The sequence below is a fragment of the Gopherus flavomarginatus genome, chromosome 25, assembly GCF_025201925.1.
Source record: "Gopherus flavomarginatus isolate rGopFla2 chromosome 25, rGopFla2.mat.asm, whole genome shotgun sequence".
NCBI classification, from domain to species: domain Eukaryota; kingdom Metazoa; phylum Chordata; order Testudines; family Testudinidae; genus Gopherus; species Gopherus flavomarginatus.
Genome location: NC_066641.1, coordinates 10,525,566 through 10,664,129, shown reverse-complemented (window position 1 = coordinate 10,664,129; position 138,564 = coordinate 10,525,566). Strand labels below are relative to the sequence as shown.

General features: G+C 54.7%; 5 protein-coding genes across 16 annotated transcripts; 2 read left to right on the top strand and 3 right to left on the bottom strand.

Annotated features, from left to right (window-relative positions):
• The first annotated feature begins 53,096 nt into the window (after nt 1-53,096).
• On the top strand, nt 53,097-87,224 carry TBX21 (T-box transcription factor 21). The gene is made up of 6 exons (XM_050934824.1): nt 53,097-54,112; nt 82,242-82,396; nt 84,148-84,269; nt 84,942-85,100; nt 85,507-85,568; nt 86,478-87,224. Exons 1-6 carry the CDS (start codon nt 53,544-53,546, stop codon nt 87,115-87,117), a joined length of 1,707 nt encoding a protein of 568 aa, XP_050790781.1. The 5' UTR covers nt 53,097-53,543; the 3' UTR covers nt 87,118-87,224.
• A 2,934-nt stretch (nt 87,225-90,158) lies between these two features.
• On the bottom strand, nt 90,159-112,057 carry OSBPL7 (oxysterol binding protein like 7). Of its 9 annotated transcripts, none has more exons than XM_050934807.1 (24): nt 112,008-112,057; nt 110,205-110,301; nt 103,349-103,522; nt 102,670-102,792; nt 101,877-101,930; nt 101,467-101,580; nt 101,091-101,213; nt 100,793-100,919; nt 100,501-100,604; nt 99,909-100,001; nt 99,378-99,507; nt 99,052-99,176; nt 98,305-98,412; nt 97,775-97,906; nt 95,657-95,738; nt 94,964-95,292; nt 94,372-94,509; nt 93,924-93,987; nt 93,599-93,677; nt 93,351-93,495; nt 92,824-92,971; nt 92,105-92,231; nt 91,830-91,942; nt 90,159-91,413 (listed from the first exon to the last, which is right to left on the bottom strand). In XM_050934807.1, exons 3-24 carry the CDS (start codon nt 103,445-103,447, stop codon nt 90,878-90,880), a joined length of 3,093 nt encoding a protein of 1,030 aa, XP_050790764.1. In that variant the 5' UTR covers nt 103,448-103,522; nt 110,205-110,301; nt 112,008-112,057; the 3' UTR covers nt 90,159-90,877. The 9 variants fall into 9 exon arrangements, with proteins under 9 accessions (XP_050790764.1, XP_050790762.1, XP_050790763.1 ...); XM_050934805.1 differs by having other exon boundaries at nt 110,205-110,662; nt 112,008-112,050; XM_050934806.1 differs by lacking the exon at nt 110,205-110,301.
• Nucleotides 112,058-116,508: 4,451 nt separating this feature from the next.
• On the bottom strand, nt 116,509-122,994 carry MRPL10 (mitochondrial ribosomal protein L10). Its single transcript, XM_050934848.1, has 5 exons — nt 122,918-122,994; nt 122,300-122,466; nt 121,064-121,228; nt 119,876-120,020; nt 116,509-118,713 (listed from the first exon to the last, which is right to left on the bottom strand). Exons 1-5 carry the CDS (start codon nt 122,958-122,960, stop codon nt 118,442-118,444), a joined length of 792 nt encoding a protein of 263 aa, XP_050790805.1. The 5' UTR covers nt 122,961-122,994; the 3' UTR covers nt 116,509-118,441.
• A 1,264-nt stretch (nt 122,995-124,258) lies between these two features.
• LRRC46 (leucine rich repeat containing 46) lies at nt 124,259-131,751 on the top strand. Its single transcript, XM_050934843.1, has 8 exons — nt 124,259-124,588; nt 124,860-124,962; nt 125,447-125,555; nt 127,204-127,250; nt 127,792-127,901; nt 129,475-129,544; nt 130,706-130,875; nt 131,253-131,751. The coding sequence occupies exons 1-8, from the start codon at nt 124,579-124,581 to the stop codon at nt 131,636-131,638; spliced, it is 1,005 nt and encodes a 334-aa protein (XP_050790800.1). The 5' UTR covers nt 124,259-124,578; the 3' UTR covers nt 131,639-131,751.
• On the bottom strand, nt 131,721-138,324 carry SCRN2 (secernin 2). 4 transcript variants are annotated; one of them, XM_050934835.1, is made up of 8 exons: nt 138,123-138,324; nt 136,581-136,759; nt 136,252-136,433; nt 135,788-135,987; nt 134,970-135,185; nt 134,499-134,664; nt 133,620-133,800; nt 131,721-133,280 (listed from the first exon to the last, which is right to left on the bottom strand). In XM_050934835.1, exons 2-8 carry the CDS (start codon nt 136,752-136,754, stop codon nt 133,122-133,124), a joined length of 1,278 nt encoding a protein of 425 aa, XP_050790792.1. In that variant the 5' UTR covers nt 136,755-136,759; nt 138,123-138,324; the 3' UTR covers nt 131,721-133,121. The 4 variants fall into 4 exon arrangements, with proteins under 4 accessions (XP_050790792.1, XP_050790793.1, XP_050790794.1 ...); XM_050934836.1 differs by having other exon boundaries at nt 136,581-136,755; XM_050934837.1 differs by lacking the exon at nt 138,123-138,324 and adding an exon at nt 137,213-137,749.
• Nucleotides 138,325-138,564: the final 240 nt, after the last annotated feature.

Below are 138,564 nucleotides of genomic sequence, written 5' to 3'. Positions count from 1 at the left end.
TATGGGGAGGGGGGCAATATTTAATCCAGATGTGAATTTCACAGTTGATCCAAATCCAAACACTTTTCTGGGAGGTCTAGATATCTTGATCAGAGTCTTGGGGAACCAGCTCTCCGAAAGGAGGCGTATGTATCTGCCCCTTATTATCAGAATCGCTGAAGCACATACGGCTGACTTAGCTAAGGCGCTGTAACCAAATGGTGATTGCATGACTGTTTGCTTGCTGAATTCTTCAACGGCTTGATGTCTCTGCTGTAGCATTCCAGGCAGGGTGTGGCCCCTGGTAAACAAGCATGATAAAGCAGGAACTCAAGCTGTGTGGAAGTTTGCACATTTGGCTACAGTTGTAGCTGTTTATTAAACGCCTCCAGTTCAAGAGGGACCGGGATTCTGTACAGTGTGACAATAACACCACTGACACACAAGACTGTCTCAGTTGTGATTCTCTTAGCAAAAACGATTGGGAGGAGGGCAGTCAGGGGCGGCCTTTGCAGACTGGTCAAGTAGCAAACATCCTCCGTCAATCTATCTCTAGCTTGAATGTGGTCATCGCTGATGGCTAAGTGCCGTCTCTTGTTGAGCATGGGCTTTTCTCCATGTCCCACTTCCCCCTTGTCTATGCCATGAACAAAGCCAAGACCTTCCTAATGCCATCCTCTTCCAGTGCACCTTCCTGAGCATCACTTGCAGTTCTTCTCCACCAGGCGTTGTGGACTGGTACTGTAACAAGCTCCAGCATGGCCGAATGCTTTCTTTAGGGGATGTCCTTGGGAGCGTCTTCCAAAAGTTGCCAGAGCATTGCTCTTTCTTGGAAGAGTAACGGTCCATGCATGTCTTGCCCCAGGTGGCTGTCACTCTGACATCCTAGTTGAACCCCCAGCTGGTGATCAAAACGTCCATGCTAGCTGGTGAGGTTGCTCTTCTTCTAATTGGATCCTTTCATGATCCTGCTCTGATATGTCAAAGGGACCTTTCCAAGATGCTGCTAGCCACAGATTTGCATCTCAGCACTGTGTGATAGCATTGGAGACTTGGCTTTTCCGTTCCACACCAAACCGTTCTCGGTTGAGCAGCTGCATCGCAATCTGCTGGCAGTTCTTAATCACTACAGTCAGCCAGAGTCCTCGTGACCAACGCAACAGGCAGCAAGGCCTGCTTCAGCTGGGATGTCACTCTGGACTCAATGTGCCAAAGTTAGAAAGCACGCTGCTTGTTGTGTGTGGAGAGACACATACAGTGCTGGGCAGCGGACTCAGCTTGAGGTTCTATTCCTGGGTCTGCCACTGACTTGCTGGATGACTTGGGCCAGTCAGTTCCTTGCCTCAGTTTTCCCACCTGTAAAAGGGGGATAATGACACCCCCTTGTAAAGTGCTTTATCGGTGGGTGCAAAGCACTAGGTGTGTTGGTCCTTTTTTATAACCTTATTGAAAGGGGGCTGAGGGAGGGGAGAGGAGCGATTTGCACTAATCACTCGAATTCCAGCTAAACCTTGAGCTTCAACAGAGTGAAACTTCAAACCTCCAACAAACTAAAGTTTTCCCCAAATCTATCATAGGTGTTTTTTTTGTTTAACCTCCAAAAAACCTTCTACTCGAGTGGGAGAAATCATGAGATCTCACAGGGGTTTTCAGTTTTTGCATAATCAGAACTACTTTTGTGGATCCCAAACCAAATGCAAACCTCTCTGATCTCACGCTTCCCAACCCTGCCTTACCCCTCCCAACCCGGTTTGACTTTCTTGTGAGGGCCTGTCCCGCCTACCCCAATGCGGGATGGAGGGAGGAGGCATCGGCAGCGCTGTGGCCTGCTTCCTCTGACCCCGCTGCAACTCCTTCTCCTCGGCAGCTCGCACAAAAGCAGGGAAACCGCACTGCTGGCTTGTGGTTTGGTCTCGTTCTCTCTCGTACTGTAGCAGCGCGGCTTCCACTCTGAGTCACTGGAGATGGGGCCGAGTGGGTTCAGGGATGGGGTGAACCTGGCGCTCTCCACAGCTTGCTTTCATTTTGCGCAGTGGGGGTGGCATAGGGAAAGGGGGTGGTTTCTGCTCTTCGTGGAGGATCAGAGCCGAAAGGGCCAGCGTTCCGCTGGGCTATCTACAGCATGACTTAGCAGACGCGGCTATAGCATCACTGAGCACTTGGCTAGGGCACCGATGTGCATCGGGGCTGGAGATCAGTGGGATGAAGCCAGAGGCTGTAGCAGCAGAGGAACGTGGACATTAGCCTTATGGCAGTGGGGGCACCCGCTGTTTATTCCTGTAGCTGGGGGTCTTCTCACTGCGTGACCTTACCAAGTCCTTTCACCCCTGGTTCGCGAGCTGCACAATCGGGAAATTTGCTTACCCAGCGGTGCAGTTGTGAGGCCTGATTAACTCCTTGAGGTCCCAGCCATTATGCTGGACAAATGGGTAGCACAGTCCCTGCCCTGATGCCTGTAAAGCGCTGAGATGCTGCAAGAAAAGGAGCCCTTTAAATGGCCACGCGTTGTGTGAGGTTCCTTGGCTGAGCTGTTCAAAGCAGCCTGGGGGATTTAGACACCTTTATTCCAGGAAATCTATTGGCACTTGATCTCCTTCTAGACAGCTTTGAAATCTCACCTCCCATTTGGCACCCTTTTGAATTTTAACGCACATCCTTTAGGGCACTTGCTTTCTTCTAAATAAAGCCGAGTTACTGGTATTTGCCAGGTGCTATATGAAGACTGTAGAGCAGTCCCTGTCCTGAAGAGCTGGGGTGGGGAGGGGAAACTAAGGCACAGACTTATCCAAGGTCATGCCATAGGTCCCAGAAAGAACCCAGATCTGGACTCTTAGTTCAGGGTAGTGTAACGCCGACAGACCCTGGTTGTGGGCAGGCAGGATTGAACCAGGGACCTCTGGAGCTTAGTGCCTCAGCTAAAAGCCAGCTAGCTGTTAGCGAAGGCTGTGGAGCAGAATCATTTAACTCTCTCTCAAAGTGGTCTCGGTGCCACTAGCTGGGACACACCGCATCCAGGAGGTGCGTGGGTTACCCTAGACGATGCTGCTACCCAGTAAGTAGCAGCACAAACACAGACCAAGAGAAGTGTGAATGAAGGCTTGGAGCCCGCAGAACTGGCTGGGAAAAGTCCAGGGAAGCGTTGTTTTCTGGAATTTGTTGGTTTGGGAGGTCTGGCGAAATTGGAGGCTTTCCACCAAAGTGCCATTGGAGCTTGAGCGGGAAACCACTGGAAACCTGGCTTCCCACCAGCGTGCCCACCTGGCAAGCTTCTGGCAAGCCCAGGGCTACCAAGATCCACTGTCTCAGGGCACCTACTGGGGAGGAATTTGAAATTCTTGGATTTATTCCTAATCGGAACAAAGCCAAATCTTGAAATACCCAAGTCCTCCCAAATGGAATTGCCTGGCTCTGCTCGCTACTGAAATCAGATCAAAACCAATGCATTTTCGGTGGGAGAATCTCTGTACAGGTCCTGATTAAGTGGACAGTGGAGGGATCATTCGGTTCCATGTTCAGCTCGTGCTTTGAGCTTCCTGACCCCTTCCCCATCCGCTGTCGCCCCGTTTGCTGACTTATGCATTTATATTTTTTTAAGGCGTTTGCATCAAATATCCTGTGGACTGTTATCGCTGAGTCCCACAATGCCTTCCAGTGTTATCCGGGATTGATTACCCAGAATGCCTGGAGCCTAGAAGCAGCACTTAGCCCCCTGGGACAGCAACTGGTGTAAGCTGATGTAGCCCACTGAAGTCGAATGGCGATCCGCTGGCTCACACGAGATAGGGGGCTGGCTCATTGTGTGGTGTTTCCCATTGGTAGCCGCTAGAGGGCCAGGCTGCCAGGAACCTAGCCTGGGCTTGATTCATTCCCAGCCCAGCTGGCATTTTCAGGGGTGGCAAGTTAAGAGAGGCCAAGGCCTGTTGGCTCAGATCTGCTGCCTCATTCGATCTCTTGTTTGCTTCCCTTTTCTCCCGGCGATGTCTTCATCTTCTCTCTCCATCCTCTTCTGTTCCCCGTTTCTCCCCGGTGCGATCCTGCCGCCTTCCCTCTGCTTTGCTGGCAGCTGGCTGGTGCCAGGTTTCGGGGAGGCAGCTAGCGGATTCTGGGGGGAGGAGCCGGGGGGGTCTGCACAGCATGATACAAGTGAACCTCTGTGTTGTCCCCGCTATCGGGGGATGCCCATGCGCACTGCAGCCGGAGCTGCCTGACAAGAGGGGATTTAACCGCTGCAGGAGCACGGAGGGATCCCCTGGTTTAAATGAGATGCTTTGCTTGGCCTGGGTTTCCCTGCCAGAGCCAGCTTGGCAGCCCCTTGGCATCATATTTGGCCTCTGGCTATTGTCCAGCGTTGCCATTGGTAGCTGCTTGGCTCCAGTCTTCTAGCCCCTCCCCAGGCCCCATCTCTCATCCCTCATCCCCTGACTATGGTGTTCCTCTCCTTTGCTCCCTCTTTCCCCAGTTCTCTCCCTCTCCCAGGCAGTCTCCCTCTCCAACCATCCCGTCCTTCCCCTATTTCAATCCCAACATGCCCTCCCCTCCGAACCAATGAGCATCCCCTGAACTGAAACATAAATGGTGCTTGCTGGATGGTTCGGTGCTGTCCCTCTTGCCTGCTCTCTGTGACATCTTCAGGGCAGGGCCTGGCTAGGTGGCAAGTGGCCCTGCATACCAGGGTGTTGGCAGGCCAGGCTCAAGTGTTTAGAATGGGGCACTCGCAGCTGGGGGTGGATTTCCCAAAGAGCTCGGGTGCCTGGGCAAGTGGCTGAGTTCTGGGGCGTGCTCTGCACCTGAAGTGCCGATGTCTTCTGCAAAACCAGTCCCTGCGGCGGCCAGCGCGTGGCGGGCGCTGAGGCTATGGAAATCCCGTCCTTCTAAATGGCAATACCAGGGTGCAGCCGGCTGAGACTACGCTTCCCAGCATGCAGTGCTGCCTCTGGATTGAGCGGGCAGGCTGGGCGCTGGAGCTCTTGGGGGACTGCACTGTTAATTATTAGTAATATGGCAGTCCCTAGGCAGGGCTTCTCAAACTGGGGGTCGCGACCCTTGAGGGAGTCACAAGGTTATTATATGGGGGGTTGCGATCTGGCAGCCTCCACCCCAAACCCTGCTTTGCCTCCAGCATTCATAATGGTGTTAAATATATTAAAAAGTGTTTTTAATTTATTAGGGGGGTTGCACTCAGAGGCTTGCTGTGTGAAAGGGCTCACCAGTACGAAAGTTTGAGAACCACTGCCCTAGAGGCCCCAGCTGCCATTCGTGCCCCCTTGTGCCAGGCACTGTGCAGACCCATAAGGCGGTCTGTGCCCCACGGAGCTTACCATCTATGTAAGCGAGACAGATGGTTGGTTTTTTTTTAAATCACCTTCACCCTAAGAGTTGACCTTAATACCTGATCGGGATAAAGCTCTGAATGATCTCGCGATGCTAGCTGCTGGACCCGGTCTGATTTAGTTGGGGATTGGTCCTGCTGTGAGCAGAGGGTTGGACTAGATACCTCCTGAGGTCCCTTCCAACCCTGATCGTCTATGATTCTAGCTTTACAGTTTATTAAAGCGCAGACGCTATTTTGCCTGGTGGAAAGAGAGGCTGGCAAAGGAGGTTGCTCGGGAGCAGCAAACGGAATGCTCATTAAATGAAAAGCAAGGTGCTGGGCCAGGGTCGGAGAGACTGGAGAAAGAGTGTTTGTGTGTGTGTGTGTGTGTGTGTGCGTGTGTGTGGAGAAGGCACCCATGGGGGAGCGGCAATGGGGGGAATGTGGAGATGGCCCCCATGGGAGGAGGAAAGATCAGAAGAGGAAGGCAGCCAGCAAATGAACATGCAAAGCTGGAGCCGCAGCCAGGGGCCCATGGCAGATTCAAGAGCAGCGCTTGACCTAAGCCTGAACTCAGGCTGGGGTGAGCTCCCCCCTATCAGTGATGGCGGCGTGCGAAGCGCTTAGCGTCTCGTGGTGCGGCGCCGCTGGGGATGCCGAGCACGGGCACCAGGGTGGGGGGAAGGTTCACAGATCTGTCAATATCCGTTTAGCCGAGCCGGGCCTCTGCGGCAGGCCCCGTAATGCTGCTCGCCCTCTCCGGAGAGGGGAGCCGAGGGGAGGTTCTGCTGCTAAGCAGGTGCCAGGATTAGGTGTCTCGTGCCCACTCCCCATAGCTCTGGTGGGACGGGGAGAGCACGGGGCGTGGGCACTATAGAAATACGCGTTCCCGAAAATAGATCTCCGGGAAACGCCTAATGCTAGCGCTGGCTGCAGCAGCTGTGAAGGCAGGTGTAATATCTTCCACGCAGCCGTGGCGATGCAACTCGATCCCAACCTGCAGCCCCCTCTCTCCCCATCCCACCTCAGCTCAGATGGGCCTCGGTCCTGCCCCCCGTTATTTCAGCCCAGCCCTGCAATTCCAGTCCTGGGACCTGCTACCCATCGGCCCTGCTCCCCTGCTACTGCCGTCCCCAAACACAGCTCAGCTGCTCCCCTCTGGTCCTCGGTACCGTCATGTGGGTAAACACTGGAGGGTGAAGCGCCCGGAAAACGGGGCCAGATAGCAGACAGTGATGCCAGTCCTGCCTGTCCGACTAACCCCTTCAGTGCCCCTTCCACCCTGCCGTGGAGTCTGGAGGCCTGTTGCTGTGCTGGGAATAAGCCCTTGGGGTAACTGCTAGGCAGCACTGTCTCTCAGGAGATGGGTGGTTTAGCGAGGCACGAACAAGGCTGGCGTCAGGGACAGGCCTTCCAGCAGGGTGCTGGTGGCTGAGCGCCAGGTCTCTATTAACGAGACATGGGCATCCCCTTGCTAAAGTTCCCGTGAGGCTATTAAACCCAGAACCTTTCTCGCCCAGCAGCTGTGGGGAAAGCCTGCCTGGGCAGCAGATCGGCACTACCCTCACCACGCACCGTCCGTCCGCATGGAGCTTCTGGCCTTCCTCTTCCAGGAAGGAAGGCAGGACTGGTGCTAGGGGATGAAGGCTGAGACGTCGTAGAGACTGCTGCACAGGGCTCTTGTACCAGCCTGTAGTTGAGTGCCCTGCTGCTCTCTCCCCCAGAAGTGCAGCGCTGCCAGCAGGCTCATGGAGGGGGAGCTGCTTTGCTGAAATCCCAATGGTTTCTTGATGATGCCTCCTGAGCTCTGGTAGAGGATCAGGGCCCCATTGCTCTGGGTGTTGCACACAGACTTGTGACAAAGCCAGTCCCTGGCCAAGAACTGAGGCAGGCTGGGGGTGAGTGGCAGCGTGAAATCACAAGATGAGCAGAGCTTAGCAGGAAAACTGACCCCTCTCCCAAGTGTATGAGTGGATCCTAAGTCAAAGGGTTTAAGAAGAGACCTGACCTGGTGGGCGAATCATACCACTTCTGTGGGGCGCTGCCACCTTCCTCTCCAAAGCAGCTGGTGCCAAGCGCTGCCAGGGATGGGATACTGGGCTAGCTGGGCCCCAGGCTGGGAATTCCTAGGGCTTGGGGAGCTGGCTCTCCTCTGAGGCTTCACCAACAGCTCAAAGTGGGAGTGTGTGGGAACTGGAGTTTCCATCTTGTGGGAAATTCCCCAGCTTTGAAAATTTGCTTAGTTCCAAATGGGGATGAAAAAAAGACACTGGGGTTTGAAATGAGTCCAAAAAAAAATATCTGATTTGGGAAATTTCAAATTTTCATTGTCTTATTTTTTTTTAAAAATGAAAGATCCGGGTGGAAGCTCAACTGAAATGAGATGCTTTTCATAGATTCATAGACTCTAGGACTGGAAGGGACCTCGAGAGGTCATTGAGTCCAGTCCCCTGCCCTCATGGCAGGACCAAATACTGTCTAGACCATCCCTGATAGACATTTATCTAACCTACTCTTAAATATCTCCAGAGATGGAGATTCCACAACCTCCCTAGGCAATTTATTCCAGTGTTTAACCACCCTGACAGTTAGGAACTTTTTCCTAGTGTCCAACCTAAACTCTCCTTGCTGCAGTTTAAACCCATTGCTTCTTGCTCTATCCTTAGAGGCTAAGATGAACAAGTTTTCTCCCTCCTCCTTATGACACCCTTTTAGATACCTGAAAACTGCTATCATGTCCCCTCTCAGTCTTCTCTTTTCCAAACTAAACAAACCCAATTCTTTCAGCCTTCCTTCATAGGTCAGGTTCTCTAGACCTTTAATCATTCTTGTTCTTCTTCTCTGGACCCTCTCCAATTTCTCCACATCTTTCTTGAAATGTGGTGCCCAGAACTGGACACAATACTGCAGTTGAGACCTAAGCAGCGCAGAGCAGAGCGGAAGAATGACTTCTCGTGTCTTGCTCATAACACACCTGTTAATGCATCCCAGAATCACGTTTGCTTTTTTTTGCAACAGCATCACACTGTTGACTTATATTTAGCTTGTGGTCCACTATGACCCCTAGATCCATTTCTGCCATAGTCCTTCCTAGAGTGGCTTTGCGTTGGCCGAAACACTTTGACCCAAAACATTCTGGTTTTTTGGAAGTGCCACCAAACTGGAAGATCAATTCACCCAGCATGAACCATGAGGCTTTTCCTGAGCATCACCATCCAACTTCCCCAATACACTGTGTGTGTGTGGGGGGGTCTTTGGAGGTCTGTACCTGTGGCTCCCAGATCCACTAGAGCATGAGCTCCCTCCACCCCACTGTCGGCCTTGACCCTGCCCTGCAATCACTTTCTGCCCTGGCAATCTCGCTAGGAAAAGCCAGTTAGTACCTGTGCTGTGCACCCTGGGGGATGGCCCAAGCACCCCCCAAACGCAGTACACACTGGCCTCCCCCAGATGGTAATGTTCAGTCTCAAAGCTCAGGGCCACCGGTCCCATCTGTGTTTGTACTGCACCTTGCACAGTGGGAGGGTCACTAGTGCTATTGTAACCTCACCCCCTCACTGTGGCGCTCTGTCCCCTTCTAGTGGCGGCTGGACCGCGTAAGGCGGTTGAGCCTGCTACCGCCTTGTCTGACAGGTCTGGGTTGCTTCCCCCAGTCAGAGACTCATGCCCCTGGAACCGAACGGCCAGGGGTCAGTCTTGGCTGCTGGCGTCCCTCCCCCTGCACTGTCCCCCACAGAGGCACTGCGTTAATGCGGTGCCCTGGTCACCCTGTGTGGGTGAGAGTGATGCAACCGCAATACTAATAACTATGGCCCAGGACCTCAAAGCAAAAAGGGACTGTTAGCTCTGGCCCCCGCACTCCCTTTCCTGGGCTCTGTGGCTCACCTGCCTCCGCTCCAGAAGCTGCCACACACCTGTTAACCACATCTAGGGCTGGGGGAGGCCGGAGAGCGCTGCCTTTCCCCTCCCACCCATCGGAAAGCCTGGCTGGGCTCCTGCGCTGGGACTCCCTCCTCCTTCAGAGAAGCGGCTCCCTTTATAGGAAACGCCAATTCGACGTGCTGCGAGGAAATCGCCGGCTGCCCCTGCCTGAGTGAGCCCTTCTTTCCAGCCCAACAGGGGAAGGGCCCCGCCATGAAAGCGGCGTGACTCAAACCTGAAGCCCTGGTGCTTAACCACAGCCCCCGGCCTGCTGTGTCATACGGGATGCTTGAGAAGGAGCGTTTGTTTATAAGAAATAGATGGTGCTGCTGGGGCTGGACAAGCCCATAGAGAGGCAATGAGGGTGGTGGGTGGGTGTGTGTGTGTGGGGGGGAGATTCCGAGCTAGGACCGCCCTTGTCCACCCATCTCAATGCCTGCTGCTTCAGAGGGAAAAAAAACCTGCAAGAGGGCTAACAGGGGACCATCTCCCCCACAGGGAAAACTGCCTTCTAATCCCCGCTAGCGAAAGGCTGGCTTGTGAGGTGAAGCACAGGGGAGGCAGTGTGGTCTAGTGGAGAGAATGAGGAACTGGTGTATGGGAGACTTGGCTTCTAATTCTGAGCTTGGCCCCTGCCCTGCTGGTGGACTGCTCTGTACCTTGGTTTCTCCATCTGTGACATGAAGTGCTTTGATAGCCACTGATGGAAAGGGCTATGTAATAGGATAACCGAGCTCTGGCAGCAGGTTTAAAACAGACAAAAGGAAGTATTTTTTCACACAACGCGCAGTCAACCTGCGGAACTCCTTGCCAGAGGATGTTGTGAAGGCCAAGACTATAACAGTTCAAAAAAGAACTGGATAAGTTCATGGAGGTTAGGTCCCTCAATGGCTATTAGCCAGGAGGGGCAGGGATGATGTCCCTAGCCTTTGTTTGCCAGAAGCTGGGAATGGGCGACAGGCAGGGACAGCTCTAGACATTTTGCTGCCCCAAGCACAGCAGGCAGGCTGCCTTCGGCGGCTTGCCTGTGGGAGAGCCTTGGTCCCGTGAATTCGGCAGCAGCCTGCGGGAGGTCCGCCGAAGCCACAGGACCAGCAGACCCTCCTCAGGCATGCCGCCGAAGGCAGCCTGCCTGCCACCCTCATGGCAACCGGCAGAGCACCCCCCCTCCTCATGGCTTGCTGCCCCAAGCATGCGCTTGGCGTGCTGCTGCCTGGAGCCGCCCCTGGCGACGGGATGGATCACTTGATGATTCCCTGTTCTCTTCACTCCCTCTGCGGCACCTGGCATTGGCCACTGTCGGCAGACAGGACACTGGGCTAGACGGACCTTTGGTCTGACCCAGTCTGGCCGCTCTTATGGCTATTGTTCTCTATACCAATGTCTGAGCCTCTTAGTTTATTTTCGAGTCCGCTCTTGGGTGAAAATACCCAGTGGTATCTTGTAGCACTAGATTCCCATGTGTAAAAATATTGCCTCTTCAATGGGCTGCCTTTGCCTCTTTGCTGAACGATCCCCTTCTTCTTGCACCGCTGACTTATACGGGTGTAACGGAGAGGAGAATCCGGCCCGGCAGTGCTAGCTTTCAGAGGCCCTGCCCACCCCTCCTTCCACCAACCTTTTACTTCCCCTCTTCCTCCAGATCACATGCAGCTTCAGAAATCTCTCCCCCAACCCCCACACTCTCTACACTCTCGCCAGCTACTTGACCTTTTGCAGACGTTCTTCCCCAAGTGAATGTTAACGGAGGTTATTTTTTCTCGCTCCGTCAGTGCCAGCCGCCTGCCGTGCCCTATGGAGAGTTAGTCACAGCTCCACACATGCTCCGCTCGCCTCTCCTGACTGCTGTGTAGACCCGTCCTTAGCGTGCAATGCCCAGGTGCCAGCCTCGTGCCCGATGGGCTCAGGCCTGTGCTCTCTTTGTCCATCTTTTCACTTGAGCATCTTCTGCGGGGATGGTGTCAATAAGGGGGGCAGGAGAGCAGGATGGCGGCATTCAAACAACTCTCCGTTCAGTAGCAACCTGCAGGAGGTGTGAGTGCTGGGATCCTGCAAGGCACCCATGTAACGGGGTGGGGGGCTTTCCTCCCCCAGGATTGGGATGATGCAGCCGGGGGCGCGTCTCTCTGTCTGCGGCATCGCAGCTCTGCTCCGTCACCCTTCCGCTGACTAATGTGAGAAAGTGGAACGTGTTGCTTCTATTAGCACGTTCTCGGGGATGTTAGGTGCTGATGAGCCTCTGGGGACAGGGAGAGGAGGGGTTGAGAGAGGCGCAGCCTGCGATCTCGCCATGAGACCTCCATCCCTGTCAGGTCAGATCAGCGCTCCCCGTAGCAGTGCCCAGCGCTCCCCCCAGTGGTAACGGGCTGGGGGGCAGCCGAGGACTTGGCTGGTCTGCGGAGAGGAAGCATTGAGCGGGCTCCGTTGCCCGGATGGAAAAGTGGTGGGGGGAACGTGCTGGTGACTTTGAGTTCTGGCCTCCTCCAAGGAGCCTAGAATTGGTGTGGGGGGTGTCAGCTGGCAGAGCATTGGTCCTGGTGATGAGTACCCATAATCCTCTCCTTCCACAGCGCTCCTCTGTGTCGCCGCTCAGTCAGCAGCGTGATGGTCAATGCAGCGTGCAAGGCAGAGGCCCTGTTTTCAGCCATCTGCCTGAAATTCCTACACCCCCCTCGACCCCCCCAAAGCCACGTCTGGATCTGAATGTTCCACAAGGTCCCCCGTCCCTGCGAGACCATCCTGCCTTGCAGTGAGGGCGCTGGCCCGGGGATGGGGAGACCTGGCTCAAAGCCTGTCTTTTGTTTAGACTCTTCCAGGTCTCCCCAGTTGCCTGGTCTCCTGTCCCTGGTAGTTCTCCATCACTTTCCAGCTGCCTGACTGGGTCTCCCCACCCTCATTTCCTCTCCAGTTCTCCTTAGCTGGACCTTCTCCTTCCACGTGTGCATGAGCAGGTCAGCCCACCTCTTGCTTCAGCAAACCCCGTTTAGATCTTCACTCTTCTGGACTAGCTCTTCCCCTCATCCGCTCTGCCTAGCCAGAGGCAGCTCCCTTGCCTCTCCATCACACTCTCTGGAGAGGGGGCCCCACCCCATCTGGGGCAGGAGGAGGCCCAGTTGGTCCCATCGCTGGCACCAGGAAACACAGCTGTAGGAAAGGGAAAGCCCTGTCCTGAGATCTCATGCCCCCTTCCTGCATGGAAACCTTAATCCACGAAGAGAGGAAGTCCGATCTGGTGGTTCGGATACTTGCCTGGAACTTGAGCTGTGCATTCAAGTCCTCGACGCTCAGGCAGTGTTCCTCCACCTGGCCAGGTTGGCGACAGCTCATTAAAAGTCCAAAACGGTCCGTACCCTCCTCGCACTCCGATTACCGTTTTTAAACTCTCCTGTAGTAAATGTGTCATTGATAACGATGCTACGCCTGGATACCCGTGTCTGTCTGTTTGGAGAAGTCCCCCAAGGAACTGAACCTTGGTGGGTGAGGGACAGTGAAATCTTCTTTGCTTTAGCTTGGAATCAAGCCTCCTGCCTCGATTGCCTTTGACTCCCCTGCGGGTTGGGATGAACCCGCTTAGAAACCCTACACTAGGGGGATGGGGTCCCCAAGCCAAGGGGTAGGGAGAGAGAGAGAGAGAGAGAGAGAATACTTCCCTCCCCCTCTGGCTGAGTGTCTGAAATCTTTGCTAGAAAGACACTTGCGCTTCTCAGACTCTGGCTCGGTCACGATCGCTTCTTTAATCTCCGGTCCTAAATCTTGTCCCTAATTACCCGCCCCTCCCGCACTGCGAGCGGGCTGAATAAAGTCAAGGTCTCTTGTTGCAACTAATGACTGTGGGGTCTTGCCCCTCGCACACACCCCCCCACTGCCTCCGTACACAGTGGAGGAGAGCTCCATCCCAGGCTTCTCCTGGGGTGAGGGGCAGCTGCCGGGCAGGGGGTGCATGGCTGGTGGATCTGCAACTGTAAGACTCTCCTCCCCCTCAAAGCCCCACATGGGGGTGGGGAGGTGCCTTGGACAGGGGGGTCTGCTGCAGGTTGAAGTGGTGGGTGCAGAGGCATTTCACTGGTGGTTGTGGGGAGTGAGTGAAGAGGGGCAAAGGCGCCCTGCCCTGCCCTGACTCCGGGCTGAGCACAGTCTCGTCTTCTGTGGGCCGCCCAGCTCTTGCCCACGGTGCCAAACCGGCACGAGGCAGGACCTGCGTGAGACCTACCGAACTCGCTTCACTCATGCTCCGGGCTGGCATCCCTATGGACCAGCTTCAATCACACCAGGGACCCAGCCTTGCGTCTATCTCGTTATTGATTCCCCCCCCTCACCCCAAGGCAGCCACTCACCCTGCACCCAGCCATGCTTTTCGCTAGCTGGGCCATGTGCCTACTGCCAAGCTGTGACCGAGCGTGCAAGCTGGAGTCGGAGCTGCTGGGAATTCACGGCAACCGTCCTGCTAACTTCAGATGCCAGGAGGAAAAACGTGTGTGTGTGTATGGGGATGGGGTGAAGGGGCAGAGGAGCCTGCTCATCCCGGCTCTGTGCTGAGAATAACTTTCTAGCAGGAGTCTCTACAGGGGCCCATCTTTCCACTGAGTTCACCGGGCTTTGGATCCAGCTCTACGGAGCATCTTCAGCCCTGCCATGGGCAAAGTCCGCCTCTTGCGTCTCTGCGGGCAGCTCAGTGACTTTACGTCGCTATTCAAATCGCAGCCAAAAAGAAGCGAGTGAGAGATGAAAGTAGAGAGAACCATTAAGCCACGCTCCCTTGCAGTGCTCCAAAAGGAACCCGGGAGGCCCCGACTTCCAGCTCACTCGCACATGCTGCTGGTCATCGTTGGCTGCAGGCTGTGGAAGCCTGGGTCAGGGTTCACCCCACTGCAGCCTGGCGTGGCGCTAAGCGGGTGCTGGCTGAAGCAACCTCTCTCCAGCTGTTGGCATTTGAGTGGGAGTTGCCTGACTTTTGAGAGCCAAAAGGAAGGGATCACAGCAGATGTCCCCTCAAAAGTGGCAAGGCTGCCAAAGTCCAGGGGGTGTGGCCCTTCAAATTAACTGCAGAGCCAGACATGTGCCCAGCTCCATCAGCCGCTGTGGAGCAGGGAGGGATGACGCCTTGCACTTTTGGGGAATAGCGGATCCTACCAAAATCCCAAGCGCCAAGGGAGCCTGACGAGAAGCCTGCAGGGGCCGCAGGATCTCGCTGTCAGGGGGCGACAGGGCTGAACTCCTAGTGACACAAGCACACATGATTCTCTTCTCTCTCTCTCTCTCCTCCACCGCTGTGGTCAACGCCTGGCGCACAGCTCCAGCCGGGGGGATCGTTCTCGGCTGTCAGAGCCAATCTGTGTTGGGGGTAACGTTTTCCCGAGCAGTAAGTGGGGTTAAATTCGGGGTCACCCATCTCAAACATCAAAGGGTGTTTTCTCTCTCAGAAAGCAATTTCACTCCAGCCAGACACGCCCCCCCACACACACACACCTTCCTCGGCTCTGCCAGATCAGAGGTGCCGGCCCCGATGGACTCTGGCTGGGTTGGGCCATGCATCTCCTTCCGTGGCTGCAGCACCTCGGCGTTGGAAGAGGGGGAGTGTGTGCGAAAAATTGGGAATTAACTAAACCAAAAGGGGAGAAGGCAGCTATGCTCGGAGGCCTTTTTCTAGGCTGCCCGGCCCTGGCACCTTTTCTCACCTGAGATGCCAGCGGCCGGTTTTGTGTGGTGTTGCTTTTGCAGAGATTCCCAATTGGGAGGCACCTGGGGTGGAGGGAAGGAATTTGCTGTAGACAAGATTTCTGGTTTCTTTCCCCTCTTGGCTTGATGGCTTGTGATGCTGCTGGTGGCTGGACGCACAGGGCCCCCGTGGCTTGGTTTCGGGGGGGTCCCATGGCTGGGGCATTCCTCTCCTCCCCCTGCCCATGCATCCAGGAAAGAAATTGGGAAGCTCCTGGTTTTAGCTCAAGCTGGGAATCACACCCCTGGCTCCACGTGTCGATGTAACTTGGGGGTCTGGCTCCAATGTCTCTCTAAGGCAGTGGCATCTCTGCCTGCGCTGTTCTCTGAGCTGAAGGACTAGGGACTCGGACTTGTAAGGGGTGCCGCTTACAAAGCACCCGGTCACCGTTAAGTGCACAGTGCAGTGATTAGAGCACGAGACTGGGGAGTGGTGTGTTGAGGGGGGGAAGGAGAGGGTCACATCACTGCCCTGTGCCTCAGTTTCCCTACCTGTGGAATAGGGACAATAATCTTTGTGTGCGGGGAAGGATGGTCTTGCGGGTCAGGCTCCAGTCAGAGACGCTCAGTGTGACCTTGGCAAGACCCGTTAATTGGTCAGTAAATTCTTCCTTTATTTATGTGCATTAACATGGCACCTAGGAGCCTGCCAGGGACCAGGACCCCATGGCGCCGGTTGCTATCTAAATGCGGAACCAAAAGACAGTCCCTGAAGGGCTGAAGTGCTTGTATTGTGGTAGCAGCTCAAGATCAGGGGCCCATTGTGGTTGGTACCGGACGTCCACACAGTGTCAAATGTCGGCAAGGCAGAGATAGGGAGACTCCAGAATCAAACCCGGACTCCCCAGCTCCCAGTCCAGCGCTCTAACACCTCAGTGGTTCAGGAGCCAAACTAGCAATCAACATTCCCCAAAGGAGCCTCAGCAGCGGGAATTCATTGACTATAGTACTAGTCGTATTTAAAGAGTATGGGAGAGGAAATTCTCAGGTTGGTTTTTTTATATAAGACGCACACACACAGAGCAAATAAGTGCGAATTGATCACTTTATTGGTTAATAATGTGGTAGAAGCATTGTAATTGGTTAATAATTAAATCACACGGAGTTTTAATAAGCCGCAGGAGACACGTTAACGAGCCACTTGCGGCTCCTGAGTATCGCCGCTCTAGCCACTCGATAGCATTGCCTCTCTATTAAACAGGTGTAGTTCTACAATCCCCCCTCTTGGGGGCGTTGTGAGAGTCAATCCATCAGAGCACTTGGCAATGGGAAGCCAGAGAAGTAGGTAGGTAATGAATTCAAATTTCCTCCTGTGCTTTGAGAGCCAGGGAGGCGCTAGAGCAAAGTGGTGGTGTCTTGTGCCAGCCGGGTTGCCCATTGTAGGGGGAGACCTCTTTTCTGACTCCATCTGCATGTGCCAGACACTTGTGGGGGGCTCGTGATCTGTGGATGGAATCAGTTTTTCTCGCAGGTACCAAGAGCTGAGAATAACCCTCCAGTTAGAATTGAAGGAACAAAATAACACCTCAGACTAGGCCTTGAAATGTCCAATTGTGGCTTGTCATGCAGAACAAGGCAACTTTTATCCCACTCCCCATGGGAGGCCAGTCCTTTCGTTAGAAGCGTGGTTAATGGTGATGCTTTCCGTTCCATCCGATGCTCCCAAAGCCTTTTCCAAACGGCCGTGCGTTCAATCTTGCCAACGTACCTGTGACATAGGTAAAGGATATAGAGGACTCGCTTCCCTGACACTGAAATGGAGCCACCTCTGGAATAAAATGGGGCAGCTGTTTCTGCCCCCGAATTTGAAGTTTCGGACGAGATGTGAAGAATCTTGTATCCTGGTTTTAAGCCTCAAATGATTTAAAACGAGTCAGCTCTTTGAGGGTGAAGCATCCAATTCTGATAGTTCTGCAACATCGTTTCCATAGTATAAATAGGTTCATTCAGTGATTCTACGGCTGTGCAGAGAGGCTGTGATCTGGATTGAGATCTGTTATGTGAAGCAAAGAATGTTTTTTCTGACCAAGTCTCTGCGCAGCTCCTGGCACAACGGAGTCTGTGGTTTGGTTGTGAGTAGCTTTTGGTGCTATTCTAATACGGGCTTTTTGTTTTGTTTGGGTCTTTAATATAGTTTTTGGTGCCTTTTGCTTTGTATGTCCAAAATCCCAATTTAAAAATCCTTTTCTTTCGTGGAATTTGCATGAGGATTGTTCGTAGCTAGGATTAATTTATTGAATTGACCTGCTAGCTTTGTAAGCAACGAAGTGCCGTCGGCCTGGCTGCTTCTCCACTGGAGGCAGAACAATTGCTACATCTGTAATTACAGGCCTGTCGCATCTTACACTGGGTTACGTTCTGCAGTCGGCGCGTAAAGCGAAAATCGCCTATAGTCAAAATTACACTGAGTGTAATGGCGGGCGGATTCGCCCGCTCTACAGGTACAGTATTAAAATTGTTATTTTTCTTTTTTTTTTGTTTTTGCCGACCGCGTAAAGCTGAAATTGCGCGTGTTAAATGCGTGTAAGATGCGACAGACCTGTACTGCAAAGGACTAGAAACAGTTGTGATGGGGGAAGGCTAGCACAGGCCACTGCGTCCTTAGCTACGCTGCAATCAGACGTACCCACACGCTGGCTTTGGTCTAGCTCAGGGGTCAGCAACCTTTCAGAAGTGCTGTGCTGAGTCTTCATTTATTCACTCTGATTTAAGGGTTCGCGTGCCAGTGATACATTTTAATCCTTTGAGAAGGTCTCTCTCTATAAGTCTATAATCTATAACTAAACTATTGTTGTATGTAAGTAAATAAGGTTTTAAAAATGTTTAAGAAGCTTCATTTAAAATTAATTAAAATGCCGAGCCTCCTGGACCAGTGGCCAGGACCTGGGCAGTGTGAGTGCCACTGAAAATCAGCTTGCGTGCCACCTTAGGCACGTGTGCCATAGGTTGCCTACCCCTGGTCTAGCTAGTATGGCTAAGCCAGCAGTGAAGCTACGGCGTGCTGCCATCACGCCTCTGGCTGCAGTGTAGATGTACCCTGAGAGCCAGGGGGAGTGTCGAGTAGGAAGAATGGAGTTTACTCAAGGCAAAATCTAGCCAAGGCATGTGGCTCAATACTCTAAGGCCAGGTCTCCGCTACAGATGTCATTGGATGGCTTATTTCACTTGCGGGAGGAGCAGGGACTGGAATTAATAATATTGATGCAAAACACAATTTTGCTGGCCTAAGCTGTGTCCGCATTAGGGGCACTTTACCAGTATAGTGCACGTACACCATGTGCACCGAGCATACATCTGGCCTGACGCTTGGAGGTCGTGTGTGCTAAGGAATGGGGCCCAGGAGTGGGAACTAGACAACCTGGTTCTGGGATGTACATGTGGCCATGTTGCCTTTATCTCCCAGTTTCTGTCTGTAAAACAGGAACAATCTTGTCCTAGGTTTGTAGCTCACTCTGCGACCATCCCGTGCTCAAAGGATTCTTGTGAACAATTGCCCTTCGCTTGTGTCTCTCTGGCAGGTACTTGGCTGGATCTTCCTTTGCAGCTCCTCTATTCAGCTCTCTTTAACGTTGGGTCAGAACCAACCTCCCCCCACTCAGGTGCAATCATTCTTGAGCTTTTGGGAACTTCAGAGCCAGCTCCCAACTTGGCGCTTTGGGTCTGTTTCAAAATGTTCTATTCCGGACACCTTCACATCCCTCCACTAATCACCTTGCTCCTGGGTTTCTTTCTATTTCATCCTCCCAGCAACTCCACAGTCATTGCGGGGGTCCAGTCCCCTGCGCTGCTAACAGTTTCGAGATAGAGAGAGGCAGTCAGCCAACCACGTCTCTTGCGGGCCAAATGGGGTAGGGGGAGACAGAAAAGCTTGTGGAGGACAGAATTTCTAACCTCCAAAACAGCGTTGGGAGGTGGGTCTAGAAACTGCTGGCAGGATCCCAAGCACTGGCTGAAGCCCGGACTCAGCTCAATAATTATCTTCTTTCAGCCTCTAAAACTCCTGACCAGCTTTATTGAATAGGGGAATTGCTTCTCCTTCTGCTAACATGCAACCACTTCTAGGGTGGAGTGTGGCAGTGGTGTGGGGACAGGAAATCAAGAAGAATGAAGTGTTGGGTAGAAACTGCAGAGGGGATGTAGACGGGGGAGTGTGGGGGAATGTAGTTACCCAAAGCACAGTGCAGCCAGGACCCTATCCCCGGGATCAGTGTTTTATTCACCTCCCACTGGGATACTCGGGGTATTCTTTGATCAGTCTCCCACCCAAGCATTAACCTGGCCTGATGCTGCTTAGCTATATGAGATCTGATGATGTGACCCCCCAAAAAGAACAGGGCTGGACCGGCCCCATCACAGCAGCATCCAATCAACGTCATGGCAAAAGGGCCAATCCTCTACCAGCTCGGGAACCCGAGGAGATGAGCGAGAGACCATCCCGCAGCCCCAGCCATGCAGAATCTCCGTCCCCCCACCCTGCAATGGATACAAAGTCTGAGGCTAGTGGTGGAGAACTCAAGGGGCTGGGCAAAACTGCGTCTGGCATCCAACGCAAGGGTGTGAAACACATCAAGTGCTGGGCCATTTACTGTCTCTTCCACTTAGTCACTCGTGGCCGCTGCTCAGCCGAGCAGCCAAGACGACGTGTGATGTGCTGAGATGCTTGGGCGCTACCTCAAGGCAGCCGGTCAGAAGGCGGAGAGGAGTCGGATGCGGACCTCTGCACCAGACGCGCCCCTCTCCAACCAAAGCAGGATCTGACCCTGGCTAGTGAAGGTTCCTCTGTGGCCCCTGGTACCTTTGCATCGGAGTCTCTCACAAGCTCCCTGTGAAGCAGAGCAGCGCTTCTGTGCCCGCTGGGCAGGCAGGGAGCTGAGGCACGGAGGATAAGTGACATGCCCACGGTCACGCAGGAAGTCTGTGGCAGAGCCAGGGTCCACCACCAGGCCTCCCAAGTTACAGGCTTGTGCCTTAACCACAGGGCCATCCTTCCTCTCTGTTCAAGGCTGGCCCTAATGGGTCCCCTGACCATACAGCCAGCCTTCAGGGGTTGTGGAGCTACATCCTGCATCTACTCCCCCCACTTGGATGCAGGTTTCATCCCCCCTGCACCACTAAGCCAGGCACACCCCAGGCTCTGGCTTGCCACTGCCCTGCTCAGTGTGGTGCTATTCACACCACTGCCAAGCTGAGTTTGTCGGGGCAGGGGGTTGTTTGAAAGCTACCAAAACTGAATGAGTACAAGGCCCAGGGTGTGTTTGTGTGTGTGTAACTGTTGGTAGGTATGTGGCAAAAATAAGACCAGACCGTTGTCAATTTGCTTGTGGCCTGGCCCAAAGGCTTCTGTGGAACCGATTTGGCAAAATACTTGTTAGCTAGTGACGGGTTCCCAGAGAAGATAGCCTACTGTTGCTACCAGCTAATGGCTACTCCCTCCGCTCCCACTTTCGGCTCTCTGATTTTGGCTGTGACATTGTGTACATTACAATCAGGGCTAGAGGCTCCAGCCAGGCCCCACTGGGCTCGGTTCTGTATACAATCTCTGCCCTAACGACCTTACAGACCAAACTTCCTGTCTCCCGTGCTTAATTATTGTTCCTATTTTGTGGACGTGGACCAGAGAGATGAAGTAACTTACCCAAGGTTGTTGGATCACTTGATCTAACGGTCCCCTCTGGCTCAAACTCTCTGAAACCCATGGAGTCTGTGAGTCAGGGCTGCCCGAGGTGCAGGGGGCAATTTGCCCCAGGCCCCGGGTCCTGCAGGGGCCCCCACAAGAATATAGTATTCTATAGTATTGCAACTTTTTTTTATGGAAGGGGCCCCCGACATTGCTTTGCCCCAGGCCCCCTGAATCCTCTGGGCGGCCCTGCCATGAGTTGAACTCAACAATCCTGAGTTGCCAGCTAGTTCCTCTATATGCTAACAGCAGGGAGCTTGCACTGGGCTCCAGCCTGCCTTCTGTCATGGGCTGGCCAGCTGGACTTACTGGCAGCCGCGGGGAGCCTTGTCTCCCCCTCAGCCTTTCCTCGGAGAATTCATCAGCCTGGGACTGCTTCCGGTTCTCCATCTCGGGGTGCTGCAGCTGTGTCTCGCTATATGTAGCCCGTGGCAGCTATAGGAAGCTAGCGGTGTCTCTGTCAGGCTGAACTCCCTGTGACCCTTTCAGACAGGAGCGAGAGTGGCGGAGCCTGGCGAAATACCCCAAAGAGAGCTAGCAATGCAAGCGCTGGGGCGGTGCTGTCCCTGATGGAGAATCCGGGCTCAGCTTCCCGCAGCCTGGCTTTGGAAAGTCTCCCCGGCAAACCTTTCCTGGAGTCTCAGTGCTGGGAACTTCTCCTGTGGCAGGAGCTGCAAAGCGGCTTTTTTCCATGGGAGACCAAGTGCCCTGTTCTGTTCGCCCTCGCTCCAACTCCGCTTCCTGCTGCTCTTTACCGGGGGCTCCCCTTTTAGCTTTAAGGGCGCTGGTTCCAGTCAGACCAGTTTCGACCCAAAGTTGTAATCGCTGGGGGGACGTAGCCTAGCCCCGCCGGAGCAACGGGGGGTCTCCCGCCCCCATTGCAACAGTCGTGGGCACAAATTTAGGCAGGCTCAGCTGAGAAGGTTTAATGGGTCATGTGGGCTAAATGCTCTGTGTGACCTTGGTCAAGTCACTTAGCCTCTGTGTGTTTCAGTTCTCCTGCTGTCCGATGGGACCATAAGTGCTGTGTGGTCTCCCCTCGGGGCTCATGCCCCTGGCTGGCATCCCAAGTTAAAGCCCAGCCTGCGTGTCCTGCAACCTGCTTCACTTACCATGTTTTCACCCCTTGCCGGTTGTGCTGGCTTTGGGATCTGATGTCACCGCTCGGGCTTGCATTAAGCATTCTGTAGCCGGGGGCAGATTCTTTTAACTAGCTGCCGAAATTAAAACGGCTTTATCTCCTTCCCTCTGACCTATTTTTAACATTTGATTGGATTCTCTTCCCCGAACGCCAGCCCCTCCTGGGGTTGCAGTGTCAGCCCAGCGTCACATCAATTAATGCACGCGAGGCATCATTTGTCACTTTGGATTTCCAAAAGCGCGCTCTCTCTCTCTCTCTCTCTGAACCAGTGGATCTCTGGCTTGTAGGCTGAGGGTATTTATTTTTAATTTGGAGGATGGTGGTGGATTGATGAATTGTATTTATTTTTGGGTGTATATTTTTTTGGGGGGGAGAGGTTCTGTCCGCCCCCCCCCGCACAAGGAGTCACTGGAGAGGGGGGACAAATTAGGGCAACCCCTGAGAGCTGTGCCAGAGGCCAGGAAGTCCCTGAATGGGGAAGAGGTGAACTCCCTCTCTGCTATCCTGGTGCCACAGGCTTCAGTGTGCTCCCAACCCAGTTACAGCCCAGGCAGTGTCAGCTCCTGCTTCCCTGCATCAGTTCTAACGCTGGGCGAGCAATGCAAAATTTTCACTGCAGCATCACCAACTCTGGTGAGATTTGACATGTGTCTTCAAGCCCCAACTGCCGGAGTCCTGTGATTACATGTGAATCTCGCTTTTTTGTTGTTGTTGTTTTTAATGAAAACCAAGTTTCTAGCCTTTGTGGCTGCAGAAGGCAGCTTGAAAACATGATCAGAGGGCCTTTGGGAAAGGCTCAGACACCAGGGGCAAAGAAAATATGTTTTAGCTTAAATGTAATGAGTCTATTAAAAATCACCCTACTTGAAGGAAAAAGAGCAGGAGGACTTGTGGCACCTTAGAGACTAACAAATTTATTTGAGCAAAAAGCTTTTGGGGGCTACAGCCCACTTCATCGGATGCATGCAGTGGAAAATACAGTAGGAAGATATATATACACACCGAGAACATGAAACAATGGGTGTTACCATACACACTATAAGGAGAGTGATCAGTTAAATGTTTCATGTTCTCGGTGTGTATATATATCTTCCTACTGTATTTTCCACTGCATGCATCCGATGAAGTGGGCTGTAGCCCATGAATGCTTTTGCTCAAATAAATTTGTTAGTCTCTAAGGTGTCACACGTCCTCCTGTTCTTTTTGCGGATACAGACTAACACAGCTGCTACTCGGAAACCCACTTGATGAGGGTCGTCTGACTTAAGATTTTTGAATTCTTGGGGCTAGTAACATGGCGCTGCTAATATTGCATCCAAGCTCTGCGTGAATTTGTTCAGACTGTGTTCATCTAACATGCGTACAGTGTGTGCTGTGGCTAGTCTGCATGCAGGACAACGGTCTGCTACTGCTACTAGCTAAGGGGGCTGTTCTTTTAGCTCAAAAGGCCTATGCATTCTGTTGAGGGTCGAGGTTCAAACCCTACTGATGACCCATCTTTGGTGTAAAGGCCATGTGTGATCAATGCAGTTCTCCGGGCACCAGAGCACAGATTGAGCTAGTACCAAGCTGTGCTTCCCACCAGCCCCTCTCTGATGCTAGGTCCCCAGAATCTCAGCTTTATAAATAAAATATCCTTAAGCTGTCCTGGCTGCAAAGGACGCCTTCAAAAATGTGACCTGAATGAAACCACAGCCTGTGGATGCAGCAGGGAGCCTGGGCCAGTAGCTACAAAAGGGGATGAGAGTCCCATTCATCCCAAGGAGAGGTTAACTCTGCTGCCCTGTGATCATAATGTGACTGTCAAGTGGGATAACTATTTCATCCCCCATGTAGGAGAGGGAGGGGCCTGGATCGGCACAATGTGTTAGGAGGGACAGTAGAATGTGGGTGCCCCGTGTGGCTGGTGACCATGTCTGGGAGAACCCACTGCACAGTTTCTCTCCGCTCGAGGAGCGGCGTGCATGGTCGCATGCAATCCCTGAACTCTGCGAGCTGCGCGATCATCATCTCCAGGCTGTAATGTGAGCAGAGTTGCATTTCACTCCTGTGGGTAAGGCTTGTTTTGTGGGTGACTTGTAAGAATAGCAACGGATCCCTCCCTCCGCCCCCCAGCTGCCTGGCCCAAACATTCATGGGATGTCAACCAAATTACACCTACAAAGAAAAGAGACTAGATAAAAGCCCCCTCCCAAAAGCAGTGTGGTGTGCTGAAGAGACCAGAATCCCAATGCCACATGTGGCCATGGGACACGCAGACCTTTGCATCTGCTTTTGTTAGAGAGAGGCTCAAGAGTACTGGATTTTGCTTTAATCTAGGGGAAGAAGGAATTAAATGAGCCAGATTCTGCTCTCTGTTACACCGGTGGGAGCTTCGAGGTAGTCTAGTGGCCAGCTCCTAGGACTAGGGATTCCAGGGGTCTAGTCCCAGCTCTGTGGCTAACCTTGAGCAAGTCACTTTCCGGCTTTGTGCCTCAGTTTCCCCCATTTCTAAAAGAGAGTTAACGATCCTGGACAAAAGTGGGGAGGTGCTCTGAGATCTTTGGAGGAAAAGGTGTGATATCTGCTCTCAGTGGTCTTCTCCAAGGGCTGAGTGAGCTCCTGTGTGTAAGGGGAGCCAGGATACCATCTGGTAAATGGCAGAAAGGGTTGCCCAGCAGGGTGCTGGAATAACAGGAGAATTTAAAATGATGCATCTTTTAAAATGTCCTCTTGCTGAATCCCGCTGAAATTGTTTCTTATTACTCCCAGCTTCCAGGTGCTGTACATGCTCTGGGGACCGTCCCTGTCCCCCAACAATTTACACTCCAGTTAGCCCAGACAGCAGCGAATAGTTCAACCGGGCTCCCCCAGCAAAGCCGGGTCTCCTGACTCCCAGCCCGGTGCCCTATTCCCAGCCAGCTCTGCCTCCTGTGATGGAAAGCAGAATAGACTGTTTCCAGGGGGGAGCCAATAGGGAGCACCCCCAGAATACCGGACACACTGGTACTTCTGATAATGGGGTGACCCCACTCCCACTGGCATCCAAGCTCACGTTGCACGGAGAGCGCTAGTTTGACTAGCGGGCTGCCGTGCCCGCCACTCCCACCCACCCGGGTGCAGAGCAGCGCACGGTTTCCAGTCAGTAAATGCAAGGGAGAACGGCTCCCCGATCACCGGGCCATTCCTTAAGCAGATCTGAAATGCTGACAACCCCGCCCAGGTGAGGCCAAACACCTCTGTTCATTTTTAGTCATCCATCTCTTTGTTTGTAATGGGCAAGCGCTGGGCATTGTGAGGCCGGCGTCGCCGCTCGGCAAGGCCACGTGTGGCTTTCCCGCAGCTTTCATTGAGCAGTTTTGTCTCGGAGGCTTGATTCACCAACTTTCTCGCTGCTGCGGCCCTCTCCCCGTTCCCCTGTCGCTCGAGCGTTCCTTTCGGGATCGCAGTCTGTTGGTCAGCTGGAAACCCTTCTGCGAAGCACGATCCAAAGCATGTCTCAGCACGAGCGCCGGCTCTGATGAAGCCAGTTGTTGGGAAGAAAATCACGCAGCTCCTACTTTTGACGGCACTTCCTTGGGCTCCCGGACACGGGGCTGTGTCGTGCTGGGTATTCAATGCGGCAGGGAGCAGGGTGGATTTTCAAATCCTAGAGAAAAGGAGAAAGAGAAACCATGATTGCCTGTTTGTGCTTTCTCCCCTGCCACCCTCTTCGTGTGTGGAAGAACCATCCCCATATCCAGCGCTGCCCCCTTGAACTCCATCCTCTGCTGGGATCACTACAAACCACTTCACAGTGGTCAGGCAGCCGATGCGCTGGGACAGCTACTTTGCGTGTTGATCCCAATTGTCTCCTGAGTTTGTGGTACTGGAGTGCCTGGGTGGGGTACCAGCCCAGAACAAAAAGACAGCCCCGGCTATCATGTTATAGCCACTTGTTGGCTCTGGTTTCCCGTGTGGGTAATTTCAGGCTGTGATCGAGTTTGTGGGTAACACATGCACTGGCAAAGAACGGATCCAAGCTGCAAAGTGGCCTCGGCAAATGGGAGCAGGAGAGGCCTTCGGGCAGGGATGATGAATTTAAAGTCCTGCAGTCAGGAGGGACCCAGCAGAGTGGTTGCTGGATGGAAGCCATGGGGTCCTTATAGGAGATAAGGGAGGGGATCACATGAGGATCGGGGCCTTAGTGGCCACGGGATGAGATCCACCGCTCTGGCCCAGCTTTGCCACCTCCAGCTTGAAGAAACTGGGGGGCTCCCATATCACTTATCTGTTGCCTCGAGGAAGCCCGACTGCAGCAGCCACTGTTAACCTGCCTTGGGGGAGGCTGTAGAATCATTTGCAGCCTAGATGGGGTCTGAAACACCCCCCCTTTCTTATTATCAAGGGACCACCACGCAGAACCGTGGATGTGATCCCCTCCCCATGCCCAGCCCCGGATCTGCAAGGATGGGGATCAGATGGAACTGCACAAGCCCTGGCTTTGGGCTTTACAGCTGTGTGTCACCTGGGGGACCTGTTGGAGAGGGCCACGAGCCTTTCCCTACCCCACAGCATCCATCCCCGCCTCCCAGGGAGAGCTTGAATTCTCCTCCTGCACTCCCAGCTTGGGGAGCGTACTATCCATCTGTCCATCATAGGGGCCATCACCCTAGTATCTTTAATGCACAGCAATTCTCCTTACACTCTAGGGCTATAATCCCCAAGGGGTGGATGGGGAACTAAGGCACTGAGAGGTTAAGTGACTTACCCAAGGTCATAGCTAGAGTTTGTGGCAGGGAATTAAACCCAGCTCTTCCAAGTCCTAGATGTAGGGCCTTAACCACTGGGCCCACCGTCCTCTTGTTCTGTGCCCAGAGGCTGCTTTGATCTGGGCTGGTGTGGGCGCAGGTTGGCCTGATGGGGAAGGAGGAAATCAGGCCATCAGATTTGTCCCTTTCTGCCCTAGATACTCTGTGTGTGTGTGGGGTGGGGGGTCCCTTCCCCACTGGTCTTCCTGGCCAAGCGAGGTGGGAAGGTCTTGCGCTGCTGAGCTCTCTTGCACTCACTCCTCCTATGGCACTGCTCCCCCGTGGGTATGTGAGAGGGGAGAACTGGGCAGGCCCAGGAATGGAAGATTCACAGGCTGCGATTCCCTTCCCAGCGGAGAGGGGTGCTCGCTCTCACCCCTCTGATGCCTACAGGGTTAGCTGTCCCCAGCTGTCCGATCCCCTGGCTGGAGCATGTGCTGTGCCGGAGGAGGGCTCCATGGGCTGCTGTCACCTGGCCAGTCCATCAAGGGCAGTGGAAAGACCCAGTTTTGGTTTCCATTTGGCAGGGCCTTGGCCTGTCTCCTCCCCTCGGCATGGGGAGACAGTCCCCCCCCCCCCCCGGGTGGGCCAGGGCAGGACCGATCCCTGCAGTCTTTCCTCTGGGGCTTCATCAACAAGGTAGATCCAGTGGGGGTTCTGCCCTTCGCTGGGCGGGCCGATTCATCCGCCCACTTGGATCTCGCTTTTGGGAAGATTTCCCTAACTTTCAGCCTGTATTTTCCCTTGTCCGAGTTATAACCCTTCAGCGGTTTATCTAGGATGCCTCTTTCTCCTGCTTGCTGGGTCAGAGAGGTAGTGTGGGTCAGTGGATCAGGCATTGGCTGGCAGGCAGCTCAGGAGACCCACGTTCTAATCCCTGCTCTGCCTGAGTATGTCACTTTCTCCTTTTGTGTAGGTTCTGGGCTCTTGTTGCATGTCCATGTAGTATGGGGGGTCTCTGATCTGGCTTGAGTGCTTAGAGGAATGTAAATGATGTGCTCCTTAGCCAAAATGTGCATTTTTAGTTACTTTTTAACTTATAACTCACCCCCGCCACCCCTAACTTTTCCACCCCTTGCTCTTTTCTGAGCGCCTCCCAGTTTGTCAATATCTGGAAAGCCCAAACGAAGCACAGCTGCATTGGAAATCCTTTCCGAGCCATACAACAGGAGAGGGACAGTCGATGGTTGTGTGTTTGCATAGTCAGCACCTAGTGCCCTGGGGGGTCCTGACCTGGTTGTGGCCTTTAGGTGGTATCGCAATGTACATGTTAAGTAGCAAATGCTGCGCGGTTTCCTTGTCTGGGCAGTGATTTAGGGACAGTGGCTCTATAATGCAGGAGCGCTCGGTGGGAGCCGCGGGGTGGTGGTCATGTGCCCATTGTAGTTACGCTGCATGCAGGTGTACGTCTCTGTGCCCAGACTTAAGCATGTTCCTATTCTTGTGCCTTTCCCCGCCAGCAGCGTTGATTCGTCACTGGCTCCTAACGAGAGACAGGGCAAGCCGAGTGGGTCTAGCCACCGATGTGTAGGCCAGACAGTCCCACTGTGATCGACCCATCTGACCTCTTGTTCTGAAGGGAGGGACTGTCCAGAAATTGTAACCTGCTGAACCTCAGCTCGGGCCAGGTTTTCGAGAGTGATCAGCAGGCGAGCTGTGCTGAAAACCCAGCCAGCGCTGCTGCAGCTGCTGGGCACACGTGAAGCACTTCAGAAAAACTGGCCCATCCTTAGGTGCCTCCGGGGCAGCCAGGGTTTTCTGAAAGTCCGTCCTTTCCCGTTGACCGCTATGGAGACTTGAGCTTGGGCGAGTTGCGTGAAATCACCCAGCTGCCGGCCTAGTAAGAAATCCCCACAGGCTGTCAGCTGAGCCATTGGCCACTTGGTCACCAACGTGAAAATCCCAAAGTACTTTGGATCATGGCACATAAACTGGGAGGAGCAGCATTGTCCAGTGGGTAGATTCCTGCATAAGGGCTCAAGAGACCTGCATTCTAGTCCTAGCTGACTTTGGGCAAGTCAGCTCACCGCCATGTGTCTCAGTTTCCTATCCATTTAACAGTCTGCTCTATTTAAACTCTAAACTCTTGGCAGCAGGGACGGTCTCTCGCTTTGTGTCTGTGCAGCACCTGGCACAGTGGGGCCCTGATCTCGGGTGGAGCCTGTATGTGCTGCTATTATAATTATAGACTGGCGCACCAGACAGATCCAAATTGTTTAGTTGTAACAACAGTACCTGTCCTTTCCCACCCATGCATCTGAGTGCTTTTGCAAGCAAGACTGAAGCATCACAAGCCTCCTCTTTGAGGTAGGGAAGCAAAAAAGTTCCATGGGTAGATGGGGAAACTGAGGCAGAGAGCGGCGCTGGGAAGTGACGTGCCTGAGCGAGTCGGTGGCAGGGCTGGGAATAGAGTCCCAGGATTCCCAGGGCTTTCTCCAGCTGGGACTCAGCTCAATCCTGTGACTGTCCAGGGCAGGCGGGTGCTGTGTGGGGGGCCTTAGGCACCGATCCTTCCCGGGCGTCTGGGAGGGGAAACGCTGATCACCCCCAGCAGCGAATATCCAGCCTCAAATTGAGCCCCGTACGCACCTTTCCTCTCCCCTCTGCCTCCCTCCCGTCCATCCTCTTTCTCTTCCTCTACCACGCTCTCTCACTGGGCCTCTCCCTCCCCTCCGCTCCCCTTTTCCAATCCTTCCTTTCGACCTTCTCCCTTCCTCCACTTGTTCCTTCTCTCTGCACTTCCACACCCCGCCCTGTAGCTGGGCAGGCACACAGCCAGAGGGCTGATAGTGTGTGTGGGGGGTTACACCATAAAGGCTCTGGTGGTATGCAGTGGGGTTCAGGGCGGGCTATAGAAACCCTGGCAGAAATGGGGGGGGCACGTGCTCCCCCCATGCATCGCTTCTGCATCCCCCCCTCATTTTAGCATCCGTGCACCTAGGGTGACCAGACAACAAGTGTGAAAAATAGGCACGGGGTGGGGGTGGGGGTAATTGGCACCTATATAAGAAAAAGGCCCAAATGTTGGGACTGTCCCTATAAAATCGGGACATCTGATCACCGCACCTGCACCTCACTCTATCTCCACTGCCATGTTGTCTGGCTGTCCTTTCCCTCCCTGCCTTCCACCTTCTCGCTTCCCACCCCCCCCCCCCACTCTCTGTCACTCCATCTTTCTCTCCCCCCGCTGCCCCACTCTGGTCCCCAGGCCCTTGGCGGATCAGCAGATGACAGGAGCTCTGACCCTTGCTTTTTGTCAGAAGATGTAACACATGTTGTGTTTACCAGCTTGCCTTGGCGGTCAGCACCCATCACTTCCGCGCCTTTTAATCCTTCTGATGAAGGAGGAGACCTCCTGGCCATCCGCCCAGAGACTTGGCTTTCCAGAGTTACGCTAAGCCAGGCAGACAGGGACTGGAGACACCCCAGGAGCGCTGGGAAGGGGAAAGCTTGTTTTCAGAGAAAATCTGGTTCCCTCTGAAACAAATTGCGTCGTACAGGAATCAGACAGGAGGTCAGGGAGAGGCGGGTTGTGGGGGGTGAAACGGACTCGTCGCCTCTCTTCCCACCCCTCCACTGGCCGCCTGCTCCCTCTCCTGCATGGCTGCTTCTCGGGGGGTCTTAGCGCACGGATGTGCTGCGCCGAGTGCCCACGTGGTGTCAAAGAGGGCTGGCGCCGGTGCAGTGGGGCGACGCTCAGGGATTTTAGTGCAGCTGTATAACTGGGACAGGGCATAACCATCCCGACCCAACCCAGTCTAGCTAAGGCCCTAGGATCAGCCAGTCTGTGCATCAAGACAGGCGCTGTCTCGGCTCCTGAAGGCGGGCTCTGACGTAGTAGCCGCCCCGGCTAGCTGGCCCTGAAGGCAGCATGCATGGCAGGGCCGGACACAGGAATGAGGACTGGACAGGTTTTTCCCAGATGTGTAATAGCTTCTGGAAGCCCAGAATGAAATCTGACTAGCCAGGGAGTGTGGGATAAGGGAAGGAAAGACACTCCCCCGCCCCACCTCTTTCCAGGGAAGCTGGTTAACTCACCAGCCTGCCACCCACCTCTCCTGAATTGGAACTGAATGGTGGATTGGTCACACATGCTCTTCATACCATATCTCAGGGTTGGATCCCTTCCAAGCACATCACTCCCGCACTCCCTATGCTTAAGAGGTGGGGGGCACAGCTGGATCCTATCTAATTTCCATTCTCCCCCCGCACACACACACAAACATATGCCCACCGCATACTAACCCAGCCGTTGTCTCTGGCTCATGGAAACACAATGGCTGGGAAACCCTGCAGGATGGGAAGCATCTTCTGCTGCGGAGAATGCACCACCGTTCCCATTGGTTCTCTCTCGCACACGCTCCCTGGCCCAATTCCTTCCACGTGCTGCCACAGATGGACAAAACCGTTTTTTACACCGGTGCAGAAATTATGCTAGGGACTCGGTAGAGTGTTAACTGTCTCATCTGGATTAGCAGCTCGGTCACCTTCAGCAGCAGCCGAAGAGCCAGTTGCTGACACCCATTGTTGGAGTGCATCAATTTCTTAACGGACATGGGATCTAAGTCAGAGACCAACTTCTATTAGGCAGACCCGTTTTGATGATCCCACCTCTGGTTACTTAAGACAGGTTCCAATCGGTCTCCCTATCTATTTATCACAGTGTCCTCAGTGCTTTGCAGATATGGATTTATTGACTCCTGGTCCCCCGACCAACCTCTACAGCTCTCCCTGGTGGTTCGTCACAGCTCACTTTCTTGTGCACACCATTTTTCACATCTCCGCTTTTGAATTTCATGCCCCGCTTTCCCCTGGGTTAAGTTTTCGTGTGGCAAAAAGTGGGGTGTGAACACACGGCTCCCGTTCAGACCCGAAAAAACTCGAGGCTGGGCATTTCACCCTCGCCGGGCGTGAAATATTGTATGTACAGCCAAATAAAACACGTAGGCGTGAAAAACGATCAAACCCATTGGGGTGAAAAAGTGAGGGCCCGGCAGATCAGTGGGGAAGAGCTTTCTGATAGTAGACGGTTCTTTACCCTAGCAGCAAAAGGCTTAATGAGATCAAATGGTTGGAAACTGAAGCTGGACACATTTTGACTTGAAACAAGGAACAAGTGAGGGAAATTAGCCATTGGAACAACTTGCCTAAGGATGTGATGAATTCTTCATCGCTTGCGTCAAGTCTGGCTGTCTATCGTTCTAGAAGCTCTGCCTTAGCACAGGCAGAAGTTACGGGCTTGAGGCAGGAGCCTCTGGCCATATGATGCAGGACGTCAGAGGAGATGGTCAGAATGGGCCCTTCAGATCTATGGATCATGGCTGAACGGACACAGGAGAAACATCTGATGCTGAAGAACGAGAAGCAGAAATAGGGGGCAGGAGGGGTCCTGCTTTTTGGGGGTGGTCATGCCAAAAGCATCCCGAAACCCTGAAAGAGACCTGGGCTGGGGATGCAGCCAGCCTGGCTTCCCGAAACTCTGGAAGCTGCTCTGGGAGGCACCAGCAAGAAACTCATTCCTCTGAGGCTGATCCAAAAGCCCACCGAAATCAAGGGAAAGACTTTGGTTAACGTCACTGAGGGCCTGATTCTCCTCTCGCAGGTGCAAATCGGAAGTAAGCCCCTGGAGGCTGATGGAGTGATATCACTGTGAGTGACCCACAGGGGACCAACTGGCCCAGGCTTGAACATGTGGCTATGTGGGGCCAGGTTTAATGGCCACACAAATGACAGGTTAAGAACATTAAGAGCTGCCATGCTGGGTCAGACCAATGGTCCATCTAGCCCAGTATCCCGTCTTCTGACAGTGGCCAGAGCCAGAGCTCCAGGGTGAGCATATGGAACAGGGCATCTGGGTTCATCCGTGCTTGTCTTCCCCTCATAACTTCTGGCAGTCAGAGGCTTAGGATCGCCCTGAGCAGGAGGTTGTGTTCAAAGCATGAGGTCAGCTTAAAAATCCAGGAGATTTCAAAAATGGTGGTTATTTTTATTTGCCTTTTGGATTTTGAGCTTTTAGGCAGTCTCATTTCCAAGCTTTTCTCCCCAGCCATGAAGGCGAGGAACTTCTTTTATTTGAAGAAAAAAGGGGAGGAGGGTTCTCATACTCACATGGCTCCAGGAGCTAGCACTTTAAGAAAACTGCAAGTGATGCGAGAATCGTGATAACGATCACAAGAGTTGCTTTTCCCAGTGTCAGGTGGCACTGCCTTGCAGCCACCAAGGAGATAAGGCTCTTAGATTGATTTCCATGGAAGCTATGGCCCTAGATACCTTTGAAGATCTGGTCCTAAACGTCTTGTTTCCGCTTGTTAACAGCTCTGACTGCACTGCAAAGAAGCTGCAGGGAGTGGCACTGACTGTTCAGTGGAAAGCGCTGTTCCATCTGACCCGCATCTGAACCCAATGCCCCTGTCTGGTAACGGACCTTCTCCATTGTGCTTTTGCAAATGGTATTTTCCAGGTGAGATCTGGGGTCTGGCCATTTGGGGTCATTCGAGAAGCCCATGGTACATTTTGCAAAGATTTCTTCCGCTCAGCAGCCCTGTCTGCATTCCAAATGGGAGAGCTGCAAGCTGCCTCCCAAGAATCTTCCCCAGCCATTCCAAGGGGAGCTGGGATTCTTCTTCACTTCCTGTCCTAAACTGTTGTGGAATGTGGCTGGGCCCTGTCAAACAGCTGCAGCCCTCAGCACTTTGATGTTTAAAGTGCCTTAGGAATGCCTAAGCTAGAGGGAGAGCTAGAGCCAGCTGGCAAAGCTTTTAGAGATCCTCTGGTATGAAAGGCGGTATGTGATGACTAGATAATTTAACCTCCCCGTGGCCATCTAGGAACTCATCCTTGTCATTTTGCTGGCAGCTGTGGGCATAGAATCAGATTCTCCAGCTCCTAGAAGCCAAGATTGTGGCTGCTTCGACTAAAGGAGAATCTCCACTTGCCGCCGGCAGTAGAAGGTCCGATGCAGTGAGGTGGTTCTGGTTTCATCCAGTAGAGGATAGCAGTGATGCACAGCCCTTAGCCATCCAGACGGGGCACGCTGCAGAACCAGAGAATGGATCTCGACAAAGGCCAAAGGTGTTCATGCCGGAATCAAGTGGCAGCTTGTGCCCAGCCAAATGCCCGCTGTGAGGGGGAGTTGGTATAGTTCTGTGGAGGCGGGGGTGCAGATTGAGAAATCCAGGCCCAGAGGCATTTGCAGAGGGGAGGGAATGCATTGCAGAGGAATAGTAAGTGTCCCCATGCTGGAGTTGGTGGAGCCGAGCCAGGAAGGGGTTAACCCTCTGGAATGCTGCCCCTCCTCGCCCCCCAGGGCTGATCAGTGAGACTGTTTTTGGATGGCACCAGCTGAAATATGTTAATAGCTTTTCTTTCTGTTCCTCTCCGTTTACACTGCAAGCTGCTGCCCTGCTGGGTAACCAGAGCCCACTTCCTTTCCGAAGATTAAGGAACCCTCTCTGCTCATTCCCCCCTCTGACTGGGACACTGACCCTAGGGGTGGCCGGGTGAGAGCCAGGGAGTGAACATCTCAGGGCAGGACTTTCCAGGGCCTGTCCTGGCCCAGGGTCCCCTCCGCTGCTGCTGTGAGATGGGCCCAGGAAACCCCAGTCTCACCCGCTTGGATGAGAGGGCCGGGCCCCTGTGGAATGCACAGGGTTAATTGTAAGGGGTTTAGCCCGAGTCCCAGATAATCCAGTGATTGCAGGGAGCTGAAAGAGGGGGTGTGTGGTGGGGAGGAAATAGTGCATTGAATATTGGAGAAATGAGCTGGGTGAGGTAATATCTTTTATTGGCCAACTTCTGTTCGGATGAGAGCCAAGCATTCTCTTCTTCAGGGCTGGGAAAGATACCCTAAGGGTCGCAGCTGGGACCGACCCAGCTCCAGCTACACTGCCTCCAGCCACTGACTATCGGGGTCGCTTTGTTTCTCCGGATACAAGTATCCGCACACAAGGGTGCGCCTGGGCAAACCACGTGTGCAACTTAGTCGTCACGCAGAACAAATGACATGCTAGCCAGTGACAACTGAAGAGCAGATCAACCGTCCGCAAATCTCACTGATCATAAAATGAGCACGCAGACAGCTCAGCCGAGAGTCTCATAGAGAGAAGCAGGGGATGTTTGTTACAAATAACTGTGTGTTTAACCGTTCTTTCACCACCTCTCCACTTGCTATATGCTGTAGGCTGCTGTCAGCACGAAGGAAAGGCCGCGTGGGCAGCTGGTACAGGCGATACAGTATATTGCTTCGCAGTAGACACCGGTTTTCCCTTCTTGGTTTGTTTTTCTCCCCGAGATGAGCCGGAATCTAAACCCTCCATCTGAACTTTGGAGAAGTTGCAATTTGGAGCTGGGTCTGAATTTCTAGCCTAGCTTTAGAACGAGCTAAACGGACCCTGTCCATCCATTGATGTGAATGACCCCCCAAAATCTGGCGATCTCTCTAAGCCCTGGCTTGGGTTTTGATCCAGTCTAAGGTGAACTCGCCCTGCATTGGAGTTCCATAGCAGAAGTACAATGAAAGAGGGTCTTCTGATGCGCCTTCCAGTGCAGACGGAAGCCGGAGGCACTCGGGGATCACCCCACGAATTGTGGTCCTCGTGAGATGAGGACGACCAATCTCAATTCCAAACCAGCCTGGTCTAGTTTATTATATGCTCCCCTGGATGCTGTCATAGTTAGAGCAGCTCAGCAGGGGGCAGGGGGCAAAATGGCTTTTTTACGAAACAAGAAAATTTCCAGTGGAATTTTTGGCTTTGGTTGAATTTGTTCGGCGGGTGGCAGGGCGGAAGGGGAGTGGTTGTGGGAAAAAATAAACACATTTTCCCCCACCTTTTTTGTCCCCCTCCCCTGTCTGCATTTCTCCGTGTTGCCCATGGAAAGGGAAAGAGGAAAAAAGAGAAAATTGAACCTTTTTCATTACTTGCTTTTTCTGGTTTTTAAACAAATACAGTTTTTTGAAATGGAATGAAAACGTTTCACTTCTTTTCAGAGACAAGGTGGATGAGGTCAGATCTTGTTTTCGACCAACTTCTGTCGAGAGAGACACCAAGTTCAAACTTGCTTCCTTTGAAGTTTTTTATGGACGATGCTGATTTTTTTTTTTTAATTCACTTTAGTCAGGGTCCCTTGGGCTGTGAGCCTGTTTGATTTCCCAAGCTATCATGCCATTAGGTCTCCTAAGCTGTTATCCCATTAGATCTCCCGAAGTAGGAAGGATCAGACTTCGGAGTGGAGAACTCTAGGGAAAGCCCATAGGGAATCGGTCACTTGATAGGTGGCATTTTAACCATGGCACTGGAGGTGTCATCTTTTGGATGTGAATGTCCAAGATTCTTAGCCAAACACGCCAGTTAAAGAGCTCTTGGTGCTTGTTAATGCTGCTCACCTGGCCAGACGTCCAACACAGAATCCTGCCCCCTTGTGCTGGCGTTAACCTCGCTTCAAATAATCCAGCTGATTACCAAAGCAGGAGATGAATCTAATAGGACAAGGAGCTGGCCAAGGCCTGCTGCATCTCCCCCCAGTGAGAAGGGAGGGTTGGCAGGCAGAGGCTGCCTGGACTGAGGCCAAAGGTCTGAGCAGACAGAGGGTTAAAGCTCCGAGCTGCTGGGGCCGGCTCTGACCAGAGACCCTGAAAGCGAACGAGGATTCATACATTTTAGAGCCTCGTATCCACGGCCCTTGGTGATCGAATGTGAAGGCTCCTGTCTGAAGGGATGAGAGAGGCCAGGGCTCGGTGCTCCCGGGGGGGGCCAGGCAGGAGGTGGCATTCACACACCCCCAGAGTGAGTCAACATGTCAGCCCCAGAACTGAATAATTTGCCATTTCCTAACGTTATAATTAACTGGCAGCTCTTCCCGAGCGGGGTGGAGGGGGAAGTTCTCCGGCAGAACAGCTGCCTGCTTTCAGGATATATCGCGCTGAATCGACAATGCCTCTTCGCAGGCAGAGCTGTGAGTCCGCAGGGGACCAGGGCAAAGGAAAATGACTCTAACACATGATACCGGCAGAGCAGAGGCGGAGGGGTCGGGGTGGGGGGTGTTACAGCTAATGTCTGATGGTCTCCGCTTCATGCCACCACCATCAACCACACACACTCTCCCTTGGCTTTTCTTCTTAACTAATACTTAGGGGGCTGCTTGCCAGCTCTCTGCATCCCTGGGATCCATGCTTGTCAGGAGCAGGGCCTGCGCTTTCCCCACAGTGGATTCCATGGCTGGTGCTGAGGGGCTACAGACCACGCCTTTCCCTATACCACGCCTGGGGCCCTTTGCACATCCAGATCGGCCGTGCTGAGAACTCCCTCTTTGCTCCCCCTGGTCAGCCTGACAACCGCCGCTCTCAGCAGCCAGGGGAGCTTCAGATTGGAATGTCTCTGCACTGAAACCAATAGCACCGGGGCCAGCTGTGACCGTCATTTTATTTGATCGTGGATTGTTTGTATTGCAGTAGCATGGAAAGGCCCCCGTTGAGATCAGGGCCCCAGTGTGCTAGGCGCTGTATGCACGCCCCTGTCGCAAAGAGCTTACAAGAGAAGTAGGCAAGACTGACAAAGGATGGGAGTGAAAACTGAGGCACGGGGGGGAGTGACTCACTCAAGGTCCCACAGCAGATCAGTGGAGGAGAAGTGACCCAGTGGTTAGGGCACTACGTAAGTCTTGGGAGACCTTCCTTCAATTCCCTGCTCTGCCACAGATGTCCTGTGTAACCTTGGGCAAGTCACTTAGCCTCTCTATGCCTCAGTTTCCCTCATCTGTAAAATGGGGGTAATGGTGCTGACTCAGCAGCTGTATTAACATCTTTGGGTGGAAACTGCTATGTACTTGCCCAAGCCCAGTGTGTTCTAGCCTGGTAAGCTGCCTTTCCGATAGTTAGCCAGCTCGTTCTTTTGGGCAGGGACTGTTGCTAATGAAAGTCAGCGTGGTACCTAGCACAGTGGAGATCCCTGGATGGGACCTGTGGGTGCAATGATCATTCCCTCCAGTAGAGGAGATACTCAGGGTGATAAATCAAAAGCAAGGATGTGCTGGTCGGAAGGAAAGAGCAGCTTGCAAGAGCCTTATTTAACTCAGTGTGTGTGATTGCAAGGGGTGAGATCCTTGGCTGGGGTCAGTCGGCACTGTTCCATTGACCTCGGTGGAACCGCGCTGATTTATACCAGCTAGGGACCTGGCCTAGTGACTGCTTGATCTGTGCCCCCCTGCACCCTGAGAGTAGGCCAGGGACAACCAAGGGCCAGTCCGTGAGTTGTCCCCGGCCTCACCGTCACAATAGCCTTGCAGGATAACTTCCTGTCCATTCTAGGAGCTCTATGGTGACCCTGTCGGGCCAGCTGGGTGTGTCCACACTGCAGTTAGACACCCGTGGCTAGCCCAGGCCAGCTGACTCGGCTCATTGGGCTTGAGCTGGGAGCCCAGGTTCTAGGACCCTGCAAGGTGGGAGGGTGGCAGAGCTCCGAGCCTTGACGTCTCTATTGCGGTTAAACAGACCCTAACCCCTGAGCCTGAGTCAGCTGGCACAAGCCAGCTGCAGGTATCTAACTGCAGCAGACACACCCCGGATGCTCTGCCAGTGGTTCCCCTTGCTGAGAAAGGAATGGTGGTGGGGTTTCATTGTCATTGACTACTTTGTGCATCTGTGTCAGCCCCTGTCACCTGAATTGCCACAGGTGTATGTCATTTGAGCCTCAGAGCTTTAGATCAGCTCTGTGAAGGCAGAGGAGCTGGCAGCCTGCATTTAACAGTCTGTGCCATCCATTTTTAGGGCCTTTCCTACATCTCCAAAATCGATTGCACGCTCATGATGTCGCTTGTTGCATCGTGCTTTACACAGCACCTTGAGACAATAGGCAAGGGTTTCTTAAGTGCAGGATTCTTTCTCGCTTCCTGCCCCAAACCGTTGCGTATTGTTGCTGTGCGCTGTTAAACAGCTGCTGCATTCCCTCCCAGAGCTGGCTGCATTTCAGTGACATGAGAAAAGTGATTCAGGTCTGTAAAGCTAACAGGTCCACACCCTCAGCTGGTGTAAATTGACGTAGCGGCCACTGACTTTCATGGCACTGATCAACACCAGCTGCGGATCTGGCCCTATAATTGTGAATGTGTTTATGCACAAACACTGTCCTGTTACCACTGCCAAGCCACACACAGCGGTGATAGGGCACTGTGTTCAGGTGTCTCTGGGCATGCCTGGTGCCTGCCTGTGTGTGTAATGACTGGGCAGTTATTTCCAGCTGGCTCCGTTGGTTCTTCCCCCGGGACTTTGCCAGGGCAGGTGACAGGGGCCCAGCTCTGCCAGGCTGTGGTTTGCTGTCACGCCTCCCTGACCACCTGCGTAAGAGCTCATAGCAAAAGCGAGATGCAAATTCTTCCGCTGGGGTATTTTTATTCCTGAGGCTGAATTTAGACCCCTTTTTTTTTCTTTTATTTTGTTCTTCTTTTAATAATGAAAAAAGGAACAAAGTGATTTATTAAGAAACAGCCCCACTGATTTATCCTCTATTTGTCTTACCGTCCTGCATATTCCTGCCTCCGACCTGAACCGCTGCCAAACTTTGGGCTGCTGTTCACATCAGGATTCCTTTTGTAAATGGATGTGAAGGGGGATATTGTTAATAACAACAGGATCTGCACAGATCCTTTACTGGTGGAAACCAGCAGTTGTCGGAGTTATGCTGATTTACATCAGTTGCGCATCTGGCCCCAGCTGCCTGACCATCTAGGCACATGTTTGCTCAGTTCTTGCGCTGGTCAAAAAAACATTGATGGGGGAGTTTTCCGTCCGAGAATGCCATTTTGCTGAAATCGAAAGGCGTTGTACGAATGTGTCAATTTCGATGAAATTTTCAACAGGGAAAAGAGTCAGTCTGACTCTCATTTCAATAATGTCCCGATGTTTAATTTTGACTTTCTCATTTTGATTTGTGCCATTTTGACTTTTATACTATATTAAAATATTATTTTAATATTAAATGAGATGTCATATGACACGTTTCATAGGGTACTTTTCATATTTTACAGTAGAATGTTTCAACAGTCTTTGAAACAATGTTTTTACCTTAATGAACTTAAATATTCCAAGAGTCCCGAATCAGAAATGCTGGAACTTTCATGCCGCAGGAAATTCCTAACTTTTGATTTTTTGTTTCCCAATGTGAAATGATTTTTTTTCTTCAAATTGTTGGAATTTTTCACAGAACAGAAATTCCAGTTTACAGCCAGCTCTGCTCATGGCGCGATGCAAAGACACTTCTCTCCAGCTGCCATTGACTGGATATACTTACACTCTGCTCCTGATAGGTATACAGGCCTTGATTCTGGTCTCGCTCATGCTGGTGTAAATTAGGAGCATCTCCACTGAACCAATGGGCCAGGACCCTATGGTGCTAGGTGCTGTACAAATGCAGAACAAAAATATGGTCTCTGGCCCAAAGAGCTTACGATCTAAGGATAGGCTAAGAGACAACAAGTGGAGACAGACAGGTGGGAGAGCACAAGGAATCATTGAGACAATATTGATGTATGCCTCAGTTTTACCCATCAGTAAAATGGGGATAATGATACAACCCTCCTTTGTCAAGCACTTTGAAAGCTGCTGATGAAAAGCGCTACATAAGAGCTGGAGATTATTATGCTGATGCTACACAGTGGTCTCATTACACCAGCTGCCTAACCGTTGTCAAGTTTTTTGTAGGCAGCAAAAAGAGAGGTTAATAAATGATTGATAGATGTTCTAAGCGTGGGCGTGGGTTGTATGTGTTAGAGCGGGTTATCAGCATAGAAGGGTTAAAGACGGTTATCCGGCATGGTAAGAAGCAATCGTTGGATTCTCTTAACAATTGATCAGCCAATTATTGACATGTTGATGAATCATGTATTAAGCCTGTATAGATTGTTTGTAAACGGGACCTCAATATAAAGCATGTGTGGCCTGAAACTAAAATGTTGCTGTGCATTCATCTTTGTCACTGGCACCTCCGCTACCATTCAGCATGCTTGCACGAACACCCGGGGAGCTCTGCCTATTTGTACAAACTGAGGGTCTGGCACGATATCTATAGGGGACCAAAGCCCAAGATCTCAGCTCTTGCTAGGAGTTTTGCTTGAATCAAATCTTCAGAATCCTCCATGAATCTCATCTGGCAGGATTGAGCTCTGCGTAGGGTGACCATACATCCCGTTTTGGCCAGGACAGTTCCCTTTTTCGAAGCCCTGTCTCGGCCGATGTGACCTTTTTGGCAAATCGGGGCATTTTTCCCCATTTGATCTTGCCAATTGATCATCTGTTGGCCAAAGCAAATGGGACAAATGCCTGGTGGGGTGCAACCCCTAGCGGGGCATGGAGGGACGTGTGGGGGGGAGGGTGCGAGCGGCAAAGCCAGCCCTGCGTGGGAGGGAGGGCTCAGCAGAGCGGCTCAGGCTGAGCCAGCCCCACACAGGTGGGCGGCAGGGGGTCTTGGCCTGGCCCTGTGTGTGGGGAGTAGATGGGGGCCTCAGGCCATCCCTGTGCAGGCGTGTGGCAGAGGGGACTCGAGCCAGTCCCATGCTGGGGTCAGGTGGGGGTGTAGAAGGGAGCCTCGGGCCAGCCCCATGTGGTGTCCTGTTTTCCCTTTGGGAAAATATGGTCATTCTAGCCCAGGGGTCGGCAACCTTTCAGAAGTGCTGTGCCGAGTCTTCATTTATTCACTCTAATTTAAGGTCTCGCGTGCCAGTCATACATTTAAATGTTTTTAGAAGGTCTCTTTCTATATGTCTATAATACAGAACTAAACGATCGTTGTATGTAAAGTAAATAAGGTTTTTAAAATGTTTAAGAAGCTTCATTTAAAATTAAATTAAAATGCAGAGCCCTCCAGACTGGTGGCCAGGACCCGGGCAGTGTGAGTGCCACTGAAAATCAGCTCGTGTGCCGCCTTCGGCACCCGGGCCATAGGTTGCCTACCCCTGTCCTAGCCCATAGTACGTGCACAGGTTCCTCTAGGCCAGATTCTCAGCTGGTGGCAGGCGGTGTAGCACCACCAGAGTAGTTAGGCCACAGCAGAGATACGTGGCTTGGTGCCAGCTGATCCAGAATGAATGAATACAGTTTCTCAACCAGCCTTTGGATGTATATGGGCGGCTACAAGCTCTTGGCAGGGGGTTGAAATGAAATTCATCCCTAGGCAAAAGGCTTATGCACCATTTAAGTCTCATTTCAGCCTTCAAAATTAGGGCCGGGGTGAGTCTGATCCCCCCACCGCTCCCTAAAAGCTACAAATGCCTAGGTGGAGGCCCCATACTATGGTACACCTTCACCCGCCAAAGATCTGTCCGAATATTAACTTGCTTCTGCAATTGATAAAGGCGGGTAAGAATTGTAATGCCCAGCTTTTCAGTGGGGAGACTGCGGCACAGCTGACTTGAAGTGACTTATCCGGGGACAGGGGCAGGCTCCTGGCTGACTGATTCCCAGCTCCGGGATCACAGATGCCCCAGCACAGTTTGATGGGTCTAGCTAGTTGTAAAAAAAAAAAAGTCCACCCACCTCCAGCTGAAAGACAGCCAAAGCTGAGTGGAAAGAGAAGCTCTGGTTAACAGGACCCAGCGGTGCAGTGGAAGGCAGGAAGGATATCGTAGCCACAGGCCCAGTGTAAATAGTCCAGGTTGAATGGGGATAAGAACTCATTTCAGAAAACTCCCTGAGGTCATCTCTGATCAGGAGCTCGGGGCTATAGCGGCTTGAAAGATGGCCGTGCCCAGCCACTGAGCATTGACTCAGAGCAGACGGAGCTGCTGAGCGGCGCCACTTGTGTAGCACCCTCGGACAGCCCCGCCCCGGCTGGGGGGGTCTCCCTCCGCGCTGGAAAAGGCAGCACAACTGCAGGCTACGGCAGCTCTCCTGGCGGGGCAGGCGATGCTCTTCGACAAGCGACTTCGCCAATGCGCTTCCTGAGACGGGAGCGTGACAGGGCAAGAGAGAGAGAGAGACAGAAAATGCAAAAGCCCCACGACCACGATCATATCCTGCCCAGATCCCTTGGCGTGAGCCATTTCCTCCTGCCTGCCGCACCTCAGAGGGTGCCCGTGTGTCACAGCACAGGAAACCGGATGCACTTAGGACGGGGCAGTTGAGATACAACATGCCTTTGCTGTTCTCTTCCTGTTCCTCAGCTTTGCCACTGGTTTGCTGGGTGACCTTGGGCAAGTCCTGACCCCGCTGTGTGCCTCAGTTTCCCCATCTCTACAATAGTGACAGTGATACTGACCTCTTTGATAAAACGCTGAGCTCCGCACCTCCAGGAAGGGGCTCATTTTTGGTCTGAAGACATTCTGGGAGAAAGAATTCCTTCGCCGCCATAGAAGATCCTCTTTCGGAGCTCTGAAAAGGGGCAGTTCAGTTCTCTTCTCATTGGGACGTTGATTCCCTAAGTCTGCCAGCTCAGAACAGCACTTTGTATCCCTCCAACGCTGCTCTGAGCCCTCAAATCGCTGTGTGCAGCCAGACACTCAGCTGTCTGGTTTTAACAACGCTCGGCAATGATCTGAAATTTCCTCTGGGGGCTTTTACGGGCATCATGAGATCGTAAAAGTCAGGCAATAAATCTAAAGCAGAACATCGTCTTCACTCCAGCCAGTTTTACCCTTAATGATCTTGGCTGGTTTTTCTTGGATGGGACATGCTGGATTTATTGATTTATTTATGTTGCTGGCGCGGTGGTGAAATGGGAGGGACGGGTTCCCCTCCCCATTAAATTAATCTCTAATTCTGCTCTTTCCTATGGGACCAAATCACTTTACATTGCAGGCAGGGCTGTAATGTTCATTCTTCGGGTCTTGGAGAAGACGGAATGCCTAAGATGTCCATATAGCTAAAGACCTGGAATGGGACACGGCCATCCAGTCCATGAGTCTATCCTTAGCATGCATTCGGCCTGTCTAGCTACGCTTAGTATTTTTTTAACAATTCGTTTCTGGCCCTTTTCCTTGCAAAGAGCCAACATCCAGGTGTGATTTACTCTTCCCTACTGAGAATCTGGTCAGAGATGTTAGAGAGGGAAAAGATGCACTGACTCCTACCTATCCCCTGATACGGGGCAGGAGATATGTGGAGCAATACAGGATTGTTCCCTGTGCTGACTATTTACCGGGGTCTTGTCCAGTCAAGCTTTAGGCAGCCCAAGTGCTGGGGCTTTCATTCCTTCCATTTCATTTCTGTTTGTGGCAGTGAGGTTTGCAGAAAGACGAATACTGGTACAGACAGGGAGCGATCGCAGAGTTGCACGCGTAGATACAGGGTTACACATGTAGCTACAGACTTGTACACACATCTGCAGGCTTCTACCTTTAGATACAGACTTATCCGGCCTTTGACAGACATTCACAAGCTTATACTTATAGATACAGACAGATCCGGGCATATGCAGACATCTACAAACCTATCAGAACCATAACATTCCGATGTCTCTCTTTAGGGGCACTGTATCTCAGGGACCACTTATTCAAACAGGCCCAGTTTTGGATTGCTCCCCTTTCCCTGGACTCTGCCGCCTCCCAGCGCTTTCCAAGGCCACCTGAGTCAGAATGTGGATGCGAGAGGACTTCGAAAAGAATGGATCAGCTTGTATCTGGATCATCTCTAATGGTCAAAGCCCCACTGAGGAGGAGAGGGGCCCTTCGAGTTTCAGGATCCTCCTGGAATTGCCAGGATTTGTGGTGCAGTGCGTGTCTAGAGGCCTCAGCTGAGGTGAGGACCGTCTTGCGCTAGATGCTGTACAAGCGTGTGGTAGGATGGCTTCTACCGCTATAACTTCCCGGACAGGAGTAGCTAGCCTGGCATAAAGCATCTTTTTATGCTGATACAACTGCGTCCACACTAGTGAGGGTTGTACCACTTCAGTTATAGCCAAAGGGATAAAACGTGTGTGTACAGACAAGGCCCCAAAACAACTTGAACTCCAAAGAATGGAGGAGGAAGACATAGGGGAAGTGATTTGCCCAAGGTCCTATAGCACGTCCTAGCTAGAAATAATGCCCAGGTCTCCTGGGCCCCAGTGCAGTGCCTTGTCCACTGGCCCCTGCTGCCTGGGTTGACAATGGGAGCAGCAGGGAAGCTGGTGAGCCTCATAATTGTCTGTCTGCCTAGCCAGGAGAGCTGATCTCACAGCAGGAGGGGGCGTGTGCCTGTGAATTTATCCTAGCTGGGGATGGTAAATCAGGAATGAATTAGCACGTAGTGATGTCAGAGGAACACATGTGCTGCACTTTTTTCTCGTCTCCTTCTAATGAGTTGTTCGGGTGTTTTTCCCCCCCTTTTCTCTTTTAACAAAAGTTTTCTTGACACAAGAATTGGCTGGAAAGTTTTTGGTAAGAACTTCGATGAGTGATTGATTTCTGGGCCTCCACTGCTTCTGATGTGCAGCGTTGCTGTGGGCTGGTAACAAGGCATCCACCCCAGAGGTGGCCGAAGTGTATAGTTTGTAAAGCAGTTGAGGATCCTCACAGACACTGTTTTCTCAGGGGGGAATGGGGAGCCATACACGAAGTTTGGGTTAAAGGGCATAGGGCTCTTTGCACCTTAGCATGTGTTCATGTGTGTCCTCCCTGTGTGTGTTGCCATGTGCAGGTGACACAGAGCATAGGACAGCTGGATCCAGAATATTGGATTTCCAGAGCCTTCCCAGACTGGATGCCCTCGTTGTAAAATCCTTGAATAAAACGGCTGTTTAAATGCTCCTAATATCAATTCTTTCCTCTTCTAATTCCTGGGGGATTACAGCTCTGGGAGGAGCTGGCAGGGAGCCGGAAGAGGAGCCAGGGTGATTTTGCATATGGATTTAAACAGGGGGAAGGGAAGCCTTTCTAAACAATTAAACTTCTGAAAAGACTGAAATGGCTGCTAAGCTGCATCTGATGGGACAATACACAACCCTCTATAGAGACGGCAGCCAGGCCCATCAGTCTGGGCTACTCAGTGCCATCACGGAGGGTGTTGCTCCCATCCACCCAGACACATTTCCCCCCAGCCCCCTGCAGCTCCCCCTGCCTTGCACATCCTTAACTCCCCATTTCCTCTGTCTCAAGATAGGTGGACTCTTGGGAGCTCCCCTGGGCCTGGTACATGCTGGGGGAAGGGGGTTGTGCAGATCCACTGCCTTGTTCCCAGGGTGGCCTCTCCCTGTTCAGTTGATGCAGGGAGAGGGTTTGAGTATCACCTCCCCAGTAAATCCAGTGGGCAGTGAGCGCAGTGGCAGGAGATTTGGGTGCACGGCAGATGTGGGGACATGGCAGTGGGAGGGGATTTTGGGACACAGCAGTTTAAAGAGGGGTTATTTATTTGTATTTCAGTAGTTTCTAGCCCTAGAGGCATTTCTGCACTGCAATCAAAGACCCGCGGCAGGGTGGCAGCTGGCTCGGGTCAGCTGACTTGGACTGGCGGGACTGAAAATTGCAGTGTAGACATACCCTAGGAGTCCTAGTCATGGACCGGGAGCCCATTGTGCTTGGAGCTGTACAAACAGAACAAAGAGTCCCTGATGCCCATTGATATTAAGAAATGTCTCACAATCATGTCCAGCTTCTGTTAAATAGCACCGGACTCCAATGAAGTCAAGGACATTTGCTTGTGGAGTATGGGGTTCAGAATCTGGCCTGATGGATGCTCAGAGCCTCTGAAAATCAGGCCTCAGATAGCCAGAGATGGGAGCTGCCCCCTGCAGATATTCCAGTGGATAAACAGGGTTGGTTTTGAGACCAACAGTGCTGTGGGTGCACATATTAGGAAGAAAGCCAAGGGGAGCAGCTTTCTCTCCCTTTGAGATTCAGGGTGGGAATGAGAAGTCAGTGCCCGTCAAAGGGTTTTCTAATCTCAAATCCTCTGGCCTGGAGAAGTGGAGGGAGAAAAACATATGGCTCCTTTTGCTCCTTAATCTTCCGCAGCATCGATGTCGTATGGGATGCTAAGCTGATGGGTATGACGGGAAGTCCCAGCGGAGATGGGGGGTGAAATCTGGTCATGTCAATATAGTCAGCATGATTAGAACTGAGGCTGCACCATCGAACATGCAAAGCCCTGCCATTCCAGCTAGTGGATCTCAGTAAACAGCACCCATAGATCTCAGTAAACAGCAAGGTATTATAATTGCATGTGAGGGGACATGACCACATACCATGGCAGGGGCAGAAGAGGCAGTGGGAGAATGTTTCTTGGAGAGATGGATACCCCAGAGTGAGGACAAGACCAGAGCCTCTTGCTGACGAGTGTTGGATGAAGCGAACCAGCAATCAGTGCCACTAAACTGGATTCTCTTTTTCTGCCTCCATCTTCTCTCACCCTGGTGTTTTTAAGTGTACATTACAGGTGCTTGTCCCAGCTTTCTTCAGTTAGTATTAGATGCAGGCTCTTACGAGCACTAAGTGATGACGAGAGCTGGGGAAAATATTCACACACTTTTTTTCTGGTTAAAAATGCAGATTCTGCAACCCCGAAACCTTCCTTGAATATGCATCACTTTCACCAAATTTTTAATTTAGAATTTTTTTTTTTAATTCTGAATCCAAAGGGCCATTTTCCTTTGGGGGTTTGAAAGGACCTTAAAAAAGTGAAAGTACGTGTTGAAATGAAATCAGAAACGTTTAAAAATGCTCACAAAGCAATCAAAACGAAATCTGTTTTGGTTTTTCAATTCACTGGAAATGTTTCATTCCAACCCAAAACTCTTTTGCCAGAAGCTGAGAATGACTACCAAAGGATGGATCACTTGATGATTCCCTGTTCTGTTCATTCCCTCTGGGGCACCGGGAATTGGCTACTGTCGGCCAACAGGATACTGGGTTAGATGGACCTCTGGTCTGACCCTGTAGGGTCATTCTTATGTTCTTATGTTAGAATCATAGAATACCAGGGTTGGAAGGGACCTCAGGAGGTATCTAGTCCAACCCCCTGCTCAAAGCAGGACCAATCCCCAACTAAATCATCCCAGCCAGGGCTTTGTCAAGCCTGACCTTAAAAACTTCTAAGGAAGGAGATTCCGCCACCTCCCTAGGTAACCCATTCCAGTGCGTCACCACCCTCTTAGTGAAAAAGTTTTTTCCTAATATCCAACCTAAACCTCCCCCACTGGAACTTAAGACCCTTACTCCTTGTTCTTCTGTTGTTGAAATTTTCGGAATTGCCAGTGAACTGAAAAAGCCATTTGTTGCTCAGATCCGGTGCTAAGCACTTCTGAAAAATCTGGCATTGACTGTGAACGCTCCTCACCGAGCTCTGGAAAACATGCTGCTGGGGTCCTGATCCAAAGCCCAACCAGAGAGACAGCCATTGACTTCAAGCCCTAACACTATGGGATACCAATTTTCTTGTCTAAACTTTTCTGAGTGGCTGTCGCAATATTTCCACCTCCGATGAAGAGAACAGACTCCCAGCATGGAGGGGGCTAGCAAGAAGGATAGCAATTGCTGGTTATGTTATAGTTGGGGAAAGGGAAAAAACATCGGAGTGACGAATATCTGGTGTTCTGTATCTATTCAGTGTGAACCCCAAGGTAAGTTAAATTCAGAGCTCTAATGAGAAGAGAGAATGTAACAGGCTGAGATGTGGAAATAAATAGCTCGGTGACAACCCTCCTGATCAGTGTATTTTTGGGGCTGTTATCCCAGTCAGATCAGTGATCCCTGGCCACCGTCCCCTGCATACTGTGTTCCTGCTGGGAATGGAAAATATTGACAGGCACTTCTCTGGGATAGCTGCCAAGGAAGAAGAGCTCTGTGCAGCTTGAAAGCTTGTCTCTTTCACCAACAGAAGTTGGTCCACCTTTTCTCGCTAATATCCTGGGACTCAATATGGCCACAACAACAGTGGTCACTATAGGGAAAGATCCAGGGATTTCCTTTACAGGTGGTACAGCTCTACCACTGGGAAACATTATATTGAAGGACAGTCTCTTGATTGCAAGTGTATTTGGGGTGGGCATGGCCTGGCACAGAGAGGAGTGTATGAGGTGGGCATGGATTGGCGTGAATGATCCGCAGGGCAGAGGATGGATGTCCCTGAGGCGGAACTGGATTTTTCAGGTTTCTTGAGCAGTCTATAAATAAATAAATAAATAAATAACCACCGCGGAGAAGAAAATCTGAACGTATAAAAAGTGTTAAAAGCAACATCCTCTCTGCATGGCCTGCGGCTGCACTCAATGGGTCCCAACACGCGTGGCACAGAGCTTGGACGGGCACTCTAGGAACCTCTGCCTTGGAGACAAACAAAACCGAAACATTATGTTGACCTCAGACATTTCTCCCAGGATTCTTCCCCCCGCCTCACCTCTCCTTTCATTTCAGAGCAAACTTCCTACCAGGTCACATTCACTTTAGCCTGAAATAAGTTTGACCATCTGTTCAGAATGGGAGGGCTCCTCTGGCTATCAGCACTAGCTTTGAAGCACTGTGCCTCTGATTCCCACTGTCATTTAAATTTTACACAAGCGTCCTTCAGTGGAGTCGCTCCTGATTACATCGATGTAAATGAGACCCGAATCAGGCCCATGGATTTGTGGGGAGCTGATTTTCCTGCCCCTTGTATTAAATCTCAGAGTCACTTTTTTTTTTAACAATAGCTGAAGTTTTTTTCTTCTACCTTCCAAATGAACATTTTTAAAAGGTGCTGTCAAGGAATTTTAGGCTCAACATTTCAATCTTCTTGCAGTTACAAAACCTGATATAAATAGAAGATGCTTCTGATTCTGATTTTTTATTTTTTGGATTCTGACTTCTGAGTTTTATTTTTAAAATTTCAACAAGAACAGGGCACGTATTTGTTGTTGTTTCGGTTTACACATTTTCCTGCCGTGTCATTGTTATGTTGATAATGTTTATACCTTTTTGTTAGTGGTGGTAGGTGTAGTGAGTAATAGCAATAATGAACTAATAATTAGTGTATAGCACTGACGGTAGTACATAGCATAATGCTTTACAACTGGAAGGTGAAAGTAACGAGAAAAAAATGAAAGTGACTAGATTAGGTTCAATATCCAAATTGAGGGAAATGTAAAAGGCAAATGGTGGAAAGAAAAATGTATTTGTACTATTATTTCAGTTGCAATATTTGAAGGTACCATAGGGCTAAAATTTGCTTTTTGATTGTATGAGGTTTATGTTCAAAGTGTCTTTTTAATAGGCCTGTTCTTTCTTTCTTTCTTTCTTTCCCCATACACTCCCCCATATCTATCTATCTATCTATCTATCTATCTATATATCTATCCTTGTATGACTTTCATCACAGGAGTACTGGATACCCTGAACCCTGATTCACCTGATTAACCCTTTGTTCCTCAAACCAGCAGTATCAATGAACTCGATAGCACTATCCCCGTGATTCCACCAACACAAATCTTCCCACACAGGTAGTCCTAGCTCAAGGACTACAGGATCATGCCCCAAAACCACAGAGGGGGGGAAAGCTGGAATGAAAATAAAAGAACTGAAAATATTGTAAAACAAACAATTCTCCCCCTGCCCATCCTTTTTAAAGCAAGTTCTGTATCTATCCTGGCAATTTTTTTTACCCCCTTCTTGGAAAAATCCTATTTAAAGATCTGGCAAAGTAACAAAACTTTTATTGGCTGCAAATCACTCTGCAACTCTAGGGTGGGGACCTACAAACACTACAAATGTGAGTAGCTTTATTCATGCCAGTAAGCCCACTGACGTCAGTGAAGCGTGTTGATTTACTTGCATGCGTAAAATGGGCCTGCTCTGCTGGTGGATATTGTCTCATTGTACTCCCCCGTTGGTCTGTATCCACCTGTTGTCTCTTGTCTAATACTTCGATTGTAAGTTTGTCGGCGCTGGGATGATCTTTTTGCTTTGTGTTTGTACAGCACCTAGCGCCACACAGTCCTGATCTGTGACTGGGGCTCCTTGGCACTATGACAAAACAAATATATAATATATGTTTTCAGGGTCTTCAGTTTGGATCCCATGCCCCTAAAATCCTTGGGAAATCCAATACCCTCTCTCACCTCTTTATCATGACCACAGTCTTTATTATGAAGAGGTATTACTATTTAATGAGATATATTTTTGTTGTTCTCTTGATGCAGGGCTTAGCTTGGGCTGTTTCATTTGCAAAGGATGACACTGAATGCGGGTTCAGTTGAACAAATTGGGACTTTATTAAACTCTGAACACTGCTTCATCCACATGGCTGACTTGTCTCCATGGCCCACGCCCCATTTCCTCTTTCCCCTGGACACCCCTCAATGATCGTTCCTCCAGGGAACCTGGATCCTTTGACTCCAGTTCCACTGACCAGGATACAGGGCTAGTATATGGCCATACAACATCCTGGGACCTCTTTGAGATTCTGAGGAAGAAGATAGTATCTTCATCTTTCACTTAAAAAAAAAGTCTCTAGCTGTCACAGTTGCAAAGGAAACCTCAGATGTGACCCATGTGTAACCGCTGTAGAGACATCCAAGCAAACTTGTAGAAAGCCAGGGCCAATATCTTGGAGAGAGGCTAACACCCCCATTCATCTTAAGGAGGAGTTAACTGGGGTGATCATTTAAATGTTAGTGGTGTTAACTATTTCCTGGAAGAGTCAAGAACAGGCTTATCTGCTGAGTGGGATTTTGAGGTATCAAGTGGTGACACCCCCCACTCTTGAAGGAACCAAACTCAGCAAGCCTAGAGTGTCGCACCATCATATTTCAAACCTCTACTGTGAGCAGTGTCTCATTTTGATGACTTGTGGGTGCAGCTTATTTATAGGGAGGAGCTTGGAAGAGTACAGACACCTTTCCCCACAGACTGAGGATGGGGTTTATCCTAGGGGAACAATTGGGTCCTGATCCTGCAATCAGATCCATGCAAGTGTGGGGGTCTGTGAAGCAGCTAGAGCTTGACACAGGTAATATAAGGAGATATACCTATTGCATAGAACTGGAAGGTACTTTGAATCCAGCCCCTTACCTTCACTAGCAGGACCAAGTACTGATTTTGCCCCAGATCCATAAGTGGCCTCCTCAAGGATTGAACTCACAACCTGGGTTTAGCAGGCTAATGCTCAAACCACTGAGCTATCCCTCCCCTGCACCCTGAAATAAGCAAACAAGACCTCCATCCTAGAAACACTTTGGCAGCTGCTTAACTTTGCACACAGGGGCAGCGCCACTGACATCAACCCGGCTGCATAAAGTTAAGCCTGTGCATAATGTTTGCCGGGTTGGAGCCATGGGCTGGGATTTCCAAAATGAGGTGACCAATTCCAATGAGATTTGGGGGCCTACCTCTGTTAGACTGTCTACACTACAGACATCTGCCAGCATCGCTATGTTAGGCAGGGGGAAGATATCCCACTGGCCGAGCTTGCAAAGGGTTTCCACTCAACAGGATGGCATTTCTCTGTCCGTCTGTAACTTCTGAATGCTGCAGCTGATCATTTGCAAAATTCAGAGGATGTTCTAAGCATTAATGGGGGGGAGGAATTGATGCTTATAAATCTCTGGGACATCCGCAATCTCACTCTGAAGCAAGTGAAATAACAATGGCTAAACAGCATACCCCTGATACAGAATCAAACCCAAACCAAGGTGACAGCCTGACCCTGCAAACATGAGCAGAATTCCACTGGCTTCAAGGGGACCAGAGGCAGCTGAAGACAACCTGCTGCCCTCAGCAAAACTCCACCTCCCCACAGGCCTAAGGCAGCAGATTGGCCCCAGACGCTCTTTCTGAATGATGGATTTTAGTGATTGGCCTTGTGGCCTTGCCCACCAGGCAGCTGCCCAGAAATCTGCCACCCTAGACAGCAGTCTAGTTGGACCACAAGACAAGGTGGGTGAGATCTTGCTGAGATCCTGGGACCATCCCAGCTACAACAACGCTGCCTAGGGAGGTGGTTGAATCTCCTTCCTTAAAGGTTTTTAAGGCCCGGCTTGACAAAGCCCTGGCTGGGATGATTTAGTTGGGGATTAGGCAGGGCCGCTCACTTTAAGTATCATAGACTCATAGAACATCAGGGTTGGAAGGGACCTCAGGAGGCCATCTAGTCCAACCTCCTGCTCAAAGCAGGACTTAATCCCACGGCTGCCCACGGGGGGCAAGTGGGGCAATTGGCCCTGGGCCCTGTGAGCCCTGGCCCGGTGGCGGTCTGGGTCTTAGGTGGCATTTTGGTGGCGGGGGGGCCCTTCAGTCACTCCGCATCGTCAGCAGCACTGAAGACCTGGACTGCTACCAGGCAGGGCTCACAGGGCCCCTGTGGGGCCCAGGGCCTGGGGCAAATTGCCCCACTTGCCCTCCCCCTCTGGGCGGTCCTGGGATTAGGTCCTGCTTTGAGCAGGGGGTTGGACTAGATGGCCTCCTGAGGTCCCTTCCAACCCTGATGTTCTCTGAGTCTATGATACTTAAAGTGGAGCACATGCATGTGCGCTGGCAGGATCGGGGCCCTAAATTCCCTTTTCCCCTCTGGCTGGACAGTCCCTCTCCCCCATCGCAAGTCCCTGTTCACAATGGGAGGTGCCTCCGAGGGGGCGTGGCCATCACGGGAGGAGGCGGAGCCTCGCAGCCCCAAGTGCCGCTGCTTTTAATAAGAGGGAGGCCGGAGTGGCTCTTGGAGGCAGAGGATGGAGCAGGTGGAGTGACGGAGCGGGGCAGACGAGGCAGCTCCCAGGAGTGGGGGGAAATCCCCCCCCTTCGGGTGACCCTTGGAAAGAGGGGAGGTGTCGGGGGAAACTCCCCCCGCCCCCTGGAGCCCAGCGGGCTCTTTAGTTAGGAGGATTTTGTACAAACCGAGCTTGGGCAGGGGGGTTCTGCTGCCTTTGCTCCTGGCGTGTCCGGCCCGGCGATGGAGCCCCGGCCCCGCGTGTGAAACGGACTCAGCCGCTGCTGAAGTCGGGCCGGGAGCTGCGGGGCGAGCGCAGCCCAGAGTTTGGTGCCCGGCGGGGGTCTCGCTTTTTATTTTATTTTTTGCACGACCCGGATGAGTTGCTGAGGCAGGGGAGGGGGCTGATCTCCCCCCCCCCCTCCCGCAAACACCCCCACCCCGCCTCGCCTGGCAAGTCGATGGGAGCCCTGGACGCAGCCTCCGGAGCCAGCAGCCCCGCGCTCACCATGCTGAATGGCACCGACAGCCAAAGTTTTGCCAAGGAGCCGCTGGATCTGCAGGGGGCCAAGGAGCCGGCCGAGCTGAAGATGGGCGTCCCGGAGCGGTTCTACTTCCCCGACGCCCCGGCTCCGGAGGGCTGCCCGCTGAGCCTGCCCTACAGCCCCCCACTGGTCCCCGGGGGCTTCCCCGGGAGCGCCCCGGCCACCGGCCGCTTCCTCAGCCCGGCCCTGAACAGCTGCTCCGCCTACCGAGCCCAGCCGCCGCCCGCCGCCGCCCAGCCGGGCAGCCACGGCTTCGCGCTGCCTCCCGGCGAGCTCTACCCGGGCGGCGGCGAGCTCTACCCGAGCCCGGCGGCGGGGGAAGGCTGCTACCCGGGCGCCGTGCAGCACGTGTTCCCCCGGGGCCCGCTCTACCCGGTGCCCGGCTACCAGCTCGCCGGCAAGGTCCAGGTGATGCTCAACAACTACCCGCTCTGGGCCAAGTTCCACAAGCACCAGACCGAGATGATCATCACCAAGCAGGGCAGGTGAGGCCGGGGCAGGGGGGCCCGGGACCCTCCGGGCGGCGGGGTGGGGACGGGTGCCCCCCTACAAGGGCGGGAGCGTGTCTGCTGAAGGTGGTGGGGAGATCGGGACTCCCCCAAATCTAGTGTGTATGTGGGGGGGCGGTGGAGACCTGGAACCCGCTCGTCGCCTCCCCCTAACGCGATCCCATTGCTAGGCTCACCCCGGCCCCGCCAGCCAAGTCCTAAAACTTCTCTGGAGAGAGCCAAGGCTCCTCTCTCTCCCCGCCGTGCGCCCAGCCCCTACCTGCCCGAGTGGGACACCGCGGGGCGCAAAAGGGCTGTAGGGCGCGGGTCCCGGGGTGGGGAGGGGGGCCTGGCTCGCTGCGTGTCTGCAAATCCCGGGCGTTGTTCTCGGCACTCGGCTCTTTGACACCTGCCGGATCGGGAAGTCCTTCGGGGGAGTGAAATGCCAGCAGGCCCCCCAGATCCGGATCTCAGCCCCTCCGGTGCAAAGCCCGAGTCTCGGGCTGTGGTTGCGCAGCGCCCGGCACAGGCCGGGTGGCCTCCTGGGGTCTGGCTGAGTCTCACAGCGACTAGGGTAAAACTAGTGCTAAGTGAAGTGCACGGGGGTTACTCTGCCTTTTCACCGCTGGGACGGAGACCAAAATCTGGCCTTGACAAGGGATCGTGTGTGTAATTACTTGGATCTCCCCCCCACCGGCTTTCTCTTCTCTCTCTAATCTCTTGTCTTTCTGAGCGAGGGCTCCAAGCCGACTGCTGTGTGCCTGGCCATCTCTGATGCGCTCTCCCGGCTCACACCCTGTATTTCTGCTTGGGTGCCCGGCAGTCCTCGGCCGCTGGTGCCCGCTGGACACTCTCAGGCCAGGTACTCTCAGGGTCTTTGGCACCTCACAGGGCCAAGTCCGCACAAGAATGACTGGGCAGGTTGTGAGCCACCGGGCAGCTGCTGTTTCCTCTCTGGTTCCTGTGGCAGGCTCGCTCAGATAGCGTGCCAGCGAGCTCAACAAGCCGAGAGAAACCATTTGAATCCGTGCCAGGGGTCCTGACCAGTCAGGGTCCCCAGGCAGTACATGATCAGAGTCACGGGAAGCCAGGGTTTTAGCAGACACTAAAACCCTGTCCTCCTTTCTCAGGCTTATCAGCTGGAAATGCTGCAGGTCTTTAATAATCTCGATGATGACAACCTAGGGCCAAATGCTGTAGTAGTGTAACTCCACTGACTTCAGTGGCGTCGGGCCAGCAGGGAGTCAGAACCCTGAAATGCCATGAAGTTGTATAATGAATGCCCATCTTTGGCCCAGTTGTCTCCAAGCCCTTGACTAACATGAATCCCACCTCAGCAGCCCCCACCACCTCCCAGCTTTTCCCCATGCTGCAGATGGGGGACGCTTTGCCCTGTGGTAGCCCCGTCTGCCTGCCTCTGAAGCCCAGTGGCAGGAGGGCTTCTGATTTCAGATCATTTGCAGCCCGGCCATGAGCGCAGGGGACAGGAGGAGATGACCTCTGGAGGTCTCTTCCGGTCCTACCATTCTGATCCAGTGGGTGTAGGGTCTGTGAGGTGTCAGGCATGTTTCACCCAGGGCCGCCTGTGCGTCCATACCATCACAGATCACAGTCTGCCTGTGTCACTTCTGCACCCGAAGAGGTGCTACAAAATCAGGGCCTAGTCCTGGGAGGTGGCAAGCGTGCTCATCTTGGGGCCTGGGAGCGGTGCTGTATTTGTTCTTTAAGCTGTGGGCTGCTTCCTCGCAGGCACATGCATATTTCAATGTCCGTTTAACAGGCGGATGCACGCACGCTGGACTGGATTCCCCCCCCGCTGGTGTAAATCAGCAGAGCTCCATCGACTTCCCTATTGCCGTGCCAATTTGCCCCAGCGAGGGATCTGGCCCCTTCTTTTTAATCTCACCTGCCTCCTGTTTAGGTGCTGTCTCACCTCCTCTGCTGGGGTTAATGCATTTTAGAAGATGCTTTTTAATAACATTAAAAGCTGGAGCTGCCACTGCAGATCAGTGCAAACAGAGCTTCAGAAACGGCTAAAACTCAGACCTGATCCGGTGGATTTGGCTGCGGCTGTGAGGGGGCATCTCCTTTTCACTCAGGAGGTCTCCGCACCTTTCAGCTTTTTCTTTCTTTGGCCCAGGCAGACGGTGTCACTTTGATGCCGAAACCAACCTGCTTAATGTGTTGAAAGTCTAAACGTGTTAAGGCCGGTTCATTTCCCACGCAGGCTTCCAGGCCTGCAGTCCTGTGGAGCATGCCCTCTGTGAAGCACTCGGGGCAATTCAGTTACATACCATCACTATCAAGGGACAGGGAAGGGGAAGGAAAGAAAGAAAGAAAATATCAACCCGATAGATCCAAAAGCACCTGGAGCTAGAAAAACCCTGGCTAGTACTCTCTCAAGTCCCTTCTCTGCCTGCAAACCCCAGTGACTCGGTTTCTCTGGAAATTTAAATTCAGATTGGGGGTGGAACATATTTGATCAGTTTTCAGCATCTGAGATTTTCTTTTTTTCCACTGCTGGGGTCATATAGAAACCTACTAAAATATCACCAGAAGAAACAGCTTCCTCTTTCCCCTGAGCCCAGAACTAACCCCCTTCCAAATGAGTTTTAACTGCACGTAGGATGCATTCGCATAGTTAATTCCGCCCCTCTGAGCCTTTCACTAAATCGAATATGTTGCGTTAAATTAATCTGTTGCTGTGGGGTGTTAAACAAACACCGTCCAGAGGTGGCTGCATTCCAGAGGGGCTTAAAATGATTCACGTGTAGAGAGGGCCCAGTCCTGTTGTCCTGGCACTAGATTGGCATCTTTTGCCATTGACTTCAGGGGGAGCAGGATCGGGGCCCCTGGTCTGTGAAGCTGGTTGGTTTTGATAGTGCTTTGAGATCCTTCTTCTGTAATGGTGCTGTGTGAATGTGTAGGCCGGGATTTCTGAAAGTGGCTAAAGATTTTTGTGCGCCTTGCTTGTGATCCCTGAAAGGGGGCTTCATTCTCTCGGAGCCAGGTGTGGGTCCGTGCCGACTGAAAGTCAGATCCCTTTCATCTGGATATGGCCAAATTGACACCCAACCCAAACGTCTTCCATAATCATGGGCCCAATCCTGCCACCATTGAAATCAGTGACACAACCAATGTTGGTTTCAAGGGGAGCAGGATCAGGCCCTAAAATATCCCCCTCCCCCAGACTTAGGATTTTATTGCTTTAGAGATTCGGTCTCTATTGGTTTCAGGAGTTACTCATTGGTCTCTAAGTCTTACCCCACCCTGTCACCACTATTGGGCTGATTACAATCTGAATAGCAAAGAATCAGGTTCCAATTGGGCTTTAGAGTGAAGGGAAGCCCATTACTTCCCCAGCACTACGAATTTTGGGGAGGAAAAGAGGGATCTGCTTGGTTCTCCATGGCAGTCGCTCAGGTAGGCTTGCATTTGTGGGCTTCCCTGTGGATCCAACCTGAGTGTCCCCCGGGCTGCTCCTTGAAATCTGCTGTTGCCCAAATACGACCATGAAACAAGCCAGGCTGTGCATGGAGTGTGGCTGTCTTTTCAGGCCAACTCCTGCCAAGGCAGGTCACGCCCTTACGAGAAAACACTATGGTGTTCTGCACTAATGGTCTGACATTGACTAAGACCCCTGAGTTTGGGGGAACTCCAGCAGAGAGAGCGTGTGTGTGTGTGTGTGTGTGTGTTTCTGTGTGTGTTTGTGTGTGTGTGTAATTACACAGGGCAGAGCCTATCTGCGCTCCCCCTGAAATGGGGTGCTTAACAGTAAGCTCCTTCCCTTTTGGAGGATACTTAAATCATCTCAGACTGGCCCACAGGAACTGTGTGTGTGCTGGAAGGTGAAAGCACTGGAGAAGCTGGGCCCCATTGGCAGCGGGTGCTGTGGGAAATCATTTGGACCCATCTCTTTCTTGCTCACACACAGTACAGGTCGAGAGGCTGATCTGGCATCCGCTGGAGCCATGGTTTCACTGGACATGGCTCAGGCCCAGATGTTTGATGCCTGTTGAAATCAGCGAGAGTTAGGTGCTTAAACACCTTTGAGGGAACTGGGCCTCTGTCCCAAACCTGGCTCCTCGTTATAACGTCACCACTGTGGGTTGGCCCATTGCTACAGTCATTTTTCTTAGCAGGCGTCTAGGACAAATCTGGTGCCGGATCCTTCCTTCCAGAGGGTGTGGGATCGTCTCTGTTACTTCTACAGTGTGCCCTACCCCACGAGAACACAACAGCAATCTGACAGCCAAAGCTGGAGACCCCTTCCTGAGTTTTATTAGCTATGGGCTTGTCTAGACTGGGACATAACTTCATGGAGGCAGGGGCACCGGTGCAACCCCACTAATGTGCCGGTGCAAAACTGGGTTTGCACTAGTACAGTTTACCAGGGTGGGTTGCACTGGTGTAAGCACCAGCTTGCACAGTTGCACAGGCCTGGTGCAAGGTAAATCTAAAGACAGACTGGCCTTGAGGCTAAACTCTCCTTGGAGTCTTTGGACCTGATTCACTCCCTCCGTGTAAAATGAGGTGCACTGAAGTCAGCCAGGCTTGCCTGGTGCAATGTTACTCTGCAAAGAGCTTTTCTCTCCCTTGTTGGTATTAGCGGGCCGGGGCGGGGGGGGAGGCGAGCAGCAGCACCGTCTCCCTAACTCTTCTGTCTCTTGCACGGCCGTGGTTATTGTGGCTCTGCGCCCTTTCATCATCTCAGACTCAGCGGCAGGCTTTTCATTGGGAGACAAGTCGACTCAGGAAATCAGCAGCCCACCCGCCGCCGCCCCTCCATGACGGGTGTTTTTTAACCAGAGGGAGCAAGCAGGGCTGTGTTGTGTGGTGTGCTCAGGAGATGGAAAAGGGGCCGGGGGTGGGGTGGGGAAGGCTGGGGTTCAGCAACATTAACCATCAAACTGCGCTGTTGTGAAACTAGTCCATTATGAGAGAAGTCCTCGTAGCACTGCGGTGGGGATGGTAGAATCATCCCCATTTTACAGACTGGAAAACTGAGGCACAGAAAGCTGGTGCTATCCCAACCAGACAGGGCGTCAGCAGACCTAGGGTGAGAACCCTGGACTATCCCATCCTAAAACTCATTCCTCCAGCAGGAAAGGTGCTGAGTGGATGCTTTGGAGAGGGGGAAAATCAGATATTTGGCTGGTGCAAATTGATGTCAGTGGAGTCAGGCCATTTTATGCCCATTGAGTGCTGCCCCCACTGGAAACCTGACCCGCCTACCCCCAAAGGCTTTGTGGCTCTGTATTTGTAAATAAGGCCCCCCATGGAGTCCCACCTCAGCACTAGGCCACTGATTTCCACACCTTTGCACCCGCTTCTGTATCGTAGGCCCTTCCACCCAAATCACTAGGACATGCCTGTTAACAGGGCAGATTCAGAGGCAAGGCCTATGCATGGATGATTTAGGTGCTCAGAGATTCCCTTAGACTTACTTACTGAGCTGCAGGGCAGGCTAGAGTCCTCTGTCTCCCTCTGGACAGACTTACTCACTTCTGAAATTGGCCCCAAACTATCCTTCCACCAGAGCACCTACATAATCTTCCACTCGCACCCACTTGCCTCCGCGTTCCCTGTGTCACTGCTTCACGACTCATCGCCGCCTCGGATCCTTCCATCTTCTATCCTTAGCAGCGAGCTGTGGCCCTCACCCCAGCCCACTCCTCCCCCTTCTGTTTCAGAACCACACTCCTGTGGTCTCCACCCTGCGCTTCGTGTAGCAGTACGATAGCGTGGTACGAGGCTGGGGAAGGTATGAGCAACTAACAGTGTATTGCAACCTAGACAGAGGGTCCCCCCACCTTCAGGAATCATGTTTCTTACAGAAGTAGCAGCAATAAGCCACCTTCTTTCCTAAGCAAGCACCTTTAAAGTAACCCAAACTTCCTAGTCCAATTTAGCTTGACCTTTAGCTAAAAGCTATGCACCAGGTCCTCATCTGTATGTCAGGTCTGGCCTACAAATTAGATCGACTCAGCTACACTGCTCAGGGGTGTGAAAAATCCCCCAGGGTAAATCGAAGTCTCCATGTAGACAGCATTAGATGGGTGGAAGAATTCTTCTGGTGACCTAGGGCAGGTGGATTACCCACACCGATCGGCACAGGTAACGGCCGCACTGCCGCTGTGGAGTTCTAAGTGTAGACAAGCCCTCAGAGTAGCTCTGTTGCCCCTGGTGTCGTGCTGTCAATTTTAAGCAGAATTCCCTACCAAAATCAAAGCAGGAATGTGCTGCTTAGACAGACAACATCAACTCAAACTCGTGTCCATTTAAATCAAAGAATTTAAAAGTGGTTTCACATCCTACCCTGGAATCCCCCTGCAGTTTTTACGATCGTGTTTTCTTATATATAGGTAGAGAAGGAGGGGGGAGAGAGAGATTTTTCTTTCCCTTGTAGTGTGTATAAAGACCCACACCAACAATCAGGGAAAATTGACTCTACAGGGGAAAACTATGAAATTGACTATAACAGAGGAAATGGTGAAACTGACAAGACACAGAGTGCTGTCAAATGCACAAAGTAAACAATGTAGAAAAACATACAGAAATGTGTGTTTTGGTTTTTTCCCCTCCGCTTCCTCTCATTAACCTCATCAACCTGAGGTGTTGCTTGTAACAATATTAGTTTGTTTTTAAATCAGATGTTAAAGAGACAGAGGTGAGGGAGGTAATATCTTTTATGGGACCAAGTTTGGTGAAAGAGAGAAGCTTTTCAGCTACACAGACACACAGCTCTTTTTCAGCTCTATGAATCTCAGAAGCTTGTCCTTCTCACCAACAGAAGTTAGTCTGATCAAAGATACTACCTCACCCACCTTGTCCCAGGATATTAGAGAGCCCAACACGGCTGCAGCAATGCTTTCGATCGAATGTGTCATTTTAAAATTGATGAGGTGACAGCTTGCCTGAGTTGAAGTCAACCGCAGAACACTCATTGACAGCAGCAAGGCCAGGATTTCATTTCAACCCTTTTAAAAACCAAGCTCCTTGGGGTAGGGACTGTGTGTGTTTATATAGGGCCTAGCACAATGGAGCACAGGTCTGTTTGAGACCCCCAAGGACTGTCTAAATGCAAAAGCAGTGTAGTTAAGTTCATACAAACGCCCTAGTGTGGATGCAGTTATAGCAATATAAAGGTGCTTTATGCCGGCATAACTAGTCCCATATGGGATAGGGAAATAAAAGATACCAGTGTGAAGCCAGATCTATGCTTGGAAGGTTTTACAGGTATAGTTTATTCCAGCCCCATAGAGCAAAATATTCTGTGCCAGCAAAAGCACGACTTTGGCAATATGACTCTGTTTACACTAGGGGCTTTTGCTAGCACAGCTGTGTTTTGTCCGGCAGTCACACCTCTTCATACCCCTGCCTGCAATGGATATGCCAGCGGATGTCTGTAGCGTAGATGTGACCTGAGTCACTTTTGTATCAGTATAACTGCGTGCACGGTAGGAGTTGTATTGGTATAACTTGATCAATTAAAAAAAAAACCAGTCTCCTAACTGACGTAGCGGTATCAGTATAAAATCTGTGTCGTTCAGCTCCAAGGTAGTGCCTTGATACTGAGACAATATGGCCCTGGCTTCCAAGCGGTGGCCAGTCTTTGCTGGTGGCTTAAGCCAGGGCTTTTTCTATATATCAGTCCTCAGATACATGCTAGAAATTAGGGTCTTAAAGCGTTCCTCTTTCGATGTTCTACCTGATATTTGCCGCTGGAGATAAAACAGTCCCCTGCAGAGTAACAGATTAAAATTCCAACCACATCAAAGTCCCCACGCGCCCGAAACTTGCTTAAATGTGAAATATATTTATTTATAAACCTTTTGGGGGGCGGTACTGCTGGGCGAGATTCTGAGCCGGCGTAAAATGACTTCTCTCCGTGGCGGCCCACGCAGCAGTGCCACTTTAGCTCCGAGGATAACTCAGTGCTGCCCAGAGGATTCAGGGAATCTGGGGCAAAGCGGGGGAGTTGCAGTGCCTGTACTCACCCGGCGGCGATCCGGGTCTTCAGTGGCATTTCGGCGGCGGGGGGCCCATCAGTTGCTCCGCAACTTCGGTAGCACTAAAGTGCCCCCCGCCACCGAAATGCCACCGAAGACCAGGGGTGACTGAAGGGCCCCCGCCGCCGAAATGCCGCCTAAGACCCGGACTGCCGCCGGGCCAGGGCTCGTGGGGCCCCTGCGGGGCCTGGGGCAAATTGCCCTGCCCCGCCTCGCCCCTCTGGGTGGCCCTGAGATAACCTGGCCCGTTTATTGGAATGTCTCCTTTGTTCCTTATCAGACAGAGAGGGAAGTGCCATGCTCACGCTCGGGGAGATCAATGCCATTTCTGCAATAACGGCAAAACTAACAACCTGTGAATGCCCACAGTTATGTTAGGCAGGATAAACAGCGTAAGTGCTTTAAATCCTTCATATTTAAGGGCTAATCAAGCACTGGAAATAGCTATTGAATAACCTGCTCAATTTCTTCTTCAGTCTTTCCCCATAGCACTCGTCGCCGTATTAGCAGAGCCCTGCCTAAATTATCGTGAGAGTTTCTTGCATCTTCAACTGCAGCATCTTGATTGGCCATTCCGTGGTTGGAGGTGTGATAGCAGCATACGTAGACACACCTGAGTTAGCTTTAATGTAGCTGTCTTTAATATCGGAGAAGCGTGGGCCGTACAAACTCACTCGGGACCCTTGGGTGGCGGGACCCTTGGGTGGCTAGCCCGTGCTGCTGTGGCTTCACTGCTGTTGCTGCCTGAGCTAACGAGATTAAAGCAAGTTCCGGCATGGTCACGTGCTGCGATCACACCTCTGATTGCCGTGTAGACTGGGTCTCAGAGCCCGACTAATTGGATCATGAGGGTCTGATCGGCTCTGGTGATGCCTGTTTCTTCCAGTGCCGATTACGCCCGCCTTTGCTGCACTGTTTTGTCCTAACGAGGGCCCTGATTCAGCAGAGATCTTCAGCTCGATGGGACTTCAAAGCACGCGCTTAACTTTAAGCAGGTGCTCAAGTGCTTTGCTGAATGGAGGCCTCCTGGCATTGTGTTCCTTAAGTCCCAAAAGAACAATTTTGAGTCATCTCATTCTTTTAGCACCATTTTTTATTTACGCTGAACTCCTCTTCCCACAAAGAAGCCATCCCACCCTACCCATGAGAACTGGTGGAACAGAACATGAGCTGGGTCTTACCTTTGTTTCACAGACAGGTTTTTAATTTTTGTATTTGTTTTCTGGAGCCCTCCCTCTGGGGCCCGCTGGAGAATTTTTAGGACAGTGACTTTAAAACGAGAGTGAGCCCATCAGGTGTAAGCTGTCGGAGGACCATCTTTTGGGTCTGTTTGTGCGACACCTAGCAGTGGGGCGAATAGTAAGTAAGAACAGTGATGTCCTGGGAAGCTATATATGGGAGATGGAATCTGGTCTGCCCCAAAGCTTGGGGCTGTTCGAGGAGGAAGGTTTGGGCTCAGACCTAGCTGGAAAACAAACAAAATTGCTCCTTCCACGGGAGGAAAGAAGCTAAAAGAAAAGGGAAGCCACCGTGGTGGTGATCTGGATCTTGAAGCCGGCCTCTGAACTGAGGAGGGGATGAGCCCCTGCTCCCAGAAGGCTCAGCCCCCTACCAGGTCTAGCCTGAGAGCCTCAAAGGCCTTAGGTGAACATATGGGGCAAGGACTTAGGTCCTGGGCCGGAGCTATGGGCTGCTCTGACCAAGCAGAAATAGCATTGCTGGCTGGCGTCCCCAGCGTGACGGATGATTTTCTTTCTCAGAGTAGTAGACAGGCAATTAATGGTATAGGGGGGACACCACATGGCCCGAAGGCCAGTTCCCCAGTGGGTGAGGTGTAAATAAGCCTAGCTCTGAAGTCAGTGGATTTACACCAGCTGAGGACCTGGTCCTTAGCATGTTAGTTCTAACACGGATGAGATCTAAGGAGGAGAATGTGCCTTATCATCTGGCTGGGCCTCCCTCCTGCCCCCCAGAATTCTCACTGAAGTTGGGGTGAGATTGGGATCCACAGAGAAAGAGAGACCATGTTCCAAACTCCCCCTCTCGCACTCTACGGGCCGACCTGTCCGGCCTTTCGATGTGTCGGGACATTCCCATGAGCTGGATCCAGGTAGCTTCCCTTGGAGGTGTCTGCTGCATGACAATCTCTCTGCCTCTTCCCCAGGCACATCCATGGGGTTAGGCTGACCAGAGAGAGAGGTCAAAAATCAGGACAGGAGGTGGGGGGTAATAGGTGCCTATGTGAGAAAAAGACCCCAAAATTAGGACTGTCCCTATAAAATCGGGATATCTAGTCACCGCACATGGGGTCCCTCCTGCAGACTACCCCAGACTATCTGGTGCTTGGGCCTGCCCCTGTTGCAGCCCAAGGGGGGCATGGTGAGGAGGGGAGAACAATTAGACTATTTGCTGGGGATCAGCCAGTCCTGGACCAGCCCCCTGCTGTGCTCGGTGCTGTACAAATGCTGAACACACAGATGGCCCCTGCACCTAGTCTCTCCCCTCTCCTGGAACAGGCTGGCCCGCTGATGCGCTTTCGTTGTGCGGAGAGAGGCTGGTTCTCCCATGGGGCAGCTTCCTCCTGAGTCTCATTGGTGTCGGGTCTCGTGGGCAGAATGTTTCCCCCCCTTCTCGGAAATGCCCTCCCTCTGTGCCCTGCTGCCTCCCAGCAAGGCAGCAGGTGGGCTGAAACCGTGCCGGCTGCGACGCACGAGCCCTCCATGGAAAATGTGACTCAGTTGCCAGAAGATGCTCAGTTATCAGGGCCAGTTAATTTTTTTCCTGACCCTGCTCCAATCCCCTTAGGAAAAAGCAGGCGACGCTGAAAACGGGGGGCCGGTCCCTGCCTGCTCATAGCTCCTGCTGATGCTAATGCAACATTACAGCACAGTGGGACTTTTATCTCCAATGCACATGCACCTTCCCCAACCCTCTCATCTCCCCCCACCCCCCCGCCAATGCTTGGAAGTATTGCAATGATGCAAAGCAGCGGCGGGTGTCACATCCCCAAACCTGCCCTGAAGTCCTGCCAAGAAATTAACCCTGGTCCAGGCCCTTTAACCTGTGTCTCCAGGGAGGGTTCACTCTGGCTTGGGGAATCTGTTGTCATCTGGGCCAGATCCCCAGCTGGTGTAAATCGGCCTAGCTCTGTGGAAATCAATGGAACTGCTTTGATTTCCACCGGCCGATCTTGCTCGTCATGGTTAAGCTGAGATCAGGGCTGGATGGTGTTTGTAGGATAATAGCATCCAGGGGTGGGGTGGGGGAGGCAGAGCCCACACGGAGGATCACAGCCCCATTGCGCTAGGGGCTTCACCAACACCAAACAGAAAGAGGGTCCAAGAGACAGCGGCTGCATGCCGGTGGGGGCGTACGAGGGACTGGCACCAGCTGCCTCGCCAGTGTCAAGATTTTTGTAGGATCGAGGCAAAAGAGAGTTGAGGGAATTGTAGGAGAACAAAATTCCCCTTCGTCAGCAGAGTAAAGGCCACCAGGAAGATGGCCAAGGAGGTGGCATCGAGGGTGTTTACTGGGGCAGCGTGGGGGAGAGCACAGAGGGGCTTGTTTGAAAATGTAACACATCAGTGTGGGGGGGGGCTGGCAACCCCTGTGGGGAGCTGACATTTCAAGGAGATGATGGTTAGGGTGGGGACAGGCCCTGAAGGCCGAGAATTGAAAGGAAAGGCAAATCGCTCATGTTTGAAGTGCTGGAGAAAGGGGGAGCCGGGGAGAGATCCAGAGAGAGCGGTGGGGTGGTCAGTGATGCTCTTTGCAGCAGCAGTCTGAACGGGGTGGCGCGGAGCAAGCCTGCATTGGTCGGAGCCATGAGATGGTGAGAGTTTTAGCTGCACGGATGGAGAGGCCAGGCTGTGGCTTCTCCCGTCGGCGTAGTGAACCCGCCTCCCCGAGGTGTGTCACAGCGCTGTCTATAAGGGGGGTTAGGTCGGTAGAACTGCCTTGTGCCGGGTGTGGATTTTTCACACCCCTGATTGACGTGGTTATCTGTAGTGTAGACAGTGTGTGACTAAGCCGTCCCCTTGTGCGCGGGTGTGGCCAGGGCTGTGCTGGCAGGAGAGCGTCTCCCAACGACAGAGCTGCTGCCTCTCGCGGAGGTTGGGTTTATGATGCCGACGGGAGAGCTCTTCCCCCGTTGACATGGTGCATCGTCACCAGCTAGCCCTTAGGGAGGTTCTGCAGAAAGAACTGGCAAGATTTAGACCTAGCCTGGATGGGAGGGTCTGGAGAGAGGGCTGCGTTTTGGCGCCTGGCTGGCAGGGAGAAAGTGGGGAGATCCTATGAAGCGGGAGAAGTCGGGAGTGGGGGTTGAGGAAGGAGTCCAAGCAACTGGATTTGCAGGCATGGGAGTCAGCCAGGTTGGAGAGGCAAGGTTGCTTGGTAGAGAAAGGGCAGAACTGAAGGAGGAGAGGATGGCAGCGCGATGGAGGAAGGCCCACAAGGTCACAGGATTTCTGCCAGAGGCACAAGGGCAGCAGTGGAGGAAGCAGGTGCTGGGTTTGGCCAGGGCTGGGGGCTGCCAGGGCTGGGATCTTGCAAAGAGAGAGAAGTCAAGGGTAGAGGGACGTGGCGCAGGGACGGAATCAACCCCAACTCTTAGTGGCAGTGGACGTAGAGCGGAGTGGGAAAGTTAGTCTTGTAAAGTCGCTGGCGCCGCTCTGGATCTTGCAGGGAGGAGATTGGGACTCTGTGTCCGCTGAAGACAGCGGGGCCACTCCACATTCCACTGGGGTAGCAGCGGTTTGAGTAACATTAAAAATCTTGATTGACTTAGCCACAGCTCTCGGGTATGAAAAATTCACCCCTCTGAGGGCTCGGCTGACCTAGCCCCTGGTGTAGATGTGGCTGGGCTGGGGCAGGGATGCTTCCATTGACCCCACTAGGGGAGGTGGAGTTCCTACAGCCATCCAGGGTGGGACCGTGCTCTGGGGTAATTGCAGCATGGCGTTAGCATGCAGAGGAGACCAGTTCTGAGCTGGGAATCCATTTTCAGGGGAGTCAGAAGGAAGGAAGGTTCTTGCTCAGATGAGCTGAGGTGGAGACAGAGCTGTTGAAAGAAGAGCAAGGTGAAAGACCCGCTTAATGAGAGGTGAATGGCTCCTGGGCCTCCTGCCCCTGCCCATGTGCTCTGGGATCTGGCTTAGCCTGCTCTTCTGACACCTCTGGGATTAAAACCAGGCAACTGTGTTTTGGGAGGAAGTGAAGTCACCTGTGCCAGGGATGGGAGGAGATTTCCTTTAGCTCTTCTTCCTTCTCCAGGCCAGTCCCCACTGATGCAGTCAGTCCCTTGCCATAGGGATCGTCTGCAAATAAATAGGAATTGCTCTTAGTAGGGGCTGCGAGGAGACACGGTTCTGCTGCGCTAGCTCAGCCATGCACCCCTCTAGTGCACCCACTAGGGGTCAGGCTTCTCCACGCCCCTGTGGCCGAGCTGGGGGGGAACAAGGGACTTCTCGCCGGGTACTATTGGTTCGCCCCACAGCACCTGGTGGGGACATGGGGTATTTTATGCTCCCCCACTCCTGGAAAGTTTATCAGCAGCTGGGATCGACCCCCTAGATCAGGGGTGGGCAAACTTTGGCCCGAGGGCCACATCAGGGTTGGAAAACTGTATGGAGAGCCGGGTAGGGAAGGCTGTGCCTCCCCAAACAGCCTGGTCCCTGCCCCCTATCTGGCCCCTCCCACTTCCCACTCCCTGACTGCCCCCCTCAGAACCTCCAACCCCCCACTTCTTGTTCCCTGTCTGCCCCCTCCTGAGACCCTCCACCCCTAACTGCCCCCCTGGGACTTCACCCCCTATCCCCCCCCATTCTCTGTCCCTTGACTGCCCTGACTCCTATCCACCCAACTGGTCCCCAACAGGCCCCCCAGGACTCCCACTCCTATCCAACCTCCCCACTCCCCATCCCCTGACCCCCCCCACAGAACCCCTGGCCCATCCAACCCCCCCTTCTCACTGTTCCCTGACTGCCCTGACCCCTGTCCACACCCCTGCCTCCTGACAGGCTCCCCGGGATTCCCACACGTATCCAACTGCCCCCTGTCCCCTGACTGCCCCCCACTCCCAGAACCTCTGCCCCATCCAACTGCCCCCTGGGTCCTCCTGCCCCTTATCTAAGCCTTATCTTATTGGAAAGCTTGGGAGGTGGGTGGGTGCACGTGCGGAGGTGTGGCTGGGGGGGAGGGGGGCCAGGGACGAGCCTCCCCGGCCAGGAGCTCAAGAGAGGGTCCTGCGGGCCGGATGTGGCCTGCAGGCCATAGTTTGCCCACGTCTGCTCTAGATCATTGTGTTACGTGAAGGGCAGGGCCACGTGGCTTTCAGTAATGTTTAGATTTAACATCAGCAATTGCTTCCTGTAGATTTTGGTAGCTCATCACAGCCCGGTCCCCAAGGGCGGGTGTTGGACTCCTGCCCTGAGGCAGGGCGGCTGTCACCGAAGAGTCAGACTTTGCGCTAGGTAGGCGAGGAACCCAGAGTCTTGCACCATCAGGCAACCGCCGTGTCTTCTGCTGAGTCAATGTGTGTGTGTGTGGGGGGGCGATCCTGCAGTGTCCCTTGCTGACAGTGCATGGGGTTGGGGGGAGTGATCCAGCAGTTATGTGGGATCTAGATGCAGCCACATGCAGGAGGAGACATTTAAATAGGAAGGCCTAGGTTAAAATAGCCTTCCTGACTCACTGCGGCCATATTCCAGATTTACCCAGTTGGGAGTGGGGGCAGGTTCCCCCTGGCCCTCCAATTACACCCGTGGAAAGTGGATGGAAAACGCCATCAAACCAGCCAAGTTCTCAGCGGGTGTAAATCGATGTGGCTTCTTTGAAACCAGGGGAGCTGTGTTAGTTTCCACCGGCTGAGAGTCTGGACCATTGAGTTTAAAAAATCAGCTACTGAGTTTCTGCTTTCAAGCGCACACGTTTGCATAAAGCCCTGGCCAACACTGTGGGGAGAAAACCTGCCTCTAACATCTCCCACAATGTCACCAGACCAGTGGATTATTTTTAACTCGTGCTTTGAAAAAATTGTCTAAAACCACCTAAAATCTCCCCTTCTGCTTGGCTCCAGAATTTAAAAACGGCCCATCTGGCCATGTATGAACAAGCATTTCTTCAAGCTCCGTGGCACTTCTCTTCCTGTCCGAAACTGCTGCGCAGCATTATTGGGTGCTGTTGTGGCCTGTTGAACTGTTTCCAGTGGCTTTGGATCAAGTTCTTACACAGCTGCTGGGCTCCCTTCCAGCAGTGGCTGCATTCCAATGGTGGGTGGGTACAGGGCTCGGGGACCCATGCTAGGTGCTGCAGCATCGACTATGGATTGACTCCGGTGTGGGCTGCCCAATTTGGGTTGCTTTAGAGACCTCGCGATTTCTCCCCTTTAATTCCAACCAGCCGTGGACACATTTGGATCCTGCTCTGGGACTGGATTTTATCACTCATGTCCACAATGCGTTATTACTTGACTACCATTAAATCCATCCGAGCCAAACCTCCCATGGAAACCAGTGAAGAGTGTGTGTGTGTGTGTGTGTGTGTGTTACCAGCGATAGTAGTGAGCCACATAACGCGTAGCAGAGAGCAGATATTAGACAGCTCCTCCCTGCCACAGCACCCCAGCTCCCCGCCTCCCTGAGCTGTTACTGACCAACCCAGGCTGAGGACGGCCACACCCCTGGTTCAGACTGTCACTCGCCCGGGAGATGTGTGCTACATTTGAATCCTCAGCCAGAGGGAGGGTACTGGCACCGTACTGGTTGGGCGAGAGCTTTGCAGACGTTCTCTGCCTGGCACTGCTCTGCGTGTGTATCTCCTGCCTCCATTGGTGTTCCCTGTGATCCCCTCCAGGTGGTCACCCTGTTGAAGTCTATGTGAAGGGAAGAAGAAATTTTTGTTTGTGGACATGCTCATGTGGTCTAGTGGTTAGAGCAGGGGACCGAGCATCAGGACAGCTGGGTTTGAGAGGGAGTGTTGTGTAGTGGTTAGAGCAGAGGGGGCTCCTGGCTTTCTATTCCTTGGGTTGCGGGGCTGGTGGTCACAGACAGGCTGGACAACGGTTCTATTTCAGGCTGTGGTCGGCGTACAGAGGCCTGAGGCAGGACTCCTGGGTTCTATCCCCAGCTCTTTCTCTGTGATCTTGGGCCAAGACACCAGGCTTCGGTTTCTCCATCTTTAAATTGGGGTGGCCCACCTCCTGGGGGGAGATTGTCAGCTTTCATACATTAGTCTTTGCAAAGTGCTTTAAGATCCTCAAATGAAAGATAAGGGGAAGGGTTGGAAACCTGCTGAAATCAGAGTGTTCAGGAACATCCACACAGTTGTTTAAAAAAAACACGACCTTTAAGAACTGTCTGGTCACACCAGTCCATGTGCCTCTGGCCAGCCAGCGCTCTGTAGATGGGGACCATACAGCAATGTTGCTCCACCCGCGGTATCTGGGTTAGGAGAAGCACATTGAACGATAGTGCCGAGAGGGCTGGTTCTCTGCTCCGCTGCCGTGATGTTGTACAGAATCTGGCGTCTTTGTTCCGAGGTCCGGCTCCCCAGCTGCTGTAAATCAGCAGCGCTCCTCTGACGTCAGTAGCGCTACGTCGATAGACACCAGCTAAGGATCCGGCCGGAAGAGGGTTTTCATTAGTGGTGGGCGAAAATTTTCAGCTGAAAGTCTCGGGGCAAAAACCGTGCGAGCGAACCATTCGCAGGTTGCATCAGCGTCACCAGATTGTTCGGCGGCAGGTGGGGTGCGGGGTGGGGGAATCGCAACATTTTGATTTTTCCGGTTTGACGTTGCCTTTATTTTCTTTTCAAATTCAAAAATATTTAAGAATGCTCAAAATCGAAACATTTTGGGCCAAACAAAGCCTTTTGTTTGACCCCCCCCCAATGTTTTTTTTAACCTTTCAAAACTGTTTGTGTTAAACCCGCTGCCTATTCATTTCATTGGGTGACCCCCGGTTCTTGTTATGTGAAGGGGGTAAATAACACTTCCATATTCACTTTTCTCCAGCCCACTCATAGATCTCTCTCATATCCCCCCTTTGTCATCTCTTTTCGAAGCTGAAAAGTCCCAGTGTTTTTAGGCTCTCCTCATATGGAAGCTGTTCCATCCCCCTCGTCATTTCTTGTCGCCCTTTTCTGTCCTTTTTCCAATTCTAATACGTCTTTTGTGAGCTGGGGTGACCAGCACTGCGTGCAGTACAAGGGGTGGCTGTACCATTCATTTATATAGTGCCATCATGATATTTTCTGTCTTATTTCTCTATCCCTTTCCTAATGGTTCCTAATATGCTGGTCGCTTTTTTGACTTTCGCTGCATATTGAGCAGATGATCTCAGAACTGTCCTTGATGACTCCCAGATCTTCCTTGAATGGGAACAGCTAATGTAGACCTCATCATTTTGCATGCATAGTTGGGGTGATGTTTTCAATGTGCATTACTCTGTGTTTATCAACACCAAATTTCATTTGCCATTTTGTTGCCCAGTCACCCAGTGTTGTGAGACCTCATTGTAACTCTTCGCAGTCAGCTTTCGACTTAGCTGTCTTGAGTAATTTTGTATTGTCTGAAACTTTGCCACCTTATCCCTTTTTCCAGACCACTTATGAATGTGTTGAACAGCACTAGTCCCACTACTGATCCTTGGGGGACCCCCCTATTCACCTCTCTCCACTGTGAAACCTATTTGTTCCTGCCCTTGGTTTCCTATCTTTTAACTACTTACTGATCTATGAGAGCACCTTCCCTCTTATCCCATGAGTGCCTACTTTGCTTAAGAGCCTTTTGGTGAGGGACCTTGTCAAAAGCTTTCTGAAAGTCCAAGTACGCTACATCCACTGGATCACCCTTGTCCACATATTTATTGATACACTCAAAGAATTCTAATAGATTGGTGAGGTATGTTTTTTTTTCCCTTCCTTAACATATCATGTTTATCTATATGTCTGATCATTCTGTTCTTTGCTATAGTTTCCATCAATTTTCCTGGTACTGAAGTCAGGCTTACTGGCCTGTACTTGCCAGGATCATCTCTGGAGCCTTTCTAAAAAACTGATGTTACATTAGCTAAACACCAGTCACCTAGTATAGAGGTTGATTTAAATGATAGGTTACATACCACAGTTAGTAGTTCTGCAGTCTCATATTTGAGTTCCTTCAGAACTCTTGGATGAATGCCATCTGGTCCTGGTGACTTGTTACTATTTAATTTATCAATTAGTTCCAAAACCACCTGTACTGACACCTCATTCTGGAACCGTTTCTCAGATTTTTTGCCAAAAAGAATGTCTTTGGTGTGGGAATTTCCCTCGCATCCTCTGCAGTGAAGACCGATGCAAAAAGTTCATTTAACGTCTCCGCAACAGCCTTGTCTTCTTTGAGTAATCCTGTAGCAACTCAAGCAACCAGTGGATCCCATTGATTTGTTTGGCGGGCATCCTGCTTCTGATATATTGAAACCTAACAGCAAAATTTTTGTGTGTGCCTTTTGCTAGTTGCTCTTCAAATTCTTTTCTGGCCTGCCTAATTATATTTTTTACTTGACTTGCCAGAGTTTGTTCTCTTCTGTTTTTTCCTCAGTAGGATTTGACTTCCAATTTTTAAAACAAGTCTTTTTGTTTCTAACCATCTCTTTAACTCTGTTTACCATGGTGGCATATTTTTGGTCCCTTTCTTGATTATTATTTTTTTTAATTTTATTTGGGGCATATATAGTTTGAGCCTTTCTTATGTGTTTTTAAAAAATTTCCACCCAGTTTGCAGGCATTTCACTCTTGTGAATGCTCCTTTCAATTTCTCTTTAACTGATCTCTTCATTTTGTATAGTTCCCCTTTTTGAAGTTAAATGCTGCTGTGGTGGTTTTCTCTGGTACTCTCCGGCTTCCCCCCCCCCCCCCAAGATGTTAAATTTAATTACATTATGATCACTATTACTGAACAGTTCAGTTATATTCACCTTTTGTACCACTTAGGACCAAATCAAGAATTGTCTTTCCCCTTGCAGGTGCAAGGACTAGCTAACCCAAGAAGCAGCCATTAATGGTGTCTAGAGATTTTTATCTCTGCATCTCTTCCTGAGATGACATGTTCCCAGTCAATTTGTGGATAGTTGAAATCCCCCATCATTATTGGAGTTTGTTTTTGTAGCCTCTCTAATCTCCCTGAGCATTTCACATTCACTATCGCAGTGGTTCTCAAACTTTTGTACCGGTGACCCCTTTCACACAGCAAGCCTCTAAGTGCAACCCCCCATATAAATTAAAAATACTTTTTAATATATTAACACCATTATAAATGCTGGAGGCAAAGCGGGGTATGGGGTGAAGGCTGACAGCTTGCGACCTCCCCCCATGTAATAACCTTGTGAACCCCTGAGGGGTCACGACCCCCAGTTTGAGAACCCCTGCACTATCGCCATCCTGGTCAGGTGGTCAGTGGTATATCCCTACTGGTATGTTCTTCTTCGAGCATGGAATTTCTCTCCGTAGATGCAGTTTGATTCATTTAAGATATTTGCTATGTTTGACGGTTCTCTTTCGCATATCGTGCCACTCGCCTACCAGCATGGCCTACTTTCATTCCTAGACATTTGGTACCCTGGTGTTACTCGTTGATTTATTATCAGCCCACCAAGTTTCTGTGATTCCTCTTCTATCAATATCCTATTTCATACCAGGCACTCAAGTCCACCCATCTTGAGTATTTAAACTTCTTACGTTTGTATACAAGTGTCACGGACTCACAGATCGTGCCCACTCTTGGCCCTGTGCGGTCCGTGGGGGGGGGGTGCCCCTTTTAGTGAGACAGCCCTTCTCGGGGGTCCACTCTCTCTCGGGGTCAGGCCCCTCCACCTCCTGGAGCCGCACCTCTCTGAGCCTTAGCATGTCTGTCTCTGCCGTGGGCCCCCTCCGGGAGTCCACGCACTCTGGACCCCCTGGGCCTCTTCACCCCCGAAGGGGCTGATGCAACCCTGTTCTCTAGACCAGAGTGACTCTCAGCCAGCATAAAACAGGAGGGTTTATTGAGAGTTGAACACAGCACAGGAAACTCTCAGGGCCTCAGGCCTAACCGCTCACAATAACAGCACATCCCAGTCTCCCTGCATCCCGGTGGGCTCTGTCTGCTTCCCCTCGTCAGCCCCGAGCCCCCCTGCTTCCCAGCTGGGCCTCTGATATCCCCGGGGTCAAGCCCCGCCTCTGTCCATTGTCTTCTCTCCAGGTAAACAGGGTCGTAAACAGGAAGGCCTGAGTCCCCTCTCCTTGCAGCTCTCCTCTAGTCAGGTCACCGGGGTCCTCTCTCTGCAGCTCATTGTCCTCCCACTGGCCAGAACCAGTTGTGTTTCCTGGGCTGGGGTCCCGAATCCCTCTCCGGTCCTCTGTAACAACAAACTCCCTCTCCCCTCACCTCGTTAAACCAGTAACACCCAGGTACATTGAGTCCCACCCCCTGTGCATGCAAACCCTGGAAAAGACACAAAACCCCAAGAAAAAAGCCCCACTTCGTCACAAGAATCACTTATAAAAATTGTCAATATTTAGTTGTCTGTCTTCATGTGATGTAATCAGAGGTGAAAGTAGACCGATCTGGTCCGGCATACCGGCAAGAGCCAGTACACTGTGCCGGACCGCACCAGCTTCCACGGCCGGGATTTAAAGGGCTTTGGGCTCCCCGCCGCAGGGGGCAGCCCAGAGCCCTTTGAATCCCACCTGCGGCTCTGGCGGCTGGGCTGGGGCCGGGATTTAAAGGGCTCGGAGCTCCCGTGGCGGCCGGTGCCCCGGGCCCTTTAATTTGCCCCTGAGCCTCGGGGGCTCCCAGCCACCTCTGCAGCTGGAATTCCCGGTTGATTTAAAGGCCCTGGGGCTCCCAGCCATAGCCAGTGCCCCACGGCCTTTAAATCTTGAGGCCACGCCTCTTCTGTATTAGGCCATGCCCCCCTCAGGACTCTGGCAGTACCGGTAAGTCCTGTTAAGTTGTTTTCACCCCTGGATGTAATTGAATGGGATGATCTTGCCTGCCTGTTTCTCTTCAGCTCCTACCTGTACTTTATTAACTTCTATCACTGTATTATTATGATTTATTTGTATTAAAGTAGCACCTAGAAACTCCAGGCAGGATCAGGACCCCATTGCACTAGGCTGTGTACGAACACAAAGTGGAGTTACTCCTTATTGACACCCATGCAACCAAGATCAGACCCCCTGTGTACATGGGCTGGGAAACTGGTGAAAGTTTCAAAGCGATGTAGTTTGCACCACTGACGAAGCCACTTTTGGAGTGGAGCATATTTCAGTGCGTAGGTGCTGCTTTTGGCTCCATGTAGGATACAAGGCAGGGCCTGCTCTAGCTTCCATTGCACCGAGACCAGGCCTGAGAAGCCCCAGCCCTACCTGCCCCATACGCCTATGGGGAAATATGTTGCTGACACAGCCATGAAAAGGACACCCTCACACTCCTGTGCCACCACAAATCCGCGGCCTTGGGAGACAGAAGCCACACGCTGCAAGGGCTTGCTCCTTCAGCACAAAGACCACATCTCTGACACAGTTATTCGGGGGAGATCCTGCTGCCCTGGGAGCAGAGATCTTCCCGGAGAGCAGCAAAGCACTCACACTCCCCAGGCCCCGGGGAGCTTGGGGCAAGCATTTGGGAAATTAATTTGCCTAATCAAGCAAGGAAAGCTGGCAGGAAACCAGCATAATCTCCCAACGCCTCGCTGAGATCCTGCGAATGGATTCCAAGCTGGCGGGAGCTCCATTGAACTCTGCTCAGGATCCAGCCGGCTTTGGTCTGTGAAAGTTGGGGGCACCAAGGATCTTAAGACCTGAGGCAGCCGCTCAGCTCAGTGTATCCCTCCCACCCCTGCCGCCCTGGTCTGCAGCAAGTCACCATGGCAAGGCGCCGGCACAAAGTATCCCGGTGCAGGAGGGGCGTAACCGATCCAGGATACCTCTGAGCTGAAATAAAACCAAAGCTCCCGTGGGACAGGAACCCCCCGGCTGTGTGGGGCAGACTCAGCTGCAGGAGGAGAAGCCTGGCTGAAAGCGAGGCATCGGGTCCGGTTTGGGGTAGTTCTGGATAGGGGCCATTTGCAACCTCCAGACCCAGAGCAGAGCTTTTGAACAGATCCAGATTTTCAGGGCGCTTTGGATCCAGGGTTTTAGTTCGAGCGGCTGCAGAAGGGTTGACAGAGTAGAGAGAACATGGACCCAGCTGAGGAGCATTATAGATGCCAATGTGCTGCGGGCAGGTGGGCTGTACTAACTTTCCCCTCCCCTTTTCAGATGCTCCGCCACCCTGACCCCCTGCTTTCCCAGCCCTGTGCTCCACCCAGCAAACCCCCGGCTCTCCAGGGGCTTCTAACTCCGAGCCTGAGGTTTGCTGCCGTTTAGTTCTGGAGCTCTGGCTCTGGTGTCCCGGAAAGCTCATAATGGGAGCAGGGGAGGAGCCCCATTTCTGAGCAAAACCCCCAGGCCCAGTCTTCAAGAGTCATGATTAAAACATGGAATTTCAGACCTGGACGTTTCTTTCAGACACGTCGATTTTCCTTAGAAACCCAGGGAGCGCTCGGCTTTCACAGGGAGTCGATATTTAAACCCTCCAACCCACCCCCTCGGTCCCAAACCATTTGGAAAGGTGAAACCATTTGTGTAACGTTTTTTACACAAGTCTGGGCTTGGACATAGGCTGGGGGCAATGGGGCAGGTTGGGCATGGGGCAGGCTGGGTGCATAGGGCAGAGGAGACATGGGAGAGTGCAAGGCATGGGGCAGGCTGGGTGCTCAGAGGCACCCCCCATTGGCCAGTAGTACAGAAGAGGAGACCTGGGATGAGGATCTCTGGGAGGTAACCGAGGGTGAAAGCAGGCAGAAGTGAGCTCCGAAAGACATTTGCTTCTCATGGCTCCCTTGGACACCCCAGGGACGCCCCCGGGCTGGTCTCTGAGCAGTGGGGAGGAGGATTTCCATGCAGAGAGAGGGGAGGGTCCTGGCCCCCACACGTCCAACTCCGCCCTAGGAGCGAGGCCTGGGCCGGGCTTTCCGAAGCCGTTTCTGAGAAGTGGGGCCCTGCTCCTGCCCGGTCGCCCCTGGCCCTGCGATCACTCCACCCGGGCCCCGCTTTATCAGAAACGCCGGCGCTTCGAGGAAACCCAGAGCCCGAAGGCTCAAAGCCCCTCCTGGTTCCGCCCAGCATCCCCCTCCCACGCCAGGGGCGCCTGAGCCTGTCAGCTTTGAGCATCATGCCCTGTGGCAAGCGCGGGGAGGGAGTGGAGGGAGGAAGGAAGGAAGTGAGAGAGACCGAGACAAGCAGAGGAAAGAGAGAGAGAGAGAAAGGAAGAGAAGAGCAGCGGCAGGAGGGGGAGGAAGAGGGGAACGCAGGGCAGGAGAGAGATCCCTGAAATGATGGGGAGAAAGCCGGGCTCAGCGGGTCGAATGGAGCCTGCGGGGCAGGAGGGAGCTGCCCTGGCCTCCCCATGCTAACGGAGCGGTACCACCGGGTCTGGTTCTGGCGGGGCTCCTTCCGCCTCCACCTCAGTGCTCCCACTGAATCCACATTGCCCCCCCCCATCCCCTGGCTCTGTTCTCCACCCCCCAATCAGCTCAGACAGGATTTGGGGAGCCCGGCACCAGATCCCAAAGCGCCCTCTGGTCCTGCTTGCGGCCTCCGGCAGAGAGAGTCGGGGATGAATATTTCAAGGGGGCCGCTAATGTTTAAAGAGCAGCACTGCACAGGGTGCACACGTCTGCCTGAGTGCGGCTCATTGTGTGTGTGTGTGTGTGTGTGTGTGTGTGTGTGTGTGTGTGTGCGCGCGCGCACAGCAGATTACCTGTGACTATGCTGGTGATCAATTGTGCACATCCGTGAGTGTGCCCGTGGGGACTGTGCACGTCACTTTGTGTGTGAATCTGCGCGTATGCACAGTCGGGGCGTTGTGTGAGTGCCACAGGTGTGCGTATCTGTGGACGTGTACATGGGCATGCCGGATTGTGCACACACACTCTAGGGGTGCTCTCAGTGTGTGTCACTATGTCTTGGGTGTGCGTGTGCATATAAGCTGTAGGTGCTGAATGGGTTACGATTGTGTGTGTTTGATTGTGTGGGGGGGCTGGCTCAGAGTGTGTGCATGTTTGTGTACGTACCATGGGGTGTGTGCTGGGCTGTGACTGGCCCCAGGATATTAAAAAGACGAGGTTGGGGGGTGATATCTTTACTGGACCAACTTCTGTTGGTGAGAGAGACAAGCGTGCGGGCTCCCCAGTGTCCCCCAAAAGCTGTTCCCTCCCGCGCCGTGTCTGTCTTACACAAGAGAGGTGCAGCTGAGTGTGTCCCTCTCCTGTGGGGCGGGAGTGGAGTTGCTGCCTGTCAGGCCATGCACACCCCAGGTGCACTGAGACTCCCCGAGACCCAGCAGGCTGGGCTGTGGGAGGCCGGCCTTCCTGGGCTGCCCTGGGCTTCGGTGACGTCTGCTTCACCCTGTCCCTGGAGCCTGGCACGTTGCAAACAGGTCAGCCGGTTAAAAACGGGCAGGTGGCTTTGCCCAGGGCCATGCGTGGCCTGGACCCTACTGGCTCCCCGCCCTTGGCCCATCTTTTATTCACTAGCTAGTGCAATATTTGCACACGTTCCCCTTTGCTCCCCTCCACGTGCGGGGCTAGGGGTGGGTGGGGGTCATAATTGATTGAAAGATCATGGGAGCTCTAGAGAGAGTCTCTGGGCAGCCCAGGCCGTCGCCCATTTAAACCAGCAGGGGAGGAGATTTTACACTGGCGCAACTGACAACAGCTGGTGTCCCATGGTCCTCAGCTCTTGGCTTCATCAGGAACGTGAGCAGGACCAGAGGGGGGTTCAGTTCTGCTCTTAGTCTTATTATGATTAGTTGTATATTGTGGTAGCACATAGGAGCTACGGACCAGGCCCCATGGCGCTAGGTGCCCTATGAACAGAACAGAATGATGGTCCCTGGCCCCAAGCGCGTACTTCACCCCCCCTTACAGCAGCACTCCTGAGTCCTCCCAGGGGGAGTCTGATCAGAATCCCAGGCTCGGCAGCTCGGGCATTTTTGCTCTGGCAATTTGCTCCTGATTTTGGTTGTTCTGAAAGCCCCAGCTCTGGGAATCCAGTGATGATGTGAGACTCTCGGCTTCCATTTAAAACAAAAGAACAGTAAGTTTCCAGCCGTCATGGTGACAGAGAGAGGCTTGACATTACGAATCCCCCTCCCCCCCCGACGCACGCACACACACACACACACTCACTCACTCTCTCTCTCTCCCCCTCCTCCCTCCTAGGCTCAAAATCCAGAAGGCAAATTAAAAAAGCATCTATTTTTAAAATTTTAATTTCAGGAATTTTTAGCCACTCTCACGCCGGTGGGGGGGGGCCTGGTTGATGACTTTTGAATGGTTGGCATGGGCAAGGCTGGAATGGGGCCAGAAGGGTCGCATCAGCGTGACTGGGCCTGGTTCTGAACCTGGCTACCCTCGTGCTAATCCGGCGTGGGTCAGTGTGTAAAACCAGCGTAAACCTGAGAGGGGGCTGGCGCTAAGGTGCATCTTTAACTAGCTGCTATCAATCTAGCTATGGCTGCTCTTATTTTCACAGAGTAAATCTGGCATCAGTGCACCACTCCAGCTGCACACCAGGGTGGGTGACAGCAGGATTTGGGCCCATGCTTCATAATTACCAACAATTAATTCACTCTCTGTAATGCTTGATCTCCCCTCCCCTCACTCCCCCCCCTTGATTTGGACGGCGCTGAGGATCAGGCATCTAAAACCGGCTGAGGCTGGGTGTTCCCGGCCAGTTTCATTTTCTGCCTCCTGTCGGTGTTGTCCCTCGGCGGCCTCTGTGGTTCCCACCGTGCGCTGAACTGGCTGAAAGTGCCTGTCGGAAGCCAGGAGACTGGCCGAGCTGGACCATTGCTCTGACCCAGTAGGGCTGTTCCTGCGTCCGCCTGGAGCGAACCTGCAACCTTCAGACCCAAAGCAGCTGCTGCTGCTTAAGAGGACTTGTATCAGCAGGGACTAGCAGCCTGTTGCAGTCCCTAAAGCCAGCCACTAGAGGGAGCCATGCTTACACTCCCTATAGGAGTGCCTTACACGTGTGGTCATGTCTCCCTCTTGTGGCCGGCCCTGGTGTCTACAGCCACCTGCTCCCTAACCCCTAATATATGGAGATATACCCATCTCACAGAACTGGAAGGGACCCCGAAAGGTCATCGAGTCCAGCCCCCTGCCTTCACTAGCAGGGCCAAGTTCTGATTTTGCCCCAGATCCCTAAGTGGCTCCCTCAAGGGCTGAACTCACAACCCTGGGTTTAGCAGCACAAACCACTGAGCTATCCCTCCCCCCACAGTGGTTCTCAAACTTTTGTACTGGTGACCCCTTTCACACAGCAAGCCTCTGAGTGCGACCCCCCCTTGTAAATTAAAACCACTTTTTTATATATTTAACACCATTATAAAGGCAAAGCAGGGTTTGGGGTGGAGGCTGACAGCTCATGACCCCCCATGTAAATCCCCTGAGGGGTTGCGACCCCCAGTTTGAGAACCCCTGCCCTAGCGCTAACAGCAGATGCCGGTATGTTTGTGGGTCCCGAGTTCGACCCTTTGTGGCGCCTGTTAGGTGTGTGTGGATGTGGTTTGTTGCATTGAACCCCTCAGCTCCTGCCAGGCCAGGGCCCTGTGTGCAGCGGGGAGAGAGTGTCCCCTATTTCCCAGCTGCCTTGCTCAGACTCCCCTTCTTGCTCTGACGAAGGGGGAGGCCGCTAATGAGAGGGGATGAAATAGGGATTTGAAATTGACGTGTGAGCCCCACCCGATCGTGCCTCTTTCCTCTTCTCCCTTCCCAGCTGTCCTCTCCCTGCCTCCCTCCCTCCTGCTCCTCGGCCCTTCCCTGGCCTGACGATGGGGCTGAGAATAGCAACGGTGTCGGTTCCTGAACCGGAAACGTGGGGAGGCAGAGGGAAGGGGCTGCCTGGGCGTGGGACGCAGAACCGAGCTGCCACCTGTCACAGTCACTTGACAAGTCTCTGGGTTCTAAACAGGGCCAAGCAGCTAAATCTGCCTTGGTACGGGGCAAGGGGCTGGGGGGGGAGGGGGCAGGGGCTGGGATCAGAACAGGTTGGCTGGGCCAGCTTCAGAACCGGAATTGGAAGAGCTGGGAAATAATCCAGCTCAGTGCTCTGAGGGGGGGAAGGGGGGTTGCTTCAACAACTCACCCCCACCCCGTTGTCTCCCCTCCCACCTCCGTTCTCTACTGCTTCTTCCCCCTGCTTTCTATAGCCACCCTGAGCTTCTCCTCCCCCCTCCAGTCCCCCCCTTTCCCTCCATCCCTCCCTGTGCCCAGGGAACGCCCTTGGTCTCTGCTGCAATACTAGGAATGGTTAAATCGTCTCCTCCTCTCCCTCAGGCTCTCCTGCAATCTCTGCCCCCAGCCATCTCCCGATCTCTCCGGTTTGATACTCCCAGGTGCCCCCCCCAGTGCTCAGGAATGAATGGGGATGGGAAACCAGCCCTGCACCAGCCTTGTCTAGGAGTGTGTAGTTACAGGGTAACCTCATGGGGTTGGCTGAGGGGTAACCAAGGTGCCTGCTCCATGCCAAGCTGGGACTCGGGAGGCCTGGGTTCTCCTCCCAGCTCTGCTGCTGACCCGGGGCTGGTCAGTCTCACTGTGCCTCAGTTTCCCCTCCCACCCTGTATGTGTTTTGTGTAATCAGACTGTGACCTCTTGGGGGCAGGGATTGCCTTGCTGTGTCTTTGTGCAGCCCCTAGCACAGCAGGGCCCTGGTCTCTGTTGGGGCTGCTCAGTGCTACCATCAGACAAGCCAGGCCACCACGCGCCGATCCCCCTTGTTGCCATCACGTTCCTCCAGCCCATGTCCCACAGATACATCCTCCGTCCTGTCCTGCTCGGGGCTGGGATCCCACCTGGGGCCCAGCTCATCTGCTGGGGGGGATCTTTCCTTGCCGCGTGGCCGGACACCAAGGGATTTCAAGGGCAGGTCGATGCTCTGCGCCAGGGAAGGAGGGGGGGTGTCTTGCTGAGTGATATGGGGACCCAGGGGGCGTCCCCTCCAGAGTAACACGCTGGGTTGTGTTTGTGTCCCTGTCCCAGGCGGATGTTCCCGTTTCTCAGCTTCAACCTCTCCGGGCTGGACCCCGTGGCTCACTACAGGGTCTGCGTGGACATCGTCCTGGTGGATCAGCACCACTGGAGGTACCAAGGCGGGAAGTGGGTCCAGTGCGGCAAGGCCGAGGGGAACATGCCAGGTAGGAAGGAGAGATCCAGGCCCCTTCCCCCCCTCTCAGTTATCTCGTTCATGGGGCGGAACCAGGGGGTTGGGTACAGCGGGGTGGTTGGTGCTTGCCACTGTCTCTTCGGTTCTCTTGAGAGAGTTGGGAGCTCCCACGGCCAGTGCTCCTGCAGCGCCCCCTGCTGGGAGAGCCAGGCACCCCCTCCCCCAGCCACTGCCCCCCCTCCCCCCCGCAGCACCTCCTGCTGGGAGAGCCAGGCACCCCCTCCCCCAGCCACTGCCCCCCCCCCCCCCCGCAGCACCTCCTGCTGGGAAAGCCAGGTGCCCCCTCCCCCAGCCACTGCTCCTGAACCCCTCCCCCGCAGCACCCCCTGCTGGGAGAGCCAGGCGCCCCCTCCCCCAGCCACTGCTCCTGAACCCCCCCCCCACATCACCCTCTGCTGAGAGAGGCTGGGACTGGACTAGCCAGAGCTCCCCCCCCATAGCCAACACTCCTGCATCATTCCCTGCAGCGCCTCCTGCTGGGAGAGGCTGGGACTGGACTAGCCAGAGCTCCCCCCCCATAGCCAACACTCCTGCATCATTCCCTGCAGCGCCTCCTGCTGGGAGAGCCAGGCGCCCCCAGCCACTGCTCCTGCACCCTCCCCTGCATCGCCCCCTGCTGAGAGAGGCTGGGACTGGACTAGCCAGAGCTCCCCCCCCATAGCCAACACTCCTGCATCATTCCCTGCAGCGCCTCCTGCTGGGAGAGCCAGGCGCCCCCAGCCACTGCTCCTGCACCCTCCCCTGCATCGCCCCCTGCTGAGAGAGGCTGGGACTGGACTAGCCAGAGCTCCCCCCCATAGCCAACACTCCTGCATCATTCCCTGCAGTGCCTCCTGCTGGGAGAGGCTGGGCCTGGGGTAGCTGGGAGCCTCTGCACCATTTCCAAGAGTGGCACCTGCTGTAGAAGCTGTGTTGGGGCAGCAGACGGGGGCGGGGGGGGGGGGGGGACTCGCTGTGACCTGAGACCTGGTTCCTGATTGAGGGAGGGGGCGGGATTTAGATTTCAAGCAGCAATGGCCAGCGTCTCGGGGCTGCCTTTTTCCTTGGGGAGGGTGGAGCTGGATCCGTGTTCCCCGAACGGAAGTGGGGAGCAGGGTGAGCTGATGTCCCGATTTTATAGGGACAGTTCCGATTTTGGGTCTTTTTCTTATATAGGCTCCTATTACTCCCCCACCCCTTGTCCTGAGTTTTCACACTTGCTCTCTGGTCACCCTAGTGGGGAGCTAGGGTCTGCAATTCGCCCCAACCCCAAACTCCCCTGGCGCCACAGGGCCCTGGACCGGCCCAGCAACCGGTTGCCGTTAGGAGCAACGGGGAGCCCACCCTGTCCCCACCCCGTCCCTCCAGCCCCAGCTGCACCCCCCCGGCACTCGCCGCATTTCCAGGAGCCAGAGTGCCCTCTTGTGGGCAGCCGAGACGGTGCAGTGGCTCCCTGGCAGGCATAGCACCCTGGGGCCAGGGTGGAGCCGATGAGTTATCACCTCTCTGCCCCCTGCCTACCCAGCCGACACTTCCCAGCCTGGGCTGGGTGAGTGCGGGGAATTGCCTCCCGTGGTTGGGTGGAGGAGCTGGTCCCAGGTGCTGCTCCGAGCCCTGAGCCAGAGGCACCCAGCCGGGAGGGGGCGCTGGCGGGCAGGGGCGCCGCGTCAGGCTCTGGGTGCAGGGAGCCGCTGGTGGGCCCATAGGAGCAGCGCAACACTCAGCAGGGGGCTGTTTTGGCAGGTAACCGGCTGTACATCCACCCCGACTCGCCCAACACCGGGGCCCACTGGATGCGCCAAGAGGTCTCGTTTGGAAAACTCAAGCTCACCAATAACAAGGGGGCATCCAATAACATCACACAGGTAACCACCAGCCCCACCCCCCCAATCACAGGCCAAACACCTGTCCCCGTCACCCGGGTAACGTCCCCCATCGCGGGGCATAGGCCAGATGCCCATCCCTGTCGCCCAGATAATGCCCCCAATCGCAGGGCACAGGCCAGACACCCATCCCTGTTACCCAGGTAACATCCCCCATTGTAGGGCACAGGCCAGACACCCATCCTTGTTAGCTGGACAGAGACCCACGAGCCTAGCTGCACTCCCCTCCAGCTTCTGGACTCTCCAGACACTACCTACTCCCCACCATCAGCTTCTCTGTGGTGTGGGGTTGACTCTCAGGACCCCTCGTGCTTTCTCTGTTCTGTTCATTCTGTTGCCTTCCTTCCAGCTGAAGGAGCTGCCTTTTGCCCAATAGTTAGCTTGTGGAACTGCCTGCCACATGATATCTATCTAAAGCTATGAATCCCATTGATGTTCCCTCAATGGCTTATCCCAGCGGGCCATGGTACCCTCAGCTGGATAAGCCTGCCATGGTCTCCCCCATAGATTGACCCGCAGAACAGTGGGGATCACCCTACCGTGGATTGTCCCAATGTCCCCCCCCACTCCCAGCTGCAGAGCATCCCTTTTGAGCTCCGTGCCCGCTGCTCCGAGCGCCTCTCCCATGACACTCCCGTGCCCTGCTCTCTGCAGATGATCGTGCTGCAGTCGCTGCACAAGTACCAACCACGGTTGCACGTGACGGAGGTGAAGGAGGGGGAAGGGGATGAGGCCTACCCCTCCGGCAACACCCAGACCTTCATCTTCCCGGAGACGCAGTTCATCGCCGTCACAGCCTACCAGAACGCCGACGTGAGTACAGGGCCTCCGCGCCTCCTTGGGCCACGGCAACCCCTTGGACACCCAGGGGCAGCCGCTAGGGGGTGCTGTGCCAAGGAGAAGGGTAGGTCTGGGGCCGCCCATGGTGCGGTTGGCTGGGGACTGGAGTGTCATGTCTGCACCCCATGGCCTCATGCTGGGAAGAGCAGGGTGGGTGTCAGGGAAAAGCTGGAGCAAGGCCCGTGGTGGGAGCAATTGGGGGGGGTTCCTAGGGCTTGGGGGGGCAGTTGGGGGAGCACTGGGAAGATGGGGGCTGCCCTGTATCCCTGCTTCTTCCCCAAGACTATCTCTCTTTCCCCTCTGCCCCCTCCCCAGCCCTGTGCCGCCCCCCCACACACACACTGTGAACGCGTGCCCAGACTGTCCTGTGTTGTCCTAGATCACTCAGCTGAAAATCGACCACAACCCCTTTGCCAAAGGCTTCCGGGACAACTTCGACTCGTGAGTATCCTCTCCCCGCCCCCCACTGGCTGTCTCCCCATCGCCCCGCGAGGCCATTCCAGCCACGGGCCGGGGGCGGGTCTGCCTTGATGCACCATCCTCGTTGGGTCACTGCCAGGCGTCTCCGAGGCCCCCGTTTGCCTGGGGGGGTCACTGATGCAAACATTAGGCATGCAGAGCTGCGGTGGGGATGGGAGAGACACTTCTCTCCCAGAGCTGCAGCGGGAAGAGACACGTGTGTGTGTGTGTGTGAGAGAGAGAGAGAGACTCTCTCTCTCTCTCTCTCTCACACACACACACACACACACACACACACACACACACACACACACACACACACACACACACACACACACGTGTGCTGTTGTTGTTCCTTCTTGGTACTTCCTGCAATACACACACATTCGCTGTAAGTTTATTCTTTCCAAGTGCTACTTGAGTGTTTCATTTCTCTCTTACACTTCAGTTTTAATTCTTTCATTCTCAACGGCCTGTCCTGGCTGGAGTCGTCATCCCTCTGGGAACGTTTTAAACAGCGAGATTCTCTCGAGGTTTTTTTGTTTCTACGGCTGGCGCACATCCCCACCGTACCTCGATAGTGGTGCACGTGGGTGGAAAAAAGGAGAGGGAACCTTGTCGCTCACCTGCCGGGGCCTGGGGCCGCTGCTGAGCTTGCCAGCATGCAGGGAGGGATGGCGACGGGCAGGGATGCCCAGCCAGGAACGGGGCTGAGACCCCCCCCAAACTTGGCTCAGTTACCAGAGCTCAGCTGAGGCCAGCCAGGGCTGGAGCCGAACCTGAGGCACCAGGTGCCACCTCCCGACCAGCCATCCAGCTCCAACCCTGGTGCCGCAGGGCACCCTCTCCACCCCCTGCCTGACCCCCACTTTGTGTTTGTCCCCCCCCCAGGATGTACACGACGGCAGAGGGCGACCGCGTGACCCCATCCCCGCCCGACGCCACCAGCTGCCAGCAGCTCCTGCCCGGCAGCCGCTTCCTGTACGAGCAGTACCCGCTGCCCCAGAGCCGCTACTACAACGGGGAGCCGCTGCAGCACAAGGATCCCCCCCGCTGGTACTTCACCTCCCAGCAGCCCCCCGCCGCCCCCCTGGATTACAGCGCCTACGAGGGTAGCTACACCGGGAACAAGTACATGCCCTTCGGCGTGAAGGCCTTCCCCCTGCCGGCCTCGCCCCACGCCACGCTGCCCTACTACCAGGAGCCCCACCCCTTCGGCTCGCCGCCTGCCGCCTGGCAGCCGCCCGCCAAGCCCAGCCCCGGGGCGCTGGGCTGGTTCCGGCCCGTGCGGGATATCAGGCCCCTGCCCGCCGGCGAGGAGAAGGGGAAGGACGCGGAGGGCTGGGCCGAGCCGGCCTCGGTCAAGTCGGTGGACTCCTCGGACTCGGGCCTGTTCGAGGCGGAGTGCAAGCGGCGCCGGGTGTCGCCCTACGCCTCCAGCGCCGAGAGCTCGCCCCCTGCCCGCAACGGGGACCTGTACGACAAGGACGGGGGCGCCGACCCCGGCTACTACGGGTTCTACGGCAACTGAGGGGGGCAGGGAGGGAGCGTTTTCCTGGTGCTGATGGGCTGGAGCTCCCTTGCCCTCCAAATCATATCAGGTGTCCCCAGGAAAAGGGTGTGATGGTGGGGGGTGGTTGCTGCAGACAGGCGCAGCAGAGGAGGTGAAGGTGGATGGGGGAAGCTTCTGTGGGTGACTTTGCCCCCCCGCCCCCCAGGTGCACAGTTCAAGCCCTGCCCACACAAATGTTACAGGGTGTTGGCATGTGTGTGTGTGTGTCTGTGCGAGGCTGGGCCCTGCTGGCCCATGTTTGTGCATTGGCACGTGTGCAAACACCCTCTTGTTCTGGTGTGCGCAGTGGCACACGGGGGGAGGAGGCAGCCCCAGAGGTGCTCACACCCATGTGCATTTACACACTGACCCATGCCCCAGTCGCACACGAGCACATGGCTGTACACTGTTGCACGTGCCTATTCACCTGCAGCGGTTGCACATACACGGGGGGGAGGCTCACACATGAGAGAAAAATGCACACACCTGTGTGCATGGGCGTGCTTCTTCACTGTGTCTTGACACACTCCCCCTCCATTAAATTAGACAAACACCCAACAAGGGCACCCCCCTCACTCCCCCAAAGCACCAACAATGCAGTTACCCTGCAGCCAGCCAGGGGCAGCAGCGGGCGAGAGCCCGACCCTGCTTATCACTGATGCCCAGAGAGCCTGTCTTGCCAACCGCCTCCCCAGCTCCAACCAGGCCAGGGTAGGTTGGGCACAGGGGCACATTAGGTCTCCTCCCCCCTGCTGCTCGCTGCTGCCCTCCGGTGGCGACCAGTGGTGGAGGGAGCACCCTCCTAGCAGTTTCATTTTCCCCCATTGCAGCAGGCACCTTCCGCCCCCCCCCCCTCCCCCCAAAGCATGCTGAGGGTTTGGGCGTGATGGAGGCCTGGTCTGTGCCCAGTGCAGCCCCCTGCAAGCAGGCGCCAAACCATGCAGGTGGCCGAGGCTGCCCCCCTCTGGCTCTGCGGTGCCTAGCTGGGGGGAGAGGGGGCATCAGCCAGAAATATTCATGGATCTTGCAGCATTTCAGAGCAGGGCAGGGCAGCCCTGTGTGAAGCAGCCCCCTCCCTTTGCACTCCAGCTCCTGGCCTTCCGGGGGGGCTCTGTTCTCCAGTTCCCAAACAGCAGGGATCCTGCCCCCGAAACCTTCCACCACTCGGCTACCTAATGATTCAGGGGGTGGGGGGTTTAGTTAAACGTTAAATGTTATTTTTCTCCCCTCCTTGGGGCATGTCCCAGACCTGCAATATTTGAAGCCTCTAGCCTGGGAACACTGGAGGTGGATTTCTTCAGCCAGACAATCAGAGGATGGTGCCAGCCTGTTAGTAGCGGGCCCAGCCCTCCTTGCAGCCTGCCACGCCGGGCTGCCCCCATTGTGGGCACAGGCCATCAGCAGCCCTGTTGCGCTTGCCCAAACTGTTTACACGCTGCCCGGCCTAGGCGGCGAAACGTGTGGGTCTGTTCCGGGGTGGTGGTTGTGGCTTTGGGGGGTGGGTGGGGGTGAGGGTGTTTTTTTAAGAAAAAATCTTTACTTTGGAAAATATTTATTGACCTATGTACAGAATCTACACGTTCACCGTGGTTTGTTTTTTGCTTAAGACTTTCTTTAAATAAACTGTAAAGCCCTGGTGCCCACACTGTGTATGTGTGAGCACCAGAGACCTGGATGCACCATGCATGCAGGAGGGGGCAGATGTGTTGGGGGGAGGGGGAGGGAGTGGTTGCTGCAGCTGAGCCTGGCTGGATGGGACCAGGTGCCACGCTAGGGGGTGGGGTGGGGGTGTGAGAGAGAGCTGGATGCAATGCATGCATGTGGTCACACATACTTGTGTATGTGTGTGTGTGTGATTTGCAGAGCACATGTCTCTCACACACACACCCCTCTGTGTGTAAGGGGTGTGCAAGTGCCTGGCTGGCTGCGCCCATGTGCAACCCCAGCCGTGCGTGAGAGGCACACGCGGGTGCAATGAGCAGGCAGCCGTGCAGGCCTGTGCCTAGCAAGTGTGCAGGGCGTGTGTGTGAGGATCCATGTGAGGGGGTGTGTGTGCAATGCATGCTTTTGCCCACCTGCACTACTGTGTGTTGGGGGGTTGGCACAAGTGGCTTGCTGAGCGTAGGGGTCACTGCATGGGCACCTATGGGTGGGGCTGTATATTCAGGGCCTGCGGCTGAGCACATGGCGCTGAGTGGGTGCGGGCGTACGATGCGCATGAGAATCTAGGGATGTGACTGCGGGAGGGGAGGTGCAAGCCCAGCCCTTTGGGAGGCACTGACCTAGGTGGAGTGAGCTGATCACTGCTCAGAGCCAGGCAGGGAGCCTGCAGCCCCCCAGGCCGGACAGGCCCCATCCCGGGCATGGGCAGCAGCCTTGGGGGTGGTGGGGGGATGGAGGGTGCACCCCACCCAGAGATGTTAACGCCTCACAGCCCCAACCTGTTCAGCAGGCCTGGCCCAATACTCAGGGTGGCAGCAGCTTGCCTGGCCCCACTCCCTTGTGCTCATACACTGACAGGTGCCGTGCAACACGCCAACCCCTGCTGGGCGTGCACCAGGAAACCTGCCTGGCTCCTGCACCTTCCAGCTGGGGATCTCTAAGCACTTCACACTAGCGATTTACCTCCAGGCAGCCTGGTGAGGAAACAGGCCGACAAGTGACTTATATCGGGGGGCAAAATGGGGACCAGAGCCCAGGAGGCCTCAATTCGACTACCACCCCCTTCCTTCCACTAACCCTTGGCCCCCACTCTCGTCTCACAGCTGGGACCAGAACCCAGGAGGCCTGGCTGTCAGCCCCTCTGCTCTAACCCCTAGGCCACATGAACAAATGAAGCCTCCTGCACTCGCTAAGGCTGTCTGAAACCACTGGTGTTGCAGGAAGGAAAGAACCCTGGAGCCAGGAGCCCATGAGTGGGCTGGAGGGGGCCTGGTTTGCAGAGAGGAAGAACCTCCCCTCAAGGTGGGTCGGGGAGAGGAAAGGTGGGGCAGGGGGTGATGGTGAAGGAGACTCACCACTCAGGCTCTTCCGGATCCTTTATTAGCGGTGTGGAATGTTTCATCAAAGAAATGGCCAAACCCAGCCAGACGGGGCCTGGAGGGAGGGCGCAGGGTCTGCCCACCTGCAGGCTGACCCCAAGCCACATGGGGGATCCCTGCCCCCCATGCTGGCCGCCTTCCTCCAAGCTCCACAGTGCTCCCTGCAGGTAAGTGACGGGAGCACTCCAGCAGCTTCTGCCCAGGACACCCCCCACAGCATCAGAGCCCCAGGGGTGCTTTCTGAACCTGCCCCCCACGGCCTCCCAAAAATGGAAGAAAAGGGCTGCCAAAGGCCCTGAGAAGATTCAGGGGCCCAAGGGGAACAACTCCCAGCTCCCCGGCACAGAACACGCCATCCCTGGAACAGATGGGTGCACGAGGGCTCTACGGACCGTCAGTCATTAACGCCCACGTCCTGCCCCACTCCTCACCCATCCGTACAGCCCTGGGTGAGCCTGGAACCAAACCCTCCCAAATATCCTCAGCTCTAACCCCTGGACTCCACTCCCGTCCTGGAGCTGGGAATGGAACCCAGGAGTCCTGGGTCCAACCATTAGGTAACACAGCTGCTCAGGTCATCGCCTGGCTGCTCCCGGCTCTAAGTCCAGGGCTATGCTGAGGAATGGCTTTTCCGTGCAGGAAGATCTGGGCCCCTGCTATGCACACAGTCCCATCTGCTGCAGTTCACCCGCCCGGATTCAGGCCCCTGTCTGCACAGTTTTGTTTAAATTAATACAAAGAATTTGAAAAATAAAAGCTTCCTCCCACTCCCTTCCCCCCAGATCATGGTGCCCCCTGTGGGGGGAAGGCAGAAATACGTGCATGGGGTTGGCACCCCCAGCAGTCCCCGAGGTGCCAGCGGGGGCAGGCTGTCCGGCCAGCAGACAGCAGCGATGGGCATGGGATGGGAGCAGGGTGGACCCGGGAAGGGCCAGCACACCTTTCACACCCTGTTCACTGGGGGGCACTGCCGCGGCACCTGGCCTAACGTCCCAGCAGACCCCAGAGGGGGCAGCTGGGATCCAGTGCCCTGCCCTCCTTGCGTATGTCCAGCGCTGTGGTGCCCCCAGACCCTGCCCACTAGTCCCTACGTGCCTGGAAGGCAGGGCGGCCCCCGGGATGCCCGCTGCTACCACAGCACGGGGCTGTCGAGGTTGGCATAGCCGGGCTCTGCCCGCAGCTTCCAGTAGGTGTCGTTGCTGACCCAGGACTCCTTGCCGCCAGGGTCCGTCTGCTGCCTGCCGAGGGAAGGATGTGGTCAGAGACAGGGAGTTCTGGCTTCGCCGGGGCAGGACTCAGCCCTGGGGGCTCCCCAAACAACTGTGGCAAACAACTGCGGACGGGGCCTTGCGACTAACCTGGGCCCAGCGTCCAGGCCCAAACCCCAACTCGCCTCCCCGCAAATACCCCAAATATCCCAGGGGCTGCTCAGCTTCCTGCTCATTTCTAAGGCTCAGGCCCCTCCAAGACCCGTTTCCTGTGACCATGTTGTGGCTTTGGCATAAGCCAGGACCCGGGGGTCCCACAACACCCCGGAGCGGAGCCCAGCCCCCTAGGGACCCACTTGCAGGGCCTGGGTCCCCACCTCAGAGCGGGCCAGGGAGATGGCTCCCAGGAGCGGTCGGGCAGGCAGCCGGTACCTGAAGAAACGCGCCTGGTGGAAGATGTTGTTATCCTCCATGACCCTGCGCCGGTCTCTCTGCAGCTGCTCGATCCGGCGCTTCTGGGACTCTGCCGCCTGCACGTTGCCTTCCTCCAGATACCTGGGATGGTGGGGGGGTGGAATCAGTCCCGCAATGAGCTGTGGGGTCTCAGCTATACCCCTCTACCACCCCCACCGCAGATCCCGAGGCCTGAGCCACCCTGAGCCTGCGAGACCCAGCGAATCAGAGGACGGATCCGTCTTGGGGAAGGGGGACACTCACCGCTGGTCAGGGCGCAGCCGCGTGTCCGTGGAGGGCAGGAAACGCTTGAGCTCCGGCGTCAGCTCATTCAGCTCCAGGGCGAACTGCGTGAAGCCATAGTTCTTCTCGAGCTCTCGGGGCATGGGGTCTGTGGGGGGTGGGGGGAACACACACAGAGCCGGCCTCTGAGCACCCCTCCCAGTCCAACCCCTCACCCTCGGATAGCACCTCCCCTGGGACGGGCCCGCAGATCAGAACTGGGCGTGAGGCTGGGAGCCGGGACGCTCCACCACAGCCCAGACTGGGGGTCCTGCCTGAGGTCCCCCAAAGCTCATGTGCAACAAGAGTAATAAGGGTGCAGGGCTATTGCCCACAGGTCCCTTTGGGGGGGCGCTGTCCCTGCGGAGGCCAGCACCCCCCTCATCCCCCAAAGGATGCTATAGGTGTGATGTCCCACTCCTAGAAAAGGCTGATCCTTATGGGGTGGGAGGTGTCTCTCCCTGCAGGGGCGGTTTCCCAGTCTCCAATGGAGAGCCGGCCCCTATGGGGTGGGGAGGTCTGTCCCTGCAGGGGGGCAGTTTCCCAGTCCCCTATGGAGGGCCGGCCCGTAGGGGGTGAGGAAGTCTGTCCCTGCAGGGGGCAGTTATCCAGTCCCCTACAGAAGACCGGTCCCTCCAGGAACAAGGCCCACCCCAGCAAGAAGGGACAGCATTGCCCCGCCCCTCCCCTGAGTTCCTTACTGGGTTTCCAGAGGCACTGCCCAGCCGGGGGCGCACCGCGGTACAGCCCCTCATGCCACTTGCCGAAGAGCCGGTGGATCACCTGCCCCCCGCGGCTCAGCACGGCCCCCTGCACCTCGTTCACACTGGAGCTCCAGTAACGGGCCTGCTAAGGAGGGAGGGGTTAGGGGGGAGAAGATGCCTCGCAGGGGTTGGGGGAAAGAAGGCTGGGGTGGGAGGCTGGAGGGGAGGTGTGGGAGCCGCGGGGGGTTGGGAGGCTGGCCCTGTTCTAGGGGTGGGAGGCTGGAGGGGAGGCACGGGGGATGATGGAAGATGTGGGGCCCAGCCCCACTCTAGGGGGTGGGAGGCTGAGGGGAGGCATGGGGGACGAGCAGGCTGTGACGCCCGGCCCCGCTCTAGGGGGTAGGTGGCTGGAGGGGAGGCATGGGGGCCGCGGGGGGCTGTGGGGCCCAGCCCCACTCTCGGGTGGGAGGCTAGAGGGGAGGCGTGGGGGCCACGGGGGGCTGTGGGGCCCAGCTCCGCCCTACCTTGCAGAAGGTGATCTTGCAGTGGTAGCTGCTGTCCCTGACGTTGCGGATCAGGACTTCGCCGTAGTGCTCGATCCAGCGCTGCCCGCTCAGGATGTTGTGGATACAGGACGTCACCTTGTTCCACTCGAAGTGGTCCCCAAACCTTGGCCAGCGAGAGAGACAGTAACTGGGAGGGGAGGGGCCGGGCACCGTGGGGGTGGGCAGGGGCACAGGGCAGGGGCTCACCAGCACCAGGGGTCACTCACCTGGGCAGCTTGACGTTCACGGTCCCCACGGGGACGATCTCCAGGGACTTGCCCCAGAATTTATTTTTCCACTTCATGTCTGGAGGGAGCAGAGAGAGATAGTAGCGTGCTCAGGGTGGTTCTGACCCAAACCCGCGCTCCTGAGCACTCCTCCCGCATGGCTCTGACCCTCCCCCGGCCCCCTGGTCCCGCAGCCGTGAGCACAGAGAATCCCACTGTCCGGGCAGTTCTGACCCAGCCCCTGGTCCTGAATCCCTGAGCACAAAGGGCAGAGAATCCCGCTGGCCGGGCGGTTCTGACCCAGCCCAGAGGCCCTGGTGCTCACCTTGCCAGAAGATGAAGTTGTCTGACTCTGCGTGGCAGGCGAAGATGGGCGGGTGGTGGCAAACCTGCATGCAGTGGGGAGAGAAAGGAAGAGCCACGCAGCTGAGTCCTCTGTCTGGAGAGCTGGGGCTGGGGGAGGGTGCAATCCCCCCACCCTCTTCACAAGAGCTCTCTCTCCTCTGCAGCCCTCACCCCCATCTCCGTTCTCAGCTACAGACACCTCTCCTCCGTGCTCCTCTGTGTGTTCTTCGGGGGGGGGGGGGGACGAAAAGTAACGCCAGGCGAATCCCCACGAGCTGCGAGCAGTACAGTGCTCATGACACATGCAGCAGGCAGTTTAGATTCCGCCCAGGAGAGGGCAGGGGTGTCATATCCAGGGTCAGTTTGTTACAGTGGCTGACTCCTGTCCTTGTGTCCCTCCTCCCAAGCCTTGCCGGCCAGCTGAATACCTGCTCGCTGATGAAGCGGAAGCCTTTGTCCGGCCGAACGCACTCATACGTCTCGCCCAGGACGGGGTTAAAGGGTTTGCTGCCTGCACGGTAATAGGTGGAGGCGTAGGCAGAGACAGCAAAGGCAGCGACGCAGACCTGGGGGGAGAGAGTCACTGGGGCCTGGGCCACATCCAGCCGTAACACCCAGGCCCCAGGGCAGGTGGTGCTGTGAGCAGAGCTAAGAGGGTGGAGGAGCAGCTATGGGGAGAGACGGGTTCCATTTATCTAGTGGAGGTGGGACCATGAGGTAAGGGCTATGAATGGGTGGAACTCCCTGCTGCAGGGCAAATGGATTAGCCATTTCTAGGAATGAGGACAAACGGCTGCGGAAGAAGCTGCCTGGGCCTTTGACCCTCATGCTTCAGGGCCTGAGCTGGAGGGGTCAGGAAGGAATATGGCCAGCCTGCCAGCACTGTATGGCTTTTACCTCTTCCCATGAACCCCAACCCCAGCGACGCACTAGGCCGAAGAAGAGACCCCCAAGAACTGGTCTGTTCTGGTGAGAGCGGGGCAGAGGGCTTGGGGGCAGGGGCAGAGGCAGGGGCCATACCAGACGCTCGCAGGGGTCGGCGCAGCGGTTGGCGGCATCCAGCAGGGTGCTGTACTCCAGCTCCTCACAGAGCCGCTGCAGCGTGTTGAGCGGCTCGTTGAGCTGCACCGGCATGGAGACCTTGGACAGGTCCTTGCCCACGTTGTTACGCAGGATGTTCCACAGGCTGACATCACCGGCGGGGATGCTGGGGGCCGGCAGGCAGCTCCGGTGCGGGAGCCTCGTGGGCAGCAGCACGGGCAGGGGCAGGGGCAGGGGAGCCGGCAGCACCCCCCCTCCCGGCTCGGATGCGCACGGCGCAGACCCCCCGTCCGCCACGCCTCGGCCTGCTGGGGGCAGATGTGAGAGTCACCTGGGCCCTCCCCTGAACCCGTCCCTCTCCCTCAGCTATTGCCCCCCAGCTTCTCCCCCCGCCCCCTAGCCATCGGCCCCCCAGCCTGCTCCCCTCCCTCAGCTATTGCCCCCGGCTTCTCCCCCTCCCCCAACCATCAGCCCCCAAGCCTGCTCCCCTCCCCACAGCCATCAGCCCCCCAACCCATCCCCCTCCCCCCAGCCATCACCCCCCAAACTCTCCCCCTCTCCCCACCCTCTCTCCAGCCATCGGCCCCCAGCTTCTCCTCCTCCCCATTGCCCCTCACATCATCCAGCACCTCCCCCCAACTCCTGGTGATGCCCCCCTCCAGGGGTTGATACCTCTCTGGAAGCCCCTGTCCCCCCCGGCCTCATCGGAGAGGCTGTTGGTGGCCTCGCTCATGCAGGATTCGTCATCGGAGGCCTGGAGAGGCAGAAAGGTCACAGAAGCCGGACTGGCAACTACAGGACTGAGACTGGGGCAGGACGACGGGAGCTGGGGTGGGGGAGGCCGAGGGCTGCGTGGACGGGAGAGACAGTTAAAGCACAACATGCCCCCTCCAGAGCCGCTGAGGCAAAATCCCCCTTGGAGCTGCTCATGGGACTAGCCACAAGTCAGACCCACTGGCCAGGCCGGCTGGGGAGCAGCCTCCAGGCTCCGGAGAATGGGGGGGTAAAGGGCCATGTACTGGCCTCCAGCTGCATTTGGCTGCTACCTCACTCCAAATTTGGGAGCCCAAGTCCCCAGGAGCCAGAATTCCCCTGCCCCAAAGCACAGACAGGGCGGGGCGGGGGGCTGTCTAGGTCTCCGGGCCCTGTGTCCCCCACTAGACACAGGAAGGGAACAGGGTTTCTAACAGCCAGAGGGCAGGGCGCGGGATAGCAGCCCGGTCAGGCACTGCACAGGGTGTTAGGAGCTTCTTAAGGGTGAGAAATGGGGGGAGAGGGCGGTTAGAACCGGGGTGCGAGGATTCCTCAGGGTTGGGGACACGACTGAGCCCACGGGGGGGAAAGACAAGTCGGACCCACCCAGAAGGAGGTGGCTAGAATCAAGGAAGTGGAGACAGAGATGGTGGGGAAAGAGGGGTTATCTGGGAGCTGGGGGGTTCAGTAGTGGAGGACCAAGGATCTGTGGGAGGGGCGTCAGGGGGGTAGCGGAGAGGGGGTTTAAAGGGGGAGAAGTCGGGGGTGGGGAAGAGGCAGAGTGGGAGCTGGGGGTTCAGTAGCGGAGGACCAAGGATCTGTGGGAGGGGGGCCAGGGGGGTAGCGGAGAGGGGGTTTAAAGGGGGAGAAGTGGGGGGTGGGGGAGAGGCAGAGTGGGAGCTGGGGGTTCAGTAGTGGAGGACCAAGGATCTGTGGGAGGGGCATCAGGGGGGGTAGCGGAGAGGGGGTTTAAAGGGGGAGAAGTGGGGGGTGGGGGAGAGGCAGAGTGGGAGCTGGGGGTTCAGTAGCGGAGGACCAAGGATCTGTGGGAGGGGCGTCAGGGGGGGTAGCGGAGAGGGGGTTTAAAGGGGGAGAAGTCGGGGGTGGGGAAGAGGCAGAGTGGGAGCTGGCGGTTCAGTAGCGGAGGACCAAGGATCTGTGGGAGGGGGGCCAGGGGGGTAGCGGAGAGGGGGTTTAAAGGAGGAGAAGTGGGGGGTGGGGGAGAGGCAGAGTGGGAGCTAGGGGGTGCTTTCTAGGATAACGGTTCTATGCACCAAGATTGCGTCTAAACGAGACACAAATAAAAGCTCATGAGGATGAATGGGGGGGCTGGGGAGGAAGGGGCTTCTCAGCCAGCGGCTGGGCCAGGGCGAGAGGAGGGCGGAAGAGAGAACAGAGAGAGGCCAGGTGAGTGCGACAAACCCCAAACCCAGCCAAGAACAGAAAAGCCCAGGGCTTTTGCATGGGATGGCTTCCTCTAGCTCCACCCACTTTCCCTAGTCCCTCCCCCTTCTCTTAGCCCCTCCCACAGCATCATTCAGGATGTCTAAACTTTGTGACATGGATGGCCGTGCTGGCACCTTGTGTGGGTGTGTCCTTGTGTGCACCTGCGGGCGTGGCTGTTGTGAGGGGACACGGGTGCAGATGTGGGGACGGCTGTGTGTGCCCGCGTACACGATGGCTGCTGTGTGTCTCTGCGTGTGCGGAGGTGGGCACGGCTGTGCGTACACATGCAGTGGTTGTGCACGGCTGTGCACACAGGTACATGTGCGTGTTTGCAGGGCCAGAGGTGCGTATACCTTTGTGTGTCTCGCTGCTCAGACCTGTGCCAGGTATAACTGACCCGGGACCACCGCTGTCTCGACTCCACAGCTGTCAGGTGGCCACCACATCAGCATCAGTGTGTGGACCCCACTGACAGGACCCCAGAGGGAAGCAATAGACGCCTGACATAACCCAGCCAGCAGAGGGCAGCAGGGCCCAGGATCAGGTGCAGGACGGCCCTGCAGCGGGGATCCCCCCAGCCCTGCCCCTCACCTCATTCTCGGAGGAGCTGGCGGACAGGAAGACCTCGCAGGCGTCGAAGAACTCGGTGTGAGAGTCCGAGAGCGAGACGATGCTGCGGTTGGACAGCTGCTGCTCCCGTCCCTTGGCCAGGTGGGCGTCAGGCTGCGAGGGTGGAGAAGGGGAGTCACCATGAACCTTCGCTGACAGTGCAGGGGGCTATGCCAGGGGGCACCTGGAGGGCCTAAGGCCCCCACGGCGGGGCGGGTTTGATCCCCCCAGGGAAGCAGGAGCAGCAGGACTGGCTAGAAGGGGCAGCGCTAGAGAGACACCCTCCCCTCCAGAGAGGACTGGACAGCCATCTGCGGGGCGATTCAGTGCTGCACGGCTCCACTGATGGCCCCAGCATCAACCCACAGGCACCGCCCGCCATGGCAGGAGAGGGAACGGGGGGGGTGGGGGGGCTCTCTCTGTCGTCTGATTCTGATTTCCACCGAGGGGCATGAATCCCCCCACACAGCCCTCATTCCCTCCCCTCCCCCCTGCCCCCGAGGGCACCTGACCTCGTCCGGGTGCAGCAAGGTGAACGAGTTGAGCATGGCGTCAGAGGAGATGGAGAGGGAGTGGAAACGCCGCAGATACTCCACGTGGTCTGGGTTGTGCGAGGGAGCCTGGGCCAGGAGGAGCCAAAGGAACGCTGGGGGGAGGCCGTTCCCAGGAACACGTCCTTTCCTTCCCCCTCCCCACCCCTGGATGGCCCAGCACCCCCGCCGGGTCCTGCCAGGTTCTGCTGATCACGGGTGCACAGCGTAGCCTTCCCTGCCCCCAGCCGCCCTGCCAATGCAGGTGAGAGCTCAGTCACCCAGCCAGGCCTTGTACAGAGCCACCCAACGGGCCGTACTTGCGGTCGCTACGGCCCCAGGCGGAATTCGAACCCGGGACCCAGAACTTCTCCATCTCGTTAGCTAGCGGGACCTCCATGGTGGTGGGTGCCTGGGGCGGGTGGTGGAGGGGAAGCACAGAATCTCCTACCCGGGGACACCTGCTCCAGCCTGGACCCCGGCAAACCCAATGCCTACAAATGCCTGGGTCTTTGTCTCCCTCTAATGGATGCAGCCTCATCCTTCAGCTCGAGCAGCAGCCACTCACACATCTCAGCCAGAGCGGCCAAGTTCGGCTCGCCACTCGCCACCCACCCAGGGGGCCGTGACGCCAGGAGCCGGGCGGTAAAGCTGGGATCGTCCTGCAGCTCCCCATGGTGGTAGAGAGGGAGGGCGCAGCACGTGGCCCACGCACATCCGGTGCCTTACCCCAGCCGTGGCTGCGTTCCTGGAGCCGCCCGCCCGGCGTTGCAAATCCAGCGCCCGCCGTGTCTCCTGGAGGCGATTCCTCTCTGCGGTCAGCACAGCCACCACGCTGCTGAGGGACTCGTGCACTAGAGAAGGGGTCGGGACAGGGGGCAGGGACGGACACAAGGTCAGGCTGCCCCCCCACGTTCACCTGACACTGAGCTTTGCCTCTCCCGAGTGGCTGGACAAGGTAAAGCGCTTTGGGCATCTCCCCGGATGGCGGCTTGTGTCCTCTGAGCAACAGGTCCCATGGCCTGTCCCCACCCTCCACTCCCAACCCATCCCACCTTTCTGGGCCAGGATCCAGAAGCTCCTCTGCAGCTGGCTGTACTCCGGGGGGAGGCTGAAGGCCGGCTGGCTCTGGCTCGACTCCAGGTAGCGCGAGAGGTTGGGGACGGAGCCGTGCAGACGGCCCACCTTTGGGGGCACGGAATGGGGGAGGGTTAGATCCCCGCAGAGCACCCCCTTTCGTACATCAGCATGACCTCTGACCCCCCCCAAGGGGCTTAGCGCTGTCCTCAGAGACCCTTGACCCCAGCCACTAGGCCGCGCCTCTGCAGTGAAACTGACTTGGGTGGGGCTCTCCCAGGAAGCCCTGACTGCTCCACATGGGATCTGGGCTCTCGTGGCCACACCTTGAGGGTCTCATGCTGTGGCCTCCCCCAGCCCCCTCATTTGCCAGAGGACCTCCTTCTCCTATGGCCGGCTCCAGCCTCCCTCTGCCCTTCGAACCCAGCACCGCATGGATCTGGGGAAAGTCGAAGCAGCAAGCCCCTTCCTCCCGCCAATGCTGGAGCCCTCCCTATGGCCCCGCTCACCCTGCCGATGGTGTCATCTTTGGCAAAGCTCTGGGTGCACCAGATCCTGGTGGTTCGCTTCCCCTTTCTGGGTCTCTCTGCAGCTGCTGAGGTCTGTAACCAAGAGAGAGCATGAGACCCCCTGGCAAGAGGGGAAGGAACCACAGATGGTGGCGGGGCAAGGGGCAGACTCAGGTGGCAGCAGTGCACAGAGATTGCTCACTAGTGTGAAATGCAGCCTCCTCTGGGGTGAAGCACAGGGCCCAGTTAACAGCCAATGGCACCTGGCTAGTGAATCTGCATCCCCGCTGCCCTGCCCCGCCTGCTGCCAACAGCCCATGGGAAACTCAGACCCAGGCCATCCATGTCGATGCCTTTGCACCTAGGACCCTGTGCAGAGCCCATCACCATGGATTCAGGGCATGATCCCTCCCCTGGGCTCCCCTTTGTGATCTGAGGCCTTTTCCGCCCTCAGCAATACGGGCCCTGATCCCAGCACTGCTCCAGCTGCCCGGCAGGGTATCCCTGATGCTGAGCTCCCTAAAGGGCCAACACCGCCCCAAAGGAACGATCCAGCCCCCCCCATTCCAGCCCTCACACCACCCCCAGTCACCTGGCTGTTGGAGATGAGGGGTGCGGACGGGATGCGGTGCAGGGTCTCCAGGCTCTGGAGCATCTTGTTCAGCTCCTGCAGCTTTCCCTGGCACTCAGAGAGCTCTGAGATGGGGTGGGGGCAGGTATAGAGAGAAACAGAGAAGCAGCCACGGTGAAAAAGAACAACTGGGTGCCACACTCCCTGCCCCCATCGCTCAGGCAGGGGAACAGGGTGCCCAAAGAGCCTCTCAGTTCGGGTGCCACAGCCCCCCCATTCCACACCCTGGCCTCAGCCTTCCCAGCCCTCTCACCTGCCGAGCACCTATCCAGCCCCTCGCTGTCCTTCAGCCAGGCATTCACCTTGTCCCGGGGGCTGGTCAGCGTGGACAGGGCCGGGGTGCCGTCTGACGGCAGGACACGGTTCCGGGAGCCGTAGCCCTGGAGGATGCAGGGGTAGGGGGTTAGGGGAGCTCCCTGGGGAAGACTATGTCCATAGGGGGAGGGCGAGGCCCAGACGCCCAAGTTCCATCTCCCAAAGGGGCAGAGTCTCCCATGACCTCCCCCCCACAGCCCCCTCCTGTGCTCCCAAAGTGGACGGGCAGCGCTCACCTGGGCGGAGGGCAGGACTCGCCCGGCCGGGCCCCCCGTGGGCGCAGGGCACTTGGGCTTCTCCATCAGGCGGTGGGAGCACAGCTTGGTCACCCAGCTGGTAAAGAGCTCTTGGGATTTGATCTGCAGGAGGGGGAGACCCCAGAGAGTGAGGGGAGAGACGGGACATGTGTCACAACCCATCTCCCATAGACAACCCACTCCATAGTGCTGGCCACCCCCCCTCTCTCCCCATCTGCCCTGTCCCCCATCTCCTCCCTCCCCCCACCCACTCTTCCTGTCCACCCCTGCGTCCCGTCTCCTCCCTCCCCTATCTCGTCCCATCTCCTCCCTCCCGTACCCGCTCTCCCCATGCCCCAGCCAGGCGCTCCGCTACCTTGAGGTGGTAGATGTTCTCCTCCGTGTCCAGGTCCACGCGCTGCGCTTTCCTGTTGATGGACATGACGGCCAGACGGACGTCGACGGAGCCATGCAGCTTGCCCTTGAGGACCTGCAAGGGGACGCGTTGCAGGCCCAGGTCACCTGGGGTGCGAATGGGCACTGGGCAGTGCCCTTCCACCCTTGCATCCCAGTACACCACCCTGCCCACCTCGCCCCACCTGGATCGGGGGAAGGACGGTCCCCAGTGAGAGACCCCTTCCTAACCGGCCCCACTTGGGGCAGAAGGATGGTGGTGAAATGGGGGCACGATCCATAGGGTTCCCTCTAAACAGAGTCCTTGCAAGCCGGCTCCAGCACACCCACCCCAGGCCGACTGATCCTGGCCCCTGTCTGTGCCGTACTCACATCCTGGCGCGTGGTGGCATATTTCAGGATCCCCTCCTCCAGCACAAAGTATCTCTGTGGGAGGAAGAGGAGAAGACAACGAGACTGAAGGAGGGAGGAGAGGGCGGGGACGCCGGGGGCAGAGGACAGCAGGATCTGCCCCCAGGAGCCCAACTCACGTGCTGGATTCAAGGCGCCTAGAGGATGCCAAAGCACCTTCCAAACGACATCCCGGAATCGCTTCCCCCAGCACTGAAATGCAGCCACCTCTGGGGTGGAGCACAGGACCCAATTAACAGCCACACTGCCCACAGAGCCGCAAAATGCAGCCAGGCCTGGGCTGGAAGCTATTGAACAGCACGTGGCTGTTTAGGACAGGACGTGAAGGAGAATCATGAAGCTGCAGGGGGAAATCCCCTGGAGACAGAATGTAACCACCCAACCTGGGAGCTGACCAAGGAAACCAGGGTCAACAAACGCCCCAGCTTAGCCAGATACCCTCCATCCCTGGGCTCTATGAGGACGCAGGCAGGGCCTTGCTGGGGCACTCGATCAGTGCCGGCGTGGGGAAGAGCGACCCCTGCTGGGGCCATGCCCTGAGTTTCCCTTTGCGGTCCCCCAGCTGAGGGCTGGCTCAGTCCCATATGAGAGCAGAGTCCAGGACAAGGCGGGTGGGGATTGAGAGCTAGCCCCAGTCCCCTGCCCCACGAGGGGTGGCCCCCAGCTGCACCGCAAGGAGGCCGTGAAGTGACAGCGGGGTGCCAGGTTGCGGAAGGGGGGAGGTTTTCTATCCCCCACTCCTTTGCCTTCTCACCTTATGCCAGCCCTTCAGGGGCCACTTCCTCTTCTTCAGCAGGTATCCCTCATGCCGCTCCAGCTCCTGGCTAGGCCCGATCCTGCCCCGGGGCTCGTCCACCACCTCCCAGCACTCAGAGCCCTGCAGCACACGGGTGGGGGGGTCTGACTGAGAACAGACAGGCCCCAACGCCGCCCCGCCTGGGCGCCAAGGGAGATAAGTCGTATAGTAACCCCTGCGCTGCACCCTCAGTGCCCCGGGACGCGCGCTCCTTGGCATGACCGGGCTGACGGACCATGATCTCTGTCTACACACACTGCCTAGGGCTGTGGGGGTACCAACGCCAATCGGCACTAGGAAACGGCCGTGCCCTACTGCGAGGCGGGATAGCAGGGGGCTGGGTAACCCATCAGACCTCTTCCTGGTCCCTGCCTTTGCTCCAGCTTAAAGCAACATGGGCCCCGGAGAACATCCCTGGCTCCCAATTCACTGATGGGCAGCGTCAGACCCCTGGTGCAAACATGTCTCCTCGCTGGCCAGCCCCGCTTTTGTGGGGCAGGGCACGCAGTTCTGGGGTGAGATCACCAGCCCTTCTCTTTCCTGCCCCCCTCCTGAGGCTCCCCCGGCCCAGCTCTGGTCCCGGGGGCAGGGAACGGTCTCCTGGGAGCGTCGGTGAGAAGGAGGAGAGGTGCCGGACCTGGTGAGCGCTGCTGTGCTTGGAAGACACGGAGCTGTTGGACCTGGACGGTGCCGGCGCCCTCCGGGGGGAGGCCAGCTCCTTCTCGTGGCTGCCCATGGCTGGGGGTCCCTCTCGTGAATGGAACGGCCCTTGGTGTCAGGCCACCGCCTTCATCTCCAGCTCGGAGCCCCCCTGCAGGGACAGAAACCAAAACCCGGCTTGTTATGGCCTGGAAGCGGTGCTGCTGCGGAGACATTGTGACCCTCTTCCTGGAGGTGCGGCTCTCATGAGAACGACAGGCAGGTTCCAGGCGGGGGACAGACATCTCGATCCCAACCTGCACCCCCTTGCTATTCCAGCCCTCGAACCCAGCCCAACTCTCCCCATGAGCCTCACTCCCGACCCACAGCCCCCTTCTATTCCAGCCCTCGAACCCGGCCCAGCTCTACTAATGATCCTCACTCCCAACCCGCAGCCCCCTTCTGTTCCAGTCTAGTTCTGGAATTTGGCCTGGACACTGGAGCTAACACCCTTGCACTTACAAGAAGGGTGATGGGACCTTTAACACATCTACGGACAAGGGGCTATTTGCAAATTTCTCATCCTGATCACTTAGGGCTCCGTGGAGTGGATGCTAAAGCAGATGCAGGATCTCGCCTTCAGGGTTTAGCCAGCCAGGGGCAGACCCCAGTGCCTTCCCTTCTGCCTCACTCTCATCTTGCTAAGAGGTCAGAACTCTGGACCTCTGGCCAGGGAAGCACGTACCCCGACGTACACTGCACATCCCGCCCAAACAATGATCACCCCTACACCCCCTGGGACTTTTATTTTGCAAGCAGGAGCCTTTCCAAGGCTGGCTTTGGGCTAAAAGCCAGCTTATTCCCATGGAGACCACAAGATTCAGACAGTACTTGATATGGGCCATGAGGCCAAGCCAGCTCTGATCCGTTCAGCTCAGGGTTACGTGCAGTGCAGTGTCACCTGACTGCATTCGTGGGGCCAGATCCCCAGCTGGGGTAAATCAGAACAGTTCCACAGTGGCTGATTTACACTCGCTGAGAACCCTGCCCTTCGGCTTTTCCTCTTTTGCTCAGAAATGCAAGCGAGAGCTCCGAAGGGCTTCGCTCTCTGTTGGAATGGCGGGTGACAGGAGCTGCACACAGAAGAGACCTTTTCAGTCCCATCTAGTCCAGGGCAGCCTTGTTCCTGACAACACTCCTGCCCCTCTGTCCTGTCTAGCTTTAAGGGTCCCTGGGGACAAAGCTTCCCCCACTTCCCTTGGCAGACTGTTCCACAGTCCTACAAGATCTCACCACAATGCAGAAGGCTTGAGAAGCTGCATCTGCTTGGCACACCGTATGTAAGCTGCAGCCGAGCAAAGGAACCATAGAATCATAGAATATCAGGGTTGGAAGGGACCTCAGGAGGTCATCTCGTCCAACCCCCTGCTCAAAGCAGGACCAATTCCCAACTAAATCATCCCAGCCAGGGCTTTGTCAAGCCTGACCTTAAAAACCTCTAAGGAAGGAGATTCCACCACCTCCCTAGGTAACCCATTCCAGTGCTTCACCACTCTCTGAGTGAAAAAGTTTTTCCTAATACTCAGCCTAAACCTCCCCCACTGCAACTTGAGACCATCCCCTGGGCTAGAGGGAGATGCCTCCAGGGGAGATGCTGTTAGCTTATGGAAGTGTCTCCACGGTAGGAGTGCCAGAACTGGAGGCTCATCTAACTAGTGGAGACAACTGTGGAAAATACCCAGCAGGCCCCAGAGTGATGCACAAAGCTCTGCAACTATCCTGGTGCAAAGGAAAGACAGTCAGACTAGTGAGCGGCCAATAGGGATCCATCAGGAACTCTTTAGTGACCTGAAAATCAAAAAGGGAATCCTACAAAGAGTAGGATCAACTTCTATCCTCTCCTTTTTAGTAGGATCTACAGCCTAGTAGGATGTGGACAAATCGCAGCCTAAGGATGAATATAAACTAATGGCACAAGCATGTAGGCACAACAGCGAAAAGGTGAAGGCACAAGTTAATAGTGTAACTCATCTAGGAGCATAAAAGACAAGAAGAGGTTCTATAAATACATTAGGAGCAAGAGAATGCCAAAGGAAAGTGTAGGTCCTCTACTTGGCAGGGAAGGGGAGCTAATACTGGATGGTGACATCAAGAAGGCTGAGGTGTTTAATATGTATTTTGCTTTAAAAAGAACAGGAGTACTTAGAGACTAACAAATTTATTTGAGCATAAGCTTTCATGGGCTACAGCCCACTTCATTGGATGCATAGAATGGAACATCTAGTAAGGAGAGATATAGATACACACATACAGAGACCATGAAAAGGTGGGAGTTTCATCTTCTCTGTATGTATATATATTGCCTCACTATATGTTCCATTCTGTGCACCCGATGAAGTGGGCTGTAGCCCACGAAAGCTTATGCTCAAATAAATTTGTTAGTCTCTAAGGTGCCACAAGTCCTCCTGTTCTTTTTGAGGATACACACTAACATGGCTGCTACTCTGAAACCTGTTATTTTGCTTCAGTCTTCATTACAAAGATTAATTGTGAGCAGATACTGAACACAATTAACATTAACAAGGGGGCAGGAACTCAAGCCGGAAGAAGGAAAGAGTGGGTGAAAGAACATTTAGGTAAGTTAGATGTATTCAAGCCAGCAAGGCCTGATGAAATTCACCCCACACTACTTAAGCAACTAGCTGAAGCAAGCTCGGAAATGTTACCAAATATCGTTGCGGACTCACAGAGGACAGGGCGGGCCCCAGAAGATTAGAGAGGGCAAACCTAGCAGAAGTCGAGAGCGGTTTGTGGGAGAGCAGTAGGACAGCCCAGTGAGGGGACAGACCCTCCTCAGCACAAAGGCTCAGCTGGTCCGATCTGGCCGTTGTCTCTCTCCCCTCCCACCCCCCTTTTCAGGCCAGGAGCTTTTGTCTCCTCCCCACGAGGCAGGACAGAAGTGTCTAGAGCTGGGGTCGGCAACCTTTCAGAAGTGCTGTGCCGAGTCTTCATTTATTCGCTCTAATGTAAGGTTTCGCGTGCCAATAACAGATTTTAACGTTTTTAGGAGGTCTCTTTCTATAAGTCTATAACATAGAACACAATGATTGTTGTATGTAAAGTAAATAAGGTTTTTAAAATGTTTAAGAAGCTCATTTAAAATTAAATTAAAATGCAGAGCCCTCCGGACCGGTGGCCAGGACCCGGGCAGTGTGAAGGCCACTGCAAATCAGCTCGCGTGCTGCCTTAGGTTGCCTACCCCGGTCTAGAGCAGAGATACTCCGACCTCAGGGGGCCAGGAGCCAAATTAACATTACCCAAAAAAGCCCCAGCCCTGGGCATTTGTGGCTTCATTTACTATTTGGACACATAATTCTCACAGCAAGATAGACTGACTAAGTAGTCTACGAATGGTTAATAACAGAGGAAAAGCATCCTGATTGGTTAGGAGCTTAGATCGGTTAATAATTAAATCTCACAGGGTTTTAATATCCCGTGCTGAGCCCAGGAGACACCTTAAAGAGCCCTTGCGGCTCCCTAGCCTCAGTCTGAGTATCCCCGACTAGATGTATTGAGGGGTGGGAGTGGGGGGGGATTGCTTGCCGCTGAAGGAGGATCAGAGAAAGCCATGGCTGGAGACGCCAGACAGGGGGGCCGGTGATCCTGTCTTAGCTGCCTGGCTGGCGTGTCCCGCTGACTTGCTCAGGGTCAGATTGGTTGCTGGATTTGGGGTTTGTATGGGATTTCCCTCCCCCACGAGCAGACTGGCAGGGACCTCATGGGGTGGATTCTCCTTCCTCTGCAGTGCAGGGCGCCGGTCACCCACTAGGATCACCTGGGCATATCACACCTGATCAACTCCCTGCCACGGCATGAGCCTTGGGCACAGCCACCTGCAACCAACCCTGTGGAGGCCCCTCAGTCTCTGCCTAGGCAGTTTAATCTCTGGAGGATTGAAATGAGTTAGTCGAATTGAAGTCTTTGGATTGAATACAGGATGAACATTAATGGGTGCAGCTGTATGGAGGGTCAGACTAGATGATCTAATGGCCCCTTCTGACGGGGTGCGATGCTGCACACGAGCGTACAGGCCCATAGGAATGGCCACGCCGGGTCAGACCAATGGGCCATCGATCTCAGTGTCCTGTCTTCCGACAGTGGCCGGTGCCAGGTGCCCCAGAGGGAACGAACAGAACAGGGCAATTATCGAGTGATCCACCCCTGTTGTCCAGTCCCAGCGTCAGGCAGTGAGAGGCTATGGGACATCCAGAGAATGGGGTTGCGTCCCCTACCCGTCTTGGCTAATGGTCCCCACTGATGGACCTGTCCTCCATGAATGGATCTCATTATTTTTTGAACCCCGTTCTAGTTTTGGCCTTCACAACATCCCCTGGCAGTGAGTTCCACAGCTTGACTGTCCATCCATCACTGACACCCCCGTTCCCCATGTCTCTGCCTCCTCACCCCTCATCCTCAGAGCCCAGCACCCCGCAGCTGACCCCATGGGGAAGAGATGTGGAGCTGTCTCCGCTCACCGGAGTGCTAGGACTCTCCCATCTGCTTCTCCCCATAACCCTCCTGCTCCCCAAGAAGCCACGACCCAGGGCACCCAGCAGGATCCCTGCTAACAACCCCAGCAGAGCCCAGGTGGGGACCTGGGGAGGAAGCAAGTCTGGTGAGGTTGAGAGAGCATGGCAGGGGAGGGGAAACTCAGCATGTGGCCCTCCCTGTCCTCTTCCTTTGCACCCTCCCTTGGCAAACAAATCTGTGTGTTTCTGCCAAGGGTGGGGTGGAATGGGTGGGAGGGCTTAACAGGGTTCTACACCTTGCCTGTCCCTGATGCTATGACAACAGGGTCATTCCCAAGCCTCAGGAAGGTTTAATCCTTTCAGCACTGGGCATTTCTCAGCTTCCCCATCAGCTCGTAGGCCTCTGTGTTTATACCATCTGCACCCAGAGATCTGGGGAATATACTACAGATGGGGGAAATTGAGACACAGAGCGGGGAAGTGACCTGTCCAAGATCACACAGCCAGTGGGTGGTGGGAGTCAGAAATACACTCTAGGGTCCTGATTCTGGCCCCCCCGGGCATAAGCCACGACACACAATCCGTCCTTCCCAGAGCTCAGACAGAACCAGGTCTCCTGACTCCCAGCTCTACTGCTGTCCTCTCCCAAAGTCGGGAAAGGAACCCAGGAGTCCTGACTCAAAGACCCCTGCTCTAGCCACTGCAGAACACTCCTCTTCCAGAGTGAGGAAAGGAACCCAGGAGTCCTGAATCAAAAGTCCCCTGCTGCAACCCCTGCAGCACGCGCTGCCCCCCAGGAAAGCTGGAGACAGTGTTCCAATTCTCCCCCAGAATAAGCCCACAATAGGGAGTAGGAAAGATACAAAGGCAGCAAATGTGGGCCCTGGACACACTGTGGGTGCCACAAATGCCCCCCAAGGAGGATGGGGGTGGGGACTTGCTGGATGGACTGAACGGTCCCTCCCACACTTCTGAGGACCTAGGGCCAAACTCTCCCTGGGATCCTGCCTGGGATCCTACCGCCTCCAGCAGCTCCAAGCCCAGGCCAGGCCCTCTCAGCCGTCTCTCCAGGACACCGCGTTCTGCCTCCTCTGGTTGATCCCCTCTGATCACCCCTGACACCCATGCCAGCCCTCCCCCTCTACCAACGACCCCCTCCACCTCCCAGCCCCCAGAAGCACCAGCTGGAATGCCAGGCACAGCCCAGCCCCCCACCATTGCCTACTGCCCCCTCCACCCCACACAGAGAGCTGCCGTGGTCCCAGACCCCTACCCCTCCTCGCCATCTCTCCTGGCCCACCACCCTTCCCTCCTCCACTCCCTCCTCGCCCCTCATTTGCACAACCTCCTCTCACCACTTTCAGTTCAATACCAGGAAGCAGCGTGAGACGTATGACAGCAGCACCTAGGAGCCCCATTGTGCCAGGTGCTGCATGTAATAAGAGGCAGTCCCTGCCCCAAAGAGCTCACAGGCTGAATAGACATGGGTGGAAGGGGAAACTGAGGCACAGAGCAGGGCTGTGACTTGCCCAGGGTCTCGCAGGAAGTCAGCAGCAGAGCTGGGAACAGAGCCCAGTACTCCCTGACTGCCACTGAAGTCAACAGGAGAACCTCCTAATCACAGGGTCCTGGCATCAGGGGGACCAACACCTCCCCCCACCCCAAAAATTTTTATTAGCCACGCTCCAGCTTTTATATCATCTGAAATCTCAGTCACCAAAACCCAGTACACGCTGACCATAAACCCAGATGCAACCCCAACTGGAGGGAAACTGACATTTTCCAAGTAAAGTTCTGTTCAGTATGTTATTTTTTTTTTTAAATGTGATCTAACACGTGAAACATCAAAAGGAGAGTAAATACATATATAGCACGGCGACTGGCTCCACACGGTCCTGGTCCCTGACTGGGGCTCCTTGGTGATATGATAATACAAATAATAATAATAATACATTATATAGACAAACACCCACCCATCATATAAATTCAGATGAGGCTACAAGTATAGAAGTCTTTGGCAGTGAGTCTAATGGTTAGAGCAGGAAACTGGGACCCAAGACTCCTGGGTGCTAGCCCTGGCTCTGGAAAGCAGTAGGGTCTAGTGCTTAGTGCAAAGGGCCCAAGGAACCAGGACTCCTGGGTTCTAAACCCAACTCTGGGAGGAGAGTGTGTTTAGTGGTTAAAGCAGGGGTGTCTTGGAACCATATATATATATTCACTCTCCCAGTTTTGCTACTAACCCACTGTCTCACCTTAGACAAGTCACTCCCTTCCCCCCGCTGTGCCTCAGTTTCCCCCATCTGAAATAGGGATAACGATACTGACCCACCTCAGATGGGATTTTCAGTCTTGACTCCCCAACATCCATGAAGCACTTTGAGATTCTTGAGTAGAAAATGCTGGAGAAGGACCCGGCGTCACTCTTACTCCGGGTGGAGAAAAACCACTACGAGTTCTTTTGCCTTTCTTCCGACGACAAGTGCAACTTTCCTTTGACAGCTAATGAGCTGGGAGCTGCCAGGCAGCCAGGGTTCAGAGTGCAACCTCCATCCTCCCCCACTACCCTGCCTCATTCAGCTTCCTCAGTGTTTCCTACACGTGGCCAGCAGTGACTCAGTCCTATGCAGGCAGCTCATGAGGGCAGATCTCCTTCTTTACTCTCCTACCTTGGGGGTGACCTGCTGTGCTCAGCCATCACATACCTCGCGGGCTGATAATCTGTGAATGGACCACAGGCCACAAAGTCCGGAGTGCCTGGCTCGTACAGGCAGAGGGAGGGGGTGCTGGAATCAGGAAACAGGTGTTGTGTTGGGAATATGCAAAGATGAGGGAGGACCTGCGAAGGGTTTAAGGGTAGCGGGGAATGGCAGGGTCCCTTAGGTGTTGTTTTATATAAAGACCCACAAAAATGAGGCTCAACCTGACAAGTTGAGACTAGACCGAGGGCTTCGGTTCTGGGACCAGGCACAAATCAGATTTGCCAAGTGAGTGCTCCAAAAATCTGGCCCCACGGTCCCTTGTCGTTCTGATCTATCAGCCCTTCAGGGCCAGGATTGTCTCGTAGCCTGTGTTTGTCACACAAACAGCCACAAGGCATGTGTGAATGAACCTGACGAGGTGTGCGCCATGGGGAGGTCCCGTCTCCCTCCACGCTCTGCCTGCCGCCTCAACGCTACCTATCAGATCTGCGTACCCACTCGGATGTCACCCACCGCCGCTGCTAAAAATACCTGAGACATCTACGGTGCTTTTCAGCTCAGAGGGCTTTGCGCATGCACCCAAATGAAGTGTCTGAGCCTCGCTTCACCCAGGCATTCTGAAATGCAGCAGCTTCTGGGGTGGAACGCAGCAGCTGCTCAACAGTCACGCTGCCCCCCAGTTTTAGGGCAGGAAGGGAAGGAGAAGGCTGTACCCAAGTGAAACTGCAGGAGGAATTTAAGGAGGCAGAATGCAATTGCAATTGGGCTGGACAGGAGGGCAACACCCCAGCCCAATAAGACGACTAATAATTGTCCCTTTGTACATTCAATACACTGTCTCATCCTCCTTTAGGGCACTTCAGCCAGCAACATAACCGCCCCTTTACAGATGGGGGAAACTGAGGCAGGGGAAAAAAGAAGCGACTTGCCCAAGGCCATTCAGCAAGTTAGGGGCAGAACTAGGAGCAAGAACCCAGGCGTCCTGGCTGCCTGTCCCCTGCTCTAACCTCTAGTCGGCACTGCCTTCCCCAGCTGAAAATAGAACCCAGGAGTCCTGGCTGCCCTCACCAGGACAGCACCCAGCCCACCAGGATCCCGGTCCGTGACGGGGGCTGCCAGTCGCTACCCACCGCAACTAGCCTGTTACACGCCGGCCCCCCAGAGCCCCTTCCTGGAGCGGGCTGGAGGGGGAACAGACAGGGGCAGACCCCCGCCCATGCCAGGGCAGGATCCGAGGAGCCCCCCCGTGCCCAGCCACCCCCTGACCCCCATCCTCCTGCGCCCCAGCCAGCGTGGGGAGGCTCCACCCGGGCCTGGGAGCGGGGAGCCCCGGGGTGCCGGAGATGCGAGGACTTGCCCCGGCTCGCTGGCCCCGGATCCCAGCCGCCCCCCGGGGCACGGAGCAAGGGGGGCGCGGCCGGCCCCTTACCTAGGCTTGCGGGGGGAGCCCCAGCCCCGCGCCGGCCCCGCCGCATCCGCGCCCAGCGAGGAAGCCGGAACACGGAAGAAAGCGGCAGCGGCTCGCTCGCCCCTAATCCCCCATCGCGCCTGCCGCGGCTCGGCTCTGCCCCCCTGCTCCGTGGAGGACTCGGGAGAGGGACCGGGACCGGGACCGGGACCGCTCGGTCCGGACGCGCCCGCTCCAGCCTTCCCGGGCAGGGTCCTGTTCTCCAACTGGGAGGTCCCCGGGAGAGTGTTGGGAGGGGAAGAGCGGCAGGGACTCCCCCAGAACCGACCGACCCAAACACACACCTGGGAGCGGCACCGGCTCAGCAGAACCGACCCAAACACACACCTGGGGGGGCACCGGCTCAGCAGAACCGACCCAAACACGCACCTGGGGGGGCACCGGCTCAGCAGAACCGACCCAAACACGCACCTCGGGGGGGGGGGGCACCGGCTCAGCAGAACCGACCCAAACACGCACCTGGGGGGGCACCGGCTCAGCAGAACCGACCCAAACACGCACCTGGGGGGGGCACCGGCTCAGCAGAACCGACCCAAACACGCACCTAGGGGCGGGGGGGCACTGGCTCAGCAGAACCGACCCAAACACGCACCTGGGGCGGGGGGGCACTGGCTCAGCAGAACCGACCCAAACACGCACCTGGGGCGGGCACCAGCTCAGCAGAACCGACCCAAACATGCACCTGGGGGGCAGGCACCAGCAGAACCGACCCAAACACATACCTGACCCGGGCCAACACGGGATCAAGTGGGAACCCACCCAAACCCTGTCACCTGGGCCAGGACCAGCTCACCAGGGCTGACCCAAACACACAGCCACTCCAGGCAGTACCAGCTCAACAGAACGGACCCCAAAACAGGCTGTCACCTGGGGTAACAAGGGTGAAACAAGTTTCAGAGGGGGTAGCCCTGTTAGTCTGTATCAGCAAAAACAAGGAGGAGTCCTTGTAGCATCTTAGAGACTAACAAATTTATTTGGGCATCTGATGAAGTGGGTTTTAGCCCACAAAAGCTTATACTCAAATACATTTGTTAGTCTCTAAGGTGCCACAAGTGACAAACCGAAGGTCTTGTCAGTTGCTCCATATTAACTGGCCGGATGAAATCAGCAAAAAGCATATTTGTGGCTGAACCCACCAACTACCTCCATCAACACTGGTTCCGTTTGAGTGGCTGTCTTGATAGAGATGTTTTATTAGCATGAAAGAACAAAGGGCATTTGCCAAGGAAGGCCACACTGGGCCGTTGACCACATGGACACCACAAGCTTCAGTTGCATAAGATCACCAGCAAGGGACATAGCCACAGGAGAGTCAGCCAGATCATGCGAAAGACCTCGCTAAAGATGAACTGGGCTGGCACTGTGTGTGCACAGAGGCTATGTCCCTTTTGGACATGTCATGCTGGTCACTCTCATCATGGTGTCAGATTATCTTACAATTAACATAGCCTCCTAACAGCCCTGTGGGGTAGGAACTGGGAAGGATAATATACACACACAAACCTCTGCCAATTTTACAGTGGGAATTGAGGCTCAGCGATGTCAAGTGATGTCCCGAAGGCCACAGAAAACCACGCTAGAGCCAGGAATCAACTCTCACTTTAGAGCTTTAACCACATAGTTCTCCATCCTCTTGCTTCTCCCACTGGCACAATAGTTCCCAAGTCAAAGTCCTGCAGGCTGACAATGCTCAGCTGTTTAACTCTGGGGACTCCTGGCTGGAGAGCCCCCTGCTGATCTCAAAGACAGCAGAAAATTTCAAATTTGGGGCCAAAAATCTAACTGACATAGTTTGGCCAAGAACCAAAATGTTTGTTTTGAAATGGTGCTGCAGTGCCTCATAGGAGTTATCATTTGGGTGCCTCATACTCCCATTCACCTCTATAGGCTGGTCTCCCATGATGTATCAACATCTCCCCTCTTGGTGAGGGAAGACAGTTCATTATGGGAGATGAAATCCAGCCAGGAAGTTCAGCTGACTTAGAACAGGAGTGTGAGGCACCTGAACTACAACTCCTAGGAGGCTTGGGGGCAGCTTTTCAGAATTTAAATATTTTGGATTTTGATCTTGTGCCAAGGGAAGACAAAACGTTTAGTGTTGAAAACCCAATTTTCTGCCAAAAAGCACAGAAAATTGTCACCCTTATCTCAACTGCTACAGCAGCACAAAGTAAAGTGGAGAAAACATTGGTTTCTCCACGCAGACAGGACCCAAGCCTGTTGCGTTTCAGAGATCAGAGTTAATATCTTCAGCTATCTCTGGAAGGGAGTACGAAAGCACAGCAGGGCCACAGCTGCAAGTGTAGAGATACAGAGTAGATGAAGCCACCAGAAGGAACTAAATTGCAGGGGCATAAAGGGGGATGGAGAATGAGAAATGTTGTTGATCCAATAGCTAAAACCAACCTCTGCTTCCAGCAGCTCTCTCTGTTCACCTGTCAGTGGAAGGAAAAAAAATGCACAAAAAGTACACGAAATCTATATATTTTTTCCCATATGCATCAACATTTTTCTTTGAACATATTTCAAGTTTTCATCAAAATAAACATAAAATGACCATTCATTTTTTTACAAAACCTCCCCCACCCTCCCATCACCACCTCAGTGCAGATTTCAGAGCTGTTATCACTCAGATACTGCACAAAGAAAAAATCCAGTCAATTTGCAATTGGAGCACCAGCCGAAAACACCATGTGCTAAGTCCAAAGGTGGAAGAATTTCCACTTCAGTGCATGGGGCCAAGTATTTCCTCTCCCCCCCCCCCCCAGTTGTAGCAGCGGGGCACCATTGAACAATCTGAAAATGCAATGCCGCTGTTGAAGGTTCCAGATCATGTGCCATCCAGTAGGGTCTTTCCTGGCCATATCAGATCAGTGGGAGAGGGTGGGAAATGGTCCACACCTCACCGATGGAGGCATGTCTGGGTTCTACAATCAACCAAAAGGGGTTATTAGCAGCACACACTGTCCTTTCCTGGCTGCCATGCAGAGCAAAGGCATGAAGCAGACATTCTCCCCCCTGGAGAAGGGGACTAGGCTGCCCTCGTGAGTGCACTGTGCTTGGGACAGAAGTGTCACTGCTAGCCCCTTTTTGATCTCCTGCCAAGGTCACCGGGGGAAATCAGTCTTCCTATTGCTAATCAGGAAAGCACCGCACTTGCTTGGACTTGGGTCACATATCAGGGATCAAGAGCCGTGAGTAGCGAAGGGATCGGCCCCCCCAGACATTTATAGCAATGCCCAGGCTCAGGGATATCAAGTGGTTTATGCTATGAGCGATAACAAAGGGAGTGAGAATGAAACAGCCTGGTAGACGCACAGGTCTACAGGCCCCAGGGAGCAGATCTAGGTACTCATGAGAAGATGCAGCAGCTCCCTCCCAGGCAGGGCTGGTTCTAGCCATTTTGCCGCCCCAAGCACAGCGGCACGCCGCGGGGGGCACTCTGCCGCTTGCCGGTCCCGCAGCTCCGGTGGACCTCCCGCAGGCATGCCTGCGGATGCGCGACCGGAGCTGCGGGACCAGCAGACCCTCCGCAGGGATGCCTGCGGGAGGTCCACCAGAGCAGCCTGCCACCCTCCCAGCAACCGGCAGAGCGCCCTCCGCGGCATGCCGCCCCAAGGATACGCTTGGCACGCTGGGGCCTGGGGCCGGCCCTGCTCCCAGGCAAAAGGATGGCCCTGCAGTTCTCAGGCAGGAAATGCAGAGAACTGGGTTCTGTTCCAGGCTCTGCCACATCCTGTTACCCTGAGCTAAGTATAACTCTGACATCAGTGTAGGTGGGAAGCTGAAACAGACAACACTCCACACACATGCCACTGCTGGGTAGAGATCCCCCATGTCTGGGAGCACGTCACGTCCCAGCTTTGCCTGTTTCCCCAGCAGACAACAATCCCCTGTCATCTTTAATATTCGTAAAGGGGCTTGAGATCCTTGGATGGAAGATGCTGGAGAAGTCTAAATACTATTACCCTCCTTAGCTCACTAAAGCTAAGACTGAACCCATTTACTGGACAGATTCAAAGAGGCGTTCGTGCACGTAATCACAGAGATCACCACCTGACATCCAGAGAGTTTGGTGCATCTCGGAAGCAGGAGCAGCTCAGATTAACATCAGACTTTGTTCTTTGGTCTCCCAGGAGACCTGTGAGATGCTCTGCCACCCAGGCTTCATCTACTGGGAGAAGGATTCCCTGTGCCTGGAGTCTCAGCAGAGCCCAAGGACTGAGTTGGCAAAGGGACTGGATCTCCTTCTCCCTGCCTGCGCTGGGCTGAGGATCAGGGAGGTCTGTGCTCTGCCTAAAGAAGGCTTTAAGCCAGCATCCTGCGGCACCAACAGTATGCTGATCATATTGCAGCTGGAAGGGAAGCCACCAAAGTCGTCACATGGGATGGGGGGGAAGAGAACAGCTTTGTAAAAATCCTAAGAGCAAAGCCTCAGACAAAGACTTCCACAGCCCAGACATTCTGGAAAACAATGTTTATTAATGAGTCCTCCCATTTCGCTCCCACAGCCAGGGCCGGGCCCTGATGCTTTGCAAAGTTCAGTTCAACAGCACAGACAAAGGAGCTGTCCACAGGCGGCCGTTAACACCCACACCAGAACTCGCTTTCAGGGCATTTTTCCATCTCTGGAGGAGGCATAGGCAGTACTGTCACTGCTACTGCATGGCCCCAGTCCACACAATTTTGGAGCCAAAGCGATCAGAAAAAAAATAGGGACCCTGGTCCAAAACCAGTTTAAATGGCAGTGCTGACAAAGCATTTTAGACAGCAGGCCTGTAGATTGATGCCATCCACAGCCCTGCTTCAGCTAGGCACAAGTCCACTCACATCAGCGGTATTAGGCCAATATACATCAGGGCTAAAATCTCCACATCTTCAATTCCCCATTGCTACCCAGACCCTGCAAACAGCAGCGAAGAGGATAGATTGGCTGCCACTTGACTACACTGTGAAGGCTATTTTGCTAACATCCCTTCCTGCTAACACAGGGCTGGTTTGGTTTCAGACTCAGTGGAAAATCAGAGGCACTTGGAGGCAGGGAACTCAGCTCTTGGGTGGGGCAGGGTGCCTGCCCCTGCTCTTAGGAAGGCATTGGGCTGTAGTTCTCCTGTGCCGGACTGAAGCACAGATGAGGGAGAAGCAGGAGGTTCTCCCCTGGGGAGCACAGGCAGGGGCTGCCCAGCTGAGAAAAATAACCATGATAGTCAAGCTCTCTACGGTTGGCTCCCATCTGAAAGAACAGAGCTGTTAGCTAAAGCCAAGCGCATTTTCTTTTTCCCCCTCTTTTGTAAAATGTTTCCAACAAAAATAAGATTTGTCTTCAAATGTTTTCAGGAGTTATTTGAAGACTCCAAAATCTTTCACAGTTTAACAAGAACAGATGCCCCCTTCCTCCCTCCAAGAAATTCTGTTTTGCAAAAAACAAAGCCATTTTCCACCAGCAAAAATGTCTCCATAGAAAATGCTCATCCTTCTCTAGGGTTAAACATGTGCTCAGGCCATGAAGGGGATGTCGACACAGCAGCTGGGAGACGGAATACCCTGCTGGGACCCTGCATGTGCACTAGCTCTACTCAAGCCAGCACCTAAAAATAGCAGGGTGGCCACAGATGCATAGACTAGCCCCACAGGTGGCTACCTCAAACCACAGCAGACACACTGCTATATTTAGGGGGGGACCTTCATAGAGCTAACGTGCGTACATCTGCCTGCACTAGGAATTACACTTTCCAGCTGCTGTGAAGGCATATCCCTCCGTTCGGTATCCCTAGCATAGCCTGCTGTTTCAGTGTCTTCTTCACTTCCTGTCTTAAATTGTAGAGGAGCATTACTGTCTGTCATTAAACAGTTGATGCCTTCCACCCTAGAGGTGGCTGCCTTTCAGTTCCCTTAACTGAGACAGGGACTCTTACTTTCCCCACGTGCTTTCTTGTCCCCCCCTGGATCCCAGTGATTCTCACTGCTGGATTGGTGGTGGTTGGAAAGCATGCAGTACTACAACCACCATCTGCTCCACTCCCCACATCACAGAACAATCCTTACCACTGAGGAAGACTTGGGATGATCCATCAGTTGCATTACCAACTGACCAGAGGGGGTTTTACAGAAAGTGGAGGGAGGAATAGCTTCACATATCCAGGCTGAGAAAGGGGGACTGGACCCACCTTGCAGACTCCACCCCCAAACAGTAGCACATCCCATTAGCATCAGTCTGACAGGTTAGTCCCCTAGGATCTTTTTCCTGCTAATTCTGTTGTTGGCTTAGACAGGCGATTGGCCTCTTCCACTAATGCACACCCACCTGAGAGGAAACCTGGCAGGCTCAGGCTCCCCGCTATAAGCCTGGATGTGTACAGGATGTGGCTAATAAACAGAGTGCTGGGGAACTGGCATCAAAGGCCTGCAGAACTCTTGGCAGGCCCCAACTCAGCCTGGCCTTCCCCGGCCTTCCCATCAGCCTCCCCAGCTCCACTACTTTGCTGTTTGATGTACTGATCCAGCAAAGCCGTGAGGTGCACAGAGCTGTGCTGCAGGAGACCACACGTCTGGGATGCCATGAGAGAGAGAGTGCCCACCACTTGCCCCTGGGTGATTTCCATAGCTGGCAGTTTGGAGTAGTTTAAGACCCCCTGGTTGCTTAGGATGGTGTTGTCAATGCAGGCACCTGAAAGACAAGAGAGGAGCAGACACGGCTGAGTGCAAGATACTGGCTACGATGCAAAAGCGGGAAAGAGAGCCAGGGATCTTTTATTTTCAATAGGTGCGTTAGGGAGGTGCTTGATTATGGGAGTTTAATGCTGGTGACAGCTGCTGGATTTACAGCCTTGGAGACCATGATGCCTTCTTTGCAGAGGAGGAAGGGAAAAGATTATATGATTTGCTTGAGATCAGGCAACAAATCAGTGGCATAGTCAGAAAAAGAACGCAGGAGTTCCTGGCTCCTAGCCCTGCGCTCAGTTCAGTAGACAGGACCCAGAAAAGAAGAGGTAGCAGCAGTGCGAGCTTCCCTACCAAAGTGACTCAGACCTGGCTTGAAGGGGCCACTTCAAGGGGAGCGTGATCCTGGTCTCTAACTTCGCCAACAAGGTGGGGGAGAAGGGGCATGCTAATGTGATGTGAGCACCTGCACTCAGGCCAATTCATCCCCCTAGCAGTCATGAGGTGGTCAAGGCTTTGGATGGCTCCCATCCTAGACTGAATTTCAATCAGTGACCTAAAGAGCTCCAGCCTCTTCAGCCGTCCAGGAAACAGCCCCACATGCCCAGCTAAGTACTGCTGTTTGTGAGCCTGGTTCAAAGTTATTCTCTACCCCAGAGACTTCTTTGTACAGTCACTGGCCCATGAGACCCAAGGAGCAATTCCTCCAGACTTCTGCCATCAGGGAGCTTCACCAGCCAGGCAGCCATTGGACTGAGTTAACACAAACCCCTCTTGCACACGCTGGGGACTGAGGCCAAAGCAGCTGTGCCAAAGATGCTTGGGCCAACCACCCAGAGACAGAAACTTTCCCCTCGCAGATGCGCCCAGATGTAGCGTGGGCCACAGGGCACCAAACTACCAGGCAGGACACAGGTTCTATCACCAGCCCTGGTAGCGGTATGGCTTCACTCTGAGTAAACTGTTTTCCCTCGGTCTGTTTACTCCACCCACCCTTTCTCTTTTGTTCATAAACTCTTTGAGGCCGGGTCAGCCTCTCACTAAGTGTAACTACAGCACTTGGCGTGAAAGGGCCCTGACATCAGTTAGCCCTTTTAGACACCTGTGTAATATAAGTAACAATATCTGACGCTCTCCAAGCAGGTTGATCCAAGAGGGAGAATCCTTACCTAGGAGGTTTATCTGTGGCACGTTCTTCAGTATTCGCAACATTTCCTTCACCTTGATTTCTGGGCTCACTAACATGAGATTGTAGCCTACAAAGAGAGGCAGGAGGTTCTTGTATTTGGATACTGACAGGTAGGGTCTCACAATCTGAAAGAGGGAGGCAAACGGTAAGTGAGGTAAGGAAGAGAGAGAGAGATCACAATTTATCACAAAAAGGCCGAAGCGGTCTTCAACGTACCACAAGGACAGTCATTTCAAGAGCCCCATATTCAAATTAAGCCCTTTATCTGCCCAGATGAGAACAGACCTGGTCCCTCCCTGAGATCTGAGACGAGCAGATTCCAGACACCCTCTAACCGGATTTTTCAGCACAAAACCATGTTGAAATTGGATTCATTTAGCCCAAGTGGCCAGCACCATCAGTTCCCCAGTAGCCAGATGTTTTTCTGACATTCCCTCTGCAGTGCTCACAGTCCCTTGCATGGCAGCGTGTTTAAAGACCGGTGCTCCAAAAAGAGGCAGAGGAGGGAACACTTACATCCTCCAGTAAGTGAATGATGAGATTGTGTGCTGACGGCTGCTTAGGAGCCTCACCCAGCGCTGAAATGCAGAAGCCCGTTTAGTGGGGAAGGCCAGAATGAACATGTTATACTTGTGTGCAGTGCACTTCGCTTGAAAACAACTGCATTCAGAACCAGGTGGGGAACGAGTCCGAAACCCTCCATGTTTTGGGACCCAGCTGCCTCAGATCTCCTCACTTGCTATGAAACATCAAGAGAGCCAAGTTAGATGTTGAGCTGTGGACAAGGCATTGTGGTGCAAGGGCCCTGGCTGTGGAACATGCTCCCTCTAGTGGTGCCTCTTCAGGACAATCAATGCAAGGTTCATCTTTTTTTGGCCAACCATTAATTTGCCTTAGAAACCAACCTCCACAATCTTAGCCCATCTGGTGCTTTGATGTAGACAGCACTTAACTCCACATGAGGCTTTTTTTTTTTTTTAAAAAACACGTAACAAACCCAGATGCCACAACAAAGGGCATACAATAACCTTCAGCCTCCCCCTTTTTTTTGGCAATCTAGGGGCACAATCATGCACTGGCTTTGCTGCACCCCCTTAAGAACTAAACCTCGCTCCAATAGGAGCAGCCTGCCACGTTGGATTTAGCTGCCAGGCAGTGCCAACTGTACCTCATTAGGGAAGAACTTGACATGGATGTTGTGCTTCCTGAGGCGGTGTTTCATGAGCAGCATTTCCTCGCTGGGAGTAAAGTTGTGCTGACACACAGCGATCATTTTACTGTCCCGGAATGTCTCTGCCACTTGCAAGCGTAACAGCTTTGCATAGCCATTCTCCTGGGAGAGGGAGAGCCATATATATATTTATTTTTTAAACACACAACTGTCAAAGCCTAGAACTGGGCGGGGGGGGGGGGGGGAACCTGGGTGCCACCCTGAAGCCTGCGCAGAGAGCAGCTAAGCAGAACTCTGCCTTTATAGAGCTCCAGTCATCCAAGAACCTCAAAGTGCTTCCCAGAGGTGGGCACCATCCCCCATTTACAGATGGGAGAACTGAGACACAGAGATTCAGTGACTGGCCCATGGTCACAAACAGGGTAAGTGGCAGGGCCAGGAATAGAACCAAGGAATCCTGACTCCCTGTTCCCCGTTTTAGCTGCTAGCCCACAATACCATCTGAACTAGGGGTCGGATTCCGCACCCACTGATATCAATGGGCCGTTAACTTAGCAAGGAGCTGGACTGGGTCCTTCACAAATGAAGAGCAAAGAAGGGAAAGAGCAGAATACGAAGGTTGAAGAGGCCAGCTCCGGGGAGACGGCATGGGCATAACGCCTGATCTGAGAGATGCCAAACATCTCCAGCTCATACATGCTTCAGCAGGCGTGACTGGGATGCCCAGCACCACCGATGAATCAGGCACGCAGTGAACAGAAGGGCGGATCAGACTTTAAAGCTGAAGGGATGTAGAAATGCTGAGAAATACAGGAGACAGGGCTCACTCAGAGTCTCTATCACTCAAGACGCTGATAGGAAAAAAAAAAACAGAGCAACAAAAAGGAAGTCCAGACCCAACAGCATCGAGGATAAGAAAGGGAATACCAACTATAACCCGAGAAGGTTTCCTAGAGCCACGAATCCCCTGCAAATAATCAGAGCCTGCAAGGTTGTGTCTACCCTGCATCTGGGAACAAGCCTCCCAGCCCGGGTCCAGAGACTTGGGTTAGCAGAGCTCAAGCTAGAACGCTAACAATAGCTACGTAGGCTGGAGCTTAGGGTCTCAAGCCTGGGGGCACTGTGGGCTCAAGAGTCCAAGACGCAACATCAAAGCATCATCTGCGCAGCTGTTTTTAGCACACAAGGGTACGCCCAACTAACAAGCGTCTCAACCTGGGCGGAGAGACTTACCTCCTTGACGGCTTTGATGCGGGGAGCGACGCACTTCTCCGGGACGGCCGGTTTGGGAGCAATGTACTCCGTCACCGCCATCAGTTTCTGCCGCTCAAAGTGCATCGCCTTCCAGTGACGCGTGACCGACTTGGCATGGCGAACGATCTGCAGGGTGGGCAGCCAGCCTGGTGCAGGGAAGAAAAAAGAACGAGGTAGTTAGAACACACCTGAGCCCCTGGGCCTGTGATCCCAAGGTGGAGCATGACCTGGGATGTTTAACAGGACCCCCTAGGGGATAAGTCCAGCCTGGCCCTGCCACTGGAGGCAGCAGAGGCGTTTCAGGAACTGACCAGCCCCAGATGCAAAGCTCTGACCCGGATCTGAAATTTGGGGGCAGGGGGGCGCGCAGGGGTCACGTGGGGGTCTGAAGATCAGGACCCACCGCAGCAATAAGTGTGAAATGCCAAGTTTGGTGTCTCTGGATTTACAGGGGGGGGGGAAATCAGCCCAGGCTCCCCCCCCCGGGGGCTCCTGGGACAGAGTCCCCCATGGGGAGGGGCAGCCACTGGCGCGTGGCGGGAGGGGCTGTCAGAGGAGCGGGGGGAGTTGCCGGGAGCCCGGGGGGAGGGTCCTTACCCGTCCTGCAGGGCGCCCGGCAGCCCAAAGCCGCGGCCGCCATCTTAGCCGGGAAGAAGCCGAAGGGGGTTGTGGGAAGCTGGAGGACCGCTCCCCGCGCGGGGCGGGGGGATTTAAAGGGGCCGGAGGCGCGAGGCGAGGCTGCCAGCGCCCTCCCAGCCGGCAGGGGGAGCCCGCCCCTGGGAACCCCGGAAGTGCCTGTCTCCTAGCAACGGGCACGCGCTGGGTATATCCCCGCCACCTGCCAGGCCCTTCCTGGGGCTCCCCCAGCCCAGGCTCTGCCCTCCCCTTACCAGGGATCCCCCCTAACCCAGGCGCTGCCCCCGCCTACTCTGCCCCCCATCCCTTTCTGGGGCTCCCCCAGCCCAGGCTTTGCCCCCCCAGCCCAGGCTCTGCCCCCCTCGCCCCTTTCCGGGGATCCCCCCAGGCCAGGCTCTGCCCCCCCCTTACCAGGGATCCCCCCAATCCCAGGCTCTGCCCCCCCTTTCCTTCCCAGGGGTCCCCACTAACCCAGGCGCTGCCCCCACCTACTCTGCCCCCCATCCCTTCCTGGGGATCCCCCACTCCAGCTCTGCCCCCCCCAGCCCAGGCTCTGCCCCCCCTTACCAGGGATCCCCCCAATCCCAGGCTCTGCCCCCCCTTTCCTTCCCAGGGGTCCCCACTAACCCAGGCGCTGCCCCCACCTACTCTGCCCCCCATCCCTTCCTGGGGATCCCCCACTCCAGCTCTGCCCCCCCCAGCCCAGGCTCTGCCCCCCCTTACCAGGGATCCCCCCAATCCCAGGCTCTGCCCCCCCTTTCCTTCCCAGGGGTCCCCACTAACCCAGGCGCTGCCCCCACCTACTCTGCCCCCCATCCCTTCCTGGGGATCCCCCACTCCAGCTCTGCCCCCCCCAGCCCAGGCTCTGCCCCCCCCGCCCCTTCCCGGGGATCTCCCCATTCCCAGGCTCTGCCCCCCCCCTTACCAGGGATCCCCCCTAACCCAGGCGCTGCCCCCACCTACTCTGCCCCCCATCCCTTCCTGGGGCTCCCCCAGCCCAGGCTCTGCCCCCCCCTTACCAGGGATCCCCCCTAACCCAGGCGCTGCCCCCGCCTACTCTGCCCCCTATCCCTTCCTGGGGATCCCCCAGTCCAGCTCTGCCCCCCCAGCCCAGGCTCTGCCCCCCCGCCCCTTCCCGGGGATCTCCCCATTCCCAGGCTCTGCCCCCCCGCCCCTTCCCGGGGATCTCCCCATTCCCAGGCTCTGCCCCCCCTTACCAGGGATCCCCCCTAACCCAGGCGCTGCCCCCGCCTACTCTGCCCCCCATCACTTCCTGGGGCTCCCCCAGCCCAGGCTCTGCCCCTCCCTTACCAGGGATCCCCCCTAACCCAGGCGCTGCCCCCGCCTACTCTGCCCCCCATCCCTTCCTGGGGATCCCCCAGTCCAGCTCTGCCCCCCCAGCCCAGGCTCTGGCCCCCAGGCCTTTCCTGGTGGCCCCTATCTCAGGTCCCTGTCCCCCCAGCCCTGCCTTCACACAGAGTGGCAGAGTTACCCTGAGCAGCTCTCCCCCCTTCCCCCTCCTCCCATCCCCATTCCAGTGACTGTGGCCTGCTGAGTTGGGGTCTGGGGTACAGGGGCCACGTGTCCCCTCCCTCTCCAGGCTGGCGAACCCGCCGGAGGCCATGCCCAGGGGTGAGTGATCCGTGCAATGGGATCTCCCACTGCAGTAGAGCACCGTTGCCCTCGAGGGTGGGGCTGTGGGTGAGAGGAGGTTGCATGCAGGAGTGCAGATGGGATGGTGGGGTCAGGGTGGAGCCCCCACATATATAGCACTGTCAGGAGTTTTTCACTGTGTTTAGCCAAGGCCTGCTCCCAATGCAGTCCAAAGCTGAACTCCTATTGACATTGCTGAACAGGATCAGGGGCCCCGAGTGAATGTGGATCCCCCTGTGTTTGCTTCCAGACCTTCAGCAGACCCCCACAGAAGAAAGGAGGAGCATCACTGACTCTCTCATCGCCCAGAGAAACCTGTCCTGCCCCGCAGAAAAAGAGACCCCAGAGAGCATGTAAGTGTCTGATCGCTGCTGAAATGGGATGTCAGGGATCAAAGAAGGGGAGTCCCTTAAAATGAGGAATGGGTGGGCACCCTAGAACCTAGCAGATGGGAAGGGAGATGTAATGATACTCCCTAGCTCTCACATAGCACTTTTCATCCGTAGATCGCAAAGGATTTTTCAAAGGACATCAGTATTATTATCCTCATTTTACAGATGGGGAAACTGAGGCACAGAGGTAGTGACTTGGGGCACACATGGTAATGGGAGATCACCCTAATTACTAAGCACATCTGGCTGCTTTGCTCCTGCCACCACCCAGCAGGTCTGTGAAAATAAAGTTGTAGCTTTATTAAAGGGAACTGAAAATTGCTTTCCCAGCAGTCTGCGATCCTTCATTGTGGAGGGTCTCTCAGAAGGATCTCCTTTGCTCTTGGATTCCAGCAACACCCGCAATTTGGCTTCACAAAATTGTTCTGAACGCCTTTCTCCGTAGATCCAAGGCCTTGGCATCTCTGCTCACCATCCGCTTGGACAGGGAGAACATTTTCGCTATCAGCAACCTGCAGGGTCTGAGAGAGGTCCGCAGTCTCTACCTGCAAGAGGTAAAGCGCTTAGCATGCTCTTTAACATGATGTGTCTCTCAGGCTGGGAGACAGCACCCTGGAGATGAGCTCTGGTTTTTCACAGCAGCCAAACTTTGCACACCACAGTAAATTCCACTATGAGCAAGAACATACTTTGGCTTTGAAATAAGATCAGACTCTTTCCTCTGCCAAGCAGTTTCTTGAGAATGCTTTGGGTTGGGGAGGGACACCCCAAGGGTGAGAAACAGAGACAATAGCAGGTGTGTTAGGCCCAGATTTTATTTTAAGTATGTACTATTAATAGAAAAGTTTGAGATATACAAAAAAATAAATCACTGAACACGGTTTTGTGTTTTGATTTAAATATTTCCCTACAGCAAGGGCCACCTAACCATCACAGCTTTGTGCCAGGTGTTGAGAGCCAGAAAGTGAATATGTCCAGAAAGACACAATTAACAAAAGTCACGATGACTAGGGGCCTTCCACTCTGAGAGACAAGTGACCACAAAAAAATAAACGAATGACCTAAAACCATGGAAGAGCAAATCTGATCTTTAATTCTTTTGCTTTCAATTATTTAAGCTATGGAAGAAGAATCAGGAATTTAACCATCTAAGTTACACTGATAAGAAGAACATTTCAGGTTTTAAAAATTTGCCTTTTAAATTGACCTTTAAAAGAGATTCCTTTGGATTAATAAATAATGGACTGGTGCTCTGGCTTCAGCCACGTGGCAAGTTGAACTAAGACCATGTACATGTACAGGCCCCGCACCTGCAATGGGATCCCTGTATGCAGCCCCCTGCAGAGCCCATTGATTTGGGGATCCATTTGTGCAGCTCTGATTGCAGGATTGGGGTCTTGGGGCTAGTCTGCACTGGGATCTTACATCGGTTTAACTTCCGCTTTCTGAAGTGTGAAAAATCCACCCTCTGGGAGATGTAGCTATGCCGACCTAATCCCTGGTGGAGACAGTGCTAGGTCAAAGGAAGAATTCTTCTGTCAAGCTAGCTTCCTCTCAGGGAAGTGGAGTACGGCAGCGTCTACACTGAAGCACTACAATGATCGGCTGCAGAGCTGCCATGGCAGTTTAGGTGTAGACATACCCTTAGACTCCTATCCTGCAAATCTGCACGTGAAACTCTTACATGTGCCTTATGGAACTCAGCTGAGCTACCTCCTTGAGAAAAGCTGCACATGTGTGTAAAGGCTTGCAGGGGCTGAGTGATTCCTATGTAAAGGTTCCTTGTTTGGGAACTGGGAAAATCTAACCTGATTAACACTTGGCTACCTCACCTGTGTGTTTCACGCCTTATCGTCCTGACTGGAGAGTCTGTTCCCTTAGTCTGATTTTTGGCAAGTTCTTCTTTCCTTTGTATTCCCCCCACCCCTGCTCCTTATAAATCTGAGAACTGTTTCCCTGAAGGAAGCATGCTATGGAAGAACCAGCACAGGACTACGACTCGGGGAGTTCTGCCTTGTCCTTTATTTGCTTTGTGACCCTGAACAAGTCTCTCGCTACCTGTTTCCCTCATCTGTAAAATAATACTTGCCCAGCTAACTGTCAGGGGAGACCCCAGGTCTAGTTCCTATTTGTTCAGCGCTGCGAACACGTGAAGTGCCATTGTTCATTTTCATTTAGTCAAGAAATCATTTCATTTTTCAGAACCAAATTGAGACTATTGAGAATCTCAGCTGCCTTCCCAACCTCCGGTAAGTAGGGCTCTTAATGACCCGATTCACTGTACAGAGAGCATGTGTAAACAGCAGCCGTTGCACTGCAGCTGTAGTAGGGGGTGAATTTCCCAAAAATGGGCGTGGCAATCAGAAGATAACACTGGCTTTTCCTCAGGAAGGAGTGAGGATTGGGTGTCGTCAGTGACATCAGCAGCCTCATGGCAGTTTAACCCTAAGAACTTGGCCCCGGTTCTCTGGCACACAGGACTTTGCCCTCCGGTTTTAAGTTTTCAGGCACAAATCCAAAGTAAATGCGTCTGCTTTAGAGACACGGCTGTCTCTGTCTTTTGGCCCCCTTTCATTCCCACTGAAGGCAACGGCAGTTTTGCCATTGACTTCAGAACGAATTGGAGCAGGTCCTTTGAGATCAGCACAAGCTCTGTCTCGCCTCGCACAAGAGCACAATGCAGGTTTGATCAATATAGTCCCTGCTGCGGAAGTCCCCAGCCTCTGAGGTTCTCCTTTGCATTCACTGATGCAGCTTCTTCCACACCAACCCACCCCTCCTGCCCTGCAGGTTCCTCTCGCTGGCTGGGAACCGTATCCGGGTAGTGGAGAACCTCCAGGACCTGCGGCAGCTGCAGTTCCTGGACCTGTCGCAGAACCGGATCGAGACACTGGACCCTGGTAGGAGCAGTGCAGGCAACAGCCTCTGCTGGACAGGCTCAGACACACGCAGTTGGCTGCTCTTCCATGCCTTCTCCTGCCTATTCCTCATTGCTCTTAACATGCTTTGAGGGCGGATCCATCGTGGAATGTTGCCGATCTCGATAACTGGGCACATCCCTAGCCTTGTCCAGCCAAGGTGCCAAAGCAAGAATAAACCAAGACTCCCACCCTGTGCGCTGGAATGGTCATATCATATCACCATGTACAAGGCACTGAAAGCCACTTTCTTGAGGTCACACAGTGAGTCCATGACCGACCTGGGAATCGGACCCAGGAGTCCTGATTACCGCTGCCCTGCTCTAACCACTAATACACTCTCCCTCCCAGACTTGGGAATAGGATCCAGGAGTTCTGCTTAGCAGTGCATTGCGCTAAGCACTAGACCACACTCCCATTTCTTTCCCTAATGAGTCTCTTTTCCATTTGACAAATATTTTCCTCCCCTGCAAGAACAGCAACCATTCTTGTCTTGCCTTCGGTTAACTCCCTCTTTTGTGCACCACACAAGGCAACAGCACGAGCAGCGATACACACCGATGTGGGGAAAAACACATGCCGATCGGCCAGGGAGCTCGCGCCGGTGTCTCCTGCCAAAAGAGCAGCTTCTTTAAAAAGCAAGAACTGTGTGTTCGAGTGAAGGAATTCTTTATGCTGTTGTGAATCCAGCTAACATGCAACATCACATTCCAACAGTCCTACGACGTAGTCTGGCCTTGGCTGGGTTTCTAAACTACAGCCCAATAGGCCGTCACGTTTTTCCATAAAACCCCAGGGCCTCGTTTACATTTTGTGTCCTCGTTAAAGCTCTGATTCAGCAGAGCACCAAAGCATGTGTTTTAAGTCCCATGGACTTCAATGAACCTGAACACATACTTTGCTGAATCAGAGCTTAAAGTTTCTTTTCACTTTCATTTGGGCAAGAAGCAGGTAAGAGACGGCCATGGCCAATAGTATGTCCTTCTAATTCTCAGGCGCGGTAGCCACTTCCCATGCACGCCGCTTTTCAAAAACAAAGCTCCACGCAGATTAATGACAAATCCATCTGGGTGTTCCCAGGGCAAAGTGTGGAATGAAACACTCTCCGGGCAGAAAGCTATTCTACAATTTGTCTCTTCCCTCCAGAGCAGGCCTCTAGTAATATGCACCAATGTGGGACAATAACGTGCAGATCAGCCTCTGATTTGTGGCGGGGAGAAATGAGCAAGGGAACCTGGGTTTTTAAAGCTTAACAATGTAGTAGCAGGATACTGGGAATCAGGACTCATGAGTTCTATTACACAATCATGCTGTGATCTTGAGAGAGTCACCCCCATGCCTCAGTTTTCCCCGCTGTGAAAGGGAATTGATACTCCCCTACCTCCAAGAGGTATTGTGAGGCTTCATTAATGCTTGTAAAGTACTCCAAGAGCTCCAGAGCAGAGAGGGGTGGAAGGGTTTCAGTGGACCTGTAGCCTAACAGCTCATCCACTTACTTAGCAGCCAGAGCTCAGATTTGCTCCCTCACCTTCTTTCTTCCCTTTGGTCTGTGCAGATGAGCTGCCCTGGACCCTCTGCATCCTGAACTTATCGGGAAACAGGTGCACCCACCAGAATGGCTACAGGTGAGAGAGAGTGTGCGAAATCTCCCCTCCCTTGAGTCTCATGGGCCCAGCTCCTCAGAGATGACTCCAGTGGGAGTTAAGCACCTAATTACCTTTGAGGATCTGGACCCAAGCACCTAATCCTGCTTCTCTTACATAAGTGAGTCTGGTGCAGGCTGGGGGTTGCTAAACAGGCTCAGGCTAGCTCTGTCCCTTCAATAGGAGACCCTCTGAGGATACACTTAAGCATCACAAGGAGTGGGGTTATTTAGATAGGCCCAGATCTACAGTGGCAGTTTGAACTGCCACTGAAATCAATGGAAGTCTGGAGCCTAAATACTTTGGAGCATGTGAGCCACAGTGCCCAGAGTGGAGGGCAAGACTGTGCCCCCAAGGGGTTCCCCCATACTGAGATGCAGGGGCAAGGGAGGTAATGAACAAGCCCAGGGATTGAGTGGCGACAGCTGGCGAGCGGCTCCTTCCTTCCATGAGTTGTTTTCTGTTGGCTTATTGTTGTGACATTTTTTGTGTTTCTATCAAAATGCAAATAGCCTCTTCCTGCCCTGGGCTCTGAGGTCCTTTGACCCTCGCCTCACCCTGCCCTGCTTTAATATTTACAGTTCCTGCTTCTGCTTCTCTTAGTTAACCCTTCTCCCCTTTGGTTTGTGCCACCTGCACTTGGCTGCTGCTCTGCCTTCCAGCAAGTAGAGATCTTTAAAGGCTTCCCTGCAACCAGTGGGGGCCAGCTCTTGAGGGTGCCCCCTATAGCAGCTCCCATGTCAGAGCTGGGGGAGGTGGTGGCAGTTTCCCATGTCAGTTCTGACCCAGTGCCTCGTGGTGGTGCTAGGAGGGGCTATATCTCCATCTTACCCTCTCCACCTCACTAAAGACCCCATGGCCTATCTTGCAGGAGCCCAGGATATTAAATGGGTGTCCTCCCTAAATGCCAACTTGAGTAATTCCTTTCGGCCTCCCTAAATTCTTCCCCATCTGTAATTTCAACTGGATAGCAGAATTGTCCTTCTGCCCAAACCTGTTATATGGAGTTATCCCTGTTCACTGCTGTGTTCCACCCCCGAGGTAGCTGCATTGCAGCAACACTTAGCATGAGCGTGTGTGTGTGGTCAAAGCACTTTGGGATCATCGGTGTTGGAAGGCACAATATCTTTTCGGTCCTTCCAGAGAGTTGGTGCTCGGGGCCTTGCCCCATCTCATGAAGTTGGACACCCAGCTTGTCCCCAGCTGGAGGGACCCTGACCCAGCGGAGGAGGAGGAGGGAGCTTCTGATGACAGTGACTCTGAGGAAGATGATGATGTCCCTGAGCTGACTGGTCCTTTCTGTGCAGACAAAGGTGATCAAGCTGCTGCTGTCAGCTATATGACCAGATTCTGCTCTTGGTATATGAGTAAATCCAGATGAAGTCACCTGTGCCTGGATTTGCACAGGCATGACTGCAGGGTTGGGCTGTGTGCGTGAATACCAGTGCTGGTGAAGGGGCTGATCTGACAGTCCTCACCTTCCAGAGATGGGTGGAAAACCCTCTGCAGCACTTCTCAGTGTAGCACCTCTAGCTGAGGGCTACACACACCATGTTCCCATATCGCCACCAGGGGGACGCTGTGCTGTAACACACAGGAACCAGTTTAATGAGCCTGCCCCACATGCTGGTCTGCTGGCTGCAGAGGGGGATTGCTCTAACTTTTCACACTCTCCCCCCCACCCCCACAGAGTTCTTTGCGGGTCTCCGGCAGGAGCTGGCTGGCCGCTCACAGAGGAGGCGGCAGGAGGCTCTAAGCGAACACCAGGCCCGGCTGGAGGAGCTCACAGAGCGACAGAGACTGATGCAGCTGTCAGGAGATCTGGGCCCAGGAAGCCGGAAGGGCCCAGAGGAGGAGGGAGCTTCAGGGGGGAGATCGCCAGCCCCTGGGCTGCTTGAGCTGCACCCCAAGTCCAGATCTCAGCTGCCTTCTCTACCAAAGGCAGGAGGCTCTACGAGGTCTGGCACCCCACGCACTGGCGGGCAGAGTAAGCGTGGGAGCGGGGCCCGCCTCAAGCCCCCGAAAGGGGAGGCTTCCACCATCGTTAAAACTGCAGCCAGAGCAGCAAAGAAGTGACTGAAGCCCAGCCAGCCCCCGCAAAGGCACATGGGGGACTGACCGCGCCGGCCTGGACAAAACAGCACAGTGGCGCTTGCGATTGAAATGTAAAACCTCTTTATTCCACCTCAGTCTGTCTGCCTGTGGGCTTCTGTCCTGCGCTCCCTGGTGGGGGTGGGGTTAGCCCTGCACTGCATCCCAGCTCTGTACAGGACACGTAGGTGGGCTCATCCCCCTGCTGTGGAAGGGGAAAGTGAGTCTGAGAGAACCCAGCTGTCCTGTACTCTAACTCTTAGGCGGTGTTTCCTCTTAGGAAGAAGCAAGGTGGGTCCTGGTAACCCAGCCACCAAATTCAGCTCCATCTAGCTAGCTGAGGCTCTCCCCTTCCCAGTCCCGCTGAGCCTGGCTCAGGACAGCTCAGGCCTGTTCACGCTGCTGAAGCCTCCGCTGAAGCTCTGGACTCTTCATGGGAGTGACAACTTGTGCAAGGAAACCCGCCCATTCCCGGGGAGGGCTGTCCACAGCTACAGGTTGGGCAATGCCAGGCGGAGGGTCCAGAGAAGGCACCATGCCAGAGCAATAATCCCAGTGATGCAAAGCCACTTCCAGTCCAGTTCACACAGCCGGAGAGAACGGCAGCAGTCGGATGTGAGGTTAGGAATCAGGATCAGAGCAGACGGGGCAGCAGGGGAAATGAAGGTTCTCCTGTTCCTTTGAACTGCTCCAAGCTGAAAGGAGAGCAGGGGAGGGAAGCGAACAGAGCAACCTCCAGACAGGGTAGGGCAGGCAGGGCTCTGAAACAAACCAAGTGGGAGAGGGTGTCCTTTCACCAGCGGCCGGGGGTAGCCAGAAGGTGGACCATGGCTCAGCCACATCTATTCTCCTCTTTCTGATTGTGCAGCACAAGAAGACCACAAGTCCCAGAATGCAATGCTCTGCCTTGCTTTGAGCAACCCAGTTATGTTGCATGGTGTACCCTGTAGTCTCTGTGGGCCATATATCTCTGTTAAGGATGAAGCAGCTTCAGGTTCCCAAGAGGAGGCCAACGACATCCCAGTGACTAATCAGTGTAACCCCTCAGAGATGTGCGTCCCCAGTCCCATAAATAAATGGGGCTGTTCCAGGCTGACGTTCTCCCAGCCCAGTGGCACACAGACTGTCCCCTTAGGGATAGGTATTAGACCACAATGTTGTGCCCTTCATGTGGATACAATGCCACACTGGAGCCTTTGCTCCATTTCATTCCAGGCCGCGTCCGAGAGCACCTCTGCCTGGGATGGGGCTATTAATGAACACAGAGGCAAGGGGGCAGCCAGTGTTGCATGGAGACAAGAAAACCAGTGCAGACAATACCCCAAAACGGACCCACAGTCAGGGAGCACCAGGCAAAATTGCAGGGTTCCCCCAATAAAGACCAGAGGCGTGCAGCCCACAATCGATGAACTCTGCAGCATCTTTCTCCTTCCCCTACCCACCCACCCTGAAACCACCTGCCTCAGGCTTATTTGTAGAACTTGATTTCTGTGTCCACACAATCAAACAAGAGGTCAGCGAGCTCCTCTGGGTCAAGGGTGATACCACCGGCCAGCATTTCCTTCATGGCCTCCAGGCCCTGCCTCTCCAGATCCTGCATGGTCTGCTGGAGCTTCTGGCCCTGCTCCTGTGGGACAGGGTCAGTGGAGAAGAGAGATGTAGAGACACACACAGCCTAAGCCACTCCTTATGAGGATGGTGTAGATCTGGAGTGAGTCCAGAGTCTAGTTCCATCCTTTCCACCTCCCAGAAACACCCCGCTGATCTCAGACAGCCCGATCCCAATCCTCCCACTGTACTGCTGGGAGCTCTGCAGCTGGCTCCCAAGAGAGAACCCCAGAGCCCCTGGGAAAGCTCCCAAAGCTGGGGTGATGGGGAGTTTAGTGCCAGGCGAGGCCATCAGGAGCCTTGCTCAGCATTTGAGGGAAGCAGAACCCCAGGGTACAAGCCCAGGGCATTCAGTTACCTGGCTAGTCTCCATGAGATCCAGTGCTGCCTGATGTGCCCAGTAGAGCTCATGTCTCCGATCAACTCTGCTCTGGAATCGAGGTACCTTCTGCACGGGGTCCTTGTCACCGAAGCTCGGAGACATCACCTTTAGGACCGGAGTCACGTTGGCGACGAAGATGAAGGGCTTGAATACAGACCTGCCCGGGCAGGAAAGGGGGACAGAGGCTGTTAGGGGTGTCTCTACAGCCCCACAACATTCTTGCTGAGATGTTCCACAGCAAAGTGGGTTTCGGCCAGAGGTTGCCAGGGACTGCCTCCTGAGCAGCTCATGCCCACAGGGGAAGCAAACAGCGGACGACAGCACTTCCAAGGTTCGAACCAAACACCTGCTCTGCAGCTGAGCGGGGGCGCCCCAGGCACCAACCCGGCAGAGGGGCAGTGGGACCAGATGCTATTGGGGCAGTGAAGGTGACTCAGCTGGGACACTGTTGGGTTCCCAATTTAAGCCTCGATCCCTGAGCTCCCAGCAACTTCCTGTGGCTAAGCCCTCAGGCTGGAGCCCTGGATTCTCACTGAACCAATCCCAGGTCAGTCTCCACTCGGGATCCCCCTCGGACATCTGCAACGGGCGCTCAGCAGCTGGTTCTACTGCTGCTGGGCAAAGGGCTAAACAGGACGGAAGGGCTCCTGGTTCAAAGGCTCTTGTGACGTTAATGTGCAGACAAAGGGCCCGATCCTGCCACAGGCTAAGCGTCCTAAGGGAAGTTGCTGGTGGTTGAGGACCCTCAGCACCTTAGACACAACAGGCCTGTTTAATTTTCACACACAGTCTGCTCCCAGCCTCCTCTGACAGCCTGGAGCCAGGGGCTTTCCAAGCACAGCAGGCCCCACTGACCTGCAGGGGTCGGGCGTGGCTGTGAAGAAATGCACGCAGGGCAAGGCGGGGTCCTGGGGGAGGATGGACACCATGCTCCCCGTGGTGCGGAAGCCCTCTGAGTCCACGCAGATCCCACTGGCCTTGTCCCGCAGGATGTCCATGATGGTCTCCGCCGTGATGCGGCCTAGCAGCACCAGGGGGAAAGAGCTGGAAAATCAATGGGTACGTAACCCTATAGGGGGACTGGTTCGCGCTCCCCATCGACCAGCAGCAGGTTAGGTCACCATATTTGTGGCCAGATGAGACCAAGTGGTTGCTGGATGACCCAGAGAGACCTCTCCTGAGTGCTAGGTGCTGCTCCTGCCAGCCAACTGCTCCCATCCCTTTGGCCAGGGAGACACTAAACAGCCAGGAGACTGGCTTTGATCCTTCACGTGGATGATAACTGGATGAGGGACCACATGGGCACAGCCCCATCCCCCCACCCACCTGCGTGCTGCCGCAGCAGCTCCTTGCCAGCGCAGTACCGGGCCTTGGCCGCCTCCATCCGCACGGGCTGGTGGGTCAGAGAGAAGACTTTGGTGAAGTTGAACTCCCCGTCCCCGCTCCACCAGCCTTGGCTCTGGGCATGGCGTCTCAGCCCCATGTGCTCGGCGGTAATATCCGTGCCGATGCTCAGCTGGTTGGAGATATTCCGGGTCCCTTCTGCAACAAGATATGGCTTTGGTTAAAAGGAATTGTACCGGTGGGAATGCAGCCATGAGGGCTGCCAGCCTGGGCCCTTCCCAAGACCTGACACCTCTATCCACCAATACAACCCAGGCAGGAGTAAGGTAAGCGTCCGGGAAACCACCTGACCCAGAGAGAGACACCTCTCTAGGAGTGAGAATGAGTCGAATCGCCGTGGCCTGCTCAATCCTTGGCCTTTTTGCTGGCATCACAAACGAGGGGGCTGGGGGTGGCTGTGATGTGAACTGGGCTGAGACCCACCAAACTCATCACACCAGCCGCCAAAGAGGCAGCAGATGGTAACAAAGTTTGGTAAGCGGCAGCCTCAGCTGGACTAGAACTGGTCAGCAAGAGGTGAAAGCCTCCACGTTTATCTGAGCTGTCCAGTCTCCTACGTCCCAGAGAGGCTCCCAGTAGGACTTTTTCATCCATCCCTGTGCAGACAACATCCCTGCTGAGCCTGGACTAGCAGCTCCCACACAGCACCTCCTGCTGGGACAAGCTGGGATTGCAGAAACAGAACTCCCCACTTCCAGATATCCAAGAGTTCTGCCTCCCCGGGTATTCACACCACTCACCTCGGATCCTCTGGGCTGCCCAGTACCGGCCGACAGTCTCCAGCACCCAGGCTTCGGTCCGGTCCGCCAGCAGGAAGGTGTTGTGATAAACGAAAGGGGTCGGCTCCTCCTTGCAGCTGCCGCCCTGCCCGTAGTGCTCCAGCAAAGCCGTGATGGCCTGCAGGGCTTCATGAGCTGACCTGCCTCTCTCCAAACCCAGCCTGCGGCAAACAGAGCAGCTTTGGAGAGGGGGCTGTGGGGGGAGCCATTGATCTGCACTCTTCCCCTCTCCAGGCACAAACCCAGAGGATCGCCCTAGCACAACCGGAGGGGAGGGGGACATCAGGCAGCTGCCACAGGACGGAGCTGGGCAGCTCAAAATATCAGATCACAGCCCAACGGAAGGGGTTGGACTCAACACGTCTGACTGACCAGGGGGCGGCGACATGCCATAGCACCTGTCTCCCACGCCCGGCAACTCTCACCTGACCAAATCCATGCCCAGCAGGGCCTCCTCCTCCCCAACAGGCTCCTTGGTCCACACCCCTTCGTTCCCAATGCAGACGCCATGCTCATTGGCTCCCATCTCGGCGCCCCACAGCCAAGCCGGGCGGCTCAGGATCACCGCGTGGGTCCTCTCTGCCTGCTCAACCTCTATGTACGTGCACTAGGAGGGCACGGGAGAGAAAGCACGCACGACTGGGTTGTGGACCTTCAAGAAAGGGGGCTCCCTCTCCTTAATACAGGGGCTCAGATCCCCATCTCTTCCGCCCAGAACTGGGCCCACCCCGCCCCTGCCACACAGTCTGCTCACCTTGAGCTTTGCCCCCCTGGCATAGGTTGCAGCAGGGAGATAGACGACTTCCTGGACTTCATCTCTAGGCCGGTCTGAATTTTTGCCGAAGATCACGGCCCGGGAGGCGGTGGCTGGAGGCAGAGCAACAAAGCAGTCGCAGGAGGAGGGTGCAGGGCGGTTCTGCTCGGCCATCCTAGCTAGGAAGAAACAAGGTGAGTCAGGATCACCCAATCTCAGCCATTTCTCAAGTGGGTCTCCCTGCCCAGTGCTCGAGCCAGCCATCGGCACCCTTCACGGTGGAGTCCAAGGGCATCCCCGACCATGCCCTCCCAGAATCAGTTCACCCACGCAGCTGCCTCGCACTGATTCCAAGGCCACCTGCTGAGGCCGGGGGTGCCGCCGTGATGCGCTGGCACAGGTTGGGTGAGCACCTGGGCACAGGCCACCCACGCTCAGGGCGGCTGGGGACTTCTCCTGCCAGGGTGGTGTCATCTCCCAATTATGCAGCTCTAGCTGGGTCACCCCCTCCAGCCCCGCTGGCTCCACAACACCCGCCTGTAGGCACCCCCAGCTGAGGAACTCGGCTGGACTCCTGCAGCGACAGCCCCATCACTGGCGGGCGAGTCCGACCAAGGCCCCCTAGCTAACACCATGACCTTGGGCCCATGGATCATGTGGTCAGAGGACTCCCCAAACCCAGCGGAGAGGCCTGGACGGGAGGGCAGCGTATTCCTCCGCCGCTCTGGAAAGAAAACGCCAGCAGAGGATTAGAAGGATCAGGGTCCCTGCTGCAGACGTGAAGGAGGCACAAAACATCCCAGGGATGGAGCCGCAGGAGCTCAGCCCAGTCGAGTGGCTCAGGCCCGGGGCTGTGGCTTGTCCCACGCGGAAGGCAGAGCTCAGGTGCCAAAGGGGATTTGATCACCTGCATGAAGCTACCCTCGTCACAGCCCTTCTGGGAACGGCTCCCCACCGCCCTTTGCTAACGGGCTATCAGGCAGACTGGCGGAATCCAGGCCAGACGGGACCAAAAAACAAAGGCTATTTTGACTGGGATTAAAGACATTTCAGATTAAACTGTCAGAGCAGATATGCCCTAGGGGGACACCCCCCTCGACAATGACCGAAGCCCAGGGACAGCAGGGCCCACTGGCCACAGCATGCCAATGGATCAGCCCTATCTCCCCCTCTGCAGCCCCCCCCCCCCCCCCGCCCGCGTTGCACGGCCCTGACTCCGCACCTCCCCCCCGCATTGCACGGGCCTGCGGGGTCTGTTCCCACCTTCCCCCCCGGGGCTGCACTGCACGGGCCTGGGGGGCTCCCCGCACTTCCCCCCCCCCCGGGGCTGCATTGCACGGGCATAGGGGGCTCCTCGCACTTCCCCCCCCCGGGGCTGCATTGCACGGGCCTGGGGGCTCCCCGCACTCCCCCCCCGGCTGCATTACACGGGCCTGGGAGGTCTGCCCGCACCTCCCACCCCACCCTGCATTGCACGGGCCTGGGGATCTCGCCGCACGTCCCCCGCCTGCATTGCACGGGCCTGGAGGCGCGTGTCCCCACCTGTCCACCCTGCCTCCGCTCCGCGCTCTGCGCCCCCCGCCGCCGGGACCTTCCGCGGCTCGGAGCTGGCAGCGGCGGCGCCCTGTGGCCGGAGGCTGCTAAGGCAGGAGCGGGGCCCGGGCCCGGGGAGCAGAGGGGAGCAGCGCCGTTTCCTGCTCTCCCCGTGCGGGATTTGAACCAGGGACAGACCAGGAGTCACCCCGGGCTGGCCCGGCCCGGAGCTAACCGCACCGCTAGGAGGCGCCCTTGCGCCCTGCTCCTCCTGGCTCCGGAGGCTATGGACTGGCTGGGGTTCCCCTAACAGAGCCCGTAGGGAATGAGTGGGATCTCCTGGCTAACACCCCCCATGGACCAAACGGGGGTTCCCCTAGCTAATACCCCTTCTAGGAATGAATGGGGTCCCCCATGGACTAAATAGGGGTCCCCTAGCTAATACCCCCTT

Coding starts and splice junctions, on each gene's coding strand:
- TBX21 (XM_050934824.1), top strand. CDS start 53,544: ATGGGAGCCCTGGACGCAGCCTCCGGAGCCAGCAGCCCCGCGCTCACC. Junction 85,101..85,506: donor CAGCCTACCAGAACGCCGAC/GTGAGTACAGGG, acceptor GTGTTGTCCTAG/ATCACTCAGCTGAAAATCGA. Junction 85,569..86,477: donor TTCCGGGACAACTTCGACTC/GTGAGTATCCTC, acceptor TCCCCCCCCCAG/GATGTACACGACGGCAGAGG.
- OSBPL7 (XM_050934807.1), bottom strand. CDS start 103,447: ATGGGCAGCCACGAGAAGGAGCTGGCCTCCCCCCGGAGGGCGCCGGCA. Junction 101,931..102,669: donor CCCTGAAGGGCTGGCATAAG/GTGAGAAGGCAA, acceptor TTCCTCCCACAG/AGATACTTTGTGCTGGAGGA. Junction 91,414..91,829: donor CAACATCTTCCACCAGGCGC/GTTTCTTCAGGT, acceptor CTCGGCAGGCAG/CAGACGGACCCTGGCGGCAA.
- MRPL10 (XM_050934848.1), bottom strand. CDS start 122,960: ATGGCGGCCGCGGCTTTGGGCTGCCGGGCGCCCTGCAGGACGG. Junction 121,229..122,299: donor GCATCAAAGCCGTCAAGGAG/GTAAGTCTCTCC, acceptor TCCCTCTCCCAG/GAGAATGGCTATGCAAAGCT. Junction 120,021..121,063: donor TCAAGTTCTTCCCTAATGAG/GTACAGTTGGCA, acceptor TCCCTCTTTCAG/ATTGTGAGACCCTACCTGTC.
- LRRC46 (XM_050934843.1), top strand. Junction 127,251..127,791: donor AGCTGCCTTCCCAACCTCCG/GTAAGTAGGGCT, acceptor CCTGCCCTGCAG/GTTCCTCTCGCTGGCTGGGA. Junction 127,902..129,474: donor GATCGAGACACTGGACCCTG/GTAGGAGCAGTG, acceptor TGGTCTGTGCAG/ATGAGCTGCCCTGGACCCTC.
- SCRN2 (XM_050934834.1), bottom strand. CDS start 136,844: ATGGCTGGCTCGAGCACTGGGCAGGGAGACCCACTTGAGAAATGGCTG. Junction 135,988..136,251: donor CTGGGCATGGATTTGGTCAG/GTGAGAGTTGCC, acceptor TGTTTGCCGCAG/GCTGGGTTTGGAGAGAGGCA. Junction 135,186..135,787: donor GGCAGCCCAGAGGATCCGAG/GTGAGTGGTGTG, acceptor ATCTTGTTGCAG/AAGGGACCCGGAATATCTCC.